General features: G+C 37.2%; 17 protein-coding genes, 1 long non-coding RNA gene and 1 other non-coding gene across 23 annotated transcripts in view; 15 read left to right on the forward strand and 4 right to left on the reverse strand.

Annotated features, from left to right (window-relative positions):
- The first annotated feature begins 9,441 nt into the window (after window positions 1–9,441).
- LOC116202712 (probable E3 ubiquitin-protein ligase RHA1A) lies at window positions 9,442–10,404 on the forward strand. Its single transcript, XM_031534318.1, has one exon. The coding sequence runs from the start codon at window positions 9,543–9,545 to the stop codon at window positions 10,089–10,091; it is 549 nt and encodes a 182-aa protein (XP_031390178.1). The 5' UTR covers window positions 9,442–9,542; the 3' UTR covers window positions 10,092–10,404.
- Window positions 10,405–26,036: 15,632 nt separating this feature from the next.
- LOC116203097 lies at window positions 26,037–28,747 on the forward strand. Its single transcript, XM_031534760.1, has 4 exons — window positions 26,037–26,754; window positions 27,612–27,764; window positions 27,892–28,026; window positions 28,219–28,747. Exons 1-4 carry the CDS (start codon window positions 26,191–26,193, stop codon window positions 28,324–28,326), a joined length of 960 nt encoding a protein of 319 aa, XP_031390620.1. The 5' UTR covers window positions 26,037–26,190; the 3' UTR covers window positions 28,327–28,747.
- A 9,433-nt stretch (window positions 28,748–38,180) lies between these two features.
- LOC116203887 (general transcription and DNA repair factor IIH helicase subunit XPB1) lies at window positions 38,181–44,584 on the reverse strand. The gene is made up of 20 exons (XM_031535850.1): window positions 44,437–44,584; window positions 44,272–44,315; window positions 44,107–44,182; window positions 43,853–44,015; window positions 43,522–43,744; window positions 43,374–43,430; window positions 42,604–42,744; window positions 42,434–42,514; window positions 42,191–42,278; window positions 41,205–41,542; window positions 41,021–41,096; window positions 40,714–40,907; window positions 40,473–40,636; window positions 40,301–40,373; window positions 40,056–40,169; window positions 39,677–39,757; window positions 39,516–39,575; window positions 39,336–39,419; window positions 39,102–39,244; window positions 38,181–38,600 (listed from the first exon to the last, which is right to left on the reverse strand). The coding sequence occupies exons 1-20, from the start codon at window positions 44,444–44,446 to the stop codon at window positions 38,513–38,515; spliced, it is 2,298 nt and encodes a 765-aa protein (XP_031391710.1). The 5' UTR covers window positions 44,447–44,584; the 3' UTR covers window positions 38,181–38,512.
- Window positions 44,585–44,709: 125 nt separating this feature from the next.
- Window positions 44,710–47,504, forward strand: LOC116203888 (serine/arginine-rich splicing factor SR45a-like). The gene is made up of 7 exons (XM_031535851.1): window positions 44,710–44,881; window positions 45,270–45,294; window positions 45,384–45,473; window positions 45,621–45,732; window positions 45,896–46,045; window positions 46,517–46,580; window positions 46,965–47,504. Exons 2-7 carry the CDS (start codon window positions 45,272–45,274, stop codon window positions 47,159–47,161), a joined length of 636 nt encoding a protein of 211 aa, XP_031391711.1. The 5' UTR covers window positions 44,710–44,881; window positions 45,270–45,271; the 3' UTR covers window positions 47,162–47,504.
- Window positions 47,505–48,944: 1,440 nt separating this feature from the next.
- Window positions 48,945–51,744, forward strand: LOC116202459. 2 transcript variants are annotated; one of them, XM_031534028.1, is made up of 8 exons: window positions 48,945–49,276; window positions 49,449–49,539; window positions 49,623–50,027; window positions 50,706–50,847; window positions 50,958–51,094; window positions 51,182–51,244; window positions 51,339–51,410; window positions 51,507–51,744. In XM_031534028.1, exons 3-8 carry the CDS (start codon window positions 49,836–49,838, stop codon window positions 51,573–51,575), a joined length of 675 nt encoding a protein of 224 aa, XP_031389888.1. In that variant the 5' UTR covers window positions 48,945–49,276; window positions 49,449–49,539; window positions 49,623–49,835; the 3' UTR covers window positions 51,576–51,744. The 2 variants fall into 2 exon arrangements, with proteins under 2 accessions (XP_031389888.1, XP_031389889.1); XM_031534029.1 differs by having other exon boundaries at window positions 49,449–50,027; window positions 51,510–51,744.
- Window positions 51,745–58,118: 6,374 nt separating this feature from the next.
- LOC116206285 (probable E3 ubiquitin-protein ligase RHB1A) lies at window positions 58,119–61,405 on the forward strand. The gene is made up of 5 exons (XM_031539114.1): window positions 58,119–58,377; window positions 59,334–59,457; window positions 59,993–60,410; window positions 60,577–60,686; window positions 60,786–61,405. Exons 2-5 carry the CDS (start codon window positions 59,395–59,397, stop codon window positions 60,813–60,815), a joined length of 621 nt encoding a protein of 206 aa, XP_031394974.1. The 5' UTR covers window positions 58,119–58,377; window positions 59,334–59,394; the 3' UTR covers window positions 60,816–61,405.
- Window positions 61,406–67,660: 6,255 nt separating this feature from the next.
- On the forward strand, window positions 67,661–70,805 carry LOC116205798 (ubiquitin-conjugating enzyme E2-23 kDa-like). The gene is made up of 6 exons (XM_031538457.1): window positions 67,661–67,939; window positions 68,087–68,166; window positions 68,549–68,663; window positions 68,755–68,807; window positions 69,117–69,245; window positions 70,394–70,805. Exons 1-6 carry the CDS (start codon window positions 67,896–67,898, stop codon window positions 70,525–70,527), a joined length of 555 nt encoding a protein of 184 aa, XP_031394317.1. The 5' UTR covers window positions 67,661–67,895; the 3' UTR covers window positions 70,528–70,805.
- A 752-nt stretch (window positions 70,806–71,557) lies between these two features.
- On the forward strand, window positions 71,558–71,629 carry TRNAT-UGU. Its single transcript has one exon. It is a non-coding gene; the product is annotated as a tRNA-Thr (tRNA).
- Window positions 71,630–77,196: 5,567 nt separating this feature from the next.
- On the forward strand, window positions 77,197–79,843 carry LOC116203936. Its single transcript, XM_031535920.1, has 2 exons — window positions 77,197–77,612; window positions 78,205–79,843. Exons 1-2 carry the CDS (start codon window positions 77,463–77,465, stop codon window positions 79,402–79,404), a joined length of 1,350 nt encoding a protein of 449 aa, XP_031391780.1. The 5' UTR covers window positions 77,197–77,462; the 3' UTR covers window positions 79,405–79,843.
- Window positions 79,844–80,152: 309 nt separating this feature from the next.
- LOC116203935 (BTB/POZ domain-containing protein At5g41330-like) lies at window positions 80,153–82,160 on the forward strand. The gene has a single exon (XM_031535919.1). It carries the CDS (start codon window positions 80,480–80,482, stop codon window positions 81,893–81,895), a length of 1,416 nt encoding a protein of 471 aa, XP_031391779.1. The 5' UTR covers window positions 80,153–80,479; the 3' UTR covers window positions 81,896–82,160.
- A 338-nt stretch (window positions 82,161–82,498) lies between these two features.
- LOC116203937 (aquaporin PIP1-3-like) lies at window positions 82,499–84,063 on the reverse strand. The gene is made up of 4 exons (XM_031535921.1): window positions 83,643–84,063; window positions 83,247–83,545; window positions 82,854–82,994; window positions 82,499–82,745 (listed from the first exon to the last, which is right to left on the reverse strand). The coding sequence occupies exons 1-4, from the start codon at window positions 83,968–83,970 to the stop codon at window positions 82,650–82,652; spliced, it is 864 nt and encodes a 287-aa protein (XP_031391781.1). The 5' UTR covers window positions 83,971–84,063; the 3' UTR covers window positions 82,499–82,649.
- A 6,910-nt stretch (window positions 84,064–90,973) lies between these two features.
- LOC116204811 lies at window positions 90,974–94,814 on the forward strand. 2 transcript variants are annotated; one of them, XM_031537126.1, is made up of 5 exons: window positions 90,974–91,519; window positions 91,952–92,133; window positions 92,249–92,307; window positions 92,490–93,786; window positions 93,873–94,814. In XM_031537126.1, the coding sequence occupies exons 2-5, from the start codon at window positions 91,980–91,982 to the stop codon at window positions 94,496–94,498; spliced, it is 2,136 nt and encodes a 711-aa protein (XP_031392986.1). In that variant the 5' UTR covers window positions 90,974–91,519; window positions 91,952–91,979; the 3' UTR covers window positions 94,499–94,814. The 2 variants fall into 2 exon arrangements, with proteins under 2 accessions (XP_031392986.1, XP_031392985.1); XM_031537125.1 differs by lacking the exon at window positions 90,974–91,519 and adding an exon at window positions 91,676–91,860.
- Window positions 94,815–94,969: 155 nt separating this feature from the next.
- LOC116203369 lies at window positions 94,970–96,915 on the forward strand. Its single transcript, XM_031535064.1, has 7 exons — window positions 94,970–95,433; window positions 95,520–95,609; window positions 95,698–95,780; window positions 95,901–95,907; window positions 95,950–96,159; window positions 96,246–96,296; window positions 96,421–96,915. Exons 1-7 carry the CDS (start codon window positions 95,266–95,268, stop codon window positions 96,544–96,546), a joined length of 735 nt encoding a protein of 244 aa, XP_031390924.1. The 5' UTR covers window positions 94,970–95,265; the 3' UTR covers window positions 96,547–96,915.
- A 236-nt stretch (window positions 96,916–97,151) lies between these two features.
- LOC116204812 lies at window positions 97,152–101,426 on the forward strand. Of its 2 annotated transcripts, XR_004156407.1 has the most exons (12): window positions 97,152–97,825; window positions 97,927–98,014; window positions 98,094–98,295; window positions 98,370–98,563; window positions 98,711–98,854; window positions 99,157–99,349; window positions 99,437–99,525; window positions 99,618–99,704; window positions 99,789–100,239; window positions 100,319–100,386; window positions 100,522–100,665; window positions 100,872–101,426. It is a non-coding gene; the product is annotated as an uncharacterized LOC116204812 (long non-coding RNA). The 2 variants fall into 2 exon arrangements; XR_004156406.1 differs by having other exon boundaries at window positions 99,789–100,386.
- Window positions 101,427–105,490: 4,064 nt separating this feature from the next.
- LOC116203371 lies at window positions 105,491–114,104 on the forward strand. Its single transcript, XM_031535067.1, has 11 exons — window positions 105,491–105,658; window positions 105,729–105,815; window positions 105,918–106,130; window positions 106,266–106,421; window positions 106,528–106,578; window positions 107,033–107,390; window positions 111,688–111,802; window positions 112,348–112,492; window positions 113,190–113,264; window positions 113,375–113,425; window positions 113,874–114,104. Exons 1-11 carry the CDS (start codon window positions 105,491–105,493, stop codon window positions 114,102–114,104), a joined length of 1,650 nt encoding a protein of 549 aa, XP_031390927.1.
- Window positions 114,105–116,771: 2,667 nt separating this feature from the next.
- On the forward strand, window positions 116,772–119,743 carry LOC116204898 (GMP synthase [glutamine-hydrolyzing]). Its single transcript, XM_031537259.1, has 6 exons — window positions 116,772–117,451; window positions 117,906–118,156; window positions 118,261–118,636; window positions 118,744–118,875; window positions 118,958–119,133; window positions 119,263–119,743. The coding sequence occupies exons 1-6, from the start codon at window positions 116,906–116,908 to the stop codon at window positions 119,384–119,386; spliced, it is 1,605 nt and encodes a 534-aa protein (XP_031393119.1). The 5' UTR covers window positions 116,772–116,905; the 3' UTR covers window positions 119,387–119,743.
- Window positions 119,744–119,904: 161 nt separating this feature from the next.
- LOC116204899 (gibberellin 20-oxidase-like protein) lies at window positions 119,905–121,899 on the forward strand. Its single transcript, XM_031537260.1, has 2 exons — window positions 119,905–120,798; window positions 120,883–121,899. The coding sequence occupies exons 1-2, from the start codon at window positions 120,443–120,445 to the stop codon at window positions 121,487–121,489; spliced, it is 963 nt and encodes a 320-aa protein (XP_031393120.1). The 5' UTR covers window positions 119,905–120,442; the 3' UTR covers window positions 121,490–121,899.
- Window positions 121,900–123,463: 1,564 nt separating this feature from the next.
- On the reverse strand, window positions 123,464–128,123 carry LOC116206154 (transcription factor EGL1). 2 transcript variants are annotated; one of them, XM_031538938.1, is made up of 9 exons: window positions 127,936–128,123; window positions 127,240–127,840; window positions 126,288–126,542; window positions 126,087–126,183; window positions 125,926–125,940; window positions 125,739–125,795; window positions 124,837–125,655; window positions 124,297–124,740; window positions 123,464–124,000 (listed from the first exon to the last, which is right to left on the reverse strand). In XM_031538938.1, the coding sequence occupies exons 2-9, from the start codon at window positions 127,356–127,358 to the stop codon at window positions 123,929–123,931; spliced, it is 1,878 nt and encodes a 625-aa protein (XP_031394798.1). In that variant the 5' UTR covers window positions 127,359–127,840; window positions 127,936–128,123; the 3' UTR covers window positions 123,464–123,928. The 2 variants fall into 2 exon arrangements, with proteins under 2 accessions (XP_031394798.1, XP_031394796.1); XM_031538936.1 differs by having other exon boundaries at window positions 127,240–128,123.
- A 10,934-nt stretch (window positions 128,124–139,057) lies between these two features.
- The window catches only part of LOC116202337, a 2,298-nt gene continuing 1,236 nt past the window's right edge, over window positions 139,058–140,119 (reverse strand). The window contains exons 3-5 of the mRNA XM_031533861.1: window positions 139,986–140,034; window positions 139,768–139,812; window positions 139,058–139,561 (exon numbers count right to left, since the gene is read on the reverse strand). Of these exons, the coding sequence (XP_031389721.1) occupies window positions 139,495–139,561; window positions 139,768–139,812; window positions 139,986–140,034 (161 nt within the window). The 3' untranslated portion in view covers window positions 139,058–139,494. The remainder of the gene's footprint in view (window positions 139,562–139,767; window positions 139,813–139,985; window positions 140,035–140,119) is intronic.

A 140,119-nucleotide genomic window follows, 5' to 3' on the forward strand; every position in this document is an offset into this window, starting at 1 on the left:
TCAAAAAATCTTTGGTACTCCATCTTAACTTCATTTTTCATTAGTGAAATTTCCACAATCTTTTGTATCACATTTCCCTATCTCCTGCTCTATACTTCTCTTGTAATCCAAAAAGAGGGTACTAATTTGTGTTACAATGCTTGCTTAATTTTCTTTTGGACATTTTCCCGTTAATCTAAACCCCCCACCCCCAACCCACCCAAAAAAAAAAAAGGATTGTGTTAAAGTATTAGATATGGCACTTCCCTGGAAACCAAAACTATTATTTCTCAACTACAGAAAAACCCAATATAAACCTATCCTTGGACATGATCTGGGATGGACCAAGGGGGATTTGATGGGGTAGCGACCCGCTGCCCCTCGATCCAAATCCTAGTCCCGTCCCTGGACATATGACATCCATGCTTTTAGGTTATGTGCAAGTACATTGGTTTTTTATAGAGCATGCTATATAGCACATACATATAGGCTATAACATTTAGATCAAAAGAAAAGATAAGCATGCATAATGTATATCCTCCAATTTCTAGATCTACTTTTGCTCCTAGCTGGACTGTTATTTCTAATGTTGCGGCTGCAGTCGTGCTTAAGCTACTACGGCTGTTAAAACCTATATAATCATGTGTCTAGGAGCCATAGAATGTCATTATTACCGAGCAAGTTTTCATTTTTAAACTTTTAGGCTAAGGGTTTTTGGTAAAAAAGATGGGGTGTAGCAATCCCGGCTATATCTCCTAATAGAAGAGAGCCTAGACTATTAGGAATGGAACTAAGATCATGAGGACCAAGAGGCCGGAGGATACAATATCGAGCAAGTCAATCCACACAAAAGTTTCTTGAATCTAGGCACCGTTGATGGGTATCTATATATATACATGTATATCGGTATATATACATATCTCCATATTTACATATATGCACTTATATATAGGAGTATTTCCCCAAACAATTATTAAATCCTTTTTTCCTGAATAAAAATTCTACGATACAATGATCAAAAGAGTTGGTATGATACAATGTTTTACTAAAAATTTAAGTAAAATTCCGTCAAAATTCATATACTTTCTTTTTTTTTCCGGTGAATCAACATTCTTGTATCTTATTAACAATATAATAATGACTCTTTGAAATCCATATAGTTTACTTCAAACGCAAGTAATTTACTGAGAAATTTTATTATGTAATTTACCCCAATATGTGTAATTTATTTAATATTGAGCTACTTTTTTTTTTTACAAAATTAAGCAATCTACTCACATGTATAATACAATCACCTTTAGAAAATGGTTGCGCCTTCGACTTTCCCTTTAAGATAAGTACTCAATAATTCAACATGGATATATGTACACAATCTCAAATGGTAGAATGAATTCACCCCCCAACCCTTCCACACCCATCTCCCCCCCCCCCCCCAAAAAAAACCCAAAAACAACAGCCAAAAAAAAAGTCTATAGAGAAAATGCTAGCTATAGGAAGAACATTTTGCTTTAGCGATTAACAAAGGATTGAAGAAATTTATCTTTTATGTTTATATTTATATATGCATGCAAGTAAAGCAGAATTAGGGAATAATTCTACAGCTCTTTTTTTTTTTCGGTGTGTACCTTGGTATCCAGAAGTCCAATGGGGTCTGACTAATCCAGTCGGGAGATCGAACATTAAATGTTATTCTCCATCCCAACAATTCTACAGCTCCGTTGATGCGCCTAATTTGTTGCAAATACACATTATAATTAATAATTAATTTAAGAAACATAAGTAATTTAATTTACAGAAAGAACTATGTCCATACAAAAAGAACAAGGTGACGGAGAGACCACTATTATTCAGTAACTACACGCCTTGACAATCATGGATTATATTGTTCGGAAAAAAGTCAGAAGATAAAGAATCTTGAGCTATATTCTGCCTTCTTAATTCTAAAAGGCCCTAGAAAAGAAATAATGCATAGTTAAGAATCAGAACGAGAACTCAGAACAACTAGTTAATTAGTGGCTAATTAGTTGATTGTGGGCCATCGACAAATTAGATTACGCGAGCAATTTTTTTCCTCCCATTTTTGATGGTGGCACTACCGAAAGTGCAGACATATAACAAACATCTATATATTAAATAAATTTGAGAGGACAATATATATATTTGTATTAGACGCATATATATTATGGGATGGATCTGATGCGGACGGCCCTAGCCAGGACAAGAAGAGATTCCAAGTGAAGAGTCAAAGAGAAGCACTAACATAATTTATTAAGTATATTTGGGGTATTAATTACACATTGTGTATATTGATTAAGATTGTTATATCATTCTCTAATTAAGTACTATTTGCTACAACTGTTTTGGCTTTTTTTTTTAAAGTAAAATCTAGTATTTTTTTCATTATAAGGAGGTCTATGAGTTTAGTATAAAAAAATTTAAAACCTAATAAAGGGACACAAGTAATTCTATCACGAGAATCAAACATGAAATCTTTTATTTAATTATATGGTAAAGTCGTGCGTCAATATACTGCACCTCTTATTAACATCTAGCACTTAATTAATTACATGTGTAGACCTATGTACTACGTATATATTCTGGAAAACTAAACATTTCAGGCTGAATGGACCCATCCCAAGTTCACCTCGTGGTCAAAGGGGAGATACGTCTGGCAAAATTATTACCAGAAGATCTACACATATAACTATTAAAAGAAAATTGGAAATTCGATATATCATAGAGAACGTAATTAGTCTAGTAGTTCTATGTTGACGCTAAGATGACACGACACTATCAGGATACAAGCTTTAAAATTAGAAAACTTAAAGAGATTTAGACATCTTTAGATGTCATTCTAATTTGTGTCATCTTTCATGTACAGCTAGCTGTACAACATCAATATGTTTATTCCACTTCCACTTTTGAACTATGAACAAAACGTGGGTTAAGCTGTACTTAAGGGCTTGCTGCTGCTTGCAATACATATTCTGTTCTGTCAGTCCAACGAAATTCAGACCGCATTTCATGTTAAACTAATGAAGGAATTAATTAAGCGAAGGGAGACAGGTAATAAGAGAGTTGCAGACCCTGTCATTGCCAGCACAAAGTTGCCCCCTTCTTATACAGTAAAATTCTCTTTTGTCACCCAACTTGCTTGTTTAAATAAAGCCCCAAGCCTAGCTTAGCTACGCTGCATATGTACCTCGTTGCATTGCTGTCCCTTCCCTTGTCTCTCTCTCTTTCGTTCTTCCTGAGAAAAAGGTCGTGTTCTAGTGATTAATAAGCTTACTTCTATATGGTTTGATAACTTTAATATCCTAAGTTCAAATATCATCTAGTTCATTTATTAAAAACATTTGCTAGTTGTGTGTTCTTTAGCTTGAGCTTGGAGAATACTGGCTTTTGTAAACTATACTAGACTTTTGGTGGGGCTACGCTGACGGGGTTAGTAATTGCGTTAATTGTTTCGTTCATTTGATATGTTCGTTGTTGAATACGATAGTCCAAACATTGCTTAGTAAGGGTTGGTAAGATCTCCATTACTGTTGCCCACCATACCATCAAAAAATTTCAACTACAAAGCGTGCTATATTTCTAGTACCTACTCGTGGTATCATGAATCTACAATCGCAGTTGTTGTGTCTTCTCGTCTAGTGACTCTGCACGTGTGTCTGTATGAGTGCTTTATCATGTTTGTATAGTTGTATCATTAATCTTTTTGGTCAGTTACGAATGAAATACAAGTACTAGTATAATGAAAGAAAAATCGAAAATAATTAATAAATAGGAATTGATAGTTTCACTTAGTATCGAACCTGCGACCTCTAAGTCAACAGGCGAGGGCATGCGCCGTTTTGATTATTTTTTTTCGTGAACTCTGATATCTAAAATTTCAATTGAATCCCAACTAATCTAATCGTGTCATGTCAATCCTCTAAATGATAAATTTTTAAATTTTGATGAACAAATGTCACATTTTAATCCAAAACAAAAAGTACAAGTTAGTTTCTGGGGGACTACCCATTCTTGTCGTTTTTGTCATCTAAGCCAGCATTTTTTTTTTAATTATGATATCTGAAAGCCCAGTGAATCTTAAATAAATCTAATTGAGTTAGGTTAGCCTACTAAAAGAGTAAAGCTCTCCCAACATGTATTTTCTTCATTCACAAAACTCGTACCCGATATTTTACTTAAGGAGAACAAGCACCGAACCTCTTGAACCAATTCACGTCGTTGGTGAATTTGTGTGGGATGCCTTCAACATATCTATCCAGCGCATCTAATTAAATGGATACCATGTGGATTAATGGATATGTTTAGAGATGATTGCTACATAATCGTGTATGAATGCAATCTGATTGATATCATGTGATATTTGACTTCTCCATTTATAAGAGACAATAGCGAAAGGAGAAAGACAAAGTAGAAACATTGCAATATTATTCTCACAAGACTCTTTACCATAACCTTGATCACTGGTCCTTTCGCTATCAATGTAGTATATATACGCATCATTCAAAGTAATTGTATAATACATGTACGTCTATAGCTCATACCTATATCAACCTTGCTATTGATGTTAAAGGGAGAGAAAACATGAGAACTCCAGCAATGATCACTAATCTTTTTTCTTTTTTTTTGGTAGAAGCAATGATCAATAATCTTCAAATCTTCCATGGCACGGCAATGGAAAGGAACAACAGATCAGCACACTCAGAGCAGACAGAAAACATGCATAAGAGCGCCATCCTTGGGCTTGGCATGTCCTATTAATTCTTGCCAAATAATAACATGAACTCACATGTCAATTTCCCCATGGGCTGTCTTCGTTTTTTTTTGTTTTTTTGGTTTTTTCCCTCCTGCAACATCTGGCTCTGCAGTGTATCATATTCTGAGAATCTGAACATTATTGGTACGGTTTTTTTTGGGGGTTAAGTTGCTGTCAGGTATATATATGGATCCATAGGGACAGACTCTGACAACTTAGGGTTGCGGGTGGATTTTGTTATATTTCGCTTTTCCTGTTCGACATGTTCTTCTCTGATGAAATGCCTGACGTCAATGGCAGTCGACGCTTTTTCTGTGCCTTCCGTTAAACACACGGCAACATTGTCTCTAGCATTGTTGTCGGGATCTCGATCAGGCTCTCAAAGATCTTACAATTTTACGCCAACGAGGAATTGGATCCACTGATAAACTGATAATAAATAGTAGGTTTGGTCCATGGTTCGATTTTCTCGGAGGTCGACATCTGAAGTTTAATGGCAAGCCCCAGGCCGTACAATACACCATCCGGTAGACTAATCGGTTGTTATACCGCCGGACACCATTGACAGCAAAAAAAAAAAAAGGACTTTACAATTTTACGATTCACGGACAAGCCTTTGATCCCGATCCTAATATGACGATCTAAGTTGCAAGATCTTAGTAAGATCTTAAGTCGACTCTTATGATCCTACGATCCCAGCAATCTTACGTCTTGCGAAAATTTTAAAAAATTGACCTAAGTATTAATTGATATGTCAAGTCCATTGAGCGACCAAATCATTTTTTAAAGTGATTAGCTTCTATGTCTTTATTGGTTATTTGATACTTTTATTTGATAATGTCATTTGTTAACCGTGGGCTGCTCATAGGTAACTTGTTGAAGATGCTTTCTGTTTTTTTTATGACTTGTTATTGACTATTGGTCTTTTTAGAATTTTAAATCATATGAATTGGAGTTTATGTTTTAGGATAGATAAGAAATCAAATGGTAAATGGAGTACGATGAACAGAAGAACATGAACTTATACTTATATATATTTTTAATTAAAGGTAGGATCTTACGATTCTCAATCAAATCCTACGATTCTCAATCCCATGAACCTCTTCCAATCCTAGGTAGGATGCGATCCTGACGACCTTGGTCTCTAGCTAGGAATTATAATGCACGCATGAATACTTTATAACACCCCCAAATACCCCACGAGGAAATTGAGTGCGTCAGAGAAAGAACGTTTGGTACGGTGGTATTAGTTCTCGACTTAAAATTAAAAATTTTGAATTTGAATTGTTATCAATGAGATTTTCTGTGTCATTTATCCCCTCTCTTCTATACTTTATTAGACCCATAAGTCATTCTCTTATGATCGGAAAAAAAAATTGCAAAATACGTTAAACTCATGAAGCTCGTGTGTTGCACGAGATAATACACCAATCTAAAAGGCAATTATAATTAAAAATTAAAAAGAAAAATTCCTTCTAGAGTCAAAAGTAAAACAAACATAATAAAATAAACAAATAACATTCACGTTTAGTGGTAGACGAACTTACTTTCTGAGAGCTTACGTATAGGGTTAGCCGTTTCAAAAATGAAACTCACATCACCAATCTTGAAAAAGAATATGAGAAAAAAAACAAAAATTAGATAAAAATGAAAAAATGAAAAATTACGATAAAAATGAGAAAAAAAATCAAAGTATAAATTTAATCAACTCACTTACATTTAGGGATAGAAATATATTTCGAGAGTTCGCGTCTAGTTATAGATGTTTTGTTTGAGAGCTGAATAGGCTCATGCGTTTGTGTATGACACTTTTTATTTATAACTATCATATATAATTTAGATAAAATATAATTTGATTTGTTTTCCTTCTTTGGTGAACAAATTTGATTTATTTTTTGAAAATAAAATATAATTCATATATATCTATAAAATATTATCTAATTTGTGTTTTAAAAATAGATATCTATAAAAACATATAATTTATATATACTTTTTCTTCCTATATATACTAAAGGTTGTCCACGTAACCATATATTAATAAATTTATCTTATGTAGACATATATATATACTAAAATATACTTATTTTTATGTTAACATTGACGTGATGAAATATTAATTTTTATTTTAAAAACTCAAGATTATTAAATAATATCTATACATATAATAAAATTTTCTCATTTATTTTAAATACATTATTTATATAAATTATAAAAATTGAAGAAATCAAGAAATCATATTTTATGATAAGATATCTTTAAAAAAGTATTTTTTATTAAAAATAATTTCGAAAATATAAATAAATTAATAAATATCTAGAAAATTTCTTTCAGAAAATATATGCTAATATAAACATATTTTGATGTTAATATTGATGTGATGAAATTTTAATTTTAATTTCAAAACATTCAAGATTATCAAATAATATCTATACATATAATAAAATCTTCTCATTTATTTCAAATAAATTATGTTATATGAATTATAAAAATTAAAGAAATCAAGAAATCGAATTTTATGGAAAGATTTTTTTTAAAATATTTTTTATTAAAAATAATTTCTAAAATAAAAATAAACAAGTAAAAACTTAGAAAATTTCTTTCAAAAAAATATATACGTATTAAATTTCACTCAAAAAGTGAGCGTTCTAAGGTGATCTATTAATATATTTATATTATGTATGAATATATACTTATTTTTATTTTAAAATTTATGCGATGAAATATTAATTTTTATTTTAAAAAATCAAGATTATTACATAATATCTATACATATAACAAAATCCTCTCATTTATTTCAAATACATTATGTTATTATATATATTATAAAAATCCATCAAATCAAGAAATTGGAACTTATGATGAGATATCTTTAAAAGATACTTTTATCGAAAATATTTCCAAAAATAAAATATAAAAACATAAAAATTTCATTATGAATATTCATATTACCTTCAATTGGAGATCACCATAGTATCCAAAAGATTTTATGATATTTTCGATCTTTTTTAAAAATTGGATTTTATGATGAGATTTCTTTAAAAGATATTTTTATCAAAATAATTAATAAAAACCTTGAAAATTCAATTCCTTCTGATCATAGTATGCAAAAGATTTTATGATATTTTCGCTCTTTATTGAATGAAATATTGTAATAAAAAATAATTTTAGAAGATTTTGCTGTAATAAAAGATAATTTAAATTTTTAAAAACTTAAAAAATTAAGAAAATTTCATTCAGATACGGTGCGTTATGATCTATCTGTATAATAACATAGGTAATGAACAAGACACGAGTGAAGAGTAACGTTGATCACCACGAAATATCCTCCCTTGCCAATTGCCATTTTCTAATAATTATCTCTTTGCTCCTTTGCAGGCCCGTTCCTCTTTGCCCAAAAAAATAATAATCCCCATCATAACGATTTAATTCCTCTTCATCTACTTTCTTTTCCCCACTATTGATTTTTGCTTACAGCTCGCCCTGTTCTTGATAATCCGATCACTTGGGCATTGATAATACAACATGTACAAGCAAAAACATCACTCTATTTTTCCCAAAAGACATTTCTGTGTCACAACACTAATAACAAGTGATCGATCGATAAGGCAACTAATTAATCCCTCTTAGTCTTCTATCTATATATAGAGACTAGATACTATATATAATAGACGACACATACATTGCTCTTCGGGTTATAAGAATTGTAGGAGTCAATATATAAATATATAAAAAGTCGAAATGTGCAATTAGGAAGTGCCATGATAACTTGTTAGGTGAAACCTCAGCTTCTTTTTGAAGGAATTTTCGCACAGCCAATTAATTAATATAATTTATTTATATCAATTAATGCGAACCGCATATTGTAAAGATAATAAAAAATTCGTTATAGTATATATATTATCCCGAATAAACTTCAAAAATCTATTAGAAAAATTAAAAGTTTGCTTGATTCACAAATGGTGTTCAATGTTTTATCTGAAAAATACAAAATATTCTTAAGTAATAATCAATGAATCAATTACAATTAATTCATTATAATGTAAAATTGATAAAGTGCAAATTACGGGAATTCCATTTTGATAATCTCGAGCTCCCTAAATTTTCTTGATTTTAAGTATCTTAATATTAATGAAATTGTGATAATTACCTTTTATATTAAAAATAGCAAGTAAAGATTATAAGTTTTTTTTAATTACAATTTTTCTCAAAAAGATATTATTTAAAAAATACAAAATAAACTAAAAAAAAGGAGCAATTTCTTGCATAAATATCAAATATTGTATTTAAATAATTTTTTAACATTCCGCGTAAATGTGACCTTTACCTACTTATTTTATTGCTTGGAATGAGTAGCATATGCATGGAATAAATTAGTTACTTATTTTTCCAAATACATAAGTAATTTATTTTGAATTTTTTTAAATATATATATATATATGCACCATATGAATTTTAGGTGTATTTATGGTATAATTTCTTTCGTTGTATGCATTGGTATCCGAAAATCTATCTGATCCCGATTAATCTCGTCTGAACTTGGTCGACTCACTAAAAAATAAAATTATGACGGTATGAATTTTGTACGTATAGTATAATTTTTAGAGTAGCATAGACCAGTGTGTCTGGTCCCACTTACTATTGTTTTGGTGGGAAGAGATGGAAAAGGAAGAAAAATTCTCCTATATAATAAGATCGTCTCTTCTCTCCTTGCCCTCTCCACTCTCTCTATGATCCCTTACCCAAACCAAACCAATACACATATATCATATATATTGATCATACAATATATATACGCATGGGTTTCCCGGTGGGCTACACGGAGCTTCTCCTCCCGAAGCTCCTCTTCCCCCTCTTCTCCCTCTTCACCCTCCTCCGTCGCCTCACCTCCGCCGTCTCCTGCTCCCTCGGCCTCGCAGCTGACACCAGCCACCCCGCCAACGACCCGACCACCTATTTACCCGACTTCGAGTTTCCCTCTCACTCCCTCCCGGCGGCCCTTGCCCGCGAGGCCCTGCCCGTGGCACTCTTCTCTGCACTTCCTGGCCCGAGGAAGCCAGAAAGCTGCACCGTGTGCCTCCACGAGTTTGAGGATGAGGACGAGGTCCGCCTCCCCGCCAACTGCCCCCACGTGTTCCACCGGAGCTGCCTCGACCGCTGGATAGGGTACGAGCAGAGGACGTGCCCGCTCTGCCGGGCGGCGCTGATCCCGGAAGACCTGCAGGATTCTATCAATGAGAGGCTGTGGGCTGACGCTGGGATCAACGATGTCAATGGCGTCCCGGACTTCTATCACTTGGATGACAACTTAATGAACTTCTATCCTCAGATACCTATGGATTCGTAGCCGAGTACGATCCCTAATGTATTTCGGGAATGCCCCTCTCCTCCATCCCTGGGATTCTGATGCATCAAGAAATCATGTGTAGGAAAGAGTATAGAAGAGTGTCCAAAGTGGGGGTGGTTGATGACTTTGGTGTTCATGGAAATGATGCGAAAGACAGCTGACTCCGAGAAAATAAGATAAGGGAAAATTACAGCAGATTTTAGCTTAGGTTATGTTACAACCGAAATTAACTTGACTATAGTCTGTACAGTTTCTCGTTTTCTTCTTTGGCATCAATTATTTTCTAGAATTGAGCTTTTGTCCGATTTACCTACCCTTGTCTCTTGTCTCTTCTTAAGATTTATTTAAATTTTAATTTATTCAATACAATTGGTCTGGTGATCAATATACGCAACTCTTATGGTAAATATTCATATGAGTAATAGTAGGGCAGCCGAATTTGGCACTGCCGACTACTCACCCATGGCAATTTGGTAATATTTTTTGCGCAAATGGCAATTTGGTAATTACATGCATAATTGTGGCCCATTAATTATGAAGTGGAGTTCCCCCCGTGAAGAAGTGAGAGACCTATAAATATATGTATTAGCACTCAAATTCGAGTCGCTATGAAACTATACAGGAAAACACTCATTTTTTAGTCATTTTGCATGCATGTAAGATTGGACTTATTGTATTAAAATATATAATTAGCCGTAATAAGTCACAAAATTAAACGATAATTCAAATAGCAATTCGGACAAATAAAATGCTATAAAATTAAATAAATTTCACTAGTGTAAGAATTTGGAAATTCAAACCGAAACAAAGGCGAAACCGAAAAATACGAGAGAGCCGAGTCCTGTATTAGACACAAACGCCTTGAAATAGAATTGTCCCCTCCTGGGTGCTTGAGGTCACGTGGACAATCGTTTCCCAGGGTAAAACGGCAACAAGGGAAGCAGAAACACAAACAGCAACGCTCCACCGAACTCAAAGTGAAACGTGAACACTATCTCAAAAGGTACATAAGAGAGAAAAGGGGAGACTTGGATCCCTCGAAACTCAATTCACCGAATTCCGTGGGTTTCGGGTGGAAATTCGGATCTTTGTGCATGAAGACAAAACTCCACACTAGCTCATCATTCCCAAACAAGCAATTAATCAAATTTTGTCCCGAAAGCAGATTGAAAGGTCTGTTGGATTTTATAGGCTAGGTTCAATGCTTCTTTGACTCTTCCTATTCTCCCGTTATGGAGAATAACTCACATATATTCAATATATGTATTAATGGTATTTGATTATTCATGAATGCAATCAATTCATTTCTTGTAACCACCAAGAAAATCAAGAGTCATTAGCTTGTGAACAATTTCCTCATTCACCCATTAGCCATAATTTCCAACAATTCCCCACATGAATGGAAATTGTTTTGTTTCGACTCGTAGATAGTGTTCACCAGTTGAACCTGTATAGGATAGGTAGGTGTCACCACCCTTGAACCTTCCCTTGTGAAAATGCATGTACTTTACTAGTAGTCCAATAGACACGAAGTCCTTGAATTGTTCCACTGTTTTGTGTAAAGATATCACACACCTCACACAGGAGTCAATTGACTTCCTTCGATTCTCATAGCTGTGTCCATTTTTGCCATGGAACACCGTCCTGGTTCTGCCAGAGTTTCTAAAGAATTAAAGTCCATAAAAATTCTCCTCTAAAGCGGCCCCACTTCTCTCTCACATATGTGATTTCACATATCATTAAAGCAATTTAGATTGCTAGCCTTATCCGTTTATCACTGTTTCATCGAGGAATGATCCAGGGATTTTCTCCCCTACAGTGATTTAATTCGGTTCTATAACTTGGTTGTCCCATTGAACCTAGATCTTGGGATCTCCAATCAGTTAGGTTGAGTGTCCGCTATAAAACCTTTCCTCTAATGGACTTTATACCCATTCCCTTTGACAACTTCTCAAACTGCTCTTTACTTAACCCTTTGGTTAGCGGATCCGCTATATTATCCTTTGACCTCACATAGTAAATAGAGATAATTCCAGTTGAGATCAATTGTCTAATGGTATTATGTCTACGACGTATATGTCTAGACTTACCATTATAGATATTACTATGTGCCATTCCAATTGCCGTTTGACTGTCACAGTGGATACAAATTAGTGGCACAGGTTTTTCCCATTTAGGAATGTTCTCTAGAAAATGGCGCATCCATTCAGCTTCTTCTTCACATTTATCCAGAGCAATAAACTCAGATTCCATTGTGGACCTAGCGATAACAGTTTGTTTTGAGGACTTCCATGAAACTGCTGCACCTGCTAGTGTGAACACATATCCACTAGTGGATTTCGAATCCGTTATATCAGATATTCAGTTTGCATCACTGTACCCCTCTAGGACAGCTGGATATCTAGTATAGTGCAGCCCGTAATCTCGAGTATATCTAAGGTATCTGAGTACCCTGACAATTGCCTTCCAATGGTCCCTACTCGGATTACTCGTATATTTGCTGAGTCTACTAACCGAGTATGCAATATCCGGCCTAGTACAACTCATCAGATACATTAGACTTCAAATGACCCGCGAGTATTCTAACTGATAAATACTCTCTCATCTATTCTTTGATATATGAAGATTATTGTCTATTGGAGTCTTTGAAATTCCAGAATCATTTTTGGTAAATTTTTCCAAAATTTTATCTATGTAGTGTGACTGATTCAAAATTAGTCCATCTGATGTTCTTATGATTTTAATTCCTAAAATCACATAAGCGAGTCTCATATCTTTCATGTCAAATCTCGAATTCAACATATTCTTCGTAGATTTGATCATTCTGTCATCACTACTAACAATGAGTATGTCATCCATGTAGAAACATAAAATGGTGTAATCATTTTCTGTCTCCTTAATGTATACACATTTATCACACTCATTAATTTTAAATCATTTGGAAATCATTGCATTATCGAATTTTTCGTGCCACTGTTTTGGCGCTTGTTTCAACCCATATAATGATTTGACCAATTTACAGACTTTCATTTTATTTCCTGGAGCCACGAACCCCTCGAGTTGTTCCATATAGATTTCTTCATCTAAATCTCCATTTGGGAAAGCTGTTTTCACATCCATTTGATGAACTTCCAAATTACGCAGTGCTGCAATTGCAAGTATCATCCTAATGGAATTTATTCTCGTCACAGGAGAATAAGTATCAAAATAGTTCAAGCCTTCCTTTTGCTTGTATCCCTTAATTACAAGCCTGGTCTTGTACTTATCAATGGATCCATCTGCTTTCATTTTCCTTTTAAAGATCCATTTGGATCCTAAGGGTTTACAACCAGTAGGGAGATCCACTAATTCCCAAGTGTGATTTCGCAGAATGGAATCAAATTCACTTTTGATTGCCTCCTTCCAAAGAGGTCCCTCAGAGGAATTCACTGCTTCAGCATAGTTTTGTGGTTCCTTTTCTAACAAATATGTCAGAAAATCATTTCCGAATGATTTTTCAATTATAGCTCTTTTGCTGTGTCTAGGTTCAATCTCTTGATCTGAACCCTGCCTTTTATGATCTATGTCATGAAGTCTATCATTCATAGTATGTGAGGTTCGTTTCGATGAACTCAATGCCTCATTCAATTTACATGGAAATACATCTTCAAAGAACGATGCATTCCTTGATTCCATTATCGTGTTCTTGTGTATATCGAGAATCTTAGATTCATGCACAAGAAATCGATAAGCACTACTATTATGTGCATAGCCAATAAAGATGCAGTCCACCGTCTTAGGACCGATCTTTACTTTCTTTGATGCCAGAACAACTACTTTTGCCAAGCACCCCCACACTCGCAAGTGATCGTAGGATGGTTTCCTACCTCTGAATAATTCATAAGGTGTTTTTTCCTCTTTCTTTCGAGGCACCTTATTTTGCTTGACAATATTGCTTCACCCCACATATTTTGAGGTAATCATGAAGTTAATATCATTGCATTCATCATGTCTTTCAACGTGCGATTTTTGTGTTTAGCAACACCATTCGATTGAGGTGAATAGGGTGCAGTCTTTTCGTGTATAATTCCGTGTTGTGCACAGAATTCCCCAAAAGGCGTTACGTATTCGCCTCCTCTGTCACTCCTCAATCTCTTGATTTTCTTGTTGAGTTGATTCTCAACTTCATTTTTATAGAGAACAAATTTCTCTATGGCCTCATCTTTGCTTTTCAACAGATATACATAACAGAATTTTGTACTATCATCGATGAAGGTAATAAAATAATTATTACCACCTCTTGTTGTTGCGAACTTTAAATCGTATACATCACTATGAATTAGATCAAGTGGCTCGGTGTTCCTTTCAATAGTTTGAAAGGGTGACCTTGTTAATTTTGCCTCAACACAAATTTCACATTTGTGCTATGAATCAATTTGGAATGTAGGTATGTTATTCAAGTTAATTAATCTACGCAAAGTATTATAATTAACATGACCTAGTCTTCCATGCTACAAATTATGGTCATTACATTGAGCTTACAAAGCCCATCACACACATTCCTTTTCTACGTACATTCCAGACTTGGACAAAATAACTTTGTCTGACTCAAAAACCATCTTGAACCCATGTTTGTTTAGCAATGACTCGGAGACTAAATTCTTCCGAATCTCAGGTACGTACAATACGTTGTTCAGAGTCAACTCCTTTCCTAAAGTCATCTTTAAGACCACCTTGCCTTGACCTTCAACATTAGAATGGGTAGAGTTTCCCATATAGATCCTCTCCCTAGTGACTGGTTCGAGCATAGTGAACATGTCTCTGTTTGAGCACACATGTCTGGTGGCACCGGTATCAAGCCACCATTCATTTGGGCTGGACCCAATGAGGTTCACCTCTGAAACCACAGCAGATAGGTTGATGTCTGCCACATCTCAGGCCATTTCATTAACCACGTTTGCTTCATGGTACTTTTTCCTCTTTGAGAGCCTGCAGTCACAGATCTGTGACCTTTCTTGTCATAATTGAAGCATTTCCCCTGAAACTTGGGCTTGAAGATTCCTCCATTCGTACCCAGCTTCTTCTTGCCTTTTTTGTTCTTGGAGCTTTGCCCTTACTCCATGACATTTACCTTAGCAGCAGGGAGGATGAGATCCTTTCCGAAGTTTTTATTGTCTTCTTCAATTCGAAACTTGACAACAAGATCTTCCATTGTCATCTCCTTTCGCTTATGCTTTAGATAATTCTTGAAATCATTCCAACCAGGAGGCAGCTTCTCAATGACAACAGACACTTGGAAGGATTCACTTAGAGATATCCCCTCAGCCTGAATCTCATGCAAGAGCACTTGAAATTCCCGCACTCGACTCATTACGGTCCTTGAATCCACCATTTTAAAATCGAGGAATCGTCTGACGAGAAATTTCTTCGCACCGGCATCGTCTGATTTATATTTACGGTCCAAGGATTCCCATAGCTCCTTTGCCGTCTTAAACCCCTGATAGACACTATACAGGGAATCATGAAGACTATTCTTGATATAATTCCGGCAAAGATAGTCGGAGTGCTTCCAAGCGTCAATCGCACTGAGAGCTTGCACATCTGACTCCCCCACAGATAGGGTTGGAGCATTTTCAATCAAGAACCTTGCAAGGTTCAGAATAGTGAGGTAGAATAGCATCTTTTGCTGCCACCTCTTGAAGTTCAACCCATTGAACTTCTCGGGCTTCTCGACATGGTTCAAAGGGACCATCAAGGGAGCAGCCACGCTTTGGCTAACCAAATGGTTAGGCAAGATAGGAGCTGGGTTGGAACCAGTAGTTTGGCTTCCGTTGGTCGTATCTCCATCGTTCCTCGACACCATTCGAATCGTTCAAATAACAAATTCTGTTTCAAGATTATATTAAAATATATAATTAGCCATAATAAGTCACAAAATTAAAAGATAATTCAAATAGCAATTCGGACAAATAAAATGCTGTAAAATTAAATGAACTTCACTAGTGTAAGAACTTGAAAATTTAAATCGAAACAAAGGTGAAACTAAAAGATACGAGAGAGCCGAGTCATGTGTTAGACACAAACCCCTTGAAACAGAATTGTCCCCTCCTTGGTGCTTGAGGTCACGTGGACAATCGTTTCCCATGGTAAAACGGCAATAAGCGAAGTAGCAACACAAACAGCAACACTCCAGTGAACTCGAAGTGAAGCGTGAACACTATCTCAAAAGGTACATAAGAGAAAAGGGGAGACTTGGATTCCTCGAACCTCAATTCACCGAATTCCGTTGGTTTCGGGTGGAAATTCGGATCTTTGTGCATGAAGACAAAACTCCACACTAGCTTATCATTCCTAAACAAGTAATTAATCAATTTTTGTCCTGAAATCAGATTGAAAGGTCTGTTGGATTTTATAGGCTAGGTTCAATGCTTCTTTGACTCTTCCCATTCTTCCGTTATGGATAATATCTCACATATATTCAATATATGTGTTAATGGTATTTGATTATTCATGAATGCAATCCATTCATTTCTTGTAACCACCAAGAAAATCAAGAGTCAATAGCTCGTGAACAATTTTCTCATTCACCCATTAGCCATAATTTTCAACACTTATCAGTCCAAATCACCGAATAAGTTCTACTGTCACTCTCTGCATTTCACCAAATGAAATTGACATCCCTGTTCTAACATATATATGAAATGATATGATATGATGCTGCTAAACCCAATATCAAGTTCAATATTGACACTTCAATTTCATCATACTCATTTTACGGGCCTCGCTTGTAATCGAATTTTAATATTGACACCCTTTACTAATTTACAGAAGAACACTAAAACCCCTTTTAAGTTTTTAAAATGTTCCTATCATTCCCCAAACTTTTGACCTCTTGTAAATATTACTCCTAAGCATTATAGCTCCGTTTGTATTCGAAGTCGTAATTACTCAACTTAACTCAATTTTATTTTTCCCTTAATTCGAAAAAACAATCATTAATTTTTTATTTTTTTCTATAATTTAATAGTAAATTCTCTCACATATATTTTTCTAACCATTTTTATAATTAATTTTTTAATAATAAATTCTCCATCTACTTTAATATTTATATACACATATCAAATTTTTAATAATAAATTCTCCATCTACTTTCACATCTATATAAACATATATTTCATACATTAATATATTTTTTAACATTTATAATTATTGCATAAAATCAAATTGAGTTAAATTATTATCTCACTCGAAAAGCAAACCTAAGCTGAGGTTACTCTTTCAATTATCGTAATTAATAAAAATATTACTCCCCACCCACCACATAATGACAAAAGAACATTAATGAGAGGATGATAAAGGACAAATTTTTTTTATGGAAAATTAATTAAAATTTCAAGACAAAGCAAAATGACAAATAAATTTAGAGAAATTCTAACATAATTTCGTGTCCTCATGATAGAGGGTCTCCTCACCGTTGGATGCTTAGTGCGTCACAAGGTCCACACGCATCCATCGCGGGAGAAACTGTGTCTCCAGTGATAACATTTTATAAGACTGTCCCTATGACTCGGAGGAATCCAACGCAGGATAAATTTAAGTCCAGGGACAACATTCCATAAGACTGTGCTTTGACACAAACAAAAAGAAAAAGATTTCTTTATGGGTCATTTCTCAACCAACTCCAATAATTCTTTTCTTGAGTTCAAGTTATATTTTTCATAGATTTATTTGTATTAAATTTGTTAATTTTAGATTGTCTTTAAAATAATCTCTAATCAGACCATCAAGTTTTTACAAGAGAAAGTTTTGTTCATTTTTTTTATCTCCAGGGATGAAAGTTAAATGAATAGGAATGTAGTGAAATTTGATTGTAATTTTTTAATGAATGTGGAATTAATTTAGGAAATGGCATGAGTTTCACCCTTGCCCTCTCTCTTCGAAAGGAAGGGTAGACCACTTCTCTCTCACTTTATTTTTATTTTTTTAGTTTTCTTAGATATTCTTGTGAACAGTTTAGGAATTTCACCAGGTTAGGGAGTGGTATTTTGTTTTTCGATAGTTTAAGGAATAAGATTTTACTCTGAAAAGCTTGGGGTGTAACCGTACGTTAAAAGTTGATCATAGTATAGGGATGTCACTTATATTTAACCAGGTTTCCAAAAAAAAAAAATTTTGTATCCTCTACGAGATGGTATCATTCTTTTATTAAAATTTACAAACCGTTTCATGGTAGTTGGAATATGGGATGTAAATGTTTTATTAAGAAATAGCAGTGCTAGAGTCTTTTTTTTTTTTTTTGGGTTAAAACAGAGTATAGGGCTTTTAAAGGAATCTGTAAACGTAAATAAAGGGGCAGAATTTCCACTAAACAAATTTGAACAAAAAAATCTATTAATTTCAGCAAGAAGTTAACGTATGAAACTGCATCACACTTCTTTATCAATGCTAGAGTCGTCTAATTAATTAATGGAATTATGGGGATGCCAAAGTAATCCACCGATTTACTGGAAATGAAGACCAAGAAGATTATGCAATATAAGTAGTGAAATTTATGCCTTCAAAAATGAAAGGGTTAATAACAAAAAAAAAACACAAAATTTTCACATTTTAACAATTCTAGCATGAACTTTTTTTTTACCTAAAAGTGTACAAACTTTTGATTTAATAATAATTCTAGCACAATGTCAAAATTTTCATTAATTTAAATGGAAGCGATGCCACAGAGGACGCCGACGACCCTAATCGAGGAGGTAATGACCAGGGTCGTGGCTCCACTTGCCGAAATCAGGAAAATCTCCAATTTGAGGGTTCTCCTAGTTCCGGGGGTGGGGGCCTCAATTCCGGGCACCCCACCCAACTCCCTTTGAATTGAGTTGTTGGCGACCTCCTCCCTATTAGGGTCTTTGACGCCCTTTGTGGCCTCGATTCCATTCAAATTAATAAAAATTTGACGCCGTGCTAAAATTATTATCAAATTGAAAGTTTGTACATTTTTAGGTTAAGAAAAAAGTTCATACTAAAATTGTTAAAATGTGAAAAGTTTATGCTTTTTTTGTTATTAATCCAAAATAAAATTAAAAATCCCAGTTAAGCTTGGTAGGGAGTGTTGTAGCAGAAAAAAGAAATTGTTGAATTTTGGAAGAAATTAAAATATACGAGTAATACTAATTTAAAATTTTTAAGATTAATATGGGTGTTGATACTTAAAATATGATATAAATGAAAACATTTTTTCATAATAAGCATTGTTTAGTCTGCTTGAAAAAAAAAAAAAACACGCGCACGCACACTTATGACCGCTAAATTGAAGTACTAGAATCCATGTTTAAAATCCTCCATTGGGAGAAAACAGTCTTGATGTAGTGGTAGTCGCTGATTCTGAACCATACATTAGGTGTTGAGTTCGATCCTGATCGGTGAGAATTTCACATCCTTAATCCTCCATTGAACGACGCATGTTGGTTAGAGATTGTCGGAAGCACTTGAGAAGCCTCTAATTGCAGTATTGAGTATTGACACCACATCTCGGGTTGCCCTTTAACTGTTCTGCAGAATTGTCATTGGTTATCTAAACCCATTTCTATATCTTCCTAGAAAGTAAGAAAAAGGAAGTAAGTTTTTATTTAACTTTTACCTTCGATAAATTATTCTTAGCGAAACAATTCTAGATAATAACTGGCAAATTCTAGTCTTAATTAAATAATTAGTCTCATCCGGACACTTTTCTTGTACATGGCGAGTCAATTTCGAAACTTTTTATTGTTTTAATTTGTAATTAAATTTTTAATCGCCACGCATGATACGAATTCGCCTCTAGTGTGCCTAGTCATTACACTTGCTATCACCTTACCGCCATATTCAGATCATTTCCGTAATCGACCAGCTTACATGTGTCATAGTTATTTATCTAAGGGCTCCCCCAAAAACAAATGTATGAAATAAAATAAAACAAAAGAAAAGAATGCTCTGTCTTATATTTTTTTTTCAGCGCATTATTTGCATTTGAAATTACAATGATCTCCAATTAATTTAGATTTAAACTAATTTGAGTTAATAAAAAGATAAAATTCTCTTAGCCGTGAATTTTCTCTATTTAAAATACTTGAATGCAGACTTTTATTTAATGAAAGATATACCAAATCATCCAAACTAATTCCAATCGATTCTTAATTTTTTTTTTCCCTCTGAAAGGATAATGCTCCCGAGGTCTTTAGACTTCAAAGCCTCAAAGGCAAAAATGACGATCATTTCCTCCGGGTTTTCCGAGATTCAGTTCTCCCCCGATTGTTTTATAGTTTTCTTTTTCCTCCTTTTGGCCCCCACCCCACTCTGGATTCCAGATATAATTTCTTTCTTCGTTTTTAATTCTTTCATTTTCCTTATATAAAATGAAAACCAATAAGCCCACCAAAAATTGTGTCCATTTTGTCATTGGTTAAACAGTACATTTTCACATGCTTACTAGAATGAAATATTCAGCAGCATGGCCAGTTGCAGTCATCGATCCTAATTCTTGTTCCTTTCTATAACTATTATACATTATGGATCTAAAATATCTATTCTTACGCAAAGATTATCTTCACATTTAGACAATTTTTCCATTGGTGATGGTCGTCAAAAATTAAGATATGTTACTCAAAAATATATTATTTGATGCTATAAGATAATTGGTTGGAAAAATCGAGAGTAATGCTGATAGGACAGTTTAGGTATTTTCCTTTTATAAAATTTTCTCATAAAAAAATTTCAATAATAGCAAAAATAAAGGAACTGTTTAGTTACACACTTCTGTCCAGGAACATTCTTCAATTATTCCTTTTTTTTTTCTTTTTTGATTTTATTTTTAACCTCCAATGCAGTTTTTTTTTTTGATAACGAGGATGTGATACTTCGCGCAATTAATCTCACGGTCCACGTAAACACATTGCATGCCCACGGGACAGTTATTTTGCAATTTACTTACAGTTGTTTCTTGTCTCTCGTTGGCCTTTTTGATTAACACTTACGAAGATATGTAACCTTTTGCCATGATGAGGTTTTGGATTTATAAACATTATGCCTTATATTTCTAGGACACTTTCTATTCCATGCATGTATTCATCAATATAAACAAAATAGTGAAATACCATGATAACCCCGTGCATATGGCATTTCCGCTAGTACGAACAGTCCAGTAATTTACGCCGCCTCTGCATTATGATGACAAATAATTTAATGATATAGTTAATTTATCTTACGACCTTTCATGTTGGAGCAAAGACATTGATATCATCAAGGTGAGGTAGCTGCATGAATTCTATTCGAAGTTGGAGTAATTAGCAGATGCGCTCGTGCAACTTTAATTTATTGGAGCCTTCATGTGGGAGTGCAATGCAAGTATTTGTTTGTAACAAATTAGTTATTTATAGTTTTGACTCCTGTTTCCATCAACACATAACAATATTTTGTGCCTCCACCTAATTCCTTGTCTGCAAATATACAAATATATGTGTAGGTTTACTTTTTTTTTTGTGTGTATATACTTTATTTATAATTAACTGTATGTTGTTAGTCTTTCCGTTGAGACTCCCTTCCAGAAGTCTTTCGGAAGTAAACTTGACGCCCTCTATGAGGTTTCATACCTCAGTGATGACGATAAGATCTCCTCTACAGACCTTCCTCTCATAAACCCTTATACCGCATTCTCTAAACAACCCTCCTTTTCCCCCATCAGATCTATACGACAGCTCATCCGACAGTCCCCTCATCGAGTCAAGGAATACGTCCAGTCTACGAGGTTTGACCAGCATCCTATTCAGGCCTCGGAAGTTGAACAGTTCGTGACTCTCCAGATCCCTCCAGAGTTTCCACGACAGTGGATCTCTCAGGGGAACACTCATATTCACTTTGGTGCAATTCGACTTGCCCTCAGTTATCATGGCAGGAAGGGCTTGCCCGTTGTTGCACGCATGGCTTTGTTAGACACCAGATTTCTGGAGTACCAGCATGCCTGTAAAGGGACGATAGAGACTACCCTTAACGCAGGGACAGTCTTTGTCACCCTATTTCCCAACTTCAACATGGCTTTTTCAGATCCGCAGCTATTAACAGCCCTTAAGGTCCAGCTCCAGATCACTGGAGCTCCACAGGTTCAAGACTCCGTGGCAGCCACCTTTCATTACCAGATGTTCTATCGAGTCCAGAACCATGCTCTGGATCTTTCACTCCCAGAGTCCGAGGAGGCCCTCATCATTTATGTGGATTCCTTGAACGCACCCACTTGCATCAATATTCCCAGACAGATCTCCAGAGTAGACTTTGTGAAGCTGCTCCCAGAGACCTGGGCCACCAATTATGAGCGTCTCCATCAAAACGCTCAGTCGATCCAGTCCTCCGAGCCCAAGTTTGGGTCTCTCCAAAATCTAGCACAATGAAAGAGAAATTCTAAATAACAAATTGATGAGCATATGTAATCACACTATCTATCAAACATGTAACTTCTAGGTCAAAAGGCGAGGGTATGCACCACTACGTTACACCTCCTTTTGATTTCTCTGATTACAATTATATGGTAATATAATAATCTCCATAGCTAATCATTTAATTAGTTAATTAATTAATCATTTATATGAATTATTTGTACTTAATATTAAGCGACATAATTAACCGCCGGAAGCTTTCCTCTACGCATATACGAAGTGCATTATATATAAAATAAATACATATGTGCTTATATTATATTATATATGATTTAATCATTGTGAAAGGATGTCCTATAATATGTCATATGTGGACGAGAAAAGTTCCTTGTGTTGGCAGCACAGCAATTTAAAAAAAAATGATGATGAGCCCACACGGTTGTACTATATTTATATTTTATCAAACGCACATCGATTAATAATCAATTTACTAGTACATAAAATAATTGTACCTCATTCGTCCAACACACAGATGTATGTGCTATATAATTAATTTACAAATTACACTTTCAGATTTAAAATTGTAGCTTGATCAAGCTCCAAAGTTGTATCGCAATCGTAGGCCACTTGCTTACAAATCGACATAGAATAGAGATACCAATAAATCTATTAATTACTAAGCAATGAATCTCGACTATGGAAACGCGATTACATGTGGGAGATGGAATATATACACGAATTGCTTACAACATGTTTCTAAGAGGTTAAAGCACATCTACAACAAGGTAATTATTGGAATATATGCACGAATTGCTTAGAGCACGTTACTAAGAGGATAAAGTGCATCTACAACAAGGTAATTATCACAAATACAAGTGACTAGAGTTCGGCGATGTATTATGTCATATGACATAAACATGTTCTGCCTCTCGTATACTTAAGTACAAACTGCAAACCTGCAGGTAGACCGACTCGATCGTTCGAGAGAAGTTCCTAGATTGTAAGTCTTGAGGTAGGCGCAAAAAAAAATCTTGCAGATTAATTATACATGAGAAGCCCTCAACTCGACGTCTTGGATAAAGGGGGACGGGCACATTGACACTCGCCGCCGATATAGAATCATGAGATCCTGAATCCAGTTCTTATTAGTGGATCTCTTGTTAAATCCGTGGGCCTCTACTATACACCAGAAGAATTCATCGGAGGGCACACGATGCAGTAAGTTATACGTCCAGTTGGGCCTTAATTAGCCTGGTGTGATGGCCCAGCCATTTCTTTCTATGGTCATAATGCAGAATTGGACCGGAGGATGTGGCTCACTTGACTTTCATTTTTGTTGTTATCAAATCAAAATGATTTAAAGAACGGACTTAATTCATCGGAAAAATTTCCATCCATCAGGGAAAAATATAAGCTAAACTTGTAAAAACGAGATGATTTCTTCATTTGCGTTAAGATATCCATCTACCTCTAGTATGGTTCAAATGATAATAACAAAATCAAAAGACTGTATTTTAATCGGCAGTTATCGCCATTAAAATATCTTGAGATTTATCGAACGACCAATTAGCAGAATGAGTGGTAAGATAATAGGGGGAACGAACTTTATTTTAGATAGGTTTTCCTTCCCTCTTACTGTAACTGTTTCATTTTATTTACAATTGAAGGATAAAAATACAGTGTAGAAAAGCAAAAAAAAAAATGTTTTTGACTTTGGATGATTTCAGTCCCGGGCGTCAGCAGTTCAGCTATTGTTGGGCGGGACAGCTCTCATAGCTCTCCTGGTAGATGTAAGTCTAGGCCCATGGGCCTTCATATGGACCTAAAAATTATTAAACAAGTGGTCAAATTGGAAAAACAATTCAAGTGGGACCCACCATTTGTATCTTCCTCTGTATTTTTTTGGTATAGCTATCTTCCTCTATAATTTTGTAGTGTACTTTTTCTTTTTCTTTTTCTTTTTTCCCTGGAATTTTCTCTTTACATAATCCCGGTTACAACTTCATTTTTAGTGTTCATTCGAGAGTATAGTGGAGATTAAAGAAGTGCTTTTCACTATTTTTTAAGCAAAAATAGTGTTTGATAAATATTTTTAAAATCATGATTTGGATTAATTTTGACAGTTGCAACCGTTATTTTCTCAACACATTAATAGGGTGCTTATGAAAATTATTTATGTTTAACTTTCATTTTTGTTTTGGTATGAATTTTGTTATTCCGAAGCCTAATTGAGCACGGACTAATTCAGTCAAGTCGGGTCGGACCACTAAGGGATAAAACTCTCCCACTATCTATTTTCTGAGTTCATAAAGACTTGACCTCGAGACCTTATTTAAGCGGAACAAATACCAAACAGCTTGAATCAACCTACGTTGGTTTTAACTTCTATTTTAAATGCTACTTTTAATTCAAAGTTTTAAATTAGTGTCTCCCGAATACTAGGGTTGCGTTTGATTTCATAGTAGGATTTTAAAATCAGATTTTGATTTTGATTTTGAGTGGAATAAATGGGGCCCACCCTTTGAGTTTGTATGAGTTATGTTGTTTTGTTGGGGAAAAAGTGGTATAAATGGGGCCCACTTTTTGACTTTGTATGAGTTATTTTATTTTGTAATGGGTAGAGTTAAGTTAGAATTGTGATTTTAAAATTGCATCCACAATCCAAACAGCCCCAGTTTATTATGAAATCAACACTTATCTTTTAGTAATTCTATTTAAGCACTTTTCCATCAACAATAACACTCTCAAACTAAGCTTTAACAGTAGGAAATTTCCCGAGTTTAAATTCATCCCAATAGATTTCGAGATTTCGATTCTCACTACTGCATACTAGGATTTGTTGTAATCATTATTTTTCTCTCCTTATTCATTTACGATGTCCTTGTACTTCTTTTATGTGATTCTAAATTGTAATATCAAGGCTTGCCTCGGTCTTGTACTTCTTTTGTAACGAGAGGAAAGAAAAAATGGAAAATTCATCTTGATCCCTACTGAATTGGCTGACAATTTCACCAAATAGAGATTGAAAATTCCCATTTATAACTTTTGCCATTCATATTTTTATGTCTTAGGTTTTCAATTATAAGAGAGATGTGAATTTAGGAGGAAATATGAAAAGTAGGGTAGGAAAATGAGAGAGGGAAGAATTTTTATAACATGATCGCGGTTCTAAATTCAATTCTCTTTATGATATCACTCATATATTTTAATTAATCGATAGAATTTTTACCTTTTGTGCTAAGTTTGTAATCCTCCATTGTAACCAAGGCAGGGTAAGTGAGAAAGGAATTTTAGTGCAGTAACATAATATACTAACTCCGAATGAAAAAATCAAGGATTTAATCCTCATTGATGGGACTAATGTATTCCTTTATTTCGATTTATTTTGTATGATTGTACTAAAAATCAATAGATGTCCTCATAACAGAAAAAGAAAAGCAGTGTTAGAAACTTCACTAACACGATCGAGCACGCCGACCTTTCTGGCATATCATATTTTATTGTCTTATTGCTGTGGTCAGCTCATGACCCAAATAAAAACCCATCTCATCGGAAGCAGAGCACAATTGTCGAATTGCACTACTTGGCACTTGCACACAAACACACACTCCCTCTCCCACGCAGCAATATTCTGCCACAAAACACATAAACATAAGCACCAAAACCTTGTTCTCTGTCCCTTCACCTTTAACAAGAACATCGAAGTTTTGGCATTCACCTCGATGTCTTCTGATCTCTTCATCTACGATTCCAACCTCCAGTTCATGCCTGACGACCCACCGTTCCCCTTGTGTGACTCGACCATGATTGACAGCCTGGACATCCTCTTCCCCGACCCGATCGACCAGTTATCAAGTGCCGCAAATTGCAGCCCTCTCCTCTCGACTTCTCCCCCTAGCCACCAGCTCGAGAGCCTCAGCCTCCATACGGCAGTTTCCTCGGATTTCACAGGCTGGTTTCCGGACCACACCACCTGCAGCTTTGGCAGCGTCCAGGAGGGAACTGTAAAGGCCGAGGGGAGCCCCGTGGGTTATGAAGCCTTTGCGGGCCCTCACAGCTACGGCGGGCATGAGAGCGGCTTTACCAATGCGGTGAAGTATATGCAGAGGAGTTACAGCATCAACTCGTTGGAGGAGAAGCAGGCGGCCGCACTGTTTCATCCGCAATTTGACGCCGTCATGGAGTCCGCGGATCACTTGCAGGGACAGGCCGGCATGATGAGCTCCCCCGAGAGTTGCATCCCCGGTGCTCAGATGAGACGGGTCTGCAGCGCTGGTGACCTGCAGGTACTTCTCGTTCGATCGGTTCCCCTTCTTGTAAAATTTGACCAGGAAATTTGACACACAGTTGAAATTTGACCTTTTAGAGACATCGAAAGGTCACTCTAAAGTTTGTACGGGTCAACATCGACCGCAGTCTATAGTGGTTTTATGTCTTTTTCAACTGTGCGTCATACGGATATCACACTAGTTTTCGAGGCATATAAATTTCCTCACCTCGTAGTCACCGAACTATGACATTCATTTTCTTTTTTTCTTTTCATGAAGCAGTCACATCATATTATTGCAGATCATGGAAGTTATAGAGCAAATATATCGGCAATTCATGGACAAACGGTGGAAAGTCACCTCTTTTTCTGGGACATTTCAATTTCAACTGAAAATGTCTTCAAGAGTTGAAACTTTTTTAATATTACCCATCAATCCAATGATTAGCATGCAATTTAGGAAAACGGAACTGAAAATATTTGTCAAAATCATTTATTCTATTATATTTTATTTTTTTCCTTTGGTACAAGGAAATCTCAAAGTCTTATAACATAATCACATTGCGCTGAATTCTATTACTCTCTTCTTCTTTTTTTTGACTGTCCAAAAGAAAGGATCATTTCTTTTTACGGAGGGTCTTGCGTGATGTGACACGGGGATCACAGCCGTCCACTCCACGTGAATCCGCGTTTCAGTCACGGGCGGACGGCTGTGATGACCCGTGTCATATGATACGGGATCATATTAGAATTTCCCTTTCTTTTATTCTTTTATTGTCTTTCCTCTGTTCTGACCTATTACTGAACTTTTTTGCCCACTACTTCTTCTAATTCTTCATTAATTTGTTTCGACTGAACCTGAAATGTTGTGAGCAGAGGTCCTCCTTGTCAAGCCCTTTAAGAATAGAGAGCGCATTCCCGGACGAGGCGAACCTCAAGGTCGGGCGTTACAGTGTGCAGGAGAGGAAGGAGAGGATCCTCAAGTACAGAGCCAAGAGGACCCAGAGAAATTTCACCAAGACAATCAAGGTGCAGTGAAATTAATGATCAACAAGAACATTAATTTCCTCGTGTTATACTAGTAAATAAAAGTCAAGAAAAGTAAAGAAATCATTAGTTTTTTATTGATGTATTTCCTCAACTGGAACAATGACAGTATGCATGTCGGAAGACACTAGCGGACACCAGGCCCCGTATACGTGGCAGGTTCGCTCGAAATGACGAGATTGGAGAACTTCCCAAGGCCCCCTGTTCCGCCAGAGAAGACGACGACGAGGACCACGACCTCTGGGTAATTATTATTATTATTCCCATAATTACTTTACTGATTATTTCTCTAATTAATTGACTATACTTTCATTACATTTTCCTTAAATTACCAATCAAAATTCATGCTTCCTCTTTGACATAATCTTTTTTTTTCCCCCTGTAATTCATTAGTATATAATTATTGGCAATCAATTATTTTTTGTTTTCTATGTAGTTGGCCTTGCAAGAAGAAGGGGAGTTCGGAGCAGGAAGGGGAGGACCATTTCTCGGGAACAGTTACGGGCAAACTCAGTTCAACTATTCTTACGGCTATCAGAATTGACAGAGGCTGAGTGAAAATTAATATGTCAATAGATTGAGGGCACCTTATTATTTTGACCAAAAAAATTAAGGAAAGTATTTTGTAGTCAATAGCCATCGTCCCGAGCTACGATCATTGCACCCTTTGCTTTCACCTCCAGAAGTGCTTTAGTATTATAAGGCTTTAGTGAATAAAAAGGGCAGCACCACTATTATAAGATGCTGTGGAGAAGAACAGAGGACGAGGTGATCGGTACGTAGTTGAAGAGGGAATATTTGGTCTGCTATATGAATTTGGGTATGTTGTAGTCTCTTGACTATCTTTTTCTCTTTTTGCCTTTTCTTTTCTTTATTTTTCTTTTAATGTTTTTGGCCATTGTTGGCTGCTTTATAAGTGTACATATAAATGAGATGTAGTCAATAAAAATGACCGTTTAAATTATTATTTTTTGGCGTTGCCTTCTTTTAGAGTTGTGATTGCGAAAGATGATTATTGCAATTCAGTGTTCATGAATATACGCGATGCGACATATATGCCTCAGGGTTCGTGGACAAGGTCGAAGGATTTTTCTACCGCTTGTTAATATCTGAAAGATGATAAGTTGATATAACACTATATGTATAAAAATAACTGGCAATTAATTCCATTGAAACTTCTTGTGACCCGTACCTAAGATCGATGCAGTAACTATTTATTTACTTTTTTAAACATATATAAGAGAGTGGAAAAGGGTTTCTTTTCCATTTTTTTCCTACATTAAGAATGTAGCATTCGATGATGATGAAATCCTAAGCATGCTGAATACTACTGTGTGTGATGACAAATAAATCAACTGGTAGTCAATGACCCTTCGTTCTAATTATTAACCAACGCCTCTAAAGTGAAAGATGCAGCCATATTATACATACGTGTATATATATATATATATAATGAACCTTTTTTTTAAAAATATATATACACACACAGAGGTAAAGGAGTTCAGATGCTTATGAACATGCACTAGCTTATCTACTCGGACGTATAGGTTTTTGTTCCGTATTTTAAATTAATGAAAACATAAAGCGCTAAACTTCCATAAGGAGCCTCCATGAAAGAAGCAAATTGCAGAGGCTAATCGGAGAAAGTTACGTCATTTTATGTCGGATGTTTGTCAATAAGTTTTCTTGTTAATTAACAAGAAACTTATTATTACTTACTAAATCGTAAAAAACTTTGCATTATTTTGTAAGAAACTTGTCAATTTTAATATAACAACATTCTTGTTAAATAAGAAGATTTTTTAGCAAGAATCTTGTTATTTTTTGGAGCATCATTAACAGTTGAGTTTTTAAGGAGTCTCCTTATGGTAGACACTCAAATATAAAACATTGTGAGGTCCCATTAGTTTATTAATGGGGTACGAAAGCATAAACAGATTGATTATTCACCTAGCAAAAGACTTTACATATCCGACTATAATAAATTGTTTCATAGACTTCATTGGGCAGTATATCACTCAGTTGCACAATAGATCTAGAAAAGAAAGCATGATAACTTAACAAAATACCTATGCACATGAGAAAGGAGCGTACTGCAAGTAGTACACACCCTCACATAATAATGGAAATTTCCAAGGACTATTATCTTAACGGAATTACTTGTACCCCTTAGTTTATTTATTTATTTATTTACACTAAACTCATGGATCTTCTTTTTAATTAAAAAAAATACTTATGATTTCAAATCAAGAAAGTGCATGAGAAATTAATTTAGATATATAGAAAGAGAGACTACATATTCTGTTCAGGATGAATGGCAAATTATTGGACTAAAACCTCAACTAAAATGCCGATTACTAGTAGAGGTTTATATGACGATTTCTTTGGAATGTCTCTAGCTTCACTCCATTTAAAGTTGATGAAATTATTCTATTATTATTAGAAAATAAAGTATTAAATAATATATATATATATATAATAGCTTTTTTCGGGTGGAAAATATATATAATAGTTTAGACATACCAAATTTAGATTCGATTTTATATCAACTAATTAAGTACTGACCAGCACTTTGCATGACTATGTAAGTAAATTATTATATCAAAAAACTTTCTAAGCTATGGAGAAAGCTATTTTTAAAAATATTAAGATTTGTTCATGAATTGAGAATTTCTTTTATTATTCATGAATAATTTCAATATTTATTTAATTTAATATAATAATAATGTGTCATAATTAGATGCAAGAAAAAAACCTGTTAGATAACACATATGCATAAAGAAGTTTAGACTTTAGAGACTATTTTATATTAGAAGTATATCAGTTACGGTTTTCTCTTTAGTTCTTTAATTTTCTATTTCTATTACAACTTAGCCTATAAATAATCTAAGTTGGCCGTTTTAATTTCTTAAGTCGATCGATATAGTGAATATATTCTTCACTCTTCCTGTGTATCGCCTATGCGTGCCACCACATATTGGTACCATCTGAGTACTCTTCTACAATATATCAGTTGTCACAGATGTATATAAGTGTTTTTGAATAATGTGAACATTTATCTGATGATAAAGTAGTATAAATGGAGAGAAGAGGATCCATATATTACATTTGAGCTAAATATGGCATCCATGTGATCATTATTAAAATTGGAAAACTAACCTGTATAAATTCTGCATTTTCCGTACTCAAGTGCCCTTTAGAAAAGTAGAAAAATAGTTGTATTCTTCTTTTTCTCTTTTGGGTGGTTTTTAGATAAATTAAACTAATTGCTAGAATAGGAATTATTCTGACGAGAAAGGAATATATATATACATATATGTATATTACATACAATAGAGATTGGAGAGATATGTTGGAATAATATGTATATATGTATCTCAACAAAGAAAACGTGCCTCGGTCAAAAAAAAACAAAAGAAGATGTGCCAAAGGCCCAACACTGGGGAAGCTACACCTGTGTCATTCTTTCTTCTAAATATCAAATATAGTTCTGAAAGAATTAAAAACATTCAATCACCCATCTTCTTTTCTCCTGTTTTCCCCCCTTCCATTGACTAAGAAACCTAATCAAATTGATGCTGCACTAATCTACAAATAGCATTCTCTTCAATGCACTCATGCTTTTGTGTCTCCTCCAAGCAATAATGAATTCGCATTATGTTTGATTTTGGCTTTCCCATTTTCTTGTTTAATGCAAGAGCTTCATTCCCAAATTGGCAAATAACAAAAAATGGTCGAACCAATATCAAGGAAAGTGGAAAATTGTGGTTATGGAAGTGTAGGGCATAGTGAGTCAAAGGACCTTCCAACACTAGAATCTATATATCTATATCTTAACGTGTAATTTCATATATTTAATCCCATTTTGGTGTTGTCAAATCCTTTGATTGATCCAACCACTAGTACGGCATCACCTTTTCATGAGACAAGTTTCAGGGCTCATTTTACCTTGAAATCCTTTGCTTAAAATTGAATATATGAACAATTATTTCTGTTCCGGTCGTCTCTCTCCATATTCCTTCATCCAAATAATATCTTCCTCTTTTAGAGTGGTTTGTAGTTTTGAATTTTGAAATAATGTAACTCTTGTATTCTCCTTAGATGTTTTTTTTTTATCATTATTGAATATGTTATACTTTTCAACATAGTCAAAAGCACTAGTTCATTATATCCTACAAAATTCTAGTTCTATGATTATAAATAAGTCGCTTTTCATATTTTCCAATGAGAATGAGATCATAAAGTGTCCTCAATCTATTATAAGTTTCTATTATCTGTCTGTTAGTCCATAATCCGTTTAAGATACATATGAAGGCGACAATATATACCGTATAGCAACATACCAAATAAAGTATAGTTGGGACTTTAGATTAAAACAATTGATATCGCTCGAGAAATTATTGGGTACTTAAATAATACCACTCTCTCGCATAACGTGGCAAGAGAGGCCCTCCAATCATTGGTGAAGCTGGGCATCGATCTTTTATAAATATACAATTATCACAAAATCAATAACACGCTTTTACAAGCAAAAAAAGGAGAATAATTATAATTTCCCAGTTAAACAATCAAAGAAAGCAAAAGGGCCATTTTAATTTGTTTTATTTATTTAAGATAAATTAAAATGCCCTAATTCGATCACACTCTTATCAAATATTCCAATGTGAACCCATAAAGAAGCAAATGGCATCCCAAAAGGAGGAGAAAATTTTCTTTTGAATGTGCACCATAATATTCAGAAATCCAGTGGACCATGACTAATCCGGTTCCAGTTAAGATGGTTCATTGAGATGTAAAGCTCTCACAATCAAGAATTTTTTCTATTCACAAAACTCAAATTCGAGACCTTATTTAAGATAAACAAGAGTTGAACCTCATGAACCCACCATTATTAGTAAAGGAGGAGAGATTCTTACGTTACATGGACCGAATCCATGTATTTAAAAAGTAGAGCTCTGTCTGAAGCAGCTTCACTTCTTCACAAATTCAATCAGCCTAATTTGTTATTGTAGAAAACCTTGGTATTTTAGAACGATTTATCTCAGTATTTTATCATTGAAAATCGAATTATGCTCCATGAATATTATGTCTAAAGTTAATTCTGTACAAATATTTTTATATATAATTTGATTTTTGGCACCTCAGTGAAGATATTTCAACCGAGATATGTTAATTTACGGAATATCATGAATTCACATGAGCTGATTAATTAAAAAATATTAAATTTTTATAGCTAGGAGATCGATTAAAGGAAATAGGAAATAGTTCTTTTTCTCTGTGAAATTACGGGGATCCTCAAATTAATAAAGTCCGTTGATTGGGAGCTCAACTTTGCCATTAAGCAACATCCTAGCTCGTTATTGAATGATTCTATTCCAATTATTATATATATATATATTCTTAAACATAATTATAAATATTTGCTGTTGCAATGTACCAAACACATTGGCTTATTTATTCCTCTAATGTCTGCATTTTAGACCATCCTCCTGCAGTAATGATGAAAAACACACACAGTTGAAACAACTTAATGGGATGCGCAGTAAAGAATAAAGATTCTTCCTAAAATAATCAAATGCTCACACAAGGTGATGATTCCACATGAACAACTTTTGACCATCACATTATTGCTTTAATCAATATAAATAGACAAAAATTTTATATATATATATATATATAATGAACAACCTGTTAAAAACACCCTATCACTCTCATATATTGTTATATACATCATACATACACGAGTCCATTACTCTCTCTAGGCTCATTCCAAAGATGCTCAATGGAGATTTGTCACGGAAAAGTTAATTAGTTTGACCAAATTTCCTGAAAATACTAAGAGGCAGAGGGTCGAAGTTGTCTTATTGGGAAAGATTAGGAGTACATTGTGATCAATCAAAAAAAATATATCAAAATGCACGTTAAATTTATGAGTTCTAAAGCATGTCACAGTTAAATCTTGGAATTATAATTGATTTATAAAGAGAAAGTACGTTTATTCTAGTCCACGATTTTGATCTCCAAAGGCGCTTTCTTGGGTTTTAGACGATCCAAGGGTAAAGGGTTTCTTGCAGCTACAACGAAAATTCCAAGCCCTTAATAATTGCATAGTCATTTGCCCGACAAGAATTTCATGCTATAATTAAATATAATATTCGTGTGCACGGATGGCATAGTATATATTTTTCTTTGTTTGATTCTTTAGTGGACCGAATTAATTAGCTCACTCTGATATCTTATTTGTTGCACGAAGAGAAAAAGAACTTTTCATTCCAGTATGATGAAACCTTTATCAATGTAAATTTTCCATTGGTTCCGTGGGTCCATCCGTAATATTAAAATTCGACATAGTAAATTATGGTACCTAATCTCTTCTAAACTCATAAATTTATAATCTATTTTTTAATGTGGAACAACAAACTCTCCACACTAGCCTCACATGACCATGTGTGACTTTGACATTTCACCTAATGCGTGACACGTAGATTTGAATATCCACTTTCAACAATTGAACTACGAGCCACCATTTCCATGCTCCGAATATAACCACGAACTGGTCTTTATTCTTGCACACCTCGGGTGAGAGGAGGAGGGGTTTATTAGGCAGGCTCTTTCAGCACTCAGACTAAACTGACCTCCACGAGTTCTACACTTTTGGCTTGACTAACACGAGACATACTTTGGATGTCCTGACAATAAACTGGACATGATATGGTGTGAGTCCACACATCAAGTAAAATAAAAAATGTATGAACTCACACGTGGGTGGACGCATAACTCGCTCTAATACCATAAAAAAATTTTATTATGCCTGTTACAAGCGAATGGGGTCATCTCCAATCCAAAATTTTGAGTTGATAGGTTATGATATCCAATCTCCTATAACTCATAGATTTCTAATCATTTTTTCATTGTGTATAACAAACTCTCAACAATCACCTCAGGGTAATGAATTAATTCAGCGGAGTTGATGTATTAATTTGTTGAACATTGTACATATCTGTTTTGGTAATGGAAGAAGCGCGCATGGTCAAAACAAATTTTGAACATCAAGATGTGCTCGAAATGATAAGAGATTTCATGGCGAAAGTCTTGATATGAAAATTAGTCTTTACTAATTGAATTAGGTACAGAGCCCGAATGTTGCACGAGTTAATTAGAAAGTTATATGTTCCTTTTCATTAATTTTATTATATAATATATGTGTGTCTTTTTTAAAATTTATATATTTGATGATAATTGAATTTCACCGATAAGAAAAACAATATTTTAAAAGATAAAAGATGTAAACTACTATATTAGTAAATTGATAATTTATCAAATCAGAAAAGTAAAACAATGTCAAAGGCAAAGAACTTAACCTTCATCTTACCTTTAAAAAAAAAAAAAGAACTTAACCTTCACATAAAAAATATATATCTGTCAAAAAATTTCCGTTGTATCAAGAACTTGATTCATATTGGAAATCCCTCTTATTTATAATACGGTTATAGATGTAGTTGATATTCAAAATATTATATTTAATATTAAAAGTTCGAAAATTTAAATTCAAAAAGTCTTCTAAGTTTAACAAAATCTTACACCAAAAATGTTCTGAAATTTTTTTTGTGGATAACCAAAATTTCAAAAGATATTTGTTTAAAATTCAAATTTTAAAATTGTAATTATTAAATAATATTATAAAAATAAACAACTAAAAAATTATAGATCTATTATAAACTAAAAATGCCAACGCATTAAAATTTTTATTTAAACTAAAAAATTTTATATTATAAAATCTAAAAAACAAAAAATATCATAAAATAGAAAAATTAAATTGAAACCAATTCAAATATCTGAATACTATAACACCTGGTTTGGCTGCGGTGCGATTTTCCTTGAAATTTTATATTTTGGTTTGATATTTGATTTATAGAGGCTAAAATTGAAAAAAAAAAAAAAAAACAAACGAGTATTATATATACAAGATTTGTCAGTAGTCCCGTCTTAGCAAACATTTTGAATGATAAGTCTTTTCTTGTTACAATTCAAACGCTACGATAATTGGAAACTGATTGCAAACATTTGGCGTTTCAACGCAATTAACCCCATTTTAAACTACTTCAACATCCATATATGGAAAGCATTTCCTTTGAGATGAGAACTGCATTATTCTAGTAGTCAACTCAACTCTAAAGTTCGTGACACACATAAGGCCGTGAAAACCATACTAATCCATGCTTCTATCATTGCATGTGGCACGTGGAAAGACAGTTATACTTGCACATATAAATAGTGACATAAAATTTGAGTTCTAGGATGACCCTTTAGGCATCGTAAGCATTGGTTCGAAAGGGAAGAAGCTTGAGGTTGACTGAACCTAGAGGAAAGAAGAAGGGCAGTGGCTGATATATATTAAGTACTTGTTTGAACTTAATTATGCAATCGAAAAGGAAATTCATAGCTGTCTGATGAATTCTTTGTTTATTTCCATAGCCACTACAAAGGGAATAGGAGTGATGTTCAATGCTGTCCCTTGGTGCTCTCTCTCACCCATTTCCTTTCTCCAATTTGTCACTATTTCCTCTTTTACATAATATCGATAGAAGTGATTAAGGCATTCGACTTGCCCCCAAAATGATAGATACGACACATCGATCTGCCTAACTTCCTTTCATTGCGAAGAGATGAGAGATTCAGTCTAGTAAAAACTCAATTTGCAGTTCGAACTTAAGGATTCGGTATTCCGGTCCCACGATCCTAATGCTATATCGAGTCCACTTGAGGGTTGGTATGGTGATTATGGCTCTTAATTGGACGGCTCTCGTTTCATGTTAAGAGAAATTTGATTAATTATGATTTATGAATAAAGACTGGAAAAAAGTAAGGGCCTTCAGAACGGAATATTTATAGATAGCAGTCAAAAATGCTACAAGTCTATAGCATAGCTTAGCCATTAGCTTAAGCTTAGACGTCTTCCTAATGCCAGGAAGACTAATTTTTAATTATGCCACCGTGTGAGGAATCTTCAAAAGTCTCTCGGCATCAATCATCGCAAACGCTCACTTTTCCCTTCAACATGATGGAGAATTTTTCTTTTTCTAATTTCATTTGTCGGTTCACTCACCAACTTCACAGGCAAAGATGGTGAGAAATTGGCAAGAAACTTACCGGCGGGATTGAAGGATTTCATTCATTAAATTCAATTACATCAGGAGGGCATCGCGTGCTGACTCGATTAGCTAGTAAGAGGGTCGTTGCAATTTCTCTTGGATCCCATCTCTATCGATTCCTGTCTAGGAGTTGAAAGCTTTGTTTTAACGATATCATTAGAACTTCCTAATCCGGACTTTGTATTTTTAGATATTTTAATGTTGTTTTTGGATTTCAATTCGTTTACATATCAAAACAAGAAAATGAAAGACCTAATAAGACCTAAATTACCGATGAGTAATAATCACTCGATTAATTGTAATAAATATTCTTAATTAAAATAATTTTATTGATTTTTCTCATCACATCATTGTGAGAAATGATCATTTAAGATTTTTTCTTCGTGAATCCTAGAGATTGCATTTTCAGAGGCGACCAAGATTTTCAAAACTTGTCAAGTCGATTTGATTCCCTAAGGACACTTTAAGGACCAGAAACTCTTTAAGAAGAATCATTACATTTGGAGATCTAATTACTCTTTACAAAATACCGGTCCGCAATAAAAAGTTCTATTTTGGCTAAATAAGGAGCGTCCCTTCCGACAATAAGGGACATCAAGTACCGTATCCTTCCAATACTATAGAAGTTTCCAATCGTATCGAAAATGCACTATAAGATGCCATCGCAATTTCCCTGTACCTCAGCCACATAATGATACGGGATTTGAACATGTGGACCGAGGATCGTAACGTGCCTAATTTGAAACCGTTAACCATATGATCTAATATGACAGCTAAATGAGGATGGTACCGAAAGACGCTACAGGAGCCAACTTTTATACCGTCGAAAACAGAGCAGGTGTAGGAGGCAACATAACAATTGAAGAACCATGAGTAAACTAACAATTCGCCTTTCGAGAGATTGATGTACATCAAATTGAACATTAGTGCATATCATATGAACATTTGACGAAATGAACAATATGATGTACATTTAATAAGTCATGATCAAAATTGATGTAAAAATTTTCTTGAAATCAGATTTAATGTAATATCATTCTTTTTAAGGGTAAATTGTTAGTTTACTCGAGAATCATTTCAGCCCTTACAACTGTTGCTTTCACGGGACCCTGTGGGGAAAGGTTCATATTCCTGCCTTAACAATCGAGGTCGAAGAGCAAGCATTTCGCACTAGACACCGTACTTACAACTTGGGATGATGTTAATCAGTTCATACTGGACCCACCATAGGATTTGTGCAACAAGATTTCTCAACAAGATTTCTCAGCATTGCATTTCTTTCTTCCTCGAGCAGTTATGAATTACAAGCTCGATGAATCAACATACACCTAACAGCATAAATCTTACCTGTGCCGTCGTAATGTAATTAAACTAGACAGTTCTTCTCAAGCTCCCTTACATTGCCAACTAGGGAGATCAACACGTAAATTACAAGATAAGCATAGTTTTATCGATGTAATTACACTTCCCAAACTTTTATCCGCTGGCAAAATTTTGAGATACATATGAGAATGTTATGTAACCCAAACCAACAGGTAAAGAAACAGCATTGCCTTGTCAAGCATCAGCTTCTCCTCCTCAGCCATATCTCTTCTTGAACAGATAGTGCCGTTTCGATGGATCCTTGGGTTTCGGCTTCCCCTGACCCATGGGCTTCTTCCCAGTGCTGAAAGAGGAAATGCAAATGATAATGATGATATGAGATAATGCTAAATATCCTTCACGGGAAAGGGGAAATTAAACAACTTTACCACCTTCGCAGGGCAGAGAACAGTAATGAACGAAATGCACGAACAAAATTCTACGTGAACCATTGCATTTTCCACCAGATCCAACAAGATTGCCAAGGGCAAAGCTAAAATGACTTTCAAAAGAGAGTCATAAATATTACCGTGCAACCAAGTTTCTAAAACTATATCCGGGCACTGTCCTTTTTACAGGGAAATCAAAGCTTGTGTTAGACGTTTTATCTTGCTTGTTTGCCTCCTTTTTAATCTTATAGTCATGAATTCACCGTTATAAATCCATGCACGAGGCAAAATATTAAGAGTTAACTATATCACCATGCACATAACAAACAAGAGCAAATGCTCTTGCAATAGTTGGTATGTAGTTCATAAAAATTCATACAATGAATGAACATAAAATAGAGCATCATGGGACGCACCTGTACTCCATGTAAACCATACCATTAGCACCAGACATTGCACTCATCGAACCCAGAGAACGACGTGCTTTGTGTAGGGCTATATCATCGGCATCTTCCTCAAGCTGCTCTAAGCCTACCATATCATCCCCAGCACTCAGTACCTGTAAGGTGCAACTCACATAGTTAAGCAATTGAACCAAACTTTGAAGGGGAAACAAGAGAGAGAAGCGGGGGAAGAAAAGACTAATTGACCTTGCCCAGAAGTGCCAGTTGCTCATCCAGATGGTGGAAACTTAGATCACCCCCAGAATCAGGTGGAGGCAAGCTTGTTATAACCTACAGTTAAAAAAGGGAGCTGTAAACAGAGATGAATTTCATTGACATTGCAGAAGGCACTTCATATATAACACTGAAGTTGTGGATAAGGCATACCTTGAAGCTATAACCTTGATCGATCAAAAATTGTTGCCTTTTGGTTGAGTAGTACATTTCCTGAACCCAGAAAGGAACTCGTAGGTACTAGTGCTAAGAGAAGAAAATTAATCGAGTTGATCAAACTAATTATGGGAAATCGGGAAAAGGTAGGTTTCGACCTGTGTGTCTGTAGACACAAGAGAATAAAAGAACGCATTGTACTCCTCTTTGCCTCCCGCCATCCTATCCTGAGGCTTACCCTGTTCAAACAGATTGTTTAATTACCGAAAAAGAAGAAAAAAACATAATTCTATAAAGTGACTTGGATTAGCGACTAATCTGTCCTGTCACAAATGCGTCAAAAGTTTCTCCCAAATTAAATTTTAGCGTGGAAACAAATTTCTATACAATCTTGCGGCAAATGCTATGGATGGATTTTCCCAATCTTGTGGCAAATGCTATGGATGGATCTTCCTATTGACTCGAACTTTCCATGGTCATTCAAACCATACCCAGTAACAGCAAAAGAATATATACCAGGTATACTTTACCACTTACTTTTGCACGAAGAATACGACCGAGCCGCTGGGCTTCCTGACGTCTCGAACCAGCATGTGATGATATCTGAATTATCACATTTGCCTCAGGAATATCGATAGAGTTATCACCCACCTACGAGGAAAGGAGCAAAGCATATCCTTCATTGCCATTCACCACCTGCTACCTAGGAGTAGTATCACCAAAATCCTACAGTAGAGATGTTAAAAATTAAAGATAACCATCCTAGATGACTAATAGGATACCTTTGAGAGGAATATGGTGTTGACATCACGACTGGTCTTAAAAGCCTCAAGAATCTTTGTGCGTTCAATATGGCTGCACAAATAACCCAAAATAGAAAATAAAAATAAGAACAGATAAATTCTGACAACCATATTTTGAATTACAGCTTAAAGTAACTCCCAGAAACTTAACCTTGTGGCACCATATATCATTGGTTTGCGAAGCTTCATCGCGTACTCTGTGAGGGCGAAAAGGTTGTCAGCAAAGACGATTATCTTATCACCTCGCTGCTGTTCATGGAATCGTATGAGGAACTCACACGCCCTGAATTTATTGGGGTTCATCACATACAGAGCCTGCAATTCCAAAACGCATTTAGATTATGAAACATACAAAACCCCCTGCTTCTCGGTGATTCTTAGTGGCCACAAACCTGCTTCTTCTTGGAGTTTTCTTTCTTAAGATATTCTGCAAAGAACTCCTTTGTCATTGGGCACCATACTTCGGCACACTGAACATTTGCAATGAATCCTCCTTTAACCAAATCCAACCAGTTCGCTTCATACAACTTGGGGCCAATAAGAAAGTTCAGATCTGTAATTCTCTCATCCTCTCTGACAAGTGTTGCTAGAATAAAGCATAGGAAACAAATTCCTCAGGTCTAGTTCATACTTCAAATGCACAGCCTCCGCAAAAAGAAGCAAGAAACTAGGGACAAGCTAATACATCTAAATTCATACCAGTGAGACCTAGCTTGCAGTGAGACTTGGTTAGGCTGATGACCTTACGAAACATATGTGCAGGAACCACATGCACCTGTAGGGAAGGACATATATATGCTTAGCGGTCAAAAAGAAAAGGATATATAAATTATCAGACTACAGAAAAGTCATATATGCATATGGTTATAAACCATGACGTTACCTCATCCATCAGAAGCAATCCCCATTCTCTGTTCCTTATTTCCTCAATAATCTTTTCGGACTCTTCGGAACGTTTTCCACCAAAAGCAACCATATTATACGTGGTTACAACCACCCCGGCATTGCCACGAAATCTTTCTTTGCTGTCAGATGTGAAACGGCAGATCTGTTCATCTCTTATGGTGGACCACAGCTTGAACTGGAAAGCCCACTGATCCACTGATACGGCATTTGTCGCCAAGCAGAGACAACTCTTTCTTATTCTGCAAGCTGCAGAAACTCCAACCAAAGACTTCCCAGCACCACAAGGTAAAACAATAATGCCAGATCTCGCTCTGCCTGCAAAAAATTTCTAAGTTCAATCAAAGTAATCCTAAAACCCCGAAGCTCTTTTATTCACAAATAATCAGATTAAAATCCCATCCTCCTAGCCAATAACCAAAAGTTGGAGACAACTGAGTTTAATGAATAGGACAGAGGTCTTCTAAACATTTGGTACAGGTTCAAAAGGAGAATCACTGAACAATTCAAGAATTGAGTAAAAGGTTTTTCCTCCAAAAGGGCTCATTAAAGACGTGCAATTTATTAACAGTAATATGAAGTAAACAATCACGGGGTTACAGGTTTGCCTTTATTAAAAACATAGAGCAGAGCTGTGGCACTTTCTCAAATGACTTCAATGAGATCGTATTCATACCACTCGACCATCTCGCCAAATGTTTTGCACTTACAGATAAATATAACCATTTCACCATTTTCATAAGTCAAAACAAATGACAAGAAACTAGAACTTGTGGCTTCATTGTTTCAGGTGTCTTAACTATGTTTGCAGTTGGAGAATTCCTGTCATTTGCTTTTCCCAAATAGTTTCAAATAGGAGAATCCCGCTCCTTGTAACAGTTAAATGTACTTTCCTCTACAGACATTATTCTCTAACAATGAACATCAGTTAATATCACTGCTAATACGTCTCATAAGAGCACATACCATTTCCAAACATTTTACTAAGGCTCTTCTCCTGATACGGCCGTGGCTGTGCATGAGGCTTGAGCTCCACTTCCAGGTCAGGGTTCACCTAAAGCAACAAAAGAACAGAGACTTACATTAAAATTTGCAACAGAGATTAACAATAAGGTGCAACCTTTTTTTTTCCCCCTGCAATTTTATTTGATGAAAACATGCACCTCAAATATCTAAAGAAGAGACTACAAAACAGAAAACTTCGCTCACAGTATCATTCCTGAAGTCATATTCCTCCATCATGGGGTAGTTTAATGCGTTAGGCAAGCATCGTTGCTTCACATTTTCCACCTGAGGATGAGCAGCCCAGCATATATGACGACATGCAAAATCTAATAAGAAACGAAGACTGGATTCAAATATGCCCACTAAAACTACACCTGAACTGGATCAATTTCGAAGGAGTGGGTTTCTTTCTCTTCAGCTGCAGCAGCCAGTTGTGCTTCATTTAACAACTCATTATGACCAGAGACAACTTCACCCATTGCTTTGCCAACTGTAAACCCCTCAGCACCAGCAGCCTAGAACAAGGAGAGTTAATCAGACCATGGCTTTACTATTTTGTTATTTACAAAAAGAAAAAAACAAAGGGAGAGAGCTATTTCAAATTGCAGGAAAACAATAGCGAATCAGAATTTCTGAGAAGCACAAGGCGGATCACTAATAGAAAGACTAGCTGAACATACTGGCAAGTAACTTCAATAAAGTGGGAAATATAGCTATAATGACACTAAGCAAATACCATTACGTAACTCCAATTGTACTGCATGCTGTTCTCTAGCTTACTTGACAATGAAAACACAAAATCATTAATTAGGAAAGAAGCAGCATCGACATTAAGAGCGACCAAGAAAAATGAGCAAGAAGTGACAAAATGCGGACTGTTAGTTAACAGATTTTCCTCTTACTAGAAATTTCGTTATTGTTGATATGGACATGTAGAATGGGACTCTATAATATATTATCGTCCGACTAATCAGTCCATGAAAAGATTTATCAGACCATGAGTAAGTGATTATCGATTAATATTCAAATCTTTCTTCAACTCAGAATTGATTCATAATAATTCTTTCATTTTTCATGTAAAATAATAGAGAGAACTGCTCCTGAAAGAAGACTTGTTCACAGCGAACGATTCTGCAAAAAATACCTCGGAGGTAATCCTTGCGCGAGAAATAACTTCGTCCCTGAGCAATTTCTTTAACACCTGCAAATGCATTCTTATCAGTAATATTAAATCCACAATGGAACCTGCATAGACTGCTATTGAAATGAAAGGGAAGAAGAAATTATCCTGCCTCAGGGAATGGGGATTCGATAAAGTATCGGTTCTTCTTAAGAACAAGCTTCACTTTCCCATAGTTAGCAGTAGAAGCATGTATAAAATCAATCATCTCTTTAGGAAGCTTTGTCTTGGATAGCTTGCTCAGGACGGTTATGATAGTCTCCGTCTCGAGACCGACGGAAACAGCAGCATATAACGAGTGTGGGGTCAAATTATACTCGTGCATCGACTCAGGCCTACACAGCACAATCATATCCAATCGTCAAGCTTGAGTAACTTATGCACACATAACGGAAATGAGCTGAGGCCCAGCAGCTGTTTGCAAACTTCTACGATGAACTGACCTGCAAACTGGTTCGGCTATGGCAATGAGAAAATCATAAGCCTGCTTATACAGAGGCGAGAAAGTCTCTAGAAAAATCCTGCCATCAGCACATGCCCATAGCGGCCGATTGGCATGGTCAGGTTTCAGCTCTAATTTGCTAAAGTCCTTCTTTTTCCCTTCCCCTGCAATCATACACCACCAAAATGAATGAAATTCCTCCTCGTTTACCCCCTTTTCAACCCATAACAAGTAAAGGAAGACATAAATCCACACCGTCGTGATAATCATCCTCGATTTCTTCTCCATAGGTGGCTTCTTCGTCCTCCGGAATCGCATTACGGTAATCATCCTGCAAATGTTCAAGTTCATCGCTTGTGCACTCTAATCAAAATTGAAGGACGGGAAGCAACAGACCCAGTTAGGAATCGGGAGCACAACCTTGGAAGAGGGTTTCATGCTCTTGCTCGGCCGACCCTTCTCACCTGAAAACGTGAATTTGCAAGAGCATTAAGCATTTGATAAATCCAGCTCGAAGTTCAACCATAATTTCGCAGTTTTGATTGACGAATCGCGGGATGGTCAGAAGAATCAAAAGATTCGCACCGTGACCCATGTTGATCGAGAAATTATCAGGGGACGAGTTCAAGTTCACAGGATTGCGATTGTGAATTGGTGATGAATATTGGGCCGATCGTTTGGCGGTGCGCTTCGCCCTGCGAGACGGTGGGAAACAGACTAAGCGGGTGCTGCGGCTCCTGATATAGGTGCCGCTTTGGCGGCCGGGATCTTTGTTCTGTAGTGAGATTTGCGACTTTCCCGATTTGCCCTCGATGTTTCCTCGAATTTCCACCTATAATAACTCCCCCTTCTATTGAGGCTTCCGTTCGGCCCCATTTGGTTTTACTAGGGGAGCTGAAAATAAGAAGGCCATCTCAGGGCCCAGTTTTACCTCTCTCTCTCTCTCTCTCTCTCTCTCTCTCTCTCTCTGTGCATCTCCAATTAGGGCTCAGGCGCAACCGAGTTGACTCCGCCATTCTTCATAGCAGAGGTAAAGCTTTTGTTTTTTTGCAACATTGCCTGGGGTTGCGATACTTTCTTTTTTGATCTTTTGGTTCAGCAATCGCACTGAAGCCGTCGAATTTGAGTGTATGTGTTTACTTCTGTCTTGACCGGCTGAACTAAGAATTCCGACAAATTGCGTGTCTTAGCCATAACTCAGGCAATATTTGTTTTGAATTTTGATGAATTTGAGGTACATTTGACAATCCTTGGGAGGTTAATTTGTTAGTTGTATTGTATCTGCTTGTGGTTGATATCGTCTGCTGATCAATTCCGAAGATGAAAGCTCTGGGCCGAAGAAGTATTAGAAAATGTCCCAGAATTTAATGTTTGTCAGTGAATTATGAATGATGTATTGATATCTTCTTTTATGGTAGGTATGCCATACACGAGGAGAATAAGGTAAGTTACTTCGATATGAAATCTCGATAATTTGGGTTTTCGCTCCCGCACTTCTCTTTCTTGGTCTTACTTTATTCTATTACTGCTAGGTCTGCCTCTCCGCCAGAGAATGCTTCACCAGTCAGAGGCCGTCGGTCTCGGTCAAGATCCCCCTCGAGATCTAGGCGGAGTCGCTCGAGGTATGCTCGTAACATTGTTCAGTTCAGCTTTTATTTGCTATATCTGTTATATGCTGATACGGTTGTTCTAATGTCGTAAGAAATCTTAGCTTTTCCATCAGATATACTTTTTATTGGATGTTTGATAGCGGAGATCTATGATTGCAGGAGCCAAGATTCTGAAGGTGCTGCCAATCCTGGGAATAATTTGTATGTGACAGGGTTGTCAACAAGGATTACCCAGCACGATCTTGAGAAGTATTTCAGCAAGGAAGGGAAGGTATGGAGCTCGTGTTTCTGTTGTTCTATTTGGAATAACTTGAAACCACACTGTTATTGTGGTCGTTGTCAATAGCAGCCAAACACTAATATGTATGTCTTGCTACTACTCAGAAAAATGCAAATTAATATTTGTGAATCTCAAATGAGCTTTTTTTCCTTAGGTTCTCGAATGCCAACTGGTCATAGATCCTCGGACCAGAGAATCTCGTGGGTTTGGTTTTGTGACGATGGCATCGGCTGATGATGCAGAGCGTTGTCTAAAGTATTTGAACCGCTCAGTTCTTGAAGGTCGACTTATCACAGTCGAAAAGGTTTGCCTCTGCAAAATTGCCGCAATTTCATCCTACAACATGAGTTGCCTTTTGACCTTGAAATCTTACTTTTGGACTTTTGCTTCTTCATTGGTGTTGCCTGATAAATTTTAACAGCAGGTCTTGTCTGTGTAACTCCATCGAAATTCACAGTCTATGATCTGACCCCGTTGAACATACCCTTCGCAACATGTCCTCTGCATCGACATCCCCGAACTCATCGATTCAATTCAAATTCTACTATTTTGGTGTCGCTGAGGCTTCTATTCTATATGCCCTTTTTGCCTTTCAAAAGGAGTAACCGTATCTGACATCAACCTCTCGTTCTTTTCAATTTCATACTTTAAAATACTATAGAGGCTTCTCTCTCTCTATTTCTTGGGCTATGTTTCTCGCCTTCAAATATATGACTTATTGATCGAAGTGTTGGTGTTAAGAACAAAAACCATTCTTGCTTCTGAGGATATGCAGGCAAAAAGAAAGCGTGGAAGGACACCGACTCCTGGCAAGTACCTGGGAGGCAGAGATAGGCGAGGTTCGAATTAAAATTTCTTGGAATCAGATATTCAATGTAGTGATTTGCAGGATTGGTATTTCATTTCCTTGTTTTCCTTTCAAGTCCATTATTCCCTTGATTTAGTGTCTGGTTAGATCCAAGAAAACTGTTTCTAGTTTTTCTAATTGTTCCTTCAAGATGGAAGAAACTAATGAAAATGTAGAAGATAATAGGTATCACTCTGAAAGATGTATTATGATCGGAAAAACTTAGAAACCGCAACCCACCATGGAAGATTAACCTTAGGATTCATTCCGGTTATCACCACCGTGGAAGATTAACCTTAGGATTCACTTGATTTGTTCACATGCATTCTTGAAGCTATCTGCGCAAGATTTACTCATCAGTGCTGGAAACATGCAGGAAATGGTGGTAGAAGGTCCCGCAGTTATTCCCCAAGGCAACGGCGTGACAGAGACCCATACACAAGGGACCGATCAAGAAGGTCCCACTCTCCTCGTGGCAGGAGGGAAGATAAAGATGCTAACTCTTACAGAAGGCACCGCGACCGCTCCCGATCCCGATCCCAATCCCCTAGAGGCAACACAGGACGGCGATAATGAAGAGTTGTTCCTGTAACAAACTCGTCTCTTAAAGGCCTCTTTCCTGGCAATCTGTATCTCAAAAAAAAAAAAAATTCCTCTCGTGAATGCTTCTATAGTTGCTTATATCCTGGAAATATATAGGGGTGTTATGACCCTTCGACAATATTATGGGAGATGAGAACATGGTTTTGGAAGCATGTGTTATTCGAAGAACCTGGTTTTGTACACAATGTCTTTTAAGATACTGGCCCGTAATCCTATTGTGACCTCTTTGTATTTGGGCATGTAGTTGACATCTTATTGTATATTGGAAAGTAAAGTCAAGTTTGGTATCAATATGAAAGAGACAGGAATTTAATTGATGTATAAGATAGTCGAATGTCGCCATTTCCACATAATATGTACTCCTGAGATGCAGCAAGTATGGCCTGGATAGAGTAGTGGGACACAAATGGATGGGTGATACAATCATGTAACTTTTGTCGGTGGGTTGCTGCATCCGTTATTTATGGAAGTAACATCGGATGGTCTGTTGGTTACTACTGCCAAGACCGCTGTATGGTGGATTCAATGTCAATGTTTTGCTCTAACAGGAACTCGTGACGCAGCGAGAAGCTATATTTCGTGACATTTTGTGGTCCACCACCACCACAGAAGGCAATGTTAGGAGGGCTTTCCAGGCAACGACATGTAACGCTCGGGCCATGCCTACACGTTGCATGGACTCGTGGTTTGTAAATTTGTATGTTAATTAGAGATGCCATCACGATTTCTCTTGGGACATGAATCATATACGTTGTTTCTCGTCCAAATACTAATATGGCAAAATCGGATGCTGCCCTGCCATATGAAGATGGTAAAAGTGGAAAGGGCCGAAGACAAGGAAGCCGGAGCGAAATTGAACGAGGATGCATGTGGGAGTGTGTCCCACCTTTTGAAATTCAATCCCCTCACCAAACAAAATAAAAAATAATCAAAGAATGCATAACATATATTCTCGTCCGATAATTATGAGGTTATAGATTTGATATTTTATAATACTTTTTAATATCTTTTTATTAATTATTAATATTTATAGTTCACTATATTATCTCAACGATCTCATTTATAAATAAGAAAATAAAAAGAAAAGAATGGGAAAAGCGAGATTTTTATTTTCCTGAGTGCGCTCCAGCTGCGTGAGTCGGAGCGGACTTCAAATCCAGTTTCAAATCCCCTGCAATTTGTCTCTAACGAAATAACATTTTTTTTTTATTTTGAAAATATTAAAATTATATTTCCCTTTTTGTCATTTTCCTTTTCCTTTAAATTATCATCCCTGGGTTTAATTTTATTATGCCGGTCCAAGTAACTTCCTATGCTAGGATAAGGTCCGACAGCTGTGCTACTGACACGTGTACGTCTCCCGGTACCCCTTCCTTCACAAGCCTTTCGACCGTTTCAGCTCCTCAGCCAGCTTCGCGGCTCCGATACTCCCGTACCGTGTCATGTTTTTTTTTTTTTTTTTCCTTCCTGGGTAAATGTCATATTATTGAACATTGATGAAATTACAACACTACCATTTTTAAGCGTAGAACGCTATTCGGGATGATTATTATTGAAATTTGTGAAGTGAATATTTTGCATGCGGGCTGCTCGAACTCCGACTCTATGCGATCAGGGGCAAAGCATCATCTTCCGACTTGGCTTTTACCGGGCGCCGGGTGAGCCGGTGGTGCCTGTTCTGACGGGCCGTACGGCGAATGGCAGGTCCGTTTCATCTTGGCAGTTGGTAAGCATTAAACACGCTGCTCTGTGCCCTCTCTCTCCCTCTCTCTCTCTCTCTCTCTACTCTCTCTCCATGATCTTTCGTATTATTTGCGGCAGGTTACTGTGCTTGCTCTCCCCCCCATCAGTTCCCTCTCAAAAGCTGTGCTCTTGAAAAGAACTTTTTCCTCGCACTCAATCAGCAGCAGCAGCAGCAGCAGCAAAAAAACCCAATCCCCTTCCCTCATTCTCCTCCCAAACCCCTGCGGATCTCTCATAGTTCCGAGCTTGAAGTGGGTTTGAAGCTCGAAGTTGCTGCTGTAGCAGTCCTTGATGTGTAGACCCGCACAATGCGTGTGGCAGAAATTGAGTTTCCTCCACTGGGTCGGTCTCAGTTCTTTACTTGGCAATCTTAGCTTTTGCATTGGAACGAAAAAAGCTTGAAAATTTTCGTCAATGTCTGAAAATGGTTCCTTGTGGGTTTAAGCTGTGAGAATCCAAAGTTTTTCTGCTACTTTTGTTAACCCATTTTTTACTATTTCTTCTTGTTTTTCAGGGACATCACTGATGCCAATGAATTCCAAATCATAGCACCTGACAGCCCCTTTGACTTCAGGAAGAGATTGGAATTGCATTTGAGATGAGCAGTGAGACATTTTCACCCAATCGATTCCATTCTGAGTGTGCCTAGCCTCTGCAACTGCTGATAATGGCAACACCTTGATGCCAGAATTGGTGGGCTCTTGCTCTCCACCCCAAACCAGTTCTCCATTTCTCCGCTAAATCTAGCAGTTTTTGGGAAGTAGCTAGCGTTGCAGTGCTGGAGAGGGGAATTCTCGTTGGGTCGTCAACGTCAAGCATTGATTTGGGCCTTCTGTCGTGAGTTTAAACATCCACTGGTGGGAGGGGTCATATATTGGTGTTTTACCGGGATCGCATCGAAATGTTGGAGGAGCCTGACATTATGTCGCGGGTTCTCTCGCCTTTCCGAGAGGAGAGTGGGGACGAGGAGCTCTCCGTCCTCCCAAGGCACACCAAGGTCATCATCACCGGCAACAACAGGACCAAATCGGTGCTCGTTGGCCTTCAAGGCGTCGTCAAGAAGGCTGTCGGACTCGGAGGCTGGCACTGGCTGGTATTGTATTGACAAACCTTATCCACCGTTGGCCATTCGCTTCCTTGTTTGTCGGGTTAATCCTTGAATGCACACCAGTTCCGATTGCTTCATCGGACAAACAAAATTTGGAAGTATATCACTCGCATGGTTCGAGCATGTAGATTAGGAGCAAGAGAATCATTATCCTTATATTTTATCTGGAAGATTCTCCTCGAGCCATAAAGTTTGAAAAACGCTTTTATGCCTTTATTTGATTTGTATTTTGTTTCTTGGCCTAACCTGCATATTCTGACAGAAACTTCTATTAGTTATTTCCTAATCTCAGGGATGCTTTTGTTTGCTCTTTTTTTTTTTCCCTTTTCCCCTTCTTTTTTGTGCTCAAATTGTTATACTCGGCAATTTTATACCAGGCAAAGCCAAATCGATATTTTCCGTAATAGCAATGCTTTGTTAACCATATCACCGGAGCCCGATATTCGTTTCGGCCATCTGTAATGCCCTCACTAGTTTGCAGACACCAATCACTTGGATTTGTTCGATTCGGATTATGAACAACTTCGAAGTTACATGAGTTTTAGGTCTGACTTGAAGGGAGGGTTATTATTCGAGCTTTGTTCCTCTCATATCTATTTATTCAAAGCTGTTCTGCTGGAACCGAAGTAGTGCGTTCCCTAACACTCTGTGCACTCATCCAAGGTTCTTAAAAACGGGATCGAAGTTAAGCTGCAGAGGAACGCGCTGAGCGTGTTGGAACATCCCTCTGGAAACGATGAAGATGATGATATCTATTTGGATTCCAGCAGTGGGTCCGACACTGGAGTCAAGGATCACAATTTTCGTGAGTTAATATGTGTATTGCTGCTTCTTGATTTCATGAACTTAGGCCTCTTGGGGTTGGTACTGTCTGACCTCTGATTAAGATGTTTGCTTTGTAATTTCCCTGAGCAGCAAGTGCCATTAACTTCCCGAAAATCAGCAAGCCCCGGGTTCGTCACACTAGACCCTGGTCCACATCTCCATCTGCTAAGCCCATGAATCGTGGAACGTACCGAGACGTACAGTCAATAATTCAATCTCCTCATCTGGTAAGAGAAAAAAGAGAGAAACACTATATCTGCGATTTATTTCACATTGTTCAGGAATCTGAATGATCCAATTTTTCGGGATTTTAGAAGGTGAACTTGCTGAAACTCGGGACAGACTCGCTTTGGAGATACTGCAAGCACTACAAACTTGTACGTATTCCAAACTACTTTTATTGCAGTCAATGTCGTATTTGATCAGGATCGACGAATCAAACTCCTGAATTTGCTTGACAAAAATCTGCAGGTGGGTTTGAATTCTAGCACGCCAAGGGAAGAGATGCTTAATGCCGTCCAGCGCCACTTCTCATTACATCAGGTATCTACTCACTCAACTTCTACGTATAGATCGACCATTCACAGCAAATTCTTTCCTATAAAATCGAGCTTCATGTGCTTATATATCTCAATGCAGCAGAGGTTGAGCGAGACCCAAGTGATTATGAACTTTGTTCGGGCCGCCAAGAAATTGAAATCAGGCTGATGCGATGCAGTATCAGGATTGTTCCACCGCGTGGCTTTGTACAGCTCGTACAGACATTTAACACTCTTAACATCTCCAGTGAGTGACTCCAATTGTAGAGACTTGAGACTAACTCGACTTGTTCGAGAGAATGGTTTTTATATAACAGCCATTTTCGATCTTACCCCGAGCTATTTAACCTTTAATCATTCAGACTCTGGATATCTAAATCCTCTCGCCTTTTGAGTGGAAAAATTGATGAACCTGGGTATGCTTAGATGTCACTCTATTAGAATTTGCACTATGAATCCGTGATCATCGGTGGATGGATAATTTTATTGTCCATTAAAATAATAATAAGATAGAGTTAATAAATATCAATTTTAATAATGCAAAATCACGCAAAAGTCCATTGTTGGTCATGTTCCGTCTTTCTCATTCGGATTCAAATAAGGTTGTTAAAGATTATGTGGCCGATATGTCGGCCATATGTCATTTCTTTATTTGCATAGTACATTCATAATAGAGATCGCCACTTACTACTTTAATCTGTTCAATAAAATAAGATAGAAGATAACGGTGCAATAATATGAACTTCGGACTCTATACGTCCAATGATGACAATACATGTCTAGGAAGATATGGATCAACTGATTTGTTTGTGAAGAACAAAATTTCACCGTCGACGATGAGTTTTCGATTTCGTATCGATTTTGTAGATAAGATGAATACGAGGAAAAGGGAATCGTGGAGGACAGGTTGGAAGCAAAGGAAACATAAAGGGGGTCACGAGATATGTCTGCAAACAGTGGGACGATGTTGACATTTGGGAGCATACATAAAACATATACATGATAGCGTGCCATACCTTAACGTGCTGTCATTTTGATATCCTCTTTCGTTTATGTCCCCTTCCTATCCCCCCTTCCAAATTTCAAATGTGGATGAGACATTGGATCGATTTTGTAGCATATGTCGGGCAGAATTTGTAGGTTCGATAATCTCAGATGATGTTGGTCACGAGCATACGCTTTCCCGAGACACGTCGATTATTCGATGCAAGACATTCTTATTTGCCTAAACTAGCCACTGCTTCCGCTATGAGGTCTTGAGTCTCTCGACTCACGGGTCGGTCATAATTTCTGAGTGCAAATCCGAAGTGAAACCGAGTTTGAGGTTGGGAAACAAGAGCGAGTCGGACCAAAACTAGAGATGGACAGTTATTAGAAATAATGAAAATGCATGTCTACAGTCTAACGATAAGTCATCTTTAATCTTTTATTTAAACAAGAAATATGACAATATCTCCCTAATAAGTTCTTTCAAGCCCATATTTATTATCATATTTACTTATTCAAACTTAGTCACCACCGTTCCCCCCGTCCATCTCGATTCTCAGCCATCATTCAGTTTTTTTCCTTATTAAACAACTCGATAGTATATTGAACTAGATTAGAGGTTTTCACGCATATGCGTAAGCTAGAAAGATTGGAGTTAATGATCGGGGTTGATATCAAATGATACTATCAGTATTAATATCAAAAGATATATGAAATATAGTAAAAAATTGTTAAATATGTAATAAGTATGAAAGATAATTCTAAAAGATGAATTTCTATGTTGGAGATCTTTTCATCCAATTCTTTATATTGTTGTTATCCATAGGACCTGTCTAGTGAAATCAACCAAACCCTTTCTTTTTTTAAAAAAATTATAAAATGCAAGAGCATTATTAAAAAAAATCTAAACTACAATTCCTTAATTCGACCCAAGATGAGAACTTTTCTCATTCTTAGCTTGCTTGTTACTTCTTTAATTTCTTTTAAAACATATTCTATATCTTTTTTTTTCGGTAGGACCTGTCTGGTAAAATCGACCGAACCCTTTCTTTTTTTATCATAAAATGGAATAGCATTATTTAAAAAAAAAAATCTAAACTTTCAAAACACAATTCCTTAATTTGACTCAAAACTAATAATTTTCCTCTTCCTCAGCTTGCTTGTTACTTCTTTGATTTCTTTTAAAACATATTCTATCTCTTTCAATTTTCGTCTTTTCTTTCAATAAATCTTCCTTTTTAATTTTAATTGCTACCATTTACTAAAAAATTTGGGGTTACTTACTTGTTAAAAGTAGGTCGTTTTTCCAAATGAAATTACTTTTCTAGAAGTTAAATAGCCACTACACATTCTAGCTAACCCGCGTTGTGCGGGATTATGATCATGAAAAAAATATATTTTTTATATAATTAGATCACTATAAATATAAACTAACTTACGTTTGTAAAATTAAGTTTTGGATGATTCTCAAATTGGCAATTAAATGAAATGAATAAAATTATTTTAATCAAGATTATGATAATTAGTTATAATTACAATATAAATTTATCCCATGCATTTTGTGATTAACTTAATAATTTTATTAATTCATTTTGTTATGAAAGCTTCATTTATATTTTTATTATTAAGTTCTACGTTACTTTTATTTTTTCACATCAATTTAATATTGATTAATTAGTAAAAACTTACGATTATGTTCAGATGTTTATTATTTCATATTTTTTCCTTATTATCTTTTTGAAATAATAAGGAAAAATATAATAATAAACATATGAACATAATCGTGAGTTTTACTTCCCATGAAACATATGAGTTCTTCAAACCATTTGTTATTACATTAGACGAAGATTTGAAAATTTCTATGTTATTTCATTATGGTTAGTCGTTTTATATATACTAATTAAATTTATACGTGTACAACGAACATAATTTAAAAAGTAGCAATTCCAGTATTATTTATTTAGACAACATATGTTATTGATGTTAACCCATTAATTTGAATAAATATATACTCTACGATAAAAAATATACTTTTATGATACTTATACGTAATTTATAGTATCAATATAATAAAACTATCATTAAATATAAAACATAAATTTATAGCTCAAGTATGTCTCTCTATTTGACCAAATATCTCTGAGTAATAAGTAATAAGTAATATATTTTATTGTGCAAGTAAAAACTTGGCAAAAAACCTCATTGTGTTTTTTAGGCCAAAACTTCAACAGTTGGCTTTAAGAGACAAATACATAATTCGTTGCATATATTATAAAGCTACCATTTTTTTTGTGAAAAAATATAATCGTTTCAAAATTAATATATTAGAGATGTGCTATTAACGTTGTATATATATAATTTTGAGAGCATCATCATAGTCGAAAATTGTCATACTATTTAATTACTATTACATTATTTCAAAATCAGTAGATTAGAAATGTACTGTTTAAGATCATATTGATGTATATATAATTTTGACAATATCATCCTCGTCGAAAATAGTCTCGTTATTTAGTTTCTATTATGATTTTAAATTAATGGATTAGAGATGCGTTGTTAACACCATATAGTTGTATATATATAATTTTGAGGATATCATCGCTGATAATTTTTCTGCTATTTAATTTATTATTGGGGCCATGAAATTTGAGGAATTGAATTGATGGTCTGGGATACGAGAAGAAGAAAATTGGGTGAAAATTTAAAATCTCAGGAATGGCACTCTTCCTCTTGAATACGAAAGGCGGATTGATAAAATAAAAGAGATTAAGATGAATAAGAAAATTTGAAATTAACTGCTTGAGCTAAAAACTTTTTTTTATATATAATTTATAATGGCAGAACAAAATAGCATGTTTAATGAAACTGCGCTAAGTAACATTCTAAAATTGATAAGGTATTGTCATGTGTCAGATCCCTAATTCCCCATCCTTCATCCACCTTTGAATTATCCATAAGAGATGACTTCATTAATTAGAAATGTTTAATACAACAAAATATCTCAAAAAAATAAGGCCATGGTACATAGAATCATGTTTCAGCAATTAATTTCAAATTTTCTTATTCATCGTAATATCTTTTATTTTATCAATCCGCCTTTCGTATTCAAGCTTGGGAAACAATTTCGTTATTTTTTTTTAAGGCCAACAGTTCAACAACTGCCTTTAAGAGACAAACACAATTGTATATATTTAAGGCTATCAATATTCTTAGTTGCTTTTGTAAAAAAAACTATCATTTCAAAATTAATATATTAGAGATGTGTTGTTAATATTGTATTGATGAATATATATAATTTTGATAATATCACCACAGTCGAAAATTGTCATGTTATTTAATTACTATTATGATTTCAAAATTAATAGACTACAGATGTGTTGTTAAGACCATATTGGTGTATATATAATTTTAAAGATATCATCTTAGTCAAAAATAATCTCGTTATTTAATTTTTGTTATGATTTCAAAATTAATCGATTAGAGATGTTGTTAACACCATATTGTTTCATATATATAATTTTGAGAATATCATTGCTCAAAATTGTCTCGTTATTTAATTTATTGATAGGGGCTATGAAATATGAGGGATTGAATTAATGGTCTAGGATTCTTGGAGAAGAAAATTGGGCGATGAATTTAAAAGCTCAAAAATGGCACTCTTCCTCTGAAAGACAAAGGCCAATCGGTAAATGAAATAGATTAAGATGAATAAGAAAATTTAGAATTAATTGTTGAAACGTAATTCTATATACTATGGCCTTCTTTATTTGAAATATTGTGGTGCATTAAATATTTCTAATTAATGAAGTCATAGCTCATGGATAATTCAAATATGGAGAAGGTTAGGGAGCTAGGAATCTAACACGTGGTAATGCCTTATCAATATTGAAATGACACTTGGCGCAACCTAGTTAAATAATCTCTTTCATTTTGTCATTATATATTATACATAGATATGATTGTGAGAGTTATCTCCTTCTATGGCAGCAAGTCCTTTCGACTTTCATAAGTGAATTGGCAACGCAACATTACACATCTGTCGCATGCATATTTGTTGTGACTCGAAAGATTACTCAACGATTGACTTACTCTATCTTAGGTGACACATTTCTATACTTTGCTCCGGACATTATATATCCATCAATAGCTTCTTGTTCATTATCATTTTTGTTTTGCAGAGGTCATCTGATCTGATTGAACCGGTGAAGCCATATCACAGTACTTGTTTGAACCAATATATGCGGCCCAATGAAGAATGTGGGCCTTGGACGGTCGAATTTGGTCCATGTAAATATGAACTACAAATGGCTAGAAATCCACTCTAGGCTGCCCACAATAATAGGGGAATTATCGTGTGGACCGACTCGATTCGTCTCTCTTCATCATGCAAAGGAAGGATCCACAACAATAATTGACCGATCGGCTGAGTTCATTTATTCTTTATAAGTAATTAGATATCGCGATTCACTGCGTTGTGCAAATTTAAGAATGATGCACAAAAAAATGTAAACTTCTGGTTGGTATAATCCAGTCACCGGAAAAAAAAAAAATTTAACCAACCTGCATTTGACTTTTAAAATTGAATAGTATCCTTTCACGGAACATCAACGCTTCAAATCAGCGCTAAGAACATTCGTAATGGATCTATCCTTTGACCAACCGTGAGGCGGCAGAGAGGGCAAGTTGACTCGTTTGACTTTAGCAAGACAGATTACATATGGCCCATGCCTATAGGGCCCCTACTTAGAATTATATCACCACCGTCATCAATCAACGTCTTCGAATGCATACCGACATAATTTTCTTTTTCGTAAGCTTTGCTCTACTTATTATGATAAAATAAAAATAAAAATACATGAGCCTCACAATTGGGCTAGTCATACTGATAATTTTACAATGATGATTTGTCAAATATATATGAAGATAGCATTTTAGGAGAAGTAACTGTAAAATATTGACAGGTCGTAATTGAAAATTCAAATCCAAATACTATTGTGAAACATTTTTTTTTTTTTATAGAAATGGATGTATGGACAATTGGACGTGTACAATATTAGGGGTGTAAGCAAAAGTGCAAAAAACCAGCACCGCGAGAACCCGACCCAGCTTGAACCTAAAAGACCAAATGTCATTTACAAACTCGAATAGTTTTCTTTCTCGTATTCAATTCTCAGTTTGGATTTTGAGTTCAAAAAAGAAGGCTAACAGAGACCGACTTGACCTGACTGTGTGTATATATATATATATGTATAGATTATTTATATTTATATAAAATAATAAAACAGTACTCCAATTCCTCTGTCCCTCTTCCCTTAATTTCTTTTATTCTCTCTGCTTTGAGTATTTCTTATTGTATTGTTTAATATTTTGGAATTTAGGAATTGGGATTAATATTGATGATGTGTAGAATGATTGACACTAAATATTAGAGAAAATTTTTATCTTTCATTTTCCTTTTTAAGTCAGATTAATATGAAAATCGACCTTATAGTTGGCGATTTTTATTTATATTATTTAGTTATTGGACGGATTTTGCATGCGAAAAATTCGAGACTCTACTTTAAAAAAAAAAAAACTGTCCCGACCCGATGGTTTACACCCCTATATTACGTGAACACGCCACCGCCAAAATTCCAACCTTGTGTTGGATAGAGTTGGCCACCTTCCATCCACCCCGGCAATTTTAAAACGTTCCCCGTCGCCATCCCGCGCGAGTAAGCCCTCGTTCTGTACTCGCCGGTGCGTGCATTGAATCCGCGAAACCCAATTTCCCATTTCGCTCTCCCCAACAAATATATTTCTTTTTCGGTTATTTCCTCTTCCATTTTCGCTCCACTGACCCACAACAAACAGCATACCCGAAAAAGCTCACAGAAGAAGAGGAAAGACCTCTCCAGCTCTCCTCTTCTCGTCTCGCCGGACGTCGATGCTGTGGCTCCGGAGCTCAAGTCTGCTCCTCCGATCGCTCTCCGACTCTTTGACCGGTAAAGTAGCTCCGATTACGCTCCCGTGACAGAGTTCCGCAGTAGAATTTTGATCGGTTCTCTTCATCGATTGCTCGCTGATTCTTCCTGCTTTATCTGCGCTGCTTTTCCGTTTCTTCTTTAGCTGGATTCTCTTGTCTGCTAGTTTCGCTTTTGCAGCGATATCGTCTATGCAGACAGAATTTGCACCGCTTGCTTACTTCACTAGTTGCGATTCGAGAATTGAACTCTAATAATGTTTCTTAAGTGGTTGCTTGTCGATCGTTACGCTTATCTGGCCTCATGATTCATGGCATGTCATTTTGTTCTGATTTTTATATTGTTGTATAGTTTTTGATGTAATAGCGCCTAAAAGTTGCAGTCATCGACTCATCGTTTGAGTTGATAGCAGTGTTGTTCATCTGCATCAAGATTTTATTTTTCGATTTGGTTAAGTTTTGCAGAGGTAGAAGATTTCTTGTGATTTGGTTGTTCGATTGAATAGAATTGCACTCCGTAAGGACAACTTTGAGCCGTATTAAATCATGAATGCTGTTTAGATGCTACTCCGGCAATGACGCATTCTAATTTTTTTGATCTTCTTGCTGATGCTCTGCAGTAGTTTTAGTTTTAGCAGTCCGTGAGAATTGAGGCTTAGGATTTTCATTTACTTTTAGTGCATGAAATTTATGTAATATGTTGGTCAATCTCAGTTTGATCCAGAATGGTTCTGCTGTTGTTGCGTTCTTTAATTCCGATTTGTGTATATGAATGCTGTATGCTTTTTAGTTGTACAACGTGAACTCCAACCCTGTTGATAGACTAGTAAATGTTTCTCGCAAAGGAATTCAGAGTTGAACTCAGCTAGATGATTTTTTTTTGTATCTAGTATACTTTCCTTGTGAAGTGCGTCAGAGTTGTATATTGATTCAGTTGTCCGCCATTTTTCTTTACTGGTTTGTTTTTTCATGTTGCAGTGTGGGCTGCGATGCCACAACTACCAATACTTCTAGCCAATTAGTGGAGAGAAGAAACAGTATGGGAGGTTGCTGCTGTTCCGCTAAAGGGGCTCAACTGACTGCTCCTGCTGGATATAATTACGTTAGTAAACTCCGTTCCTTTACTTTTTTCTGAATACTATAAGAATGCAAATTGACCGCAGGTTTTTTAGTTGCTATCAGCTAACATAGTGATTTTTTCATAGCTGTAATGCGAATACTGCAATAAACGGCTGATTTTTTTCTCAGTTGATATCATAGAGACCCAACTTTTTCCTCGGATGAGTTTGAAGCCTAAATATGCAAATGAAGTCATGAGCAATTCATGCATATGATCCGGAATCTCCGTGACCTATTCGTGCATGTGACAATGATTTATAAAATTCGATCATTCAAATTCTATGAGTGCATTAGAAAGAACTCCGTTGCCAGCAGCTTAAATTCAATTGTTGTTAAAACCATTAAGATACGAGTCTGTTTACCACTACTTCAGCTTTTAGTTACTGGAGAGCTTCAGAAACAACTCTACACTATAACCAACATCTTTCAAGTTAAACAATTGCACTGACATGGTGCAACTAAATGAATTTGTCATTCTCCTAAGTCTTAACTCGGTGGAAATTTGATTCTATCTACAGTGCTCAAGAACAATAGAGGAGCAAGTGCCTCTACCAGCCCATGATGGAATCCCCCTCATTCTCTCTTCTGGGCTTTTGGTTGATACAAATCTGGACACTTCTATTCCAGACACTTACAGGTCACCGCCTGCACCTGCGCCATATGACATAGTCTTAGGGCACCCTCAAAATCCACCAGGGGCTGACAAAGTCTCAGGCGACAAGAGTGATGCAGCAGCTAAAACAGGTGCTACTGAGGAAACTGCTGCTGGTGAAAAAACTGAAGATAGTTCAGTCAAGTGTGATGACTTGAGATTGCCAGACTGCAAAGAGCAATCTGATTTTGATATCGAAAATGAAAAGGAGTTGGAAAGCAATCCCTCAAAATCTCTAGAGCCTGTTATTATGTCTATAGAGGAGTGTCCGACCTGTCTAGAAGGTATTCGTGCCCTTTTCATCTATCTAACACTTACCCAGATTTATCACTTTCCCCAGTAACCTATGTGATTACATCCTGCTGCCCAGCTCTGATTGCTGTGTATGTGATTTCTCTCTTTAGAATGAAGATTATGCAGGGGTAATTACCTTCCTCTTCTTCTGTGCAGAGTATGATCTGGACAACCCAAAAGTCCTTACCAAATGCGAGCATCATTTTCATCTTGCATGCATACTCGAATGGCTTGAGAGAAGTGATACATGTCCCGTATGTGGCCAGGTCTGTAAATATTTTGACTGCACCTTTCAGAGCAAGGAGAAGGTATTATATCTGACATCATGTCACTCAAAGACTGCTTTCATATTTGATGTGATGCAGGAAATGGTGTTCGATCCCCCTATCAGTTAGCAGCAGCAATTGCGAATTATGTTGGACCCTGCAGCAGAAGTTCACTTCTGCAGCAGTTGAAATTATGTTTTTGCACATTCAAGATTGCGGTTCTGTTCCACTTCTCGTGACTAGATAGATATGTCCCCTGTGATCAATTTTGCCTATGGAGACTGAGTTTTCATCTCATATATTTGATTGGTTTAGTCTGAAAGGAGAAAAAGAATAAGAAATCATAGGCTCATTCTTCACCATTCACATGTGTTATATCTGGAATTCAAGGTTAGTCGCTCAAGGTCCTCAGTGTCAAAAAAAAAAAAAAAAAGGAGGAAATGTTATTCGGGCAGTTTAGTTTAGTGAATGCATCATCGCTCTCTTGTTGTGAGGTCTATAGCGCTTTCTTGTTCATCGGCCTTTATACCAAATCATAGATTTTTTTTTTTATTTTTTTTTTACTTACACCTTTTGGTAGTGTCCCTGTTCTTTTAGGGGTGATATGATCAGTGCAGTATATACTGAAAGGATTGGATTATTGTCAGATTATTTGTGGACAAAGATCAACACTTTCACATTAAAGCTTTTATCGAATCACGCGGAACATTCTCCTTTTCTCTCTCCCTTTTTTTTTTTTCCCTGTGGAAACATGGAATGTTCTCGTTCACTTTGTAACATATGCTACATGCCAATGATGGCATTATACCTAGAGTCCCTATGATACCTGAATTGCGATGTTACTCTGGACCCGAATCATCCGATCCTAGTCTGGGCAGCACAATCGGTGCAAGAATCACGGATCTAGCAAGTTTCGGCCCGAGCATGGGGTCACTAGCGCATTTGTTTCCGTTCTTCATGATGGGATGTTTTGACGTGTATTGGTAGGGGGTGAAATGGCCGTTGCTTTGCTTGGATCCAGCTAACTATGATTGAGGGGAGGACAAGTCCAAGAAAGTCACAAATATATATACTTTTGTTTTGTTGGCAATTGAAGCGAGTGCGCTGTAAGCAACTTTTGCCGATTTCACCTCCGGATTCCAGAGGCCTCGTCTCAACAAGTTGTGTTGGGTGGTGGGAGGCCTTGCCTGTCTTTGCCCCCTTTAACTTTCACCTTTCGGTGCCTGCCGCCACTCCTTTTGTTTTCTTTCCTGCCTTCCTAGAGAGCTCCTTTCCTTTTGTCATCGTAAGGTCGGTATTTTTGATTCCTCTACATTATCGAGGGATCCTGTACTCGGTACCACATGACCCGATTAGAGGCTCAGATTGAATCGATGTACTTCCATGTGATTGGACCTTAGAAACACTCCCATCGGCATAACAAGTTAATTATTATCATTATGCTTTTCAAGAATGGTCCGGCTTTCATAAGAGCGTGTCTCTGTGTGCGTTTTGTCCATGACCAAAGCCTTCGTCGAGGATTGGAGATGGAATAAATAAAGCAAACTATGTATAACCGGGTCTAGAGATTTGATTGCCGTCGTCCGACTAATTTTATTCAGTGGATTAAGGCTCAAGAAAAGCGGTGGAGAAACTTATGATATGATATTCTCCAATTGGAGACTAACTGGGGGAGGTAATAATAATCCCAAATGGACAATAGCCCACATCTCCAATTCCTAATTCCTATTCCTTGCCTCGCGGAGAGATTGCGTGCCGGGTGGGATCAGTTAACTATCATGATGACTCCGACAAGCCACTTTTTATTGCAATTTTTTGAATTAATAGACCGAAATGGAGCAAAAGAAAAACAGGTTATTGAGAGGGAAAAAAAAAAAAAACAAATGGAGCTGTATATATCTATTTTGTGCGAATGAGGAATCTCTGGTAATAGATTCTTTATTTTCGGTGCAGGACAAAGTCATATTCTTTCATCATTCCCAATTAGTCATGACACTAGTAATTAAAGAATAGTCCTACGTTTGTCATCTATTAGATCACCGATATATAATATAATATCATATGATAATACATGATATATATATATATATATATATATATATTAGAGGAATCACTGGAATATTTGATTCAGAATAAAAGTTTGGTCTGATGTTGAGGTAACAAGATTGCAATCCAAGAATTCTGATTTCCTAACGCCATTAACGAAGATCAATTGATTAGAAAAATTTATACGGTGACCCGACGGAGCACATGAGGGCGCCCACACCTATGTTATCTGTGGGACTGCGTACGGGGCCTAGATCGGTATATAATATAATCCATGCCGATGGACGTTCACGAGTAGTCCACATAATCCCTTCTATTGATGTTAAGAGTTCTCTCGATGTTGAATAGGATTGGGGGGAGGGAAGGCGTGGCACAATCATATGCCGGTAAGATTAAATTTTAAATATATTATTAATATGTATTAGGCTTTTATGACTTAATATATTTTGTGATTTGAGTGAAATATTTAAAACTCGTTTGATTTTGCAATTTGATTTTAAGATTTTAACTATAATTTTAACTCTACTCACTATACAACAAAACTCAACAATACAATTATTACTTTTTTCTCTTCAATTTTTTAACCATTTAATTTAATTTTTAATAATAAATTATCTCAATTATTCATTATTTTTTCATACTTTTTCTCATAATTCAACATCATAATCATTATAAATCAAAACTCAACTCAACTCAACTTTAAAATCAAACACACTATTAATATTTTATGAATTTGTAATTAATATCTTTTTGATGATAGTATATAAAAAAATAAAATTATAAGGATCTCTAACTCCGTCTATTTAAAATAGCATATGCCTCCATTCTGAAATTACGAGCTAAAAGATACTCTTAGTTTCGTTTCTGTTTCAAGTTCCTCGTGATACGTGGAATATCATCATATAAAATATAATCATTACGATGCCCCCTTCGCACATATTTTATGGCTGGCTGCATTGATTTCTACGCTCTTTTGCTTTGCATTGCACCGATCTTAAAACCCTCAATTATTTCCCTTTTTTCTCCCTTAAAATTTATTAAGGATTTATTTATCTAATTATTTATTTTAAGCAGTCGATTTCGAGAATCCGAACACGTCTTTTAGGAAATTCCTGCCCTGACGTCGGGTCAAGTCTCGATTATTGTTGATTAACGATGGCCAGCAGGTGAGAGCCCCCATTTGAGTCTAACCCCTAAATTCCACATTTTACCTTTTAAAAAACATTTATTTGAGGTTTCACGTGTGGGATTTCTACAATCCTTTCGGTTTCTACTGTTTACATTTTTCTTCTTTTTTTGGGCTAGAAAAGTTTCTTTTACAGTATGAAATATGGTATTCGGAAGCCCCATATGGTTCATATTAATTCAATTCGAGCTGTATTAGTTTATTTAGAGGGAAAGTCATCTCAATATAAATTTTCTCTGTTCACAAAATTCGAACTCAAAATCATACTTAAAGAGAATACGCGTCAAACCACTTGAACTAATTCACATGAATAGAAAAATTTCTTTTTCTCAAGTTAAATATAAAATATACACCCACGAGAAATGATGCGGTTAATTAACTTTGCCATAAGTATGTAGATTTGACTGCAGTGTAAAATGGATCCATTTTGTTTTCTCCGTACCCTCTACGATATAGTAGATCTTTCAGTATTAATATTTTTCAACCTTATGTGAATTTAATTTATTTTTTTTAACTATCTATCCGTTATGCTCTTATATCACAATCATCAATACTGTATATGAATTTAGGCTATATGTTTTATAACTTTAATACTTTTTTTTCTACAATATTATACAACAAATTCATTAAGTGGTATTATTACATGCATTTAGCTATATTCAAATTCTTTTTTAAATGAAAAGTTGAATGTGATCTCAAATCAGTGAAATCAGTCAGTAAAGTTTTTCTGAAAATTCAAATGGAAGGATACTTCATAAATAAGATAATATGGGCATGGCATATGCCAATAATCCCACAACAAATATGAGTGCGTATTTTAATTAAGGCCTAATATTATCGAAAACGTTTCTTTGCGACGTAAAAATTATTTTAGATCACATCCGAAGTGGATAATATGTCCTCTTGAAAATGCATTAATATGTTGAGCACCTTAGGCCAACCATCACGAGTCGACCTCATCAGTTGTGCTCTCGTCGAGAGTGAATTTAAGATCGTCATATCTTGGAGGTGGTCATGATGAGTACCTAGAATAATACATTGACTATGACCATTTTGGTGAGCTTATAAAATCTAAAAATTGTGTACTAGATCAACAGTATTTTTATATTCTAATAAACCGTTCACTGTAAAATTATTTTAGCAATGATTATAAATTTATTTAAGTGGGCGTATTATTATATGTAAGGTACATGTTAATCATCACGATCCGTAAGTCTATCTACTTTTTTTTTTTTGGCTGAATCATAAGTCTATCTACTTAGCCAGGTATCCACAATACTATAAACTTTTTTATTAATTTAATGTTGATGTAATCTCAATTAATTTAATAACCCGTTGGATGGATGCCGAAGTGGCAGGGATAAATTTCTGCACAATTAGGTGGATTTGTATATATAAATATGTATGTATGTATGTATGGTACCCCATGTATGTCTCATCTAATTTTGCAAACGACATTTCCAATTGTTGTCAAATTACTGATGAACATGCAACAACGTATTGGTTTCGCATAAGGTGATAATTTGGTAATTACGAAGGTATTTTCCATGTGTATTTGCTCTTTCAAATTCAATAATCATTTTATTGGCAAAAAAAATTAAAGTTTCCTTTTTCGGTGGTTAAGGCCACAAATCGACCCTAACTTCCATGTGACAAGTCCACAGGTTTGGACCAATAGACTTTTAATAGGCATGACTATGTGAATAGCTCCCATGGCCTACACTACAAGGATGCAAGAAAAATACTCCATTGTCGAAACATCACCGGTTCTATTTCAAATTCTACGTTGCACAATCTAGTCCCTCTTGATTTCAAATTCTACATCGAAAGATTTTTTAGCCTTTACAGAAATTTCACTTTATAACTTAATACACTGCGAAATACACAATATTATATTTTTGTTTCCCTGCCATACAATATTGCCTTTACAGGTATAGGCAAATATATTATTATTATTATTAGAATTAGAGTAAACTAACAATTTGCCCATTCAGAAATCGTTAATCTCAAGTAACTTTTTACATCGCCTTTAACCTTGGCTAATTAAACGTACATCTTATTGGCCCTTCCGCCAACTACCATTAAAAATTGAATGGAAAACATTAAAAAATCATTTTTGATTCATTTTATGATATTTCTTAATTCTTTAATAATGTATTATATTATTTAATCACAAAATTTTTTTAAAAAGTGAAATAAAAAGAAAACAAACATTTTCTTCTGCAAATGACTTGAGATTTGAGAGGGAGGAGGTGTGGGGAAAACCAACGATGGGGCAACAGTCACGCGCCAATCTTGCCTCTAACGTCCAACACCTCTGGTGAGCTCTCCTTGGGGGTAGTGGCCGGAGTAGGTGTCCCACCACGATCAGCCTCTCTCCTTCCCTCTATCCCCTTTTTTTTTTTTTGTCTCTCTCTCTCTCTCTCTCTCTCTCTAATTTTGAAACGAAGAGAGAGAGGGATAGGGCAGATCGGCGGTAGGGGCAAGCCTGCCGACAACCGCCCCCTCAAAAGCCTCCGACAAGGTCACTCAAGGGGCGTTTACCGACGTGGTTGCCCCCATTGCTGATTTGCCCCCTCCCTCCCTCTCTTCGTTTCAAAATCGAAGAGAGAAGGGGGGGGGGGTACTCCCTTTCTCTCTAGAACATTCGGGAAACACGGAAAAAAAAAGCCACAAGTTGGAACAAAGGAGGATGACAATGAAGCTTATCGATTGCTCTAGTAGCTCGCCTCTCTGTTTCACGCGAAGAGATGACCAAATTGTCACATGATGGAATTTGATTTTGTTGTTCTTTTCTGCTCGTTCTCTCTTACTCGTTATTCTTGCTTTTCTCATTTCCTGACCAGATTTTGCTTCCATGGGTGGGCTAGTGGAATGGCGAGGTAATCGCTTGTGTCTGAAGCCACAGAGGGGGACGGGGGGTTGGCTCTGTGAGCTTGAAGAAGACGAAAGCTCAACGACAAGCTGATGAAAAGCTCCGAAGATGGAAATGGTGGAAGTCTGTAGCTTCAGACACATTTCCAACCCAGGCGAGGTGAGCAGAGCTCTCATAATCCATCGGTGACCTTCCATGGGTAGGTTGGGGGAAGGGCTAAGGGTCAACTGGGAGCTCCAACTTTGATACATCCTCTGTTCTCATATGTTAATTTATTTTTAAATTTTCTTTTGCTAATATTGAATATTCAACAGTTCATTGCAATAGAGATGAAAATTCACTTGCTATGTTCCCGAGACTTCCTTCGTCGGAATCTGAAAAAATATGAGAGCTTTCTTCGCTAATTGACTATTTTTTTTTATTGGAGGTAGACAAAAGAAGAGAAAGAATAAAAAAAGAAAGAAATTATGTAAAGAGCAAATAAAAAATGACAAAAAAAATAAAAAGTTATATCACATGATTCCTTCAATTTTTTAATGGGAGGCTAACATAAGAGTTCCTAAGTTGTACTTTTAAATGGTTGAGAGTTGGGTTGATGTAAAGAATTACTCGAAATAAGAATCAATATAACATTAATTTTTTGATGAGCAATTTATTAATTTACACTTATTATTATTATAAATACTTATGATTATCACAAAAAGGTATTTATTACAAAATATACATTGTATAATTGTTAATTTTTTTTCCTTTTTTTGGATTTTTTTTTGGCTTGGAATACATTGTATAAGGTTGATGTTTTGGTAATCACAGAGATTAATTTCCCTTCATTCGTTTTCTTGTCTGAACAACTTTCGAGAATTGGGTCTCCCCAAAGTAAAGAAAAAAAATAAAGACGGTCACATTGCACATCTCCTCCTCCTCCTCCTCCTCCTTTCTCTTCGTCCTCCTTTGCAAGACATCTCTCTCTCTCTCTCTCTCTCTCTCTCTCTCTCTCTCTCTCTCTCTGAGCTTCTTGCAGAACTCCTCACCAAATCCAAGCTGAACAAACCCAACACGACCAGGAAGGGAAAGGGGGGAAAAGCAGGGAACGGAAACAACCATGTCTTCCCCAAGCAAGCGCCGGGAGATGGATTTAATGAAATTGTAATAATCCCTCTCTAATCTTCTTTTTCTCTGGGTGTAATTTGTTCAAATCTTCTTCTTCTTCTTCTTCTTTTGTTTGTGTTCTGAAAATTTTTGCTTTTTTCCTTGTCTCTCTTTTGATGGGTTTGACTGATGCGGTGGTGATAGGATGATGAGTGACTACAAAGTGGAGATGATCAATGATGGCATGCAGGAGTTCTATGTGGAGTTCCATGGACCCAAAGACAGTATGATTTCAGTACCACCCACCTCTGATTTTTTGGTTTCTTGTTCTGTTTTTGCTGATCTTGATCTGCTTCTAGTCAAAATCTTCCAAACCATTTCTGATTCTATGCATCCCAGCAGCGGGGTGTTTCAATTTGGTCTAGTTCTCCAGCTGATTGGTTTGAGCTTGAATTCATTTCTGGGCAATAAAGTTATCTTGTTATGTGCAGACTTTCTTTAGACAGCAAGTCTGTTTTAGCTGTACATATCCCCTGACTTGCCTAATCTACCCTTATGAGCTGCAAAGTTTTCATATTTACAAGTTTTCCCTGATTGAATAAGTTGAAGATTTTAACCCTTCTTTTGTTAGTCTTTGGGTTTGATTTGAGTTTCTTCTTTTGCCAGGTCCTTATCAGGGAGGCTTGTGGAGGATAAGGGTGGAGCTCCCTGATGCTTACCCCTACAAATCCCCTTCCATTGGATTTGTCAACAAAATCTATCACCCAAATGTAGATGAGATGTAAGTTGTTGCCTGTGTTTCTTGAAGTTTTAGTCTTGCCAAGTTACTTTTGTTTGATCTTTATCAATTCGGTGCTTGCTCGGAATTACAGGTCAGGTTCGGTCTGTCTTGATGTTATCAACCAAACCTGGAGCCCTATGTTCGGTATAAACACTAACGCCCCGTTTGGATTCAAAGAATCCTGATTTTAACTTTAACTTTAACTCAACACACTACACAACAAAAATACACATTTCCCAATTTAAAAATTTTAACTTTAACTCAACACACTACACAACAAAAACACACATTTCCCAAGTCAAATTTATAATCATATCTCATTTGTCATTTTCCACAATCAAAATCAAAATCAAAATCAAAGTAACTTTAACTCTGAATCCAAACGGCCCTAGCTTTTTCTCATCCATTTCTCAAGTGTGTATCTCCCCCGTAAAATTCTCTTGTATGTTCCAGATTTGGTGAACGTGTTTGAAGTGTTTCTCCCTCAGCTTCTGCTGTACCCGAATCCATCTGATCCATTAAATGGCGAAGCTGCTGCGCTCATGATGCGTGACAAAGCCGCTTATGAACAAAGAGTCAAAGGTATTTGTCCCCCTTTAATCTTCTAGAGATGATTTACATTTTATTCTCTGCTTCTGTTCTACTTGTTTCTACTATACTTAATATCCAAGTCTAGTTAGGATGAGGAAACATAAGAAATGTACTTCTTGACTCTAGTGTTGTTGAAATGGAACTCTGGGAGGTATTGAATAATGAATAGTAGTGATTTATTGAATTGTTTTGCATAAGCTATTTACTGATATCTAAGATCTTAAGTTACTGATATCTACGATCTTAAGTTTTGTGTCGATCCATTCCCTATTGTTGTTGAAGATCAAAAGCAAAATAATGGCTAGTGAAGCAGGTCATTTAAAACAAACAAGTTTTAGTATAGACCTAAGAGGTATTTTATCTGCTTCATACTTCTACAACTTTGCTTGGAATGCCTAATATGCTCATACAGTAGCTATGTCATTTAAAAAAGAAGAGGTGGGGGGTGGTGGCGTGTGTTTTCGAGGGAGGGTGTGAGGGAAAGCCATTTCTAGCCATAACGAATCCTCTATGTGATAGCTATCATTGGGTACATTCTCTCTCTTTCTTCTACTTAATATTATGCACTTCTTACTTAAAGACATCGCATATGGAACAGTTTTATTAAATAGGTGTATGTGACTTGTTTTATCCAAAATAATTTTAATGCAACCTTTATGGGTTGATAGAGTTCATTGTTTTGCTTGGTGGAGTTTGAATACATCGCATACAATTTATTCCTTGAGATTTGGTGTTATGAATGCTAGAATGCTGTAGATTTGGTGTTATGAATGCTAGAATGCATTGTTTGTTCGCTGGGCGGTGTTTTTTTCATATTCTCTCTCTCTCTCTTTTTATTTTTTATTTTTTATTTTTAATCTTGGTCTCATTGGGTTTCAGCTTGAAAGAGCTTGTTACACCAATCCAATGTGGTGTTTTTATTGGCATAGACTCTCATTTTCTCAATGTGGTGTTTTTATTGGCATAGACTCTCATTTTCTCAATGTGGTGCAAGTAAACTCATCAAAAAAAAAAAAAAAAGGGGTCCAAGTAAAAGAAGTATCCTTGGAAGGCCTAAGGACTCTTCTTTGTGTACTTAATTTGCACTCATACAATGTGGCTCATGCTATTTATCTACCCCTCCAATGGTCTTTTAACAGAGTACTGCCAGAAATATGCAAAACCAGAAGACATCGGGGCTGCCACAGAAGAGAAATCGAGTGATGAGGAGCTGAGCGACGAAGAGGACTATGCGTCCAGCGACGAGGCGGTGCCGGGCCATCCTGACCCATAGGGGCACTAGCGTGATTGTATCCGGATCTGATGATCACCATTAGTAGGGAAAAAAAAGAAGAAGAAATTGTTGTTCTCTGTACATGATGATACTCTTTGCTCTTGGAAAAAGAAAAAGAAAAAAATGAAAGGGGTCTACGTGGGAGAATTCCACCGATCCTTTTCATCTCACTGGCTATTTTTCATCTTCCATGGAACCTCTGCTGCTGTTGTAAATTATAATTGTCTGTCTATTTGGATGACGCTTCAAGAAGTTTATTCATTCACTGCTGTTGGGTCTGGTCTGGAGAAGAGTTCATTTTCTTTGCTCTTTTTCTGGTGGCCAAGTAGGATGGGTTTAGTCAATGCGCGATAATTTTGGGCATGGACATGAGACAGCTAATCGTTCAGATATTGACATGGGGTTCAGGATGTTGTAGAAGAGAATCATGATTAGATCTAAAGCTTTGTTGAAGATTGCTCATAATCGAGCTGAATTTAAATAGCGTAGCTGAATGAAAATGTGCGAAAGTTGGGGCAAAAGCAAATGCGATTTGTTCTCCTCTCGTTCCTGTAATTGTTCTTACGATCAATAGAAGTCGTTATTCCACGTACACAATGCATTCGAGTCCTTGCAAGTTTCCCGTTCGTAATAATCATCTAGTCAGAAAACGGATATCAAGCAGTCTCGACTCAATAGATTTAGTGACTCATGGGGTTGTTAAGGTACATGGCACCCCCTTCTAAGCACCGGGAGTGGCTGCTGGAAAATGAAACCAGCGAAAGCACTTGATGGTCCATTATTGGCAATCTCTCTATATCAATCACGGTCAGGTTATACGGGTGATTTTCATCGCGAATTTGTAGACCGCTTTCGTCCCTCTCAAGAGAGTGCCGGAAACATCATTCTTCACAGTTCAGTAAGCAACATCCAATTCCAATATTCCTTCCGTTTTAGCTTCTCTCCATGCACCTCTTGGAAGTTGGAACAAAGGGAATAACAAGCAAACGCAGATATGATATCAGGGAGCAGGAGACATCGCATGCAAATGGCCCCTATAGCTCAGTGGTAGAGCGTCAGTCTTGTAAACTGAAGGTCCGTAGTTCGATCCTGCGTGGGGGCATTTTCCTTTTCTAACGCTTTTCTCTCTCTTTTTTTTTTTTTCGGTGTACAACCTGGTATCCAGAAGCTTAATGAACTCTCAACTAATTCAGTGGAGTCGGATCGGCCTATTAAAGGATAAATTATTTTTTTTCCCTTTCTAGCCCTCGATAAAATTCTAGTGGTCGTAGTTCATCCCGTAAACCATTCCAGTTTCAGTTACCTTATTGACTGAGCATTTTCTATTGGGTAAGACCATCCAATAAATTAGAATTGGGCCACCGAGTTATTAAGATCGCCTAATCTATGATACTCAAAACCCATTTATTGGCGGGCCTGCACACCCAAATGGAATTTGATTTGATCTCCTAGTCATTGCTCCGTAAAAATGCCCTCTCGAACAGGAACGAACGAATGTTGGATTTGGATCGAGGGGCCAAGGTCCTGAGGAAAGCATGCATAGGAATATAAATTTTTCGATTTAAGGGGAATGATTAGCTCTAATTTTTTTTTTAAAAAAATGTAAACTTCCTTTTTAAAGCGACAAAATTTCAGAGGGAGACGTACGATTGCTTCTCCTCAGTCCATCTCGGTCCAACCTGAGAGTTTCCTATCTCTGATATGAAATTTATGGAATCGTAATCGCAAGACAAGAGGATAATGTATGTTAGGGTCACCCAGCAGCCTTTCAGGGGGCTTAGGACTTTAACCCCGCCGATGGCTTCTCTAGTTGGTCGTGTTGGGTCAACGAAATTGCTTGTAATTTTAGTTAGGGATATAGAAAACGAACCATATCTCGAAGGTAAAAAGATAGAAAATATCTCTCATAAAGGAAAAGACATCACGTCTTGAGAGGATATCTCAGGGCCAAACAAAATTGACTTTTTTTTTATCTCTAACTTTATTACGTTTATAATATAAATTGGACGATGAGGATGTGGATGGACGGAAGAAGTCCAACTCATTGGTACGTATTTCACCTTCACGTGCCATATATGTATAATTGGTGGCCTAACTTCTACCCTTATTCTCTCCCGTTTCTCTTCCCTTTCCTTCCCTCCGCTCGCTACGTGCAAGCAGTTCAATCGTTTTTTGGAAGGATAAACCGAAAGTTCCTTTTTCCGGAAGTAAAAAAGCGCGATATAAATATAAGAGGGATGATCAACCGAAAAGACAACTTTAATTTTTCAGTTAGTCTTTAATCATCGGTCTGGTTACACATAATGAGTTGGTCAATGGAAGGCTTTACAATCAAAATCACAACCCTATAAAAGTGGTTAACATCATATATATATATATATCGGGCAAAGCTTAAAAGGGGTTGTTATAATGAAGGGGGCTTTCTTGAAACCTGCATATCATCAATAGATTTTCTTTCCTCTTCTGCTCTTTTGACTAGATAATTTCTTTCTTTCTTTTTACAATGTTGGATTAAAAGATTCTTTTTTTTTTTTACATGAAATAATGGGGAGTATAAATTAAATTAATGACGTGCCGACTGAGTGAATTATTATGGAGTTAGGCCTTTTTCAGCATATGGACTTTCAATCATATTCCCCTTTCATCTTTTCAGTCAACCACCACTCAATAGAAACACATGGCGAGTGATTCCCCCAGAAACACGACTTTTCTTTTTCAGCATATAGACTATGATTCCCCCACTTAATTCAGCTGGCAAGTCGGGATCGGAATTACGATTTCGAATTACGGCTTCATATCTGTTTTATTCGAAGTGAAATTTTCACTTATTCCCTCTGTCTTTGCCTGGCGAATAAACCGTATTTCTCCAATCTCGTAATATTCAATTCGACTTTTCCTTATATCCGCTTTTGTTTGTGAATTTTAATAGATCTACTTAACATTCCAGAAAAAAGAAAAAAGAAAAAGAAAAAAGAAAAAGACTTTTCTAAGCAATCTTTCTGGAAAACATCCTATCAAATGCTTGGTTTGCTATTTGGGGTGGGCCCACAGATTAAAAAAGTCTAATACATTTCGAATTGGAGGAGACAATATATATATATATATATATATATATATATATATATGCAAATGTATAGATGGGTTGAATCATTAGTTCATTCATGTCATAATTGTAGAAGAGCTTTTTAAATGGTCAAGTTTAGATTGGGGCCACGAGACTTGGAATGCAATGGGGGCTTCATCTGAGGATGTTGGATATCATCATCACAATTGCAGCCCTTTTAATTTTCTTTTGTAATTTATAGCATCTATTTCCTTCCCGCTGAAATTTACATGATCATAGTCTATAAATAAAAAAAAATGCCGCGTCAAGGTGAACCTATCATTTAAGCTAGTCATCCCTAGTTCTCTCCCTTTCGCGCTTTTGGTGCCACCTAATACTATTTTCTAATTTTAATTTACTCTTTTGTCTGAAATTACAATTAGCAAAAGCATCATTACTAATTTACCAAAATGTGGTTTTTCTGATAGTAATTTCGGATGGTATATACATATACATATAACATTATATCAAGAGAGCCAGTCAATAAACCGTTCATTACACGACATTGATTGAATAAAATTATGCATAATTTTGATATAGGTAAAATTATGCATAATTGATATATCAATTATGCATTAGTTAGGCTTTAATTTATTGTTTTATATAAGTAAAAAAAATACATGTAATATTCATAGTTATTTAAGAGTTTTGAATGTTTACGCTTGATAAGTCATAATAATTCGATTTCTCGAAAGTACAATTTTGATAATCTAATGAACACAAATGTAAAATACAATTGCCTAGGTAACCGGAAATCGAAATATCTAAACTTTTTTAAACCTGAATATAAAAGTTTAATCTTTTAACATGGGTTCTGTTTCATTTATTATAAGGTAAGCCATATAAATTGTATCTTGGGGATAATGTAAAACATGACGTATTTATCAATATTGTAGTAACGAAATGGAAAGAACATGATTACAAGTTAAAAGGGGAAAAAAAATCTCAATGGAATATGTATGATCAAAATTTTGCGTGAATCATTCACTTGCCTTCAAATATAAACAACTAAACACCTTATACTAGCAACTTGAATATCTGTTTTTTTACCAATCATATTAAAGAATTTCCAATATATACCTATGTTTGTATAAAATTAAAACAAAAAAAATGCATTTCATTGCATACTTATAGAATAAGGTTATGTAATAATGAAATAATGAATAAAGAATGAAAAATTGTTAAAGCATTTGTAAAAATAAATTCCTTTGTAAGCAAAAATAAATGCAGAATCTAAACGTGCAATATTTTAATAAATGATTTTTTTTTATTTCAAAAAGCAACTCATGTCAAAATCTTGTGCAATACATAAGTTTATACTATTGGAAATTATCTTTTTGACTGTAATAAAGCTAATTTAGAATTTCATTCAAAAGCCATCTTTCAAAAATGGACATCTTTTGGATGCCCAACAATTATAGACCATCGACAAGGGATTTCCCATGTGCGATACTTGTGGGAAATAATTAAAGATCAATATCCCAAACCACATTTGGAGAAGGATGTGTTTTACTCATGATTAAATAAAGTGGAATAATATTTATAAATTGGCATGGTCTCGTATGCATATTTTCTGTATTTACAGGCTACCTTTAAAAAAAATATATTTGGAAAATAGTAAATATCAGTTATCAATCTATGCAGTTTGAAGGTAGCCCACAAAATTTATAAAGGTTCTTCCGGGTTATTTCATTTCATACAAAATGGTCACCTAAATGAAAGACCTAACCTAGGATAAGTTCCATCAAGTTGGTTGAGGAAGGGGGAAGGAAGATAAGGAGAGGCCAAAAAGGAGAAAAAGGAGAGAGAGAAGATGGACCAACCGTGCAAGTTATGTCGAGTTAATAGAGAAAAGAATTACCATGGGAAAAAGAGGACTTAGCATAGCGAAATACGTCCACGTTCGAGAAGAAGTGGTTTTAGATTCGATTTCACATCCAAAAAGAAGTGGTTTTAGATTTGATTTCCATCTGATTTTAAAGGGACTAACAATTTGACTTTATTTAATTATTTATTTATTCATATTAAATTTATGGGTCTTTTTTAAAAATAAATGAAAGAGATATTTTCTTGACGTAACTCTACTGCAGTGGGGGCCCACAGGAGCGACGCTCCCTCCCAGACGGAAATGGAGCTTTAGCCTAGAAAGTGGATGTGCACACGTGCACATACATTTGACAAAACCCCCTCCTCCGAGGGGAAAATAAATTTTATCTAATTATTATATTTTGATTTTTATCATCATTAATTGAAAAGAAAAATCGGAAGTGCAATTAACCCGACCCATTGCATTAATTAAACCTGTGGCTGTGTTTGGAACATAGCATCTGGATTTCCAAAATTGCCCCTTTAGCTAACCCATCCGTATCCTAACCTTTGCCCCCTCAAATTTTGGTGTTTTAGGATAATCGACCCAAGTTATGTCACATTCCACAAGATGATCGCCAATGCTTGCAAATAGTGAATTCGTGTTATATTGGAGAATATGCAAAATCAGATAATTATAATAGCAACTGCAAATTTCTTTCCTTGATCTATTGTAACTCTTTTTTATATTTTATCGAAAAATCGCTGCTACTTATTTGTTAAGAGAAATTATCAAATGGTTATTCTTCATAGTAATATAGTGATGACGAACAATATTATTACAATTATATGACAATTTTACTCATGCCATTAACAATTATTCGCCTGTTTAGTATGATCTAATTAATATTTTTGAAGTATTAATTTGATACATGAGGTTTTACTTTGTCATCATCTTAGTACATCGGGAAAATTTGCCATCAACATGATATGTCAAATCCTATTTCGTCCTTCAAAATGACTAGTCGTCAAGGAAATTTCATGTGGCGTTTTACGTGGCTTAACGGCGTAAAAAATTAATAAAAAATTCAATGGACTCAAAATGGCATAGTATTGATTTTTAAAAAAATATATATATTTTTAAATATCCTAAAGAAAAAGGAAAAGAAAGGGGGAGCACCGGTGGGGATTCCTCTATCGATCACATTTCCCAAGTCGTTTTGGGTCTAATGGATTTTTTATTAATTATTCTGACATCGTTAGGCCACGTAGGATGTCACATAAAATTTTCATTAGTCATTTTCAATGTCGAACCATTGGGACAGATGGATGTGAACTTCACGTACCATATTGGTGGCAAATTTTTTTGGAATACCAAAATGACCACGAGATAAAATTTCATGTCAAATTCATAGTTTTCTCTCACATCATAAGGAGAGATGAGATCATCAAAGATTTCTCATCAAGAGGATTTAGTTTTGCCAAAGAGACTACAAATGCAATATCAGGAAAAAAGAATTTATGATCCATAAATTTCATTATTCATGGCCCGTCATTCGTTTATTGCAATTTTATTAGCCTTCGCGATCACGCTCCTTAAAGGTGTCTAACTCGATTCCCCCAGGTCGATAGGTTCATGTTGCAATCCGTAACCACGAGGGATAAATAGGTAAATTGATTAATATAATTCAATAAATCAAGGACTTAAACCCAAAGTCCGGGTCGTCGGTAATAGAATGGGAAATTCGCCATTGCCGTGTTTGACCTCAAGAGCGTTACTTACACAAATATAATACACACTACCGATACAGAGATCACATACTTACCCCCCACCCTCAACCTCAATATATAAAACAGTGTGATGGCGAAGTCTCACTGATAAATTTCAGATTTTGATCTTCATTTCGACTGAATTTCGGATCACAACTCCGCCGAATTTCTGCCTTTTCCGTCGAGAGAATCGGCCCTTTTTGGCGGTGAAATTCCCCTGCAGGGTGGATTTTTTCCCGGACAAAGCTTCGCTGAGATGAGGAACGCGAGGCGTGGTGGAGGAGGAGGAGGAGGAGGAGATTCGAGAGCTGCCGGCGTGAACAACGCCGCCCTGGAGACTATAAGCGCTGCCGCCACAGCAATCGCCGCCGTGGAGAATCGTGCTCCCCAAGCTACTTCAGTTCAGGTGAGATTTTCAGATGGTCCGATTAGTGCGTGTTGGATTGATGAACTGGTTTGGTTCGAATCGGGAGAGAGCTGGAGATCCGTGATTGTGCTCTGCTGATTGATTCATGACTGTTCCTGTTTGTTCATCGACCTTGTTGACTGAGTCCGATCGAGGTGCCAACGGTGGAAAATGATCTCGCGGATTTTCTCCTGCTTTGCTTCCTGTCGGCCGATGCCAAAGCAAACTTTGCTTCGTTAATATTAGAAAGTATTATACTGGGAAGAGACGATGTATGATGTATCCCTGTGCTTGCCAATAGCTTTAATAGTGTAGGAATATGCTCTGCAGTGAAAATCTAGATTGGAAAATTAACTATTTTTCATTTGCTATTCCATTTTCTTTGATCTTGCCTGCGCTGAATCAGTTAGACTCGGCACTCCGTTGATGTGATAACTGCGGTAGCCTGAGCGTATTTAGTGAAAATTTGGAATTGCGTAATATGTCTGTTCAACTTTTGTGAATGAAAATATATCTATCCATAGCCTAGGGAATGTATTGAAGTTCGGAATCTGTGTGCATCTTTTCATTCTTTAATTTCATTGGTGTGCAGAAAAGGCGTTGGGGTGGATGCTGGAGCTCGTACTGGTGCTTCGGGTCTCACAATAACCGGAAGCGAATCGGACATGCCATTTTAGGTCCTGAATCGTCTAATCCGCCAGCTGATGTTCAGAGTCATACCCAGACTACAGCTATAGTGCTCCCATTTGTCGCACCACCCTCTTCTCCTGCATCTTTCTTTCAATCAGAGCCTCCTTCAGTAACACAATCTCCGAGTGGTTTGTTGTCCTTGAACTCTGTCTCTGCTAGCATGTACTCACCTAGGGGGCCTCACTCAATATTCGCCATAGGCCCTTACGCCAATGAAACCCAGTTAGTCTCCCCACCTGTTTTCTCTGCCTTCACAACTGAGCCATCGACTGCCCCCTTCACTCCTCCCCCTGAGTCTGTCCACATGACTACGCCTTCATCGCCGGAGGTTCCTTTTGCTCAGCTTTTAGACCCAAACCCAAGGAACGGCAATGGATTTCTTGGATTTCCTTTCTGTCAATATGAGTTCCCATTCTATCAACTCTCTCCCGGAAGCCCAATGGGTCACCTGATCTCCCCTGGTTCTGGTTTCTCAGTTTCAGGCACTTCATCCCCTTTTGCGGGCTGTGAGTTGCCTGCAATTCCACCTAACTTCCTCGACTTTCTAGCAAACAAAACTCCCAAGCTCTTGGAACTGGAGAACCAGTCAGCACATGAATGGGGTTCAAGGCCGGATTCTGGTTCTTTGACTCCTGATGCCGCAAGGCCTCAGTCTCGGGATGGATCTCTTCGGGATGCCAAGGTTGCCCCATACCCCGAGTTACATGAGGAATGCCGAAATGATGATGCTATGGTTGGTAACCAGAAAGAGTCACTCGAGCTGCCAGCAGAAGAGGTTGAAAGATGCGCTGAAGCTGAGGCGATTGCTTTGGCAAAGGAGGTCACCAAAGAAGAAAGTAAATGCGCTGAATCAGAAATATCCACTTGTACGGGAGGTGAAGCTCCTACAGATCACGAGAAGATACGGCAGCATCGGAGGTACCGGTCGATCACTCTAGGATCTTCGAGAGATTTCAACTTTGACAACACCGATGAACAAGATGCTACGAGCAAGCCCAAGACTGGGTCGGCTTCATGCACTGGGGAGAAGGTGCTCGAGGAGGAGAATGGACCCACCAAGAATTGGTCCTTCTTCCCCGCGATACACTCCGGTGTCAGCTAAGTGGTATGTTTTGGCTTCCACAGAGTTTTGTGGATAGTAGTATTATAGAAGTTTCTCGGATTGAATCGAATCTAACCAACAACCCCCCGACCTAACACTAGAAATTGCTCGAGGAATACCGACTTATTTGCTCAAGAAACAGGTCCAACACCATGACTGTTTTGACAGGACTGCGAGGGAATAATTTGCCATTTTTGTGAAGTTAAGGCAGGTAGGCAAGTTAGCAGATGGTCTAATTAGCAATATCGATTTGCTCGGCCACAAATCCATTCGATAGTGTACATAAATAATGGCTTCAATAATGTGATTGTGATGCCCAGATAATTTTATCAGGTATTCTTTCCTTCTCTTTCTTTTCCTTTTCCATGTATTGCAGAATGGAAGATCAGGTTGATTTTACCTTTTGGATTTTAAATCAGTTCTATATGTTTCTTTCTTACATACCACTGTATGATCTGTCTCTCACTCTACTTCCGACAAGCGGGAAAAAGATGGCAATTTAAATCATACCACTGGAATGTTATGTTAGCACGAAACCTCGCACTTTGACTAATCTCGCTGCGATTACATGCTAGCACCATGTGAGCAATCAACTAATTCAAATTCTCCCACTAGCGATAATCGAAGTTTGGATTTCAGTGTCCGATAGGTTCGAGTTACTGAGCAAGCTGAAACTAAAAACAGTAACTTATAAGGCCACAAAAAAGACCCGACGGTAGACAATCTAGAAGACGAGCGGTTTTATTTTAAACGAACATTTTGGTGTTGGGCTTTAGCGGAGACCGCGCTGGAGAGAACACCTCACGCCTTAGCCATCTGGTCTTCACATCGGACGGCTCAGATCGACTGTTCAGTTGACCATAAACCAAACCCATAGAAACGCAACAGGGCCGTAGGCTGCTCTTCTCGGCTTAGGCCTTCAAATCGTTGCGTTCTTCTTGTGATGAACTTCGTCTATTTGGGCGAGCTCGTGATCGCCATCCTTCTCCATCTCTGAGCTGCTCCAGCTTTAGATTGTTGGCTTCGATTCGCTCCCCAAAACCGGAAGATCCATTCCTCGGGGGGCCAGACAGAGATGCCGCCGTTCTCCTGCTCCCTTCCGGCCCCAAATGGGTTCCCGCAATCGAAGCCAGAATCCTCGAACGTCGTCACCGTCGACGTGGGCGGCCAGGTTTTCCAGACCTCCAGGCAGACCCTTGCCCTCGCCGGCCCCGAATCCCTCCTCTCTCAGATGGCCTCCGAGCCGGCCTCCGGTGGGGAGCTTCCCGCCCGTTTCATCGACCGCGACCCGGAGTTGTTCTCCGTCCTCCTCTCCCTCCTCCGGACGGGCAATCTCCCCTCCAAAGCCAAGGCTTTTGACCTGCAACATTTGATCTCCGAGTCCCAGTACTACGGGATTGAATCCATGTTGATGAGTTCCCTCTCGAACCCGTCTCAATTCGACGCCTTCAGCCTCGAGAAATCATTCGTCCTACCGCTGAATGGCCGCGATTCGCCTTCCGCTATCGCCACTACGCCCTGCGGGTCCCTCCATGTCGCCCATGGCAGCAAAATCACCTCATTTGATTGGTCCCTCGGGAAGAAGTCGACGATCCTCACCCAATTGACGGCAGTCGATTCAATGCTGGCGATCTCGCCAGCTCTTGCTGCTGCGGGGGCGACTGACTTCTCGGGTCTGCAAATTCTTGATCTCGAAAAGGGGCATGTGAGAAAGACCCTGAATTGGGAGAATGCCACCAGGTCTAGTTCCACTGTTCAGGCAATTGGTTCTTCGCCCGATTACTTGTTCACTAGCTTCGAATCGGGTAGAAGAAACTCAAATTCAATCATGGCGTATGATTTGGAGTTCTTCAAGCCTGTCGTAGAGATTGCCCGTCACGAGATATTTGGAGCCGAGCTTTATTCTGCCATACCTGCGAAGAAGCTAAAGTGGGTCTCCGGCTATAACCTGTTGATGGCCTCGGGCTCCCACAGTGGGCCGTCGGGGGTGTTAGGTAACATTAAATTTTGGGATATTAGGTCGGGTAGTGCAGCTTGGGAGCTGAAGGATGGAACCGATTGCTTCTCTGATGTTACGGTGTCTGATAACTTATCGGCTATCTTCAAAGTCGGTCTCAATTCAGGCGAGGTGTTCTTTGCAGATTTTAGGTACCTGGGTGGCGGGAATTCGTGGGTTTGTCTCCAAGATTGCCCGAAACTGATAAATGGGAAGAAGGAAGGTGCAGCGTGTAGAATTCATAGCCATGGGAACCAAGTGTTCTGCAGTAAAGGTGGGGATATAGAAGTGTGGTCCGAGGTCGTGATGAGCTCTTTGAAGGGGAGCTTTGATGGGTTGCCTGAACGAGTTTTCAGGAGGAATTCTGTGGGGAGAGTTAAGGATATGGGAGGAGATAGGATTACAAATTTGGCTTTTGGGGGGAACAAGATGTTCGTCACAAGGAAGAATCAGCAATCGGTCGAGGTTTGGCAGAGTTCCGTGCGAGCATTCTGATGATTCCTTAGGATGTCGCGTGATTTTTGTAGCTTAGGTTTTGCTGAGATTCTTTTGTAAATGAGATCACATTGCTTGTGCCATCCAATACTAGCGCTGCAGAAGACCGCGATACAGTGCATGGTTTATGAACAAGAGCTGTACCCAACCGGAAAGCTTCTCGCTTTTGTAAGATATATGTATACCCTTGAATATATTTGATATTGAAAATGTTTCAGTTGTCTTAGTTCTTTACCATTTGAAATCATCATTTCTTCTTGTGGAATCACTGTGTTCTGCCATTACGGCATGGTGTTTATGATTAATGGTGGTTCTGAGCTTCTGATGGATCTTATATTACGAATCGTTGTGAAGGAGCCTTTTGAGTTATCTCGTGATTGAAGTTTCACTTGTAGCTCTGCTGTCGATTCTGTTTTGGTAATTTGAAACGATGTGATTGGCAAAGTTTTGCTGAGGATGATGCCCCATTAGAATATTTTCTTCTCTAGAAGACTGCGTGTTTACAATTTGCAGCACTTATCCTACAATTGATATTTATATAGTCTTTTGGATACTTCTGTTTATAATCTTAGAAGTTTTGGAGAGAGGAGATGGCACGAAACGGCAAAAAAGATTATTTGCTTGAAATCTGCAGAATTTGCAACAATTTACACCATATTCAATATGAGAAGATTGCAATAAAGAATCTGAAAATAGATCCTGAATTAAGAAACAAGACGGAGTAGCGCATAGCAGCGGGAAGATATCAGGAAGTTCAGTCCCTGGACTTGAATGGAATGGCTCTGATGATAACCTGGTGGTACACAGCAGCAAGTGCAGCACCAACGAAGGGTCCCACCCAGAAGATCCACTGCAAAAACAAAGGAACTGAATGAGCAAGAATTGATGGGGAAATCTTTGGACAGCCAGCTCATAGTAGAATGGTATCGACAAGATTTTTTTGAAATGGGAGGCTTACATGGTCGTTCCATGCACGGCTCTTGTTAAAGATGATGGCGGCGCCAAGGCTCCTAGCTGGGTTGATGCCGGTTCCGGTGATTGGGATGGTGGCCAAGTGGACCAAGAACACCGCAAACCCAATTGGAAGAGGAGCCAAAATCTGCAGCATCATTGAACCCGGAAAAGTTGAAATCAGATGTCGGAAAACTATGAGCATTCTTTCTCTAATCATATTCAGCTAACCAAACTGCAGAAAGAGCTGCATCTGACATGAATCCCAATGTTAATCGGATAAACTGTCGATGTTATATGTGTGTGTCTATTTATATGGACATGTTAATGGCTAAAGTAATGTGCTTACCCTGCATGAGAATTGACAAGGACGGCAATAAGTTTCAGTGAGGACACTTACAGGGACGTGAGGGTCTCTGGCACTCCTCTTAGCGTCTACGGCAGAGAAGACGGTGTAGACAAGGACGAAGGTGCCAACGATCTCAGCGCCTAGGCCATCACCTTTTGTATACCCATGGTTCACCACGTTGGTCCCACCTCCAAGCAACTCGTATTGAGAGGAGCCCTGGAGCCCCTTCACCATACCAGCCCCACATATGGCACCAAGGCACTGCATGACCATGTAGAACACAGCCCGTGTCAGGGACAGCTTCCTCGCCAGGAATAGCCCGAATGTAACTGCCGGGTTTATGTATCCTCCTGTGGAAAGGACAAGCAGAAGAAGAAAACCAATCAATGTCTCATCAGAAAAGAGAATAATCAATCAGAGCCGACTATTTCTGCCGTTTGCGCTCACCTGAGATACCAGCGGTGCAGTAGACGAGGGCGAAGATCATTCCCCCGAAGGCCCAGGCAATACCCTGAATGCCCATTGTGGCACACTTGGAACTAGATTTGGAGACCCCTATGACGGTGAGGATGGTGACGTAGAGGAACAAGAAGGTGGCCATGAACTCGGCAATCCCGGCTCTGTAGAACGACCACGAGGTCAGCTCCTCAGGCTCAAACAGCGGTTCTGGTGGCAGCTCCCTGTAGTCCTTGTCCGTCTTTGCAGATGTCCCGACAGGCTGCCTCTCCGGGAACTTGTTGGCCCCAACGCGGACATCCTCTTCCCTGCCCTCCATATCCCGACTAGCTAAACGGCAAGGACAGAACTCAAACAAGAAGTCGAGTGTTGATGGAAGCAGACAGAGGAGAGGTTTGCTATTGCTTTAGTTTGCTATGAGGAAGAGTGAGCTTACCAGCTCCTGCCTTTTATAGATGGAAAATTAGAGTTGGTTCTCGGGCATTACTTTCTAACAGTTCAAACTGTCTTGACGCATCCTCAATCATTCTTTACAATCATTAACAGTTCGAGCCCGTAGGCTTACCGAACAGAAGTGATACAATGAGAATTCATATTCATGTGAAATTCATCTTTGTACGTCATATATTATCGTGTTTAAATCGAACTGAGATAGTGTAATAATTTCAAATAGTTCCCCATTATATTCTGTCTTACTTCATTCTCTATAGTTTCCGCAGAATTCTGATATTCCCACCGAACAAGATTAATTTTTTCCCTATGGCAAATACAAATCCTTTATGTGTTTCCATTAAACAATTTGGTGTGGCTTCATTTCTTAATAGGCACAACCGTATAAAATTGTTTTAGTGGCCACAATGAGGGCAATATTATATGCATAAGCTATATATATCTATGTATTATATACACGAATATACTTACAAGTAATGAAGAAGATACGATTGCTTGTACAATAGACAGACGAGTATTTGCTTATGTATAATAATAGGTTTTCTTCTTATCCTCTACAGAGTGTCTATTCCAAATTACAATTTCCTTCCTTTTTCAGCGTATAAATTAGAAAAGAAAACGAATATTTATGCATCTTGTGATTAGCTGAGTTTGTGCCATCTCTTGCGTCCATCTTCACGTAATCTCAACAAGAGAGGTACGAGTAACGGGAAATTTGAATCCATTTTAATGAAACCTGAGATATACTTTTCATTTTGTCGAATTAACCTACTAGCGTACATGTCCTCGGCATGCTTAAGATTTTCTCATTGAATGACTACGAGGACTTTACGCTTTTTGACGATGTCCATGCCCGTGTTGTACATTGAATGAGTTTGCTCTGTCGATAACAAGGGATTACTTTTCCAGTCTCCCCGTACCATAAATAAGACGAATTGGATGCATACCAAGCTAGCGACCCGAAATAAGCTGAGTTTGCCATCGCGGGTGTTGGTTTATTTGGCAGGGAGAATCAATAGTTGAGAGATGGGATCGCATGCGATGCAAGTTTATTCCAATGCTTAATCAATCACAACCACATAAGAGAGAGAGGAAAAGAAGCAGGGCAATTGCAAAAGGTCGTCAAAAAAGAAAATTAATCGCAAATTTTCTTCAAGACCATTCCTGACGGTCGGTGATGGCCTCTGAAGCGCACTATAATTGCCAACGGCTAAATTCAGGAATGGAATAATCAAATTAGTTGATCTCAATTTCAGTTGCTAAAATATGTAATAATTATAAAATAATTGGTGTAATTCATAAAAAAAGAAAAAGAAAAAGAGAATTGGTATTTCCGTCGAATTTAGTAGAGTCGATCACTAAATAGGCGGCGCTGTAATTTGTTAAAGAATTCAAAGCACTTACTATAGGTTACCAAGTGATTCCCGATTCCGGATCGGATGAAAAACCATTTCCTAATAATAAGCATCACGATGATTGTATCACAAAGCTTGATTGTGAGAGCATTTTATAATGCTCACGTTGTTCACATTCTTTCGTCTCGAAAGAAGGAAGAACCATAGGTAAAATGCCTTTTATTTATATAAAAAAAAAAGTTGGAGTACTTTTTCAATTGCTTATTAATTAATCAATTATTTATTTTTTATTATTCATCTTTATTTATTAAAAAGTTCAAGATACACACTTCAACTTTCTTTCCGATAAGAAAAAATCCATAAGCCGTCGCAGCGATAATCAGAAAAAATTGTTATACATAAATTAAATAAAGTAAAGTCCAATACATAATTTCTTTCCCATAAATTAAATAGAACTGCGGACACGTGGCACCATCGACGACATTTAACTCAACCGACCAGATGACGCTGACCACAAAATTGCAGTTATGAGGAAAACATGCTATACTTTATTTTCCGCATGGCAAGTACTAACCAATTATTGTCAAAATAGATTTATTAAAAAATTAAGAAAATTAGAGACAAGATAAGAAGCAAGAAGCGTGAGAATATCATCTCGGGAATATTGGTTTCTATGGGTTGTTAATTTTATTATTCCCATTTCTTGGACTTGGTTAGCTAATGCTCTAATCATGCATTGTGAATCAATTATATCGACGCTGGCAAAATGAAAAAAAAAAAAAGAAAAGATGGAGTGTACTATCTGTGCTTAGTTGTGTTCACATTAAAAAAAAAAAGCTAGTTAATCAACATGAGATTCAGTTAATCGATCCAATTGCCGCCGGTTTGATTTGAGATGGTCAGTTTCTTAGATAAATTTTCTTCTTTTTTTTTGGATAAATTATTTGAATCGATTCTAAATAACAAAACAAACAACATCATTTAAGGTGCCTAGAAAATTTTAGAATAATCTTTGGAAAGTACAAATTCATGTTATAATTTCAATAGTCTCGATCATTCTCTAATTATAGTTATCATAACAACGCCTTGGTTCATTTTTCGAATTTGAATAAGATGCTCCAATTTGATGATCCCGGAGGAGATATAATATTCCCCTGCTTGCTAGAGAAGTAAACTATTACGTCGAGGGGGCAAACATTTGTATCTTGGATATAAGGTAATTTACTAAGCTTCTTCTTTTTTTATTTCTTTTTTTTTTAAGTTACGAATAATAAGTGTCTAATTCCGGCATATGGACGGAACTTTTTTTTTTTTTGGTTATATAATTGTGTATATTCATGATGTTATATATATAATCCATTTTAGAACAGTTATACTTTTTATATAACTTTACAAGTACTCATAATATCGAAACATAAAGTGCAGAATAAATGCATTTGGTTTGCTAAGAGAAATTATGTTTCAGTAAATCCCATGTAACCTCTGCTAATCCTTCAAATTAAGGAAATCCCAGCTGGCAGATTCTTATTCGCCAGCAATTATTTCAGAAGGAACAAATTATTAGATCTGATATGATTAGCTTAGGTTGTACATGAACAACAAATCCCGGATGTAATGCTTGTCTTTTTTGGCTTTCATTAATATTTCAGTGTGGCTGTGGTTTGTTGCAAAAAATAGGACAAAGAAAAAAAAAAAAAAGGCGTGGCTGACTGAACTGAGAAATATTTTGGTGATCTTGATGAATCGTGACTTACCCCCGGTAAGATTGTTTCATACAGATGGATGGACATTTTTTTTTTGGTGTAGATGGATGGACATTTAAACTTATTGATAGTGGCTCAGAAATGTTTATAATTATTTTTCTTCCTACTTGCCGTTCAAAAAAGGATCAAATTACAATATATTCCGAAGATTAAAAAGTATTTTTCTGGTTTTTGAATTCTCTGAAAACAAGAAAAAACCTTTTCTGAAAATTTCTCCAAACAAACGGGCCTAATGCTTCTTTGTTTATTTTTCGTTGAAGGACTAAGCTTTAGTCTTTTTTTTTTTTACCAGAAGGACTAAATCTTTCTTTTTAATGCTGAATAAGGACTAAACTTAGTTGATTTGATTGTTTTTGAAATTTTCCTTGCTATTCATATTAGAAATAATCATCGTATGGATTTGGGACAGCTGAGTTTTTTCCAAACACAAATCCTTCCTAAAGATTAGTCTCTAAACCTTTCTCAAATCCCATAAAATTTGAGCGAAAAATTTTCAAACCCTTCCCACTACATTAATGGGTTTCCACTGAAAACCTGTGATTTACCTGTTAATGAACTCTTAAAAATTTAAAAGGAACCTTAAAAATAATAACAAGAAAAAGGAGCATCATCACACAAGTTTCAAAAATGAGAACACCAGCTGAACTTACATTAGTATCAGAAGTGTTTCATCACGCTAAATTTCACCTATAACATAAAAAGACGAAACAAATGCTTCTTAGTCTTAAAAAAATTTTCAGGTTATGTCAACCCTAATTAAACAAGTTATTTGATAATACTAATAATTACATGTGGGCATTTTGGTAATTATATATCTCAACCGGCTTGCAACGGGTTTTGAAGGAAAAATATCGTAAATATTCCAAATTCTACCGGGTTTTGATAAAAAATCGCTAAACCTTTTAGTGTTCCGACCGGCAAAACTCTTTCTCAAATCCATTAAGATTTGGGGTGAGTCAAAAATCCATTTGCACGAACCCATCCTTAATTTCTATAAGTATTATGGCCAGTGGCCCATCACCTATAATTGCCGATCTTGGGCCAAAGGCATTTAACTAATTTGAGGTCCTTTTTAGTCTCATTTTGTTGGTTCTCGAGCAGTTTCCGAAGCTCCAAGTCCAATCTGGCCCAGTCTTTGTTTACAAAATAAAAATCCGACAAGCCCTTCTAGCACCGAAATAGAGGTACCGTTATTTCAACAATATATATTTTTTATCTGTTCCTGGTTTATTTTCAAAGTGCACTATTAACCTCCAATTTGTAGTAAATTACTTGATTTTTTAGTGTTTTATTCACTAATAAAGGAAGTAAATTATTAACAAAAGAAGTAACTTTACACAAATTTCGAAATAAATTACGCATTTCGAAATGAGTACACAAATTTTAAGAGTAAATCGATAAAGTAAACTGTCTTTTTGGATTAAAACTATTTTAAGCTTGGAAATTACGGATACAAAAACCGGGAAAATTTCAAGCTATTCCTCTCAATACAATTGAAATCAAAATTCGACAAGAAAAACTTAGTGGCCAGGCAAGCTGGCCTTTGAGGGGATCAGTCTCAGACATTAAATCGATAACATTTAATGATCTCATTGAAAATAACAAAATAAAAATAAAAGGTTGCTTTCTTATGACACTGATCAGCGCGAATTCTGATGCTCATATGATGTATAACATTTGAACGGTCCATACAATGCAAGTTAACTTGGACAACGTCTTGTGTTGTCGTCCATACATACGTACGCGTAAACACTAGAGAGAGATTAGCACACGTCGATGAATGTTGCCCTTATTTTTTTTTTCTTTTGACCACAGTATTGCCCTTATCATTTGCATTGTCAAAAGGATAAACAATAACCCAAAAAAGAAAAAAAAAATTGCATGATCTTATTGTGCACGCATCACCGCATTTATTACTTAAAAGTACGTTTATTGGGCAGCCTGGGGTCGATTATAATGAGATTATGATGTTGAATTTTATTCAATGATGTGACGCAACATATGTATTAATCATTATGCATTATGTGTTATCTTATTTGTAGGCCCGATTAAGTGACCAAATAAAGTTTATGATAATGAGCCATAATGATATCTCGGTAAAATATGAAAATTAATGTGCAGATACCGCGATGTAACTTCTGGTTCTATAATGAGTTAAATTAGAAATTACGTAACTTTAAGCATTTAGATGCAATTGAGAGGTTATGGTCCCGAGTCATATGTTAAAAGATAATTTTATGAGGCCCCAATACTCAATTAGATTAACACAGTCTCCACGTGTTGACTTGGAAGACCACATACTCGTTCTTTGCTCACACTACCCATGCTATGGATTTAGGGAGGCTTCCGATTCGGTTAATCTCTCGATGATTTAGCATGTGTAATTTAGGGTTTCAGGAATTCGATTATCTAACAAATGATTTGTTAAGGGTATGTATATGTTTGTGTATGTATACACACATCCTTGGCCACAATTTCGACAAATCGACCTCTTTCACGACACATAAGTTTCAATGATATTTCTTAAACGCATTTTCCTTCTTATAAATTAATTCCTTTTTAAATAAGAAATAAAAAATGTAATACAATCTTTTCCTCCTTTGTCAAGGAACCCGAAGGAAGGTGTCCCTGTCACTCATATTATTATTCGTATAAATGAAAACTAGTCACAACTCACAAGGGGAAGAAAAGTCATATATACTATTTTAAAAAAATAGTACATTTAAAACACATTCTTCTATTCTTTTATTTATTTTTGGCCACATTTGAATACCTTTTATTTGATAACAACTCAAGAAAGGGGGAAGAAAAAAAGCAGTTTTCATCAAGCATCTATATATTTTTATTTCTTTCAGCACTTAATATGTACATGTTTACACAGTCGAATCGTCGAATAGGTACCTCCACGTTCTGAGAGAGCAAGTTCTTATTTCAAAATTTTGCCGGAAAACTGTGCGTCGCCATTGAGGTGTGATGCTGATAAATGATAACACGAATGTCAATACAAACCTCATGGGATGCATGCTTTCATTTTCACATTCAATGGCCTCATCTCCGTTAATGTGAAACTTTGCTAAAAGAGGATACACAGTCAAAAGCTGGGAAAGTTCAGTGATCTACCCTTGGAGTTGCATTAAAACGAACAGCGCAATTTCATTTTTTTTTCTCACCAAACATCAGGAAAATAATAATAATAAAAAACTATCCAGATTTTATTTAATATTTTTTCATATTTATTATGTGAATGATGAAACTAGATTGACAGTGGTAATTTGTATGCGCATCCTTGGCCTTTTTCTGCCAAAACCGTACCTAACTTAAGTACTAAGCAAGAAAAGAAGAAAGACAAAAACTTCCATCATTTGGATTATATAACGAACATGACTTTTAACCGAAAAAAAGAAAATGTTACGAACGTGATCTTGTTAGATAGGAAATTGAAAGAACATCATGATATTATAGATTATGATCATGATCGATTACCATAACAAAAATGACTTTTAGATCTTTTACATGAGGCGAGAATTGAGACAAACGTGCATTTGGTCTTTCATTGGAGTCGAAGTCGAAGGATCCCCCTGTTCACATGAACCGATTGCTGCGTTGAATATAAGCATGTATATATATATATGTATAGTATATATGGCATGAAGCAGGAGCATATGGAAAGGTCAAATTTTGACGAGTCATATGTGGGAAAAATATAAAAAAATTTTAGATGGGTCATGGCCCTCATGGGAATGAATTCTGACAGTTTGATGGGTAGCACGGTGTGATCGTTGAAGGACGAGAGAACATACAACCTTAAATTGATTGCATTTTGTCATTGTTCAGATCAAAATTTGAGGAAGGAAGGAAGGAAGATAGAGAGAGATGATAGATGGTGACGAATGGAGTGCAGAGGAATTGCAGGGACAGAGAGAGAGAGAGAGAGAGAGAGAGAGATTGGGGGAGATTGCTTGAGTTGAAAGGCTCTCCCGAAAACTGTGGTGTGTGCTCAATGCAGCAGTCAGTTGTCATCATAACTCTTCCCCCACTGCCCCGTCATCTTCATCCTCTCTCTATCCAGCTCTCATCTCACCTCCCTCTCTCTCTCTCTCTCTCTCTCCCCCCCTCTCCAGTACTCTCTTCCCTTCTTCTTCTTCTTCCTTTAGCTATACTCCTCTTCTCGTTTCTCTCTCTTCCTGATTCTGTCAGCTGAAAACTTGGCCATGTGGGTTCACGGAGAGGCCACTACTCTTACTGGGTTTTGAAGATCACATCTCAAAACTGAAGCTTTTCTTCACTTCACTCTGTTTAGGTACCTCTCCCTCTCTCTTTACACCTATCTTTTCTCCTTCACAACGTTCATGGCGGAAACGAGCAAAGAGCATTTTGATTGTTATTAGTGTCATGTATAAAGAAGTTGGTATTGTTTCATTGATTTGTCAGGGAAATGTGTTCCTGTTGTCTTTATGCCGGGAAAGTTGACTGACTGACACAGATATGAATTTGTTCTTTTCCCCCTTTTTGGCCCCTTCTCCGCTTTATACTCTGAATGAAAGAATTCCTCAGGCTCTAATGACAGATTCCCAGTTTCTTAAATTAGGAAGAAATACGAACCATCTGCTCATGAGTTAAATCGCAGGAGATGCTGCATAGGTTACCGTTTTCGATGTTTCCTTGTATACTTAGTTGTCCTTTTGTTATATGTTCGTGTGATATGGGGGTTAATGGATGGATGATTTCACAGGAATGCTGAGAGAGCTCATTTGAATAACATGGAGAAGAGATCGCCTCTAAAGAGTCCTCAGCTCCCTGACAAGTACCCGTCGGGCTGTGGATGGGGCTTGATGAGGTTCCTCGACCTTTTCAGTGGCCATTCCCATCAGAAGCTTATTTCGAATGTGAATCGCTCCAATCGGCCTAGGAAAGGTAATTAAAACCCATCGCCTGTAGTTCAGTCTTCACTGTGTTTGAACAAAATCTGGGAGCAGTATTTTGGGCCGGAAAATGAAAGTCTTTCAACTTTTATTATTTTGATCTGCAGGAAGTGATTGTACCTGTGATCCACCACAGCTTCTTCCAGCCTCGGACAAGAACTACCGGGTAAATGTTTCTCACTTGAAGCTACCTTAGTTTTGTTGAGGGTCTGAATGAGGTCATCCTATTTGATGGATATGTGATTTAATGTGTCCCGTAGTTCGTTTTACTTCTTTGCTTCTCATTTTAATTTTAATTGTTAAATTTTCCGAGCAAGCTCAAATTCCTGATCAGTATCTTCACTCTAGGACGACAAGAAAATTCCAGGTGTTGATCCTAGAATTGCATCTGTTTTTAACTCAAAGAGGGGAAAACATGAAAAATATTCTGCAAACAGTGGAAGCTACCTGTTGGAGAAAAACGCTAAGACGGATCAAATTCATGAGCAATCTACACATAATGAGAAAGATGAAGAGTTTAGAGGAAAAGAGAAACCCAATTCACTGAGGACAGGGTATCTGAAATTTTCTCGTACAGGTTCAGCCGACAGAGTCTCCCACTGGACATTGACTGACATATTCTGTGGTCGTGGTTGTAAAAATATTGGTTGTGTGAATGATGGAGTTACTGGTTTTAAGGTTCAATCAGCTCACGCGTCTGGCACAGCTGAGGCAGTTGTGAATCAGAAACTCATTAATCGGAAAAGCGATCAGTCTAAACAGCTCTTGGAAGCTTTGGAGATCTTGAATTACAATAAGGAACTCTTCTTGAAACTACTGGAAGACCCAAACTCTCTATTGGTGAAACACATTAAAGATTTGCGCAATTCTCAAGGAAAAAGGCCAAACGCTGAATTCTTCCTGAGACAGCATCAAGGTAATGGCCATAGTTACGGGACTCGGAAGGGGAATAGGCTTGGGCCATCACCACAGAGGATCAAGCCTCCAGAAAATTCCGAGCCAAAGAAAAGTCGCTACACCAAACCTTTGAACAGAATAGTGATCTTAAAGCCTCAATCAGAATGTAGTGTAAGAAACAGAGGGCAAACCGTCGGGCAATCATATTTCCCTTTCAGACGTTTCAGGAGGAAGTTGAAATGGGCCCAAAAGAAGAAATGTTTGTTGTCGAACGTTGAAGCCGAAGCTGCTTCAGCCTGTAAAGGCTGTTATGAGAACACAGCTAATTTGTCATTGAACGCAGACTGTGAAACCCGAAAAGAGCATCTATTTGAGCTCTCCAATTGGAGTGATGGGATAAGGAAGTTGTCGCAGGAGAAGTTCCATAGGAACTTGAGCAGATCACTCTCACTGCCCAACAATCATACATCTTTCTTCAGTCCAGAAAGGAGCAGAGAATATGGCTTTGCTGGACCTCAGATGAGGTTTTGCCCTTATAGCAGTTACCAAGTGAAGGACGACACCGATAGCAAGCTGAGGCCTCTCAGAGAAACAGAGAGAACTATTTTAAGTTTGGGGCTAAATGTGGACCCTCCAACATCAGAACGTGATGGGAAATCTGATAATCAATCAGTTTGTCCAGACACGTCTAGCAACCTTGTCCTCAACACCGAAACTGTGACTACTCCGAAGCATACGAGCTCTGACGGTAATTAACCACTTCTACCTTTTCTGAACTACTTTAATTAAACTCTCAACTTAATCTTAAACAAGCAGTTCTTTGGAGTTCTGCAGGATCAGCGGAAATTGAGGCTTCACCAGGGGAACCTTCATCGAGTCGTGGAAACATCCAGGAAACCGTAAATCTAGCCATGTCCAGTGCTGAAGATGATCATGTCGACCAGTTAGAGTATGATAGAACTGATAGCATGAGACTCTGTTTTGGTTCAGGAGTGATTCTGGGTGAGCTCAATGATGATCTCCGATCAGTCAATGACTATGTAAAAGCAGTTCTGGCCACTGCTGAATCGAGCTGGGATGGGCTTCTGCTCAACTCCCACGAGCCAGACCAAATTCTTCGACCATCCTTATTTGAAGAAGTTAAGGCTCCAGGATATGGGCCTACCGTCAATCACAGGCTCCTCTTTGATTACATCAATGAAGTCCTTGAGGAAGTCCGTCATTCCTACCAAGGGAAGATTAGGACTTTCATGATTGTGAAAACTGTGACTCAAGCAGTGATGGAACGAGTGCATGGGGATGGAGACCAGCTTCTGCAGAAGGAATCACCTACTCTGGAGCAGCTTGTTCGTAAAGACTTGGCAAAATTACGAACATGGATTGAAGTTCCAAGTAATACTGAAGAAATAGTTACTGAACTAGCAGAAGACATTTTAGACGATGTTATAAGTCAAATATAGCAGAGCTGCAAGATGACTTGAAATATAAATCAGAGATATCTTTTGGGTTAGAAAGGTCATAATGAGGTCAAACTTCCCATACATACAGTAGATATATACCAACGGTTAGGTTTCTTTCCCCCAATTTATTTTCTTTCTTTAGGTGAAAAGATCTCATATCAGCTTTTGGTTTCACGGGCAGCTTATTGGCCCCGAATGAAGAGCATTTGTAGTCTTCTTTTCGTAAGATCTGCTGATCAGTGAGGTGGCAGTTGATTATACTATTCATTGTTCTGTTGCTCTCAGATGAATTGAATTTCTAAATATGATTTGATTTCTTCTATTTTTGCCGTACTCTCTATCACACTCTATTATCATAGATATTATCTTCCTTCCCACTTCTAGTTTGTATTATCCCATAGTGGAAGTTGATATGTTGCAATATCATTGTTTATCCTGTCAACTAAGATCCATGACAAATGTTGCTTATCACAAATGTTGCATGTTAAGGACTTCTACTTCCCTTTTGGTAAGTTGGACTTCTCCTTTTGGTAAATAAATGTTTCTTTTGCCAATAATAAATGGCAATAAAGTATATTTTGGCCTTATATTATTTAATTAATGCTCATTATTCTGATTTCCCTTATTGATTCTCTTCCTTCTCCCTCTTCTTCTCCTATTTAAGTTCGATGCAATGCACATAGGTCTTACCAACTACAGAGCCGTCACTATTTTTTAAGCTATTTTGCTTATAGTTTTCCTAGCAGTGAAGCTCCACTGGCTTGTCCATGGCAGGTCCAAATTCGGGGATGTCGGCATTCTTGTTGTTTGTAACTTTAAATTATGTTATATTGAGTGCCCATGCAAGTAGATTTCAAAAGCTAACGAAAGAAGAAGACTTGGAGCTCGAGAGACGGCTCAAAGTTATCAACAAGCCCGCAAGAGAGAGCTTTAAGGTAAGAGGGAACAAATGGTCGGTGTGTAACTTTTTGGTTATTTCATTTAGTTTTAATTGTTATTGGAATTTATTTGTATGCATCAGCAAGCAGACTATGGTGCTATGATTGATTGCATCGATATATACAAACAACTAGCTTTCGATCATCCTCTACTGAAGAATCACAAGATTCAGGTTACAGTTTCCACCTTGATTACTAGAATCCTTCACGTGCTTAGTTAATCTGAAAATTCAGTAACAGGTTTTGGGCTGAATCCTGCAGATGAAACCCGGAAAATTTGTCGACGGTGTCAAAAAGACAAATCCAGTGAGGACCTCTTTGCCCGCTGTGCCGCAGATCAAGTAGTGCCCAGAGGGAACAATTCCGATTGTGAGAGCTATAAAGGAAGATCTTCCGGACGCTAAACATTTACCAAGCTATTTGGCCAAACTTTCCCCTGGGACGAAAGATATCAACATGACCAGCCTTTGTGCAAGTGATATCCCCGAGGTTCAATGAAGGGGTTGATAATTACTTCTTTTGGAACAACTTCATTTCATTTGGATTATCTTCTTTATTTATTCTGCAGTGCGGCTATTTGAAGGCCAAAATTATGGGGCAAACGCAACGATCAATGTGTGGTCCCTGTCTGTCTTGTCTGACCAACTTAGTGGGGCAGTTATCTCGATAGTGAATGGTCTCAATGTCCCGGGACAGCTGAACAATATACAAACAGGGTGGTTGGTAAGCAACTAATACTTTTCTTATTGCTGAAACCAATCGCGAAGCAGCAAAAGTATAAAATGTGATATTCTGGTTTGTTACCTCAGGTAAATCCGTATTTGTACAAGAACTATACCCGGCTCTTCACCTTATGGACGGTTAGCTCAAGCACTCTCATTTTCTGTACCTTTTTTGTTTGTTCTTTCGTTAACCCATTCTTTTCCAGATTTTGAATTGTTCTTATTAATGTTTTAACCTGTCTTGTTTCATGTCAATCCACAGGCCGATAGTTACCACAAGACGGGCTGCTACAATGTCCTGTGCCCAGGTTTCCTGCAAGTTAGCATGAAAATCCCCCTCGGCCTTATATTGAGACCGACTTCGGTAATCGGGTGGACCGCATTATGAAATTGCACTTAAGATGTATCAGGTTACTCATTATCCGCTCTCACCTACCTTTAACTTGGGCTGTTGAACCATTTGTTTATAGAACCATATGAGATATTTCCAATGCCCGGCATTCCACAGATTAGTTATCTCATTTAATAAAAAACTCTGGAGAATAGTTAGTTGTGGTCCTTCAAAAAGTTTCTTAGTTTTAAAGTGGTTCTTATCTTTTCTGCAATTATGATAGGATAAGATATCGGGAAATTGGTGGTTGAAGTTTGGGGACGAGGATGTCAGGTACTGGGCGAAATCCCTGTTCATGACAATGGCGAATGGGGCCTCTCATATTGCATGGGGTGGCATGGTCTACAGCCCATCAACCGGAGGAAGCCCTCTGATGGCAAGTGGCCTTTTCCCGCATGTAGGCCTAAACAAGACTGCTTACATTGCGCAGCTCCTCTTCTCGGACCAACAGAACAACTTCCTTGATTCCGTGGACGGGAATCTCACATGGTTTGTGGATCGACCAAAATGTTACAATGCAGAAGGAGGTGCCAGCAAAGAAATGGGCCATTACCTTTTCTATGGAGGACCTGGCGGTTGTACATCTAAATTAATGTAATGTTTGTTATTTGAAAATTGTGATGAAATTTACCATCGGTTTAGAAGTTTCGCAGTTTGAAAACTTTGTTTCTGAACATCTTGTTTATGAAGAGAAGATACATAAGTGTTATTTTATACTCGATTCTGTTGAAGGGTTTTTATCATTGTTATGTCAATTTATTCGACACTTAGGATGCAAGTATTGTGACCATTATTGATCGTATACTTGAATTTATCCGATGGTAATAGCACTTACGGCAATAAAATCAGGGAAGTTGCTACATTGGGAGCAGACATGAAAATATGGCGATCTTAGTCAAGGAAGAAGCCTTGCATGCCCGAGTCCCTTAATATGGTAGCGACTGAATATTCTATGATTCTTCCATACATTTTCTGGTTGTGCTGGCCTTAGTCTTTCCGAAAAGAAATGTTGTATTATGCTAGGCTCTGGATGAAGCCAGTTCGTACTCGGTTTCCACCTTTGCTAAATGTCCTGTTTCAAATTCTTCCTTTTCCGTGGTCTCTTGCAAGGAATCAAGGAAATTCCTCAGAAAAAAAAAAGTCACGAGGACAAGAGGACAGTTTAGCTGCTAATGCAGGGCCCCTCGGATGGAGGAGAAGTCTATCTGCGGAAGAGGACTTGGAGTTCGAGGGACAGCTCCGAGCCATCAGTAAACCTGCAGTAAAGAGCTTCAAGGTACCTGGAAATCAAAAAGTTATGTGATCAATTGTCATCAGCTTGTTCCAATTTATCCGTCACTTTGGCTTACTGCAATTCTTCCCGGTTTGTCCGAACAGGCGAGATAATATTACAATCATAGATTGCATCGATATCTACAAACAACTAGCCTTCGATCATCCTCTGCTAAAGAATCACACCATTCAGGTCAATACTCTACGTTCATTTGATCTGTAAGTGCTCTCCTACGGCCTCTTAAATGTGGTTCTTTCATTGCATAATGCAGATGGAACCGGAAATGATTCCGGAGAGGTAAACAGAGGAAACTCAAACACAAAAATTTTGCCTGTGCCCACAAGGGACAGGGCTGATTGTGAGAGCTACAAAGGAAGATCTACTGCTCTCAAAGAATTTAGCACGCAATAGACCAACACAATTGAGGAATATTTTCATCCAAGATGGATGGTGTCAATGCCACCTGACTAACGGTATGTTGGTCAGTCAAGCAAAATGCTTTGATTCAATCTTGCAAAGGAGCTTACTCTGGATCTGCACGTGTTAGTTTGCGATGCAGACATACAACGGCAGAAATTATGGAACAAAGGCACTTATTAACAATTGGGGTCCAGTTGTCTCACCAGATCAATTGAGCCTCGCAAGCATTTTGATAGTGAATGGGCTCGACCTTCTACCAGACAACATACAAGCAGGCGGGATCATAAGTGAATTAGCATTGCCCATGTTTTCGCACTATAGGTAGGAATATAATGACAATTTGTGGCTTGTTGTTTCCTCTGCTCTCATTTTTCCAGTCACATCATGGAGATACATGTCTTGTTCTACTATATCTATTCTCATCATGATTGTTACTATTATTTTTATTTATTTACTTCTGATCTATAGGCCGATGGTTATAAGTAGACAGGCTGCTATAGCCTGTTATGCCCGTGTTTCACACAAGTTAGCTCCACGATCCCGCTCGGCTTTCCAATTCTGCTATCCCGGCACGGTGGGGTTCAGTACGAGATCTGGCTTACCTTATATCAGGTAATATCATCTTCCCTGATCTGGCTTAACAAAATCTTTCGACAAGTCAGCTTTACAATCCTGCTTGGCTTTTGCACTAACCATAGTGTCAAAAAGCCAGGTCAGATCAGTTGATTAGGACTTGGCTGGAGCTTCAAGGAAATGGTATATGCAGATAGCATATATCAATCGAGTTCACTGACTTGAGACAATTTCTCTCTGTAAACTAACCGATCAGTCCCTTACCCAGAACTTATAAAAATTGTCCACTTACAGAGGATTTTTCACGCTACTTCTATTAATCTGGCTGGGCCTAATGGCAGGACCAAGTTACCGGAAACTGGTGGCTCATGTATGGGCAAGATAATGAGCCGGTTGGCTACTAACCCAAGTCCCTATTCACCTCACTCGCAAGTGGAGACTCCGACATAGCCTGGGGCGGCCAGGCTAGTAGCCCACCCACGGAGGCTAGCCCAGACATGGGGTGGCCACTTTCCTGATGAGGGGCTCGAGAAGGTGGCTTTTATAACCCACATTCTGGGATGTTGATACTCTTATTGTTTGTGATGCTTCATACCCTCTTATTACGTGTCGATCATGCAGGTATAATTCAAAAGTTAATGGAAGAGGAAGACTTGGAAATTGAGAGACTGCTCAAATTTATTAACAAACCTGCAAGATTGAGTTTTCAGGTAAGAGGGAACGAATGGAGCATTCGTAATGTTTGAACGTTACTTCACTCGATTTTAATTGTTCTTCAGCTTTATTTTGTATGTAATAGCAGACAGACTATGGTGCTATGATTGATTGAGTCGATATATACAAACAAGTAGCTTCCGATCATCCTCTACTTAAGAATCACAAGATTCAGGTAAATTTCCGGGTTGCCAAAATCCTTAATGCGCTCAGTTACCAATTCTGAAAGTTCAGTAATAGGTTTGGCTGAATACTGCAGATGAAACCCGAAAAAAATTACGGAAGATGAGTGAGAGAAGACTCCATTGTCTTCATCCTCTGTGCCAAAGATCAAGCGGGCACCGTGCTGATTGTGAGAGCTACCAAGGAAGATCTACTGCTCTCGTAGCATTTAGCATGCAATGGACCAACGCATTTGAGAAATAAATTTTTGTCCAAGATGAATGGCATCAATGCTACTGGCCTAATGGTATTTGGACAAGTAAAGAAAAACATTTTCATTCAATCTTCATAAGAAACTTATTCTGGGTCTCCATGTGTTAGTCCGCAATGATGACTACAAAGGCAGAAACTATGCAGTGAAGGTTCGTATTAAAAATTGGAACCCAGTCGTCTCACCAGATCAATTGAGTCTCTCAAGCATTTCGATTCTGAATGGGCTTGATTTTCTACCGGACAACATACAAGCATGCTGGATCATAAGTGAATCGGTTTCTAACTTTGCCCATGCTTTCATATTATAAAAGCCATGGCGGAAATATAATGAATCTTGTGGCCTGCTGTTTCCAGTGCCCTTGCTTCCTCTGTCATATCGGCATCTATTCCCAACTTCTGCCAGACTGTACACATACTGGACCGTAAGTTCAAACTGCTATTCTTTTCTCTCTCTAATCTTGTCTAGGAGATACATGTCTATCTATGTCGTGCTCAAATATATATTCTCATCACGACTTTTACTTTTATTCTTAATTTGTTTCCTTGCCTATCTATAGGCTGATGGTTATGAGAAGACAGGCTGCTATAATATATTGTGCCCAGGTTTCGTATAAGTTAGCTCCACGATCCCGCTCGGCCTTGCAATTCAGCTATCCCAGTACTGCAGGATTCAGTATGAGACCTTGCTTACCATATATCAGGTAAAATCATCATTTCCCCCGCTCTTTTGCACTAACTACAGTATCATATTAAAAATATCAACTCAGCCCGTATCTCGGCCAGAGTGATCTTCTATCTTGTTTTGGCTAAAGGCTTGAAGGCACATGCCTAAGTTGGATCATCTGTGCATCGGATCATTTCCCATCCCATTTGGTCTAACCAATTAATTTGTCCATTGTGACGGTAGGACCAAGTTACGGGAAACTGGTGGCTACTTTACGGGCAAGATAATGAGCTGGTCGGGTATTGGACCAAGTCCCTGTTCAACTCACTGAAGCGTGGAGCATCCGACATTGCCATGGGGGAGCCAGGCGAGTAGCCTGCCTGCAGAGGTTAGCCCGGAAATGGGGAGTGGCCGAGTGGCCACTTCCCAGAGGATGGATTCGAGAAGGCAGCTTATATAACCCACATTCAAGCGGCTTACGGCCCGGGGATGTTCCTTGACCCGGACGAGAAGTTTCTTTCCGTACTGCAGGATGCTCCGGTCTGTTACAGAGCAACTTCATTTCAGAATGAGGAAATTCAGACGTTATATGTTCTATGGACGGAGGGCCCGGTAGTTGTATTGGTTTTGCTGGAATATCAGATGGGAAAGATGACGTTGAATGATTGGAAGATTCAATCTATCTATGCTATATAAGACTGTCATTTGAATGCAACCCCTTTTTTTTGGATAAGTGGCAAATTTCATTATTCATCAAGAAAAAGTGAATTTCATTCAACTCAGTCTTGTAGGGGCTATCTTATCCCGCTTTTGTAACTCTACTCTACTTTAATTTTGGACATTGACCCGTTTCCTACCAAAAAAATATATATATATACACAACAGCAAGCCACAAATCCAAGTACAACTCAATCCCAAGCTAAAAGAGGCTCAGGAGCTAACCTAATCCCAACCAAACGCATCAGCCAGTAGCTACGACTGCAATTCCTAATCGACTAGCAAGAGTGGAATGTGCAAGTTTAAAAGAAACTTTTGGTATAGTAGACAATTTCATCCTCATATCTACCAAAATCTTCTGAGTTAGTGCTACAAATAAAGTCACTTGCTCGATGAATATCCTGAAATTTCGCTCTCTCCATATCCAGTAAATATAATGAGTCCACAAGAGTCTTGAATAGATAGTGTCCAGTGTCTTTCCTCTAAGCTAAGACACCCAACACAACTCTGTATCCCAGTCAATCGAGGCCCTTTGCAAGCCAATCCGCGCCAGCAAACTCTTCCATATCTGTTGAGTAACGGGGCAGGTGAGCAAAAGATGGTTGCGAGCCTCCAACTGCATACTCCAAAACTCACATTCCTCTGCCGCTATCTTGACTCTTCATTTCACTAACCTGTCCTTTGTATACAATCTATTAAGTATACACAACCAACTGATGGAGGAGGATCGAGGGAGATGACCCTCAAACCATATAGCTTTGCTCCATTCCATCTCCGGTCTTCTTGGACTGAAGCATTCCCTTGCGTTGATTGTAGAAAACTTTCCAGAACTGTGAGGAGACCATGCAAAACATCTTGCTCGGCAAAGGAGATACCTGCAAGTAATGCCTGGATGTCTGCAGATTGAGGGTCTGAGCTCCTCGGCCAGTACAAACAACCATTTTTTCCCCCTGTTTTGAATTATAAACTACTTCATTATCTAGTGTGCAAAAATTCATTTATCATCATTTACTTTTTTGGTTTCAGGGGAAGCCCACAGGTCTTATACAATGAAATAAAAATCCTATTATCATCATTAATTTATTCTAGTAATTTGTGGATTTCTTGAATTTCTAGTACAATTACAAAAAAAAAAATGTTTACACTCATTTTCCGCACTTCGCACTAAATGTGGACATGGTCAATTGAAGCCTACAAAATGAGGATAGAAGACAACAACCCATGGCAAAGTGGATCGAGCAACAAGAACCATGTAAGGAGAACAACCCGTGACTAAAGCATGATAAGAGACCTAATCCAAGATGTGTGGCAAAACCTGTCTTGGATAGCCATAATGAGGGTTGACTTCATAAATGGTGGCTGTAAGGTATTTCCAAGCTAAGGAAATATTTTGTCAATAGATGGAGATATTTATTTCCTCACATGCAAGGATTCTAAGGAGGAATTGGAAGATTGCATAATTCGACAAGTAAAGGAAATGATAGAAGATGCCAATATGGGTTGAAGATGTATGTGGACGGATTCTTGGGGAATTGTTTGTGCATGGATGACCACTAGGTGGATTCCTATGTTTTGCTTATATATTGTTCCGTTTTGATTGCTCTTAGTTAGGTTATCAGATATCTACATAAGGGAGATATCTCCCATGTAGTCTTAGGATTTCTATCATTTAGCTAGTTGCTTAGTTTGCTAGGTTATTTCCCATTTTCTTGTCTTAGGCGGCACTCATGTGTTAGCCTATTTAAGTCAAATCCATTTACCGTATTATCCCACCCCCGAAATCAATCATAAAACGACTCTACGCCACTCTTTATCTTTACTTTATCGCACTACACTTTAATATTTATCTTACCGGCACCATTTTCCTTATTATGCAATAGCCTTCTGAGGCAATCCTGGCGAACCGTCGACAAATCATTCTATTCACCTTGGTTCCCGATTAAGGAGGTTTCCATGAGCTAAGGTTACGGCCTCAACTCATCCTTTTCGGCTCCTAGTAGCCGGACCCAACGCTTCACTCTACTTTCAGCTAACTTAGCCGTAAAGTTATCCAAATCTCTCACGAGCAATCTTATGCCGTGAGCTTGCACATCCAAAACCGGCTTCTAATCATCTTTCTTGAAGTCATCCTATTGTTAGCTCCCACTTATATTTGGGGTAAATCCTCGGGTCGCGTAGTTGTTTGAATATTATCGTCAACCATTTCAACGACATCTCTCCTAAATCCAGTTATCGACTAGACCTACTGACTTTTAGGCCGTGGAGCTACGCTCTAGCACGGTGAGGTTGCCTTGTGTTTTCGCTATCAATTCTTGGGACTGTGCCCTGGTATGCCCGGCAATACCGATTTTGTAAAAGATTTATCTAGCCGGTGCCGAAAGTGGGATTGTGTGATTCTATGTGAAACAAATAAAAAAGGGAAAATTTCAAAGGCTAAATCAATAATGAAATTGTCTGTAAGTTGTTGTCTTAAACTAACTGCCAGACTCTTAGCCCACACAATGTGCAGGCCAATAACAATAGGGCAAATTACACAAAAAATTGAAATTTTGTAAAACGTCTCAGTTTTGTCATAAATTTTATTTTATAGCAAAAAAATCACATGTTTTGAGAATCGTCTCAGATTTGACCTCCCGTTACCATTCTGTTAAGTTTGCCGTCTATTTGCCTACGTAGACTTCATGGGACCCACAAAGTTTACACAACATCTGATAAACCATATTGTTTTTTAATTACATATTAAATTTCTAATGAAATTGAGACTTTTTTAAAAATTTGAATTTTTTTATTTAACAAATCTTATTTGTTTATTAATTTATGTGTGAAGTTAACAGTCAACGTATGCAAAATTGACGGAATTTATAACGGATGTCATTTTTTAGACAATTTAGAAAACTTATGGTTTGTTTTGTTACAAAACAAAATTTAGGACAAAATTGTGACATTTTACAAAATTTAGATTTTTTTTTTGTGTAATTTGCCCTTAACAATACTATCATAAAAAGGTGAGATATGACTGAAACAGTAAATTTTGTATAAAAATATCGAAGTGTCTTATTGAAGTGTGACCCATCATTATTGATGTAACTGGTCCACCATAATGTTGCGCATAATTCGACTCGTAAAGTAATAGAAGTCATAACCATCACAAGTTCAACTAAAAACTTTTCGTGAACATCTCCTCTTATTTATATCTTCTCTAGCTCAAATCTAAAATAGGAAATCGAACATGAAGAAAATGAGAATGGATGCAACGCACATTTTATATATTTTCGTAATGTTCTATCATATTCAAAAACTGATACAAATAATGACAGAGAAATTCAAGCAGAATTAAATGATTGACTTTCGAATTTTTAAAATGAAATAAGCTAAAAATATGGACTCGTGGGATTCTTCTTCCAACACAATCAATAATACAATCATTGTTTTAGATAATGTGTCACTATAATATTTTACCATTTATTACATTTTTAGAGCCATTCAGAGGTTGGTTTCGTATTATATGGCACTTTTTATGCGTTCTAACTATTATCTATTTTATACAGATGTCCATAGGACGGGGATTTTGCGTTTTTCCTTTTCCAGATGAAGCACGAGGCCGGAAGTCCCGAATGAAATCACAAAGACGGAGGAACATTGTTTTGTTTTGCGTCATCAATCACGTAAAAGTTGAAACTGAATTGTCTCTATATATCTAGTATCTAGTATTATATGAAGAGTAAGAATGCCAATTAGGGAAAGGATATAATGGCATATGAAATGAAAAATTCAACAAAGATTTGGTAATATGAGGTGGAAATAACCCACCTCTTTATTTTGTTTTGGCAAGTATTATTATGAACTTATCAATTTATTTGAGTTTTTCCTATTGGACTGAACAATACAGATTTTATCACATTGAGTTATTGAATAAATGGCAGATTTTGATGGACCATTCCTAAAGAGACAACATATATTTTTCTCAATGTGTAATATGATATTTGGAATTTCAATAGGCCCCGACTAATCCAGACAACATGCATCTATCTATATATGGAAGTAAAAGCAAAACGTGATTTAATGACGTCTCTATATATTGTGTGACCTCTGATGAACTAAAAGAGAAACTGCAATTAACATTAATTCTAATAATTTTGACTCATATGGAGTTTGTTATATTTTCAAGGGATGCCATGAGAATGTTATTGTTAGGATTTATTTTCGTCTTAGGAGCTGATGCTGGGCACATATTGAGACTATCAGAAGAAGAAGATTTGGCATTGGAACGGCAAATCCAGGCTATTAATAAACCCGCGATAAGAAGTTTCAAGGTATAATCGTACTAAGTAGATGCAAAATGTTTGAAAATCAACCTTATGTATTCATGTATCATATGAACAGACGAGCTATGGGGCTACTATCGATTGCGTCAATATATACAAACAACTGGCATTTGATCATCCACTGCTGAAGAATCATACAATCCAGGTCAATGCTGTCGCCTATTATTCCTATTCTGACTTTACTTTTGATTATATGAATCCAGAAATGGATCATTTCGGAACTCACTGGTAGTGCTTCGTTATACAGATGAAGCCGGAGCACGTTCCTGAAGGAGACATGAGAAAAACTCGACGGATGGCATCTTTGTATCTAGGCGGCCAGCGGTGCCCCAAGGGGACGGTTCCAATAGTTAGAGCCACAAAAGAAGATCTGCTGATGGCGAAGTATATTCCTCGTCACCCGGGAAGCCATATGGAAACCGAATATTCACCCAACAGTGATGATATCCCGGGCCAGCACGTAGGGCAAAATTCTTTTGAATTCAATGATCTAATTTCTAGTACGCTTGCATTTACTAATTGTGAAGCAATTTGATTGGTAATACCATCGAGTTAGCTGAAAACCAGGCTGATGATTCGGGTCTCCTTGATGCAGTCTGCAATGTTCGAATTTAGGCGCCCCACTCGCGGTGCCAAGGCAAGTATCTCTAATTGGAACCCTGCCGTTTCGTCCGAGCAATTCAGCCTTGCCAAGATCTCAGTCGTGGCTGCATCTGGTGCTGACTTAAACAACGTACAAGCGGGCTGGATGGTATCCTCTCTTCCAAAATCTTTATTAATATCCTTGGCTAATTAATTATTAAGTATTAATATATAGATAGATAGATTATAAGCTGATTTCTGCCCATTTTCTGCAGTCGTATGATAGTTTATATCCGGACTCCACTCGGCTGTTCATATACTGGACGGTACATAAAACATTTTCCAATATTTGATATTTATTCATATTATGATATCCTTACTATTTGATTCAATACAAGAAGTTTGACTCACATCTATTCTTCTTTATTCCAACCCCGAAGGCGGATGGGTATCAAAAGACAGGTTGCTATAATCTCTTGTGCCCAGGCTTTATACAAGTAAGCTCCACTCTTCCTATCGGCTCCCCGGTCCAGTCATCCCAGTACGGTGGAGCTCAAACCTTCACCGATCTTACTATAATTTAGGTAAACCAATCACGGGAATATGACTAAGCGACATATTAAATTAGAACGTGGGCTTATGATTTTATTTGCAATGAAGGGGTTCGAAGGCCACTGAAACTGATTCATGAGTAGGATCAAGCCAACGCTTGGACGAGATTAGTTGTAGCAATAGACTAAGTCGCTTATATGTGCTCAAATCGTGGCTTTTCTCCTGCAGGACACAAACAAGGGAGACTGGTGGCTGGGGGTCAACGGTGAACAAGTTGGATATTGGCCGAGATCATTATTCACTTCACTGGTACCAAACGCTAATGCAGTGGCTTGGGGAGGCCAGGTTTTCAGCCCCTTTAAGAGGCCCACCCCGGCGATGGGGAGCGGACATCCCCCCTCGGAAGGACTCGGGAAGGCGGCCTCCATGACTCACCTTCGAGCCTCGTTACCATTTAGTTCGACGATGTTCGTGGACCCCGAAAACTATGACAGCTTCTTTGTCGACGCACCAGAGTGTTACGATGCAACCTCCGACAAGAACCATGAGAACGGGCGTTATGTCTTGTATGGGGGTCCCGCTGGCTGTACGGCTAGCTAGCTATGGGTCTAGTCAACACACATTCTTGCATGAATAAACTCATCGCGATGGCTATATGAGTAATAATTTGCTACTCCAAAAATACTATTTTGCTAAGTTTTGTAAAACTGGCAATGTTTTCTGTTGAATTTTTTCCTCTCTCTTTTCTCTTGAAGGATTTGAGCACAGGGCGCCTCTCGCACAAGGCGCGAGTAAAAATAATGTCTATAGCCTACCCGTTACTTTTCATCATGAACCAACCGCACTTTCTACCATCAAGACCTCCATGACAGAGTGGCATAACAGGCTTGGGCATCCATCCTGTCGTGTATTCTAAGTCATATTCTTAAAAATAATTATTTTCCTTATCTCACTGTGAATTTCCCTTTGATTTTTGTAATCATGCCATTGCAATGAAAGTCACAAGCTTCCTTTTCCTGTATCTAGTCTTTGCAGTAATAGACCTCTTGAACTTATTTACAGCGATGTTTGGGCTCCCGCACCAATCAAATCCATAGATGGCTCTCAATATTTCGTTATTTTGTGGCTCATTTTAGCAAATATCCAATGAGGAATAAATAATATATTCTCTCTATCTTCCCTACTGAAGAAACAACGATCTTTACCGCATTCAAAGAACTTGTTGAAAATTTTTTCAACACTTCAATTGTTTCCATTTACACTGATGGCGGAGATGAATACCAAAGATGAAAACCATTTCTCGCTAGATATGGCATCTCACATCTCACTACACCTCCACACGCTCCTCAACATAATGGTACCTCTGAACGGCATCATCGCCGTATTGTTGACACCGGTCTCACGTTACTTCATCGAGCATCTTTGCCTTTATCATTTTGGTCTTATGCTTTCACTACTGCAGTTTATCCTATTAATCGACTTCCGACACCAATATTAAGCTGCAAACCACCTTTTTGAAGCAAATTTTTAATGAATCACCGAATTATGCAAAATTGAAGGTTCTTGGATGCTTGTTTTATCCCTGGTTACGTCCTTATTCCAAAAATAAACTCGAACCGTGGTCTCGACCATGCATTTTTCTAGGAACCTCTCTCTCACAAAGTGCCTATAAATGTTTCGATCCAATTTCTGAATAAAAAAAAAAAATTTCTCGTCAAGACGTGTAGCTTTTAAAGAATCCACATTCCCTGGTATAAAAGATTCATCCAAATTTGACTTTTCTAATCCACCTTTCACAAGTAATCTGTCTGACACTCCCACTCCTTTTCTCATAAACATGCCAAGATGTCGAGAAAATATAAAAGATGCCATGCAAAGTGCCCAGAAGTCCGCGCTAACACCCTCTGTGCATGTTGGGGCCGACGCAATGTCTTCTAACTCATCATCGTGCTCACCATCTCCCACAAATCTTGATCAAGCACCAGAAAGAACATCTCAGCCTCCTAGGACCAATAATAAATCTCCCCCGACCTCTTCCCAGAATGATAGCCACGTCGCCTTTTCTCTATCAAAACAAATAGATAATGCATCTACCATCAATTCAGATAATCCAAAATCATCCTCTAACCGTACCCATCCCATGGTAGCCCGGTCTCAAAACAATATTTATAAGCCCAAACAAATTTTTATGACAACAAAACACCAAACTTCCCCTTGTCTTGAACCAACTACTGTCTCACAAGCAATCAAAGATCCTAAATGGAGAGAGGCAATGTCTCATGAGTCCAATGCTTTACTACGAAATGGAACATGGGATCTTGTTCCAGCTAATTCTCAACAAAATTTAATTGGTTGTAAATGGATTTTTCGAGTTAACAGACGTCCTTATGGCTTTTTTGACAGGTACAAAGCAGGACTTGTCACAAAGGGATTCCATCGACGTCCTGGGGTGGATTTTAAAGAGACATATAGTCCAGTCATTAAACCAACCTCGATTCGGTTAGTCATCACCAAGCTTGGTGTTGAAATGGAGCAAAATTATTAAAACTATAAGAAGCAAAAAGAGATTTAATTGAATTATATCTATCCCGATATATATTTGTCAGCACTTGCAATCATTATACAAAATAAAGTTGAGTTTGATCATAATCCAAACTCAAAAACCAAAGGCAACCCTAATTACTTTCTTGATATTGAGATCATCCCGCTAGCTTCCGGAGTGATTCTTTCACAACACAAGTATATTCGTGATCTCCTCGAAAGGGCAAAGATGTGCGGGGCGAAGCCGATGAGAAGCCCAATGTCATCTTCTCCACTCAAACTTAATGACGGTTCTCACCCATGTGATAATACAGATTATCGTCGACTTGTGGGAGGTTTGCAATATCTTACTCTTACTCGTGCCGAAGGCCCTGTTTGGATTCAAAAAAATTTGATTTTAACTTTAACTTTAACTCAACATATTACATAACAAAAACACACGTTTCCCAAGTCAAATTTATAATCACATCTCATTTGTCCTTTTCCACAATCAAAATCAAAATCAAAGTAACTTTAACTCTGAATCCAAACGGCCCCTTCATTTTACGTTGATAAATTATCTCAGTTTATGCATGCTCCCACTCAATCGCATTCGACTGCACCGAAACAAGTACTTCGGTATCTCAAGGAGACCATATATATATATTTATCATGGTCTTCACCTAAAAAGAAATTCCTCACTTGCATTATATGCGTACTCTGATGCGGTTTGGGCAGGCAACTAGATGATTATTCCTGAACTACGGCTTATATTATATACTTGGGAAGTAATCCTGTCTCTTGGAGCTTGAAAAAGCAGCGTTCGGACTACAACATAAAAGAGCTATTGAAATGACATTATATGTCTTTGTAGGTTATTTATTTTACCTTTATAACAAATAAATTAATTGACTATATTGGTATTGTTTCTATAGACCTTTAGAGACAAATTTCAAACAAAGTTTTATTTGTTTTTAATTAGTTCAATTAGAAACAAATGATTTGCCTCTAAAAATAAGTAAAAGAATCTCATAAAACTATCTCTATATACTTTTTAGAAGCAAATATAGTTGTATTAATGTGTTTTTTATTCCTATATATAAAGCTCTACAAAAAAATAAATACAATGGCATTATATGTCTCTATAGGTCATTTATTTGCCTCTATAACAAATAAATTAATTGATCATGTTGATACTATTTCTATAGACCTTTAGAGATAAATTTGAAATAAAGTTTTATTTGTTTCTAATTAGTTCAATAGAAACAAATGATTTGCCTCTAAAAATAAGTAAAAGAATTCCATAAAATTGTCACTATATGCTTTTTAGAAGAAAATATAGTTGTATCAATATGCTTTTTATTTCTATAAATATTTTTTTATGGAATCAAGTAGCGAGTCCCCAAATCAAACAAACCAAGTCAATCAATCAACACAATTAATTCTACAACAAAGAGATTTGAATCCTCCACCTCCATTTTAGTATAACATCGCCTTATCCAATAAATCAATGCTCCTGACTTGTCTAAATTTGAGACTTTTATTATTTATTATACTTCAACGATAATATTTATATTCTAAATAAATCATTAATATTTTGCATTTATAAGTTTTATTTTCAAGTAACCTACAAAATAATAATATTTGCTCCAATAAAATATTTTGTGAAAGTTTATCTTTGTAAAGAAAATTTTTTGATAGACTTTTGTTTGAAATAATATCGGAAAATTTCGAATATAATTTTTGTAAAAAAATTGTTGGTCTAGCGGAAAGGCCATAAATTCTTGTGGTCATCGAATTTTTCTTAGATAAGTAGTCGTTGAATTTAAATAGAGAATGAGAAGAGAGATATGGTGAGGAAGAGAAAGAACAAAATAGAAAATGTAAAGCATGCAAGAGAATATACTTGCATTGAAGAAAAGACCGAATGACGAGCATATATATATGAGAAATGGTTCTTAGAAAAAAAAGAAGAAGATTGAAAGAGTGAAAAATTGAAATGAATAATGTAAAATTAATGACGAATAAAATTCTTATGTTGTAAAATTTTTACCTTTCAAAAGTAAAAGTTCCAAATTCAATTTAGCAACTCTTTATTAGTCTCTATACATTGATACACTTTAAAAGCGTATAAATTAGGCTCTATTGCTCATATTTAATTCAACAATTTTTTTAATCAATTGTATTAGAGACGAATAATATATCATATAGACACAATTTTATTTGTCCATGAAAGTAAAGATTTAGAGACAAACAACCCATATACAAAGACATATATCTTATTTGTTTTTAAAAATAAAGATTTAGAAACAAAACAATTATGTGTCTCTAATTTTTGTTTCTATAGATCATTTGTATTATAGTGTCGATAGCTCGATCTTCCACTGAGGCAGAGTACAAGGCAGCGGCAGCAACTGCAGCGAAGTTGCGTGGTTACAAGCTCTATTACGTGAACTGGGTGTCTCTATTTCAACCAAGGCAAGCATCTATTGTGACAACATCGGCGCTACTTATTTGTGTGCCAACCCAGTGTTTTATTCTCGTATGAAACATATAGCCATCGACTATCATTTTGTTCGAGATTACGTCTCCAAAGGACTCATTCATGTATCACACGCATCCTCCACCGATCACATTGCCGATGCATTGACCAAGCCACTATCTTCAACTCGATTTCAGCATCTCAGATCCAGTCATCCAAGATGGGTGTAGCTGACTGCTCCAACAATCTTGCGGGGGCGTATAGGGGGAAATAATTGAAAGAATTTTTCCAAATAGACAAGTTGATCTACTTTTGTAAATTTAGTATTTTATTAGCTAGATTGATTACTTACTGTAATTGTTAGTGTACCGTTGCTTGTATTTGCCTTGAATTAGGTTCTAGAATATTTACACCTGTATGTATATACATTACTCAAATCAACGGAAATCAAGCAATAATTTCTATCCTTACCCCTTGACGCTTTACAATTGACATTAATTCTAATTATTTTGACTCATATGGAGTTCGTTATGTTTTCAAGGGATGCCATGAGAACATTATTGGTAGGATTTATTTTCGTCTTAGGGGCTGATGCTGGGCACAGATTGAGGCTATCAGAAGAAGAAGATTTGGCATTGGAACGGCAACTCCGGGTTATTAATAAACCCACTATAAGAAGTTTCAAGGTAATAGTACCAAGTAGATGCCGAATGTTTGAAAATCATATATAATCAACCTTATGTATTCATGTAACACGTGATCAGACGAGCTATGGGGCTACTATCGATTGCGTCGATATATACAAACAACTCGCATTTGATCATCCACGGCTGAAGAATCATACAATTCAGGTCAATGCTGTCACCTATAATTCCTATTCTGACTTTACTTCTGATTATATGAATTCAGAAATGGACCATTTCAGAACTCACTAGTAGTGCTTCGTTATACAGAGGAAGCCGGAGCACGTTCTAGAAGAAGATACGAGAAAAACTTGATGGATGGCGTCTTTACATCTAGGCAGTCAGCGGTGCCCCAAGGGAACGGTCGCAATAGTTAGAGCCACAAAAGAAGATCTGCTGATGGAAAAGTATATTCCTAGTCACCCCGGAAGCCATATGGAAACCGAAGATTCACCCGAAAGTGCTGATATCCCGGGCCAGAATGTAGGGCAAAATTCTTTGAATTGAATGATCTAATTTCTAGTACGCTTGCATTCATTGATTATGGAGCAATTTGATTGGTAATATCATCGAGTTAGCCAAAAACCAGGCTGATGATTCGGGTCTCGTTGATGCAGTCTGCAATGTTCGAATTTAGGCGTACCACTCGCGGTTCTATGGCAAGTATCTCTAATTGGAACCCGGCCGTTTCGTCCTTTAGCTATTCAGCCTTGCCGAGATCTCAGTCGTGGCTGCATCTGGTGCTGACTTAAACAACGTACAAACGGGCTGGATGGTATCCTCTGTTCCAAAATCTTTATTAATATCCTTGGCTAATTAATTATTAGGTATTAATATATGGATAGACAGATAGATTATAAGCCGATTTCTGCCCATTTTCTGCAGTCGTATGATAGTTTATATCCGGACTCCACTCGGCTGTTCATATACTGGACGGTACCTAAAACATTTTCCAATATTTGATATTTATTCATATTATGATATCATTATTATTTGATTCAATACAAGAAGTTTGACTCACATCTATTCTTCTTTATTCCGACCCGGACGTGGACGGGTATCAAAAGACAGGTTGCTATAATCTTTTGTGCCCAGGCTTTACACAAGTAAGCTCCACTCTTCCTATCGGCTCCCCGATCCAGTCATCCCAGTACGGTGGAGCTCAAACCTTCACCGATCTTACTATAATTCAGGTAAACCAATCGCGGGAATATGACTCGGCGACATATTAAATTAGAACGGGGGCTTATGATTTTATTTGCAGTGAAGGGGTTCGAAGTTCACTGAAACCGATTCATGAGTAGGATCAAGCTAACGCTTGGATGAGATTAGTTGCGGTCAGTAGGCTGAGTCATGAGCTCAAATCGTGGCTTTTCTCCTGCAGGACACAAACGAGGGAGACTGGTGGCTGGGGGTCAACGGTGAACAAGTTGGATATTGGCCGAGATCATTATTCACTTCACTGTTACCAAACGCTGACGCAGTGGCTTGGGGAGGCCAGGTTTTCAGCCCCCTTCAACACGCCCACCCCGGAGATGGGGAGCGGACATCACCCCTCGGAAGGACTCTGGAAGGTGGCCTCCATGACTCACCTTCGAGCCTCGTTACCATTTAGTTCGACGATGTTCGTGGACCCCGATAACTATGACAGCTTCTTTGTCAGACGCACCAGAATGTTACGATGCAACCTCCGATAAGAAGATGAGAACGGGCGTTATGTCTTGTATGGGGGTCCCGCTGGCTGTACAGCTCAATGAAAAAAACAGAAAACAAAGAAAAAACTGAAACTAGCTAGCTAGGCCTAATCAGCACATATTCTTGAAGGAATAACTTATCGCGATGGCTATATGAGTTGTAGTTTGCTACTACCAAAAATACTATTTTGCTCATTAATTAAGGATATGCCTTTTATGGCCTTAATGATGAGATATAGTTATAATCCACGCCTGTCGCTTATAAGAACCGAATCATTTCACGCAAACACACTGTACGATGTTAAACATTAAATTAAGGTGGTCAATCTTGTATGGCATCACTAACGACACCGTGCGGTGTGACCATTAAGAGGAAGGTGTATAACACTAAGGGGGGCACCGCATATAACATAAAATTTAGTACTTTCTTTTTTGATTTATCAAAAAGGTATAGCGCATTTTTTGGGCGGCTCGCCCCGTTAACATATCGAAAAAAAGATGTAACGCAATAACACAAACTTTTACCTAATAATCGAGAAATTACAGATTCATTACTCGTTGTGAAATTATTATTATTCATTTATAAGCTATTTATAATTTTTATTTCATTATATATTTGGTTGATGGACTTTTAAAATTTTAACATGTGAGGTGCTTTCGCATGAAAAATTAGAAATCTTCTCTGCGTGCAACCCTCCGTCGATTCCCAACCTCTTTTTCGCTTGCAATGCTCGCGATGCCCATATAGTCAGTCATAAAATTTTAAAAAGTATCTGAAAAAATGGCATGCCAGAGTAAATAAACCGAAAAATAAGGGCATGCTGCATGCCTCAGAAATTATTATTGTTAATTAATAAACTCAGCAAGCAAAATATTATTGATTAACTAGTGTCCAACCCGTGTGTTCAACGTGTTTGTGTGAACATATTTATATTTTGTACGAATAATAATTATCACAATTTAAGATATTAATTTACTTATTAGTAGTATTATTGTTATTCAAAATAAAAGTTTTCAATAGTCAATTTCAAAAATAATTTTCAATAGAGTTGCGTGAATGATTTTGAGTAGTTCAGTTATAATTTTATGATCAATGTTCTTATTATGTCTTGTAAATTTATTTAATTTCTTGCACAATTTTGCTTTTGAGTTGACATTATAAAAAATAACATCATAGACCTAAAAAAAGGCATGATATTTCAAATTTTTAATTCTAACATGATGTTTCAAAAAATTCACAAAAAATTATGCAATATTAGTTTAGTTTCGCGTCTATTACGCAATCATTTATCTCGTCCATTTTGACAGAATTTGTTGGTGGCACTTCATGGTGCTTGTGGCACAAGGGAACTTGTCGAGTGGGTTCTGCGTTAATTTTTAATTACAAATTTTTAAGAAAAATCAAAGAACGAAAAAATTTGAAAAACCATAAAGTGGGTTCTCCTTTGGGTGCCTCATTTGTGGCCACCACCACCCCATAATTGGGGTCTACAATGACCAATATGAAAAACAGTAAGGAGATGGAGAGGCCGGCGCTGGCGACCCACGAGCGGTCATCACCTACACTCGGAGCTTGTGGATAGACCCTCCTCCATTGCCCGTATTTTTCTATATAATTATTTAAATGTCGTATTAGAATTAGAAATTTTGAAAAATAGTTGTGCATTGTTAGGTCGTTAATCGTATTTTTTATAGCACAAAGTTCGGATCTTATTGAATTAGAATGCAGCAGCTTAAAGTTTCTCTTTGTACTTTGTATACTAATATGCTGGAACGCTGTGTAAAGAATGAAGGGGAAAAAAGGAAAAGTAAATGGCAGATTTCGAAAGTAGAAAAACACGTAAAGGGCACAACAAAATAGCATTAAATGCTCCTCCATCCAAATCCACTGAGGAATCCTCGGCACAATGGGGTAGGAGTAGGACCATAAACAAGGCGAGTCGAGCCTGAATATACAAGTTCAAGTTTGGGTTCACCAAAATTTTCTTAGGCTCAAATTTGAGCTTGATCATGATCGAGACTGAAAGCATAAACTTGAGTTTGGCTCGTTAGACAAATCAAAAGTTTGGGCTCGACTCGTTTAAGCTCGGCCAGTGGACCAAGTTCGATAGAAAGGTCATGCTCGAGCTCGGGTTTAGACTTAAATTCGGGCTCGTTTAGGCGTGAGGAGGAAAAAAAAACTACAAACTAAATTATAAAAGAACAATGTCATGCAAAATATAATTCAAAAATGCAAATTACAATTTGATAGTATTAAATTCAAATTACATGGAGTGTAATTAAAGTATTACGTTTGACAATATGAAAAAATTATTAGAGTTTTGGTAATAAAAAAATTAAAATCGTGTATTTTAAATCAATAATAATAATAATAATAATAATAATAATAATAATAAGCTCGTTTAGGCCGAGCAGAATACTGTTAAGCTCGACTTGGCTTGTTTAATTGGCTAGCTCGAGTTTGAGCCGAGCTTGAGCTTAATAATAGCGAACCGAACTCAAAATTTTGCTCAGCCAAACCTGAATAATTCGTGAATATTCTCGTCTCATTTATAGGAGGTAATAGCAATTCTCATCATAATATAAGGCCCACTTCCCGCCAAATCAAAATCCTTCAGCTTCCTCCCAAAACCCTAACTGCCTCTTTCCTTCTCCTCCCTAAAACCTCCCACCGCCACCTCCGCCACAAAGCCCTGACGCTTGCCCTCCCCTGAGCGCAGCAATGGACCCCAAGGCCGTGAAGTCAGACCTCGTCCTGATCCTCGACTACGGCTCTCAGTACACGCACCTCATCACTCGTCGGATCAGAAGCCTCTCGGTCTTCTCCCTCTGCATTAACGGAACTTCGCCTCTCAAGGCCATCACCGAGCTCAACCCTCGCGTGGTCATTCTCTCCGGCGGGCCCCACTCTGTCCATATCCCCGATTCCCCGAGCTTCCCTGATGGGTTCACGGAGTGGGCCGAGTCGAACGGGGTCTTCGTGCTGGGGATTTGCTATGGGCTTCAGCTGATTGTGCAGAAGCTGGGGGGAGAGGTCAGGGTTGGGGAGAAGCAGGAATACGGGAGGATGGAGATTGAGGTGGGGAACAATTCGGGGATTTTCGGGAATAGGAGCGTTGGGGATAAGCAGGTTGTCTGGATGAGCCACGGGGATGAGGTGGCGAGATTGCCTGAAGGATTCGAGATCGTGGGGAAGAGCCAGCAAGGAACGGTGGCAGCCGTTCAGGGTCGGGACAGGCGGTTCTATGGGCTCCAGTATCACCCTGAGGTATCAATGAGCATCTCCAACCCCCCCCCCCCCCCCCCCCCCCCCCCCCCACCCCCTCTCGCTTGGAATTTTCAATCATATTTTGCCGTTACTTTCTGATTGCGTTTTGGTAATTTTCAGTTGTGAAATATGTGAACTTTAAATGAAAGAGTTATAATTTGCTTCAAATTTTTGTTGAGCTTGTTCTGTATGCTGTTGTTGTTGATGAAATTCTCGTTCTACCGCGGAAAGGTGCAAGCTTTGGAGTTTCTTTCTAAATCATTTGGTGTCACTAAATATTCTTTGACGGACCGACAAAAACTAATATATGGTTTAGAGTGAAGTTGAGTAGTAGTATCACTGTCCTGTTTCTGCTGAAGTTTTGTCAGTATGTCCTAGTTGATGGAATTTGGCTTTTTATTGTGTCTGGTAATATTTTCAGTCTCTTATCATTGTCTGTTGACATGTGTTATAGGTGACTCATTCACCCGAAGGAATGGAAACGCTGCGGTATTTTCTATTTGATATCTGCGGCATCGCAGCAGGCTGGAAGATGGAAGATGTGATGGAAGAAGAAATCGAAGTGATAAAAGGCACGGTGGGGCCTGAAGATCATGTCATTTGTGCGTTATCGGGTGGTGTTGATTCCACTGTCGCTGCAACTCTTGTTCATAAGGCAATAGGAGACAGGCTACACTGTGTTTTTGTTGATAATGGCCTTCTAAGGTGAGAGCATGAGCTTTTAGCTGGGAATTTTCAGTTTCATGTTTTTAATCATCCAATAGGGAGCTATTGTTCTCACTGTATATTGTGGATATCGGATCATATAGGTATAAGGAGAGGGAGCGTGTAATGGAGACCTTTGAAAGAGATCTGCATTTACCTGTTACTTGCGTCGATGCTATAGAGCAGTTCCTTAGCAAGCTCAAAGGTGTAGAAGAGCCTGAGATGAAGAGGAAGATCATCGGGAAGGAATTCATTTGCATCTTTGATGCCTTCGCCCATGATTTGGAACAGAAACTAGGAAGGAAGCCTGCTTACTTGGTCCAAGGAACTTTATACCCTGATGTCATTGAATCTTGCCCACCTCCAGGAACTGGAAGAACGCATTCCCACACAATCAAGAGCCATCATAATGTTGGTGGCCTCCCCAAGGACATGAAATTGAAGCTTATTGAACCACTCAAGCTTCTCTTTAAGGATGAGGTGTTAGACGCTTTCGCACTCTCATATGGTGCCATCTTTGAGATGACCTTCTTTCTCCTAATTAACATACTGATTGGATCTCCTTTGTATATCCTTTATTTAACAAGGTGCGTCAACTCGGGAAGATCCTAAATGTTCCTGAAGGTTTTCTTAAGCGTCACCCATTCCCCGGTCCTGGCCTTGCAGTTCGAGTATTAGGTGATGTGACTAAGAATAATGCGTTGGACATCCTGCGTGAGGTATGTCTTGCTTATTTGGAAGTTTCAATTTCTTCTGTACATGCTTCGCATTCTAAGTTTACAATTGTTCAATCTTTTCTAGGTTGATGAAATTTTCATCCAGTCAATAAAGGATGCAGGGCTCTATGATAGAATTTGGCAAGCTTTTGCTGTGTTCTTGCCGGTAAGATCCGTTGGAGTTCAGGGTGATCAGAGGACGCACTCCCATGTTGTTGCCCTTAGAGCCGTTACTAGTCAAGATGGAATGACCGCTGACTGGTAAACCGTCATTTCTTAGCACGGTTATATTGGAGTAGATCTTTTAATTCTGTAGTTCCTGTAGTGGTGGTAATCTTTTGGGCTCTATATCCAAGTTCTCAACAAGTTTGGGTCCTGCATAATTTTCAGGTATTATTTCGAGCACAAATTTCTCGATGATGTGGCCCGAAAGATTTGTAATAGCGTTCGCGGGGTCAACAGGGTTGTGCAAGACATCACTTCAAAGCCTCCATCAACGATCGAGTGGGAATGATACCATCGTGTCTGCCCTTAGTGAAAGTAAGGACCTATCCTATTGCAAATAGGCCGCAATCTTAAAAGTCTCGATCACTTGGGGCTTACTTCCAAAGGCGTTAAGTTTTGGGTAGATGATAAGATGATGTAAAATTTAAGATGTGATTCTCATATCGCCTGAGTTTTGTCTTTTAGCAGTACTAATAGAAGTGAAGAACCATTAGCGTCTTACAGATACTATGCACAAGAGTCTCATAATTTGTTGCTGTAGATTCCTATTGGATTTCTTGCGGCTCTGAAGTGCTTGATTTCACCTCCAATTGGTTAAGATGCATACTTTTTGGTTCGTAATAGAAAATTCTGATAATCTTGCTGACCGTCGAGTGTTGAATACATACTGGCTCTTACCTTTTCTTTGCGTCATTTTCGTGCTTTACTGCTGATAAGGTTCTGTTACCCTATTGGAAGTGTCATTCCTGAACCTCGGTTTCACTAGTGGATGATTCGGTTTTTGTCTACTGTCCCCACTATCAACCTATAGCAGTTTCCATCCGATCCTTTCTTTTTTTTTTTTTTATCAGTGCAGTTTCCATCTGATTGATTTCTCTTTTTCGTGTCTTAGTACTTGTGGTGAATCCCCTCACTCTATTTCCCTGGTCCATCACCTGTTTGGGCTTTAAAGTAATTTTAATTTTGATTGTGAAAAATGACAAATGAATGTGTAGTGTGTTTTTTTAAAGTTAAAGTTAAAATTTTTTACTTGAAAAATGTGTATTTTTATTGTGTAATGTGTTGAGTTCAAGTTCAAGTTAAAATTTTTGTGATTTTAATGTGAAACCAAGCGAAATGTCTTCATCCTCTTTTCCTCCTAAAAACTTATATTATTATCTAATGGCAGACAGTAATTGATGGGTTAGAATTTTCTCCATCATTCCTTGTGAATCTTGCCTAAATGTTTTTATTAAAGCATTGAATACGCAATTCTTAGTGCATAATGTTTGTCCCTACCCTAGTCTATATTTAGCTAGCCCCGACATGCCTAGGTAGCTTCACCATATCATACTTCCAAGTGATCATGCCCGAACCAAATTCTTCCATTCAACTCCCTGTGCTCGATTTATCTAAACCCCTCCAATCAACCTCTCTCTCCTCCCTCTCTCAAGCTTGTCGAGAATTGGGATTTTTTTACGTCACCAACCATGGAATCTCCAAGAAAACTTTCAGCCAGCTCTGTTCTCTGTCAAGAAACATCTTTGCCCTTCCTCAAGAGCTGAAACTTAAGCTCGGTCCTTCTTCTTCCATCAAGAGCTACACTCCTCGTTTCATAGCATCTCCTTACTTCGAGAGCCTGAGAGTGTGCGGGCCTGACTTTTATACTTCCGCAAAGTCCTCTGCTGATAAGCTCTTCGGGCAGCAGCATTCTGAACTTAGGTAACTAAAAGGACTTCTTTTTCTTTTTCAATGCTGTCCTTTTCTCTTTGAGCCTGCTCTTAGTTTTCATTTCTAATATGATAGTGAGATGTTGCAAGAATATGGAAGCAAGATGATGGAGATATCGAAGAAGGTCATGGAGGCTGTGTTGAAGTGTCTCGGAGACAACTGTGACACGAAGTTTTACAACTCCGAGTTCAGCGGCTGTCATGGATATCTGAGGATAGTTAATTATTCCCCGCCTGAAGACGGGGGAGAAAAAGAGATTGAGGGACTTGGGATGCATACTGATATGAGCTGCATAACAATAGTTTATCAAGATGAGATCGGTGGGCTCCAGATGAGATTGAAGGAAGGTGAATGGATCGACGTTGACCCCTGTGAGGATTCCTTGGTTGTCAATATTGGAGACCTGATGCAAGCTTGGAGCAATGGACAGCTTAGATCCTCTGAGCACCGAGTCGTTCTCAAGCAACCTGTGAACCGCCTCTCCCTTGCTTTCTTCTGGTGCTTTGAGGACGAAAAGCTTGTTTTGGCACCGGATGAGGTTGTCGGGAAAGGGAATACAAGGGCTTACAAGCAATTTGTCTGCCTGGATTATTTGAAATTCAGGGAGAGCAACGAGGAAGGTAAGTTCGAGAGAATTGGTTACACTGTGAAGGATTTCGCAGGCCTTGAACATAAAGTATAATGGCATATTGCAGAATCTTTACCGCATAGAAGTTGCATATACACATTATGATTTAGTAGCTTCCGTCAATTGTGATGTATGGATTTAATGGAGATATGAGAATAGAATTACTGGAATGCTCGAGATCGCCATTAGGGTTAAAATGCGTTCCCCGTCACTTCCTTGTTTCGGTTTTAAAATGTAACAGAAATTGCATTTGAGTTTGAGTATCTTGTACTATGATTGTGCTATGGTCATGCCATATATGTAAAATTTATGTGATGTCTGAATAATAGGAGTAGCTAGGAAGCATATAGAAAGAACTGTTGTCTTTAGGAAACTGACTTGGCGGGTTCCAACTATGTAACCATGGAAGTGTGTAAATAAGATTTAAGTACTGGCATTGTTCGTGCTGTTTTTCGATTATCAAATGCAAGTAGTCTTGTTGAATTTGTTTTTTCACTATTTTGTGCGAGGGGGGTTCTATAATAGACGTACGTGGTCATTCACGATATAAACTGATATCGAGTTTCATCGGAATCTATTATAAGCCGTACATGGTTTGAACAGAACAATTCGCTTGGATGAATAGCGGCAGCTGTTTGGGAGTCGGATTATCGGTTTGCCAGTCGGATTATCGGTTTGCCGACAGAACACATACGACCCTTCCAAGTCCCGCCTAGATTTGGTGGGCTGTTCGTCAATTGGATCTGCAGCATTTTTGTTTCCTACTGTTGTTTATAGAAGGAGAAAAAAAATAATGAAACAAATCTTGTAAAGAGAGGAACACTTTTGAGATCACAAAGCAAATCTTGCCCTTGGCATGTAAATCACGAGGCAATATAAAAATTGCGCGTAGGACCACCACAACAAACAGAGCATACTCGAGACGGAGACAACAACTACCATCGCCGTATGATCGAGAATAATCTCTTCTTTTTTTTCCACAAGGACCTCAGGATCTACGTAGGATCCACGGTAAGCGTTGATCCAGTTTCGACAAGAGGATCGGGAACGATTAATTTTGGAACGGATAATTTACCATTCGAATAGTTGCGCAATCATCCCCTCTCTAGGTTTGTGAACTTTATCTATCATGACTCCTCCTTTCCCTTTTCCTTTTCTCTTTTGGTTTGCCCCCCCAACCAACCAATCTGTTAGATTATTTCAAGAACATCCCATACAGACAGATCTTTGCTTTTACACTGACGCATGGTCAAACAATCAATAATATAATCTCTAAAAAGAAAAAAAAAATATTGATGACACAATAAAGCTCACACCCCTTTTACTTTAATTAGCATCCAAAGACAATCCTTTCTTTTCTTAATATAACCAATTAATCTCATCTGAACCTCCAAGGATTTATATTGGTAGTAAGGAGAAGCATAAATAATCATCTTATCTCATGTTCGAAACCCCTTAAGGTCACTTGCCAAACTAATAGGCCCAATTTACCTATATCGCCCAAAAAAAAAAAAAAATCATCTGGTCGTTTGCATGCATTTGCCCTTTCTCGTTTGTCCTCTCACCTACTTGTCCTTCTTACACTCCCTGTAAAAATTGTGATTCCATTTGGTCAAGATTTTCTTTACGAACATTTGTTATCAGCATCGCCTTATTCGAGCACGTGCCGAGTATACAAACTCAGGCTTAACAAGACTGTCCCTTTTTCGTAAATCAAGATTCTGTCGGTGAATCTTTTCACATGTCATCTTATCCCCTTCACCTGCAATTTCGGAAAAATTATCCAGTCCTGGGCGGGACCCATCCGAGAAGGAACCAAATGAACGTAGTCAACTGCAAGTGCAACACAATCGATTAGAGTCAAAGTATAGCCAACTATGTTGCACTTTGTAATGGACTATGTTCATTTAAAACTCCGGACAGATACGCCCAGACCCGGATAAGCTCCGGCATTTTCGATGTTCTTTTGCTGTTCTGTTTCAGTGAATTTTTCTAGTACTGGTCCTGCTCTGCATTACAAGACAAGAGTTTCTCTTTCACGTGCCCCTGCAACCTCTGTTTCTGTTAATGAGTGCCATCATACAATCCCATCCCATATAAATACTAAAAGCTCAATATGTGATCAGTTTCTTGCCAGAGAAAATCTAATCTAATTGACCTCATACAACCGACTGCTGTGGATGGTGATTTAACAGTCAACGGTTGTGATTCATCCGATCTTCGTACATGATTCCCAAAAAAGAGGAACAGACATCTCTTTCTCTGTCAAGTTTCTTCGGATTACATCTTCTGTCAACATTCTAATCTACAAAGTTACCTTCAGCTGCGATCCAAGGATGGGGAAATGGAGGAAGTTGAACGTCTCTGTTAGATGAGGATCGTATACGCGTAACCAGAAAAAAACGAAGATACGATACTTCCAGGAATTTCTTATTAGTTCATCAGACTGCTCAACCAGTACGGCATCCTCGGGGTCTTGCACAATGTTAGCTTTTAGCTGCTCCGAACAACTCTTTGAAGTGCTTGTCTGACTATTCCCACTGACAGAGTTGTCGATCCTCGATACTGCGCGTCAAAGCCAATTCACTAAAATCATGAATAGGTCCAACAGTTTGAAGATAAACTTTCTAGTTTTCCAATTTTCTGTTTTGATGAGTAAAACAAGAGAAAGCTCTGCTGCATCAAAGTTTAGAGGACCAATCAATTATAACTCCTATATATATTGCACTATAATCAGTCTTTTTCCGTATTTCCATCATTTTTCAAGGAGACAAGCCACAAACTGGAAAATTGAGATAGTTTTTCCAGGAAAACAATACCCTAACAAAACAAACTATAAAGCATTTAGAAATTGGAAGTACCTTGCAGTTGATTTTAAGGGAAAGAACTCCGTCAACATTGGATGACTGAACAGACTGTGAATCTAAACGGAGATCGCTGAGTGCTTCCATGATCTCTAGCAACACTCCTTCCCTCCAATCGCACCTTATCTCCATCTCCACACCCTTACCCTTTATTCTAACTGTTAAATTGTTATCAATTGAACCTTCTCTTTGTTCAATCTCTAGTTCTCCCATTTCATCAGCATCACGGACTTTCCTTTTTCCACCTGGTGGCCTCTTGCTGAATCCTGATTTGATATGGTCACAGTTATCGGATGTCCTCTCAAAAGCTTCTTGTGATTTCTTTCTTGATTTTGGCACTAACCCTATCGGCTCCTCCCTAACCGATTCTAACTCCTCCACCCGTCTTTTGAGATCTTTGAGGTAGTCGATTGTGTCATCTAACAAAGTCACTTGGTCGACCTGCAGAAGGCAAACCAAAACTTAATTCAAAGAACAGCTCCAAAGTATAGAATTTTTGCCATCATATATACTGTACAAGGATAGGATTCTATATACCTTGCCTATTGAAGGTATAATCGACTTTAGAGCATAAAAGCGTTCGCTTATTAATTCCCCCTCTGTTCTTTCTGACAACACATGAGTCGGTCCAATTTGGTCCGACTCGGGCCTTGAAACTCCATTTTTCTTGGCATTTTCTTCTGGGCAATTGAGAAACCCATGCTTCCGAGGAACCTCAAACAAGATTTTTTTCAGTATTCTTTGCGGGGTCCTACTTGGTTTCTGCAAATTTAATATCCCTTCTTTCTTCCAACTCGAGAAGCTCGACTCTTGCCTGCCTCGTCTGAAGCGGGGCCCTAGCATCAGCTGCTGATGGGATTTCAAGAGAGATGAGAGAACGTTCTGATAGTGCAAATCATCGCTCCGAGGCTCCACGGGGCCCACATCCTCGGGATCGCAATGGTCATTTATCTTCTCTCCCTTCAGAACTGATACAACTTTCACCGGCTCTACAAGGGTTTGAGATATGCAGTCACTGGAGTTCATGGAACAGTGAGCCCCACCGTTACTGAACTCATCATCTACGAATTGCCAACTTTGAACTTGAGAAGCCATCCCATTTGTTCCTTCGATCAGAAATGGGTCTTCTGGGAGATGACCAGGGTCAAACCCACTTGAGCTGATATTGGGAGAAGTCACATCTAGTTCTCCGATGACTGGAATCAGTTTTGTACCAAACACAGTATCAAAATCAAGGCCTTCCTCACTTCTTTTATCTCCTATACCGCGATCAGCATTTGTCGCGCCAATGATAGAGTATGGCATCTCCAAGAAAGAACTTTCGACGTGTTGAATGAGACTAAGATCCTCCACTACCTTCGAAGAATAAAAGAGATACATGATTATATGCTTAAAACGATTGAAGTTGATAGGAGCATGGGACAGTTTTGATGTAATACCAGTTCTGTTGTTCCCAGTTCGATCACACCCCCAGAGAATGGGAAGCACACTATAGTCTGAATATTCAAAACAGGATGAATGAAATTAAATTCTAGAGAATTCGTAAAGACTAATTTATAAAATCTAATACATCTTTTTTTTTTTTTTGTAAACGCAAAAAGTGTTGTCCAAGAATACATGATTTACCTGAATAGATGCACTCTGAGGACAGGATCAATCGAAAAACATCCAAAGGAGGGGAAAAAAACCTTAGATTAGACATTATGATAATAGCATTTAACTAATTTAAATTAGGAATTCATGGCTAAGAATCAGAACTTTAGATCAGATAGAAGTTGGCACCAGACCTTTGCAAGCAGAGAACGACTGAAGGCCTTGCTATCTGCATAAGGCGCATTGCATAGCCAAATGGGTTGACCTGTTGCTAATGTCCTTCCAGGCAAACTGCAAATTGATGCTTCTCAGAATGGTTTTCTAAATGCTTTCGTTTCATATGTTGCAGTCTCTAATGAAAAACGAAAGCGGATATCAAGAGTAATTCAACTTACCCTTCACCAATATCAAACACGAAAGACATGCAGACCAGATAATACCATTCGGTGTCGGACAGATCTTCAGGGGACAAGGAAGTGGAAGGCCTTTTAGATTGCGGGCTTGACTCACCAGCAGCGAGAGAGTCATAAAGTTCTCTGAGCTGTTTGCTTCTCTGCAATCCCAACTCGTCAGCCTTGATCTCTACTGCTTGAATTGTTTTCCTCGTCTTTATGTCGCCGTTGTAGTACCCATCACCCCATTCCAAGACCCTACAAGATATATGTTTGCAAAACAAGAAGAATTTTTATTCTACACTCCATATCAGATGAGACTAGATTTCCATAAGGGCTCAAGTCAGTTCTGCCTCACTTGACGAGGAACCTAAACTTCATACAGGCGGCACACATAACAACAAAGAATCAAAATGTATGGAACAAGTAGACAAATATAGGGAGTCAGTCGAAATTAAAACCATCTGATACCATGTAAATTGAGTCCCGATTGCTCAAGATGAGTGAGAAGATTGCTGTTGATGTATAGGAAGCATGGCTCAATCATGCTAAGGCTCTATGGTTCGAAGAATTACTAAAACTAAAGCAATTATTGGATGAAATCTGCAACATTTGGGAGGTGGATTTCACCTAGCAATTAGCATATCCAGTTCATCATCATAATAAAATGAAGAGCTCATAGTTTTACAAGGATACAGAGTGGAAACTGACAGCTAATGAACAGCAAACATTACAATGAAAAAAAAGATAAGTAAATTGCATCACATTTGAAGCTTGATATCGGCATCCGGTCCGTACTATGCCTCTCCCACCCAGTAGGTACCAGTCCAGTTGCAGCAACTTAACAACAGAGCAAGAGTCACAAGTTTCTATGGGCATATGAAGAACTTATTACAGAGGATACCGATGCAGAAATGACTACTAAGAAGAAGAAAGCAAGTGCCACTAAACTCACCCTGGTTGTGTAGCAGAGATTGACCAGAAGATCGCGTAGCTCCACTGAATGCTTCTAACAGCAAGCGAGAGCTGTTTCCTCAAGTTCTCTGGCATTCTTCCCTGATTATTCTGGGCCATACTCCAACGGAGGAGGAATGGAAACTGTGCGAGGGTCAAAGAGGTGGACTGACCCCAATCTTCACACGGCTAAGATGGAGGAACAAGCAAGCTGGGAACTTCAAGTTCGACACCCACATTCATCTCTCTCTTGAAAGCAGAAAGCTAGCTCAGTTTCTCCATGGAAGCATGACCAAGATGGGATTTTTGGACCAGAAAAGCCATAAAATGGAAGTGGGCAGAAGAAGAAGCAGCAGCAGGAGGAGGAGGAATGCAATTATTGCAATATATACGGGAACAATTAATGAGACAGGATCTCATCAATCATATGACCACAAATGAGGAACGGGCACCAACTCCACCTCCAAGTCAGGAGAAGCTAATTAAAGATCTAAGCTTTCTTTCTTTCTTTTTCTTTTTCTTTTTCTCCTTTTTTTTTTCCTTGTGTGGGGGGTTCTGTCTCTACCCAAACAGGTGAAACATTCTTGACCTACAGGATGATCCTGGGCAAAGGAACCACTTAATCTCTTTCCAGGTGGCCTGTCTATCTCTACTGAAAATTCACCACAAAAATAAAAAAGCAGCTCAAAAATACTACCTTAAATGGGTTACAGTTCAGAGAGATATAGCAGCAGCAGAGGTTCTAATTGGTTCAGAACTAGAGCAGCATTCAGATGGTATGACTCTGGAGTCTGGATGAAAATGCTTCACTGAAGGAAGAAGGAGCAGACCAGAGAGAGAGTGGGGGAGAGAGAGAGAGAGGGCGAGAAAGATGGGTGATGATGAACAGTAGGGACAGACATGAGACACCATTTAAGCAGGTTTTGCACGGTTATTAGTAAAATAAAATAATGACAATGATAATAATAAAATTCCTTTTCTTTTCTTTTTTTTTAAGGAGGAATATAAGATGTTTTTGGAGGAATTAATAAAAGGGAACGACCAATGCAAAGAACAATTATTATGTCCAAATGCCATGTGAAAGAACTGCCTTTTTCAGACTCACCCCTTTTGCAATTGCTGCTTGCTATTCCTCTGAAAATCTAAAAGCGCACTTCCTTTTATTTTTTATTTTTTTTAAATAAGATCCAAATTATAATTAATCAGGCAAATCTCAGCCGTTTGGTTGGTGGACATTCTTTCACATAGTTTGCACAAATTCGAATGTAGTTTGGGTATTGTTTGGAGAATGACCACCAAATATTGGTAGAGATGTTTGCCAAGAGCCACTTTTTCATGTCCCCATGCTACACACAAATGCAATACAATTTGGGGGTGAAAGCATGCATGTATGATAGGAGCGGCTTTTTTTTTTTAAATAAGTTATAGAAGTCATTTTTAATAGAAATAATCTATATTAAGGGAGTTTTACCTCCTTAATAACTGAATTAATCGGAAATCATTAGATTTCAAGATATTATGGTATAATACCGAAAAAGAGTACATATAAATATTTTTAGGGGTTCGATTTAGATAATAAGTTTTTCTGGGAGTACTCAATGTGGCATGAGAATGAAGTCAAATTCTTTATATATATAATCATCAACAAAAAGAAGTATTAGTGAGTCGTGCGATATATTTATAACAAAAGTATAATTCAATGCACCGTAATTTTATCTTGTAATCGTTCCGATTCTATATCACATGTATCATACGAGTCCTAAAAATGATCATGCTTTTCTCGTTTGCATTTTCTTCTCCTAAAATAGAGAACAATATTATAACAAGCGCTAACTAGTAATCGAATATATTCATAAAAAAAACTAATAATCGAATAGTGAAAATACAAAATATCTAATTGCACGGGTTCTGTGGAAGAATATGAGATGAATCATGGTTAGATTTTTTTTCTTAGAAACTAGAATGTTCTACATATAATTTAATCACGATTCAACGTACCATCCCATAGATCAGTACCAACATCCTGGTGAACTTACTTAGCTATTAAACCTAGTTTATTGTTTTTCATTCTTTTTGTCAATACTGGTCAATAATCAAAGTTGACTATGGGCTTACATATTGCAATAATACAGTGGTAGATAAACTAGTGGTCATTAATTTTGAACCATATGAAATATTAAATTCATCTAATCGCATTATCGTCAAAGTTCTAAAGTTTCCCAGCAGCAGCCCTCTCCTCTCGTGTTTGACGCAATCTCTTTTTTTTTTCTTTTTCTTTTTCTTTTTTTCGGTTGACAAAAAAGAGAGAAAGATAATGTTTGACGAAAAAACCAAAATTTAAAGAGCATAGAAACAAAGCCATTTAATGTGTGGAAACCATATATCCGGGTTTTTTGGGGATGTACGTGTACCTGTACCTGCTCCAGCTCCAGAAATTAATGTACACCTAACCAATATCCTAATTTAACATTTAAAACGTGAGAAAATATATACATTATGCGTTTTTTTCTCATTTGGGTAATTAAATGAGGACAAAAGCCCCTTTTTACGTAGACGAACACATGTACATGTGGTGTATTAATGGATGGAAAGAGGCCAGCTAAAATTAATTTACGTATTCTTATTAAATTTTTTTTTTAACAAAATGATGGCAATCCAACCGGAATTATCATTTTTGGCTCAGCAATTATGTTGATTGTTTGGTTGTGTACGTCGTTGTTTACAGTAGGTATACTGTTTTGAATTATCCATATCGATGCGATACGTAGGGTATAGAGAAACTCTCAACACATAAGTCTCATTCATGCATGGCGCCAAGTTCGTGTTTAGTTTGGTGTTGAATTTCATTATTATTCTTTCTTTTATCTCTCGGAAAAAAGATATCTCACGCACGAGACACAAGAGAGAAGTGAACAATCTTGACATTAACACACATATGTAGACGTACACTACTTCCAATTACATATGTTTGAGAAATTTTAGAAAATGGACCGTTAAGAGTACTCGACTGAATCAACTCGACCGGTCGAGGTTGTTGTCCTTCTTCCTTGTGACTGATATATCACGAAAATTCTAAAAACACTTTAATTTTCCAGCTAGGAATAAGGGATTGGAGTGACTTTTCCTTTTACAATAATTAATTTTGGTGTACACCATAAATATACAATTAAACATGAAGTAGACGGTCCATTTGTAATTAAACTGAACAAAATGAATTCTATATCTCATGAGATTGCTTCTAGAAAGCGCGGGTCCCTCTAATTTCAGCATATCATGACAGAGTTTGATTAGGTATTCTCATTTAAATTTTTTGTTGTGGACCATGATATTCGAAAGTTCATTGAATTCCGTTAAATCCAACTCGAGCCGAGTCCTAGGTCCTGGGGGTAGGCATAGATACCGGGTATATCCGGAACCGGTCGGAACCTACCCGTTAGAGTAGGGTTCGGGTAATTCGTATTGAAAATATGGTAGGTTCCGAGTATTAAAATCATGAACCGGTGAAAACCGATTCCGGTTCCGGTTCCTACCTATAGGATACTCGGAACCGATTATTTATTAAAAAAAATATAGAAAAAAGAGTAAAGTTACTATCTTCTCTAATAAATCATAATAGAGGTACTTTGTTATGTGAGATCGTATTATAGATGTTTAATTTTATCATTGAATTGATGAGACATATTATTTTTTTGTTGTTGTAGATCAATCTAAATTTTGTTGATATATTTAGCGTAATTACTAATTATATATGTGACATTTCGATTTTATTTAGCGAAATAAAAAAATTTACAGATTCCAACAGGGTACTCGAAATCTGTGGTATAATACAGGTTCCAGATAGGTTCCGATTATAAGATTCAACAGGGTCCGGTTTCAAAATTTTGGAACATATCCCTTATAGGCTAGAGTCCGGATATCGTGAAAAGTATATGGTACTCAGAACCGATCACCCCTACTAAGTCCTAATCAATTTAACACAACGCGATGCACCACTTTATTAAACGATTGAAATAAAGTAGGACCGTGACTCGGGGGAAGATCGATCTTCAATTTTTCCTCAAAAAAATGAGATTTTTTTCTCCGCAATGCAGATTTTTCCTCTTGATGAAAATGAAGGGTTCTTTAATTATATCCAGACCACACCATACCAATCTCTCATTGATTAATGCTATGGGCTCATACAGTTACATCAAACGTATCTTCTCCTCATCTGCTCTGATACTGTGGTAGACAACACCAGACTCAAAAGGCAAACAATGTATATTACAAGTTAGAGTATGATATGCAGAGACGGATGCAGGATTCGGATCGGGAAGTGAGACCTTTGGAGAGCAATTGAGCAAATAAAAATATAAATTTCCCGAGTTAGGGCAACGAACATAAATAAGTTCGTCAGAATCGATGAACAATACATAAATTTTCTTAAACTATCAACTTTTTGAGATGCCCCGAATTATCCGTCCCCGATGATTAGGAGCAAAAGTTGAAGCTACGTTATATCTAAGCACCCAGTTGTGCAAATCCCCCCTTTGATTTCGTTGGGATAGAATTCAACTGTCACCTACCAGTCAAATCTTTCCATCCTTTGTACATTATATATGGCGGCTACCCGCTGGGATAGCTCTATTAAGCAATTTTTCCCCCAAAAGAAGGGATAGGGGAAGGGAGTACAGAAAAAAAAAAAAAAAAAAGAGGAGAGCGGCAACCCTCTACGACGTAATCTATTTATATGCACACAGACACATATATACGAAAGTTACAAGATTTGTCTTAAATTAGCTGTTTTCGCTTTCAACGTGTATCAATTCTTTTGCAGATCTATCGATAAATCAATGAGATGCATCTTAATCTTATAACAAGAGGGAAAGAAATATAAAATAAATTATTTTTTACATTTTAAAATTTATAATCTAGTATTTTATCTTTACGTCCCTTTTTACCAATTGATTAATACACACAAATAATTAATTAATTAAAAATAAGAAAAAACCTAGCTAAATTAATTAAATTACAGAAAAATGACCAAGTAGGGACACCAGGCACCTGCCCTTCTTAATCCCACAGGTCAGAGGGGTAGGTAACAGATTCAGAATTAATAGAGAATAATCGTCATACTAAAGACTCTTCTTCTACGTACACGAGTGCACCACATCACGTGTCCAATTTTTACGGACATATATAGAAATATATGTGCGTGTGTGATGAAGTCCATTTGAATGTGCAACTCTTGACTCTTGGGCAGCCTATAATATCTACACTTATATATAAACACACACTTTTTTTTTACATGTGGCTAGTCCGTAATATATGGTAAATGCCTATAGGTATAATCTCATTGCACTATCTTAAGACTAGCAGAATGGAGAGATATGTATGAAACGGCTTTACTCCGATCAACTATGTTATATATGTATGAACCAGTTCGAAACCTTTTGCAACTGTGATGATAATGGTTTGGTATGAATCATTAATAACCCACACGCGGATCATATTTCTCTTACATGCGGTCATGATTAAGAGGGGAGAAAAGAAAAAAGGATTTAGAAAAAGATGGTTATTGGTGATCATACAACCAACATATAAAGGATGAAATTTGACATTGTTGCGTTGATGAGTTGGGACGTGCAATCCCTAACATTGTGAATGACGATAACAATTTACCCAAAAAATAAATAATAATAAAAAACGACAACAGATAGATTGCCCCCACTCTTTCACTCAATTTCCACTATATATATTGGGAAGCTTTTTAGGTTCCTCTAATGGTCTTTTATAATAACAATTGGATCCGGGGACGGATTTAAGAGTTTGGTTAGAGTGGGCCGGCGAAATTCAAGAAAAGGTAAAGAAATAATAACATTGTAAAGCTGAGGGAGTGAAAAGAGATAATTTCATGAAAAAAAAAGTAACAAATTCGATATAATTAATGTATATGAATAAATTAATGACTTTTGTCCCCTCCAAGGGGCAAGCGTCCCCCACACTGATCCCCTCCTCCCCCCAACCCACTATATATATATATATATATATATATATGTATGTATGTATGTATTTTTCTTGTGATAAAACAAAGTTCTTGAGTCCTAAAAGCATTGAGAAGCTTTTTTTTTTGCTGAATAAGATACTCTATTAATTGCTGGTCGCGTTTATATTAATTCCTAAACTTACATCGGGATATCCCTCGAAAGTACAGAGTGAAAGTTTGATAATGAGTCATATTGACCCAAGTCATGGACTAAGGAGTTATCCGTCCTAGCAATAAATGAACATAACCAGTCCGAAAAGAGTTTTAAAGTTACAGAATGGGAGGATTGATTAAACTGGCCACCAATAATTCATTAGAAAAAAATGGAAGGATCTACTTAGAGATTATATACATATATAGACATACACACATAGTCGCAGATATGAATTCCTCTAAGTTCATAATTTCATGGACTTTTTTGGTGGTCCAATGATTTAGTAATCTTTTCATAACATGGTTCCAAATTTTATCTCCTCTGTCATGGACTCTTTATATATATATACATTTAAATATGTAGAGAAGGTTTATAGCTTATTACAAAAATATCGTAAGCTAAATAAATGGGAACAAAAATCACACTAATAAGAGTTGAATTCGAGATCTCATGATTTCGAGTCTTCGATTTGTATATGTGTGCCAATCCTCGAGTTTTAAAGTACTTGCAATGATTGACGATAACATTCTACCAGAACGTGGAGGTGCCAATTAATAAAACTCTAAAGCCAAAAGTTTAGGACTATTTAAATGATAAAATGAAGGAGAAGTTTTGAAGTTGGGTGCGGATGTCCTTAATTAAATCGGCAAAGTTAATTGCCTGCTAACTTAAAGGCCAAGATAACACTTACCTATTAATTAATGCAGACTCCATGGCCATCGTTACACGTCATTAATTATTTTTTGCAACAAAAATATGTGGCTAAGCTTCTTTTTTTTTATGCGAACCTTACTATTCGGAAGTCCAATTGGGTCCTTACTAATTCAGTCGTATTGAGTCGGCCTATTAAGAGATAAAACTCTCATAGCGTAGATTTTTTGCATTCACGAATACTCAAACCCGAGACTTTTTTTAAACGGAACAAGCGTTGAACCGCTTGAACCAAGTCACGTTGATAAAATATTTAACTAAGCTTCATCTTAAACATCAATTAGCATTAATGGTCCCGCTGGAGAAATAGATGACAGAGAACATTTGTTGGGCATAAACATATCCATATCGAGTGAAAACTTCATTTTCTAGGAAGCTATAGTGGTCAATTCGAACTGCATAATCCATAGTTAAGCAATTTATTCCGATGATAATCGTATGTCATGTGTGCGTTTATGTCTTGGCACTTATGTTGTTTTAACCATCTTCACCGGGAAAGACTCTATGGATCTCTAAAGTGGGCTTGGTTTTCGCCATAGAGATGCCACGTCAAATAGAGACTCGCCTAAGAAAATAAGAGACTGGAAAATTTAATAATTGGTCTCTCATCGGGTTTCTATTTTGATGCCACAGTTTTTAATTATTTAAATAAAAATTGTTTTAAAATGTGTGGCCCGCTGCCCACCGCGTGACTTGGAGAAACGGATCCCACAGCAAAAAAGAGCCAACGGATCTTTGCCTTCTTCATTTATATAAAAAAAAATCAAAAAATTGATGTTCAGCAATTGCAGAACTGCCACATGACAGCCCTGAATTGACCCCAAAGTGTCTCTCTGTACAAAGGCGTATCTCTTTGTAGAGAGACGGGGATCTACGCGCTCCTCTAATCTAAGACCACTCCACTGGAGAGAGACGTGTGACATGTCTCTTCGTACACCACGTGGCGTGGAGAGACATGCCTCTCTTGCCCGATGGAGATGGTCTTAGAATTGATAAGATATATCAATTGAGAAATTTGAAATTATATGCCATGGGATCATAATAGTGAAATTAATTGACATCTATGGACCATCATATATATTATCTTAAAAAAGAAAAAAAAAACACATATGTAAAGTAGAGTGAGAGAGAAAGAGGAGGTTAAGATATATAATACTCGAATAATATAATATATGTTTGTAAAATGATACAAGAATTAATGGGTCACAAGATGTTCATGAATTCAAAATCAAGAAAATTCTTAAAAAAAAAGAAATATATAAATTATAATTAAATTAATAGTATTACTTTTTGAATGTATTTGTGACCATTTCTTATCAGAAATCTGTTCTTATTTTATAAAAATAAATAAAATAAAATAGTTAATAATATCTATGAGGGTTGTGACCATTGTCCGGTCCGGTTCGCCTAAAAACCGAAATGGCAGCTTTGAACCGCCGGACCCATTGAACCGGCCGGTTTTAAGCAAAATTTCATTAAACCGGCCGGTTCTATGGGTTTTTATGGGTTTCCTATTTAATGTAAAAATTGGTTGGTTGTGTAAGAATTTGAACTCATGACCTCTTGCTTTTCATATTAGCATACTACCAACCAAGCCACCACCACTTTTTTGTTCTTTTAACTCTACTTTTAAGTACTTATTAAAATAAAATATTTATTTTGAAGTAAGAAATATTAAATATAGATACTTTCTTATACTATTGTTATATTTCTTTAAAATCGTCATACTTTTATCTTAATTATCATAATTTTTTTAATAATATGAATATTTATTTTATTTTAAATAAACGAGCGGTCCGACCCATCGAACCCCCGGTTGGACCCATAAACCCATGACTCCGTACCCCTTCAGGTTCATCATCCGGTCCGGTTCTGATAACACTGGTTGTGACCCAAAAAAAGTAAAAAAATTGCCATTCTAATTATTTCCATCATGAATTCTTTTAATTATATAAAAAATTACAAATTATGAGTTTCGTATCACATCTATCATGCCATCACTTTCCTGTCAATTTTAACAGATTTTTCTAATATGACACTAATATTGTAAACATAGTATATAGTGACGAAAATATAGAGGCAATGTTTTAAATCATATTTTTTTTCATACTGCGCGTAGCACTAGTGCAGAATCTAATATATGAATAATAAAAATTTGATAGGTACGATTAAAATAATAGAAATGATTTTTTAAATGAAATTAACGCAATTAAAAATAATTTATTTCAAAGAAATATTTACAGTTGATACATTTTTCTTAGTTAATTTCTCATTTCAATAGAATATCCTAGAGATTTAATAGAGAAGTGAATTCAAATTTTCAATAAAAGTTTATAAAACAATTAACAGAAAATATTATTTTCATGAATAGTCTTGCAATGACACCCATAATTTGAAATTCAGAAAAACCCAACCCACATCGATAATTTTTTTTCGAAATTTAAAGACCTTAAAGGTCAGTTTTAAGTTTTAAAGAAAGAAAATTGGAATGAAGTTGATTAGACCCGATTTTATGTATATATAAATTTGTTTAGTAATTCATATTATATATTGTAATTTATACTTAATAAAAAAAATAAGAAAACAAACAAAACACTTTAGATCCCACATAAAGCACAAGAGTAAATTTAATTGCAGTTGCAAACTGATAAGTTGTATTGATAATCGATACTAGATTTACATTGAAAGCAATTTATCTATGTCTTTTTACACACGTACAATTGAGGAGTAAGAACGAAAATGTGCCTAGAGCTCATGAAGAGAGGACATTGACAGCATGAGGACTCTAAGCTTGTGCAACATTGGTAGCAAGTGGTGGTGGCAAGTACTATAGTGGTAATTGATAGAATAGTAGCTGACGTCTATGGATAGAAGGAAAAAAAGAGAATAATAATAAGGAGAGAAAAAGAAACCTGAGATAAGAGAAAATAAAATAAAATAATTAATGATATGATATTTCTTTTCTTTGAAACTCTTTTTCTCTTTCTTTCTATTTTATTCTCCGAAATGCATACTTTAGTATCCATAGGATCCCATAAAATTTTGATTGGGACTTTGGAACAAATTACTGACGACATAATGTCTTAAATAATTTTACAAATTGATATAAAGGTTGAAAATTTGTCTTTTTTTTTTTTGAATTTCTTCAATATTTTCAAAAGGAATTAATCATAGGATATATTTCAACAACTCATCAGAAATATCCATTTATAAAATAATTTTTAAAAATTCTTAATCTAAATTTTGAAAATCCATCGATGCAAATGTAAATAAGAAAGAGGAGAGAGGAACCGTAGGCGTTGAATTGAGAAGTTATTTCATAATTGATACGTTAGTCAGAGTGAATAATTATGAGAAAAAACATGCCGAGTAACTTTTACAGTGAAAAAGTATGAAATGATACCTTGAAATCGAAAGGTCATGAGAAAAAAAATAATTATAAGTTGGTTGTTGAAACTTAAAAAAAATAAAAGGATTCTGGCAAAAGAAAGAAAATGCAGGAAATTTTTTTCCAATGATTAGTAAAGTCAAATAACAAGAATAATTAAAAGGAAAAGTAATTAAAATTTGAAAGAGAAAATAGAAAAATTATAATTGTAAATAGGGAAGGGGAGAGAGGAACCACAAGCGTTAAATAGAGAAGTTATTTTCATGTTTGATACATTCGTCGGAGTGAATAATTATAAAAAAAGAACGTATTAGGTAATTTTTATAGTAAAGAAATATGAAAATGTGCCTTGAAATTGAAAGGACATGAGAATGAATACGTATAAGTTAGTTTTTCTATTAAAACGAATGAAACGATGTCATGTTATTGAAAAGATGCGATGTTTACTAGTATCCGTACTATTTGAGTAAGGATTAAAATAGTAATATTAATAATTTACCAAGAGCAAAAAGGAAAAAAAAGAAGTTGGAGAAACATGGTTCTTCAATTGTATTTTCGGATACCATGGTTCTCACCGGTCAAAATACATATTTTTATTAATATTCTTATATTTAGGCATACTTGCTTGGACAACTGATATGCTTATAAACAGATTACGACTAGCCGCCTTCTAGTTATCTGGACATCTTATAAATTTACATGTCAATGCTTTATCTTCAACGAGGATTAACTACATTTTCTATTCTACATGTTAACTTCCCTTCTTTTATTTTTTCTCTTAATCTTAAGTTTGTCCAACTAATCGCCACAAACTGTCCTGTGAACTAATCCCACGGGACCAGCGATCACGTTCTTGTTCGAATGCTTTATTTTGCAGGTATGTTGCACCTTTGCGTCAATATATTATTAAAATTGTAGCTAGAAACGATAGCAGGCATATCATCAATATATATAGAGTGAATTCATCGATGAATAGAGTCTTCCACATTGTATGCCGAAATATGGAAGGAGATCTAACTTAATTATTTCTTCTAGTTATTATTAATTAATTCAATGATTTGGTTGATTAGGTACGCACTTTATGAGAGTAGCGACAAGAATTTTATTAGTGCATGTTGATATTGGGAAATTGAAAGCAGTGGCTCTTATGATACTCAAATGAATAAATTAGTCATATCTTGTCTGTTCCTTTTTTCTAAAATAAGAAAATAGCAAGTGCTGAAACCAACGCTTAGAATGAAATTCCCACTAGACAAAGCTACGTTTGACCCGAGATCCAGGAAATGCCCATAATTCTACCCTTCTCGTGTCCATTGAATAGTATTTACTAGTCTTAAACCACGTATTCAGAGCTCCTACTAGCCCATAATTTCACAATCTTCGGTCAATGTCAGATGCATGATGCGGTCGAGAAAAATCGAGCCCGAGAGTCCTGATTTCCAGGTCAATGCTTTTCGACGGTTCAAACAATACGACTTGAATATAATTGATCTTAATACCTTACGATCACGATCTTATGTATGTGTTTAGGATACCAACTCTGTAATGAATGGTTGTTCGAGGATCTTTTTGGAGGTAATAGCTTATCTGTTCGACTACATAGTTAATATGCAACGGGCTTAAGAAGATCTACATAAGATCCATAAGGTCTTCCAATCAATTAAAAGGGGCAACAAAGGGTAAGGCCCATAAGGAAAATGGACCCAAGCTCTAGTATTTCACTCTTCAGCTCTAATCCTTCCCCAGCTCTTCATGTATTGTGAAACCTTGGTCCTCCGACCGACTTTATCTCATGCCGAGTCAATTCGCACAACCACAGTGACGTCTTGCTTGAGAAGATTTATTTGCAAAATGGCAGAAAAGTGTTGAGGAATATTATCCATCTCGTAGCTTTGATGAAGATAAGATCTCTACGAAGATATTGAAATGTTCCAAGATCACTCTGTCAGTGCATTGTTGAAATGGAACAAGGTCAGAATCACGGAAGGCGGACGATCCTGTTCACAGCAGTATCTAGAGCATCTACATTCCTCCTCAAGATTTTTCTGAGCAAGAATTAAGGAAAGAAACTTAACGACAGTAATATGTTGGAAAACTGGTTGGCAGGAAATATAATCGGGTGTATGTGGTATATACATGAGCAAAGCAATTCAGATGAAAATGAAATTCTGAAGAACACAGCAAAGAACAGAAGTTTAGGCGCTCAATCTATTATTCATAAGCACACTAAAGGTAACCATGAAAAGGATACAGCTCTGTGCCCAGGTTTTCAATGCCCTTCATTTCCTCATTTAATCTGCCACAGATAAAGTTTAGAAGAATCATTAACATAAACATTAGATGTATGAACGATTCGAGCATTTAGGACACCCTTCGCTGAAACGAGAATCCTCAGGATTCCACGTTCCTGCCCGTAGTCCGCAAAATGAGCTTAATGCTGCAGTTGAAATTAAAAAGAAAAACCATTACCTTAGACATGAATTTATATAACGATTGCCCTTTGTTGCCGAGTCAAGAACTACAAGAAAAGACCATAGAAATAGATCAATCACATAAGATACAGGAAAGCCTGCAACCGATATGCTGCAGTTGATGCAGAAATT

This window comes from Punica granatum, chromosome 4, assembly GCF_007655135.1.
Source record: "Punica granatum isolate Tunisia-2019 chromosome 4, ASM765513v2, whole genome shotgun sequence".
Taxonomy (NCBI): Eukaryota; Viridiplantae; Streptophyta; class Magnoliopsida; order Myrtales; family Lythraceae; genus Punica; species Punica granatum.

Coding starts and splice junctions, on each gene's coding strand:
- LOC116203936 (XM_031535920.1), top strand. CDS start 77,463: ATGAGGAACGCGAGGCGTGGTGGAGGAGGAGGAGGAGGAGGAGATTCG. Junction 77,613..78,204: donor CCCAAGCTACTTCAGTTCAG/GTGAGATTTTCA, acceptor ATTGGTGTGCAG/AAAAGGCGTTGGGGTGGATG.
- LOC116203935 (XM_031535919.1), top strand. CDS start 80,480: ATGCCGCCGTTCTCCTGCTCCCTTCCGGCCCCAAATGGGTTCCCGCAA.
- LOC116203369 (XM_031535064.1), top strand. CDS start 95,266: ATGGCAGGTCCAAATTCGGGGATGTCGGCATTCTTGTTGTTTGTAACT. Junction 95,610..95,697: donor TGAAGAATCACAAGATTCAG/GTTACAGTTTCC, acceptor TGAATCCTGCAG/ATGAAACCCGGAAAATTTGT. Junction 96,160..96,245: donor ATATACAAACAGGGTGGTTG/GTAAGCAACTAA, acceptor TTGTTACCTCAG/GTAAATCCGTATTTGTACAA.
- LOC116206285 (XM_031539114.1), top strand. CDS start 59,395: ATGGGAGGTTGCTGCTGTTCCGCTAAAGGGGCTCAACTGACTGCTCCT. Junction 60,411..60,576: donor GTGTCCGACCTGTCTAGAAG/GTATTCGTGCCC, acceptor TCTTCTGTGCAG/AGTATGATCTGGACAACCCA. Junction 60,687..60,785: donor CATGTCCCGTATGTGGCCAG/GTCTGTAAATAT, acceptor GATGTGATGCAG/GAAATGGTGTTCGATCCCCC.
- LOC116206154 (XM_031538938.1), bottom strand. CDS start 127,358: ATGGCCCAGAATAATCAGGGAAGAATGCCAGAGAACTTGAGGAAACAG. Junction 126,184..126,287: donor GTGTTTGATATTGGTGAAGG/GTAAGTTGAATT, acceptor ATCAATTTGCAG/TTTGCCTGGAAGGACATTAG. Junction 124,001..124,296: donor CCCTTAAAATCAACTGCAAG/GTACTTCCAATT, acceptor TTTGACGCGCAG/TATCGAGGATCGACAACTCT.
- LOC116203887 (XM_031535850.1), bottom strand. Junction 44,016..44,106: donor CGAGGATGATTATCACGACG/GTGTGGATTTAT, acceptor GTATGATTGCAG/GGGAAGGGAAAAAGAAGGAC. Junction 40,908..41,020: donor CTGCAAGCTAGGTCTCACTG/GTATGAATTTAG, acceptor GCTTTATTCTAG/CAACACTTGTCAGAGAGGAT.
- LOC116202712 (XM_031534318.1), top strand. CDS start 9,543: ATGGGTTTCCCGGTGGGCTACACGGAGCTTCTCCTCCCGAAGCTCCTC.
- LOC116203937 (XM_031535921.1), bottom strand. CDS start 83,970: ATGGAGGGCAGGGAAGAGGATGTCCGCGTTGGGGCCAACAAGTTCCCG. Junction 83,546..83,642: donor CTGCACCGCTGGTATCTCAG/GTGAGCGCAAAC, acceptor TCCTTTCCACAG/GAGGATACATAAACCCGGCA. Junction 82,746..82,853: donor GCCGTGCATGGAACGACCAT/GTAAGCCTCCCA, acceptor TTGTTTTTGCAG/TGGATCTTCTGGGTGGGACC.
- LOC116203888 (XM_031535851.1), top strand. CDS start 45,272: ATGCCATACACGAGGAGAATAAG. Junction 45,733..45,895: donor ATTTCAGCAAGGAAGGGAAG/GTATGGAGCTCG, acceptor TTTTTTCCTTAG/GTTCTCGAATGCCAACTGGT. Junction 46,581..46,964: donor GGGAGGCAGAGATAGGCGAG/GTTCGAATTAAA, acceptor GGAAACATGCAG/GAAATGGTGGTAGAAGGTCC.
- LOC116204898 (XM_031537259.1), top strand. CDS start 116,906: ATGGACCCCAAGGCCGTGAAGTCAGACCTCGTCCTGATCCTCGACTAC. Junction 117,452..117,905: donor GGCTCCAGTATCACCCTGAG/GTATCAATGAGC, acceptor CATGTGTTATAG/GTGACTCATTCACCCGAAGG. Junction 118,157..118,260: donor GTTGATAATGGCCTTCTAAG/GTGAGAGCATGA, acceptor CGGATCATATAG/GTATAAGGAGAGGGAGCGTG.
- LOC116205798 (XM_031538457.1), top strand. CDS start 67,896: ATGTCTTCCCCAAGCAAGCGCCGGGAGATGGATTTAATGAAATT. Junction 67,940..68,086: donor GAGATGGATTTAATGAAATT/GTAATAATCCCT, acceptor CGGTGGTGATAG/GATGATGAGTGACTACAAAG. Junction 68,167..68,548: donor GTTCCATGGACCCAAAGACA/GTATGATTTCAG, acceptor TTCTTTTGCCAG/GTCCTTATCAGGGAGGCTTG.
- LOC116204811 (XM_031537125.1), top strand. Junction 92,308..92,489: donor CCTCGGACAAGAACTACCGG/GTAAATGTTTCT, acceptor TCTTCACTCTAG/GACGACAAGAAAATTCCAGG. Junction 93,787..93,872: donor GAAGCATACGAGCTCTGACG/GTAATTAACCAC, acceptor GGAGTTCTGCAG/GATCAGCGGAAATTGAGGCT.
- LOC116202459 (XM_031534028.1), top strand. CDS start 49,836: ATGTTGGAGGAGCCTGACATTATGTCGCGGGTTCTCTCGCCTTTCCGA. Junction 51,245..51,338: donor ACTGCAAGCACTACAAACTT/GTACGTATTCCA, acceptor AAAAATCTGCAG/GTGGGTTTGAATTCTAGCAC. Junction 51,411..51,506: donor GCCACTTCTCATTACATCAG/GTATCTACTCAC, acceptor ATCTCAATGCAG/CAGAGGTTGAGCGAGACCCA.
- LOC116203371 (XM_031535067.1), top strand. CDS start 105,491: ATGGAGTTTGTTATATTTTCAAGGGATGCCATGAGAATGTTATTGTTA. Junction 107,391..111,687: donor GTATGGGGGTCCCGCTGGCT/GTACGGCTAGCT, acceptor TTTGTATTATAG/TGTCGATAGCTCGATCTTCC. Junction 111,803..112,347: donor GTGTCTCTATTTCAACCAAG/GCAAGCATCTAT, acceptor TATGTTTTCAAG/GGATGCCATGAGAACATTAT.
- LOC116203097 (XM_031534760.1), top strand. CDS start 26,191: ATGTCTTCTGATCTCTTCATCTACGATTCCAACCTCCAGTTCATGCCT. Junction 27,765..27,891: donor ATTTCACCAAGACAATCAAG/GTGCAGTGAAAT, acceptor GAACAATGACAG/TATGCATGTCGGAAGACACT. Junction 28,027..28,218: donor ACGAGGACCACGACCTCTGG/GTAATTATTATT, acceptor TTTTCTATGTAG/TTGGCCTTGCAAGAAGAAGG.
- LOC116204899 (XM_031537260.1), top strand. CDS start 120,443: ATGCCCGAACCAAATTCTTCCATTCAACTCCCTGTGCTCGATTTATCT. Junction 120,799..120,882: donor CAGCAGCATTCTGAACTTAG/GTAACTAAAAGG, acceptor CTAATATGATAG/TGAGATGTTGCAAGAATATG.